This window comes from Cynocephalus volans, chromosome 3 (assembly GCF_027409185.1).
Source record: "Cynocephalus volans isolate mCynVol1 chromosome 3, mCynVol1.pri, whole genome shotgun sequence".
Classification (NCBI taxonomy): Eukaryota; Metazoa; Chordata; class Mammalia; order Dermoptera; family Cynocephalidae; genus Cynocephalus; species Cynocephalus volans.
This window is the reverse complement of record NC_084462.1, coordinates 83029898-83167678: the sequence shown is the minus strand read 5'-3', so window position 1 is coordinate 83167678 and position 137781 is coordinate 83029898. Positions and strand designations below refer to the sequence as shown.

General features: G+C 38.1%; 1 protein-coding gene across 4 annotated transcripts; it reads right to left on the bottom strand.

The window, feature by feature from the left end:
- Nucleotides 1-67964: 67964 nt before the first annotated feature.
- On the bottom strand, nucleotides 67965-134289 carry NEDD4 (NEDD4 E3 ubiquitin protein ligase). 4 transcript variants are annotated; one of them, XM_063088935.1, is made up of 25 exons: nucleotides 132745-134289; nucleotides 104258-104308; nucleotides 103249-103310; nucleotides 100555-100657; nucleotides 95667-95833; nucleotides 93496-93613; nucleotides 93237-93404; nucleotides 89778-89843; nucleotides 85682-85801; nucleotides 84433-84636; nucleotides 83329-83409; nucleotides 83046-83100; nucleotides 82895-82953; nucleotides 81811-81876; nucleotides 77824-78053; nucleotides 76967-77088; nucleotides 76804-76874; nucleotides 75620-75715; nucleotides 75212-75285; nucleotides 74898-74958; nucleotides 72295-72354; nucleotides 72102-72209; nucleotides 71354-71450; nucleotides 68700-68772; nucleotides 67965-68167 (listed from the first exon to the last, which is right to left on the bottom strand). In XM_063088935.1, exons 1-25 carry the CDS (start codon nucleotides 134287-134289, stop codon nucleotides 68065-68067), a joined length of 3960 nt encoding a protein of 1319 aa, XP_062945005.1. In that variant the 3' UTR covers nucleotides 67965-68064. The 4 variants fall into 4 exon arrangements, with proteins under 4 accessions (XP_062945005.1, XP_062945006.1, XP_062945007.1 ...); XM_063088936.1 differs by having other exon boundaries at nucleotides 95667-95785; XM_063088937.1 differs by lacking the exon at nucleotides 104258-104308.
- Nucleotides 134290-137781: the final 3492 nt, after the last annotated feature.

The window sequence follows — 137781 nt, the reverse complement described above, 5'->3', positions numbered from 1 at the left end:
TTTGCTGTTAAACTGGTTTTTTTAAAAATTGTATGACATTTTTCTCCCCCTTGACTCCCCCTTTGCCCAGTTCCCTTTCAATGGACCCTAAGTGCTCATATTTCCTGAGTAAGAATTGCTAATAGATGCTTTTATGCTGTCTTTCTTGAATAAATCAGAAGATAAAGGTTGGGGGAGGGGAGAGGTATGCTAAAAGGCAAGGGAAGAACTTTTTTAACTGCCACTTTGCCTTTTCTTTAACATTTCTATTAATCGTAGTAGCCTTTGATTCTTATAAAATGGCTTTGGCCCTTGAGTTGCCTTGGGGAAGAATATAGCATCACATCAATATGAAGTAAGATAATACATTGAGATTAAACAACGCTATGGAATTTTTCTGACATATATTTACTGTCCCATGTTGGGCAGTAGTGGACTTACTCTGATGTAATTATTACCATATTGTATAAAATTTGTAATATGCCCAAAGCTTTCATATTACTCACTTCTCACGATAATGCAGTAAGGTAGGTAGAGATATTATTATTAATATCTCCATTTTAAATTGAAGAAACTAAGACTTAACACACGGTCTCCCGTTAGTAAGTAGTTAACTGGGAACCAAAACTCATCTTCTGATTTAATTTTGTTGTTCTTTCTACTATATTGATTAATTTGTTTGGTCATTATTGCTAGTGGTGACTCTACTTCTTTCAGTAGTTCCTAAGCTTGTCCTGAAAGAGGTAAGAACTGCATGGGTGTTTGACCTCCCAAAACTACCCCTTGGAGGATAAATCTCACTAAGATAAAGAACTACCTAAGCCTCATTTTTCTTTTGTATTCTGAAATAAGAGCAATTATTTTTAGGCTGGAAAGAGTAGAGCCTATATAGTTGAAAGAGATCTGAAACCTGAGGGTAGGTTTTTCAAAAACAGAATCAGGTTCCTTTAATAAATTCAAATCTCCTGGCCCAACTTCGGGAAAAAGTCATATAACTTCACCCATCGCGTTATGGATCTATATCAAATGATCTTCAAGTGCTCTGACCTCTAAATATTATCTGGTCCTGCTAAATCATAGGACCATTTGTAGAAGTTTGGGAATCACAGAGAATGGCAAAAAGGCAACGAAAATCTGAAGAGTTGCTCAATTATTCCTTTAGCAAGTGTTTATTGAGCTCCTACTGTGTCAGTTAGAAGACCAGACCCAGATGAGGATCACATGGCATGATCTTCACATTTCAGAAACACATACTGATGAGCTTAATATTTGTCATCAGAAACATTCCAAAATGGGTTATTTTTTAAGTGGGTTGTAACTGTTGAGGTTGTAAAATGGTGCAGCTGCAATGGAAAACAGCATGGAAGTTTCTCAAAAAATTAAAAATAGAACTACCATATGATCCAGCAATTCCACTTTTAGGTGTATATTCAAAAGGATTGAAAACAGGTTCTCAAGGAGGCATTTACATACCCACATTCATTGCAGCATTATTCACAATAGCCAGATGTGAAAGTACCCTAAATGTCCGTCAAGGGATCAATGAAAATTATGGAATATTATTCAGCTTTAAAGAATAATATAGAATATTAAAATATGATAATATTTTATTGTGGAATCCTATTCAGGATTAAAAAATAAGGAAATCTGTCAGATGCTACAACATAGATGAAATTTGAGGACATTATGATAAGTGAAATAAGCCAATTACAAAAAGACATATTGCATGATGCCACTTATACAAAGTATCTAAAGTAAAGTAAAGAAATAGAAAATAGAATGATAGTTATCAGGGGCAAGGGGAAAGGGGATACAGGAAGTTGTTCAATGTGTATGGAGTTTAAGTCATGCAATATGAAAAAGTTCTAGAGATCAGTTGTACAACAATGTGCATATAGTTAACACTATACACTTAAAAATTATTAAGAGGGTAAATCTATATTATGTGTTTTTTACCATAATAAAAAATTGCTTGTGAATGCATGGGAAAGGCAGTCATGACAAGGCAGACGCTCATGTTTGTTAAGAATATGTGGATCAGGGTAGGTCAAGAAAAGTGGAAAAGCAAAACTTCTCGATTTCAATGAGACATTTGACCACCCATATTTCATGATAGTCTGACAGACTAGATGAAAAATGTTGTTTGGATATTAAAGGGATTTATGCAAGGTAACTTTTGAGTAAAGTTTCCATTTACTCCCACTCAAGGGCTCCCTGTTTGCCATGTTTCTCTCTGAAATCTTTTTAAAATCTGTTCTCCATTCAGTTTCTCCTGCTGCCACCCATGTTCCAGCTCTTGGTGCCTCTTACCTGAGCTATTGTGTTAGAATGGGCTCTCAAAAGACTTCCCAAAAACCTTCCAATCTTTTCATACTCCAATTCATTTTTATAGTACTACCAGGTGAATTTTCCTGTGATCAAGTTTTTCTTTTGATCAGAAACCTTTTATTGCCTTCTCATTGCCTGTAAAATGTACTCATTGCCTATAAAATGCCAAAGTGTTCATTACAAACTCCTTAATTCTAATGGCCCCCGATCAGGCCCCAACCTGCCATTACAACTTTATAGTCCATTTTTTCCTGTATGCAACACTTGAATTGTCCTGACTTTGAGCCTTTGCAGGAGCTCTTTCCTAAGCCAAAATACTCTCTTCTTACCCTTCACACCCACACTGTAATTGAGAACTTTCCAAATCTTAACTAAATTTTCGGGGACCAGCACAGATGTTATTTTGTCTGAAATCTTACACTGTTTTTGTGGCATGTAACTTGTACATATTTTATCACTAATCAGTAAGCATCTTGAGGACACAAACGATATCTGACGCCCCTTTGTGTTCCTCACAGTTTGAAGAACACTGCTTTGTGATTAAGAGGAACTAAATAGATATTTGTTGACTGAAGGAATAATGAATTCCTATAGTAAAATGCTGATTAAATAGATGGAGGGCTATTGAGAGAAAGATCTCTGGGAGAAGATTTCAAAGTTCTGTACTTCAGTTGTCCTTGTCTGTTCTATTTATTATCATTGGCTTGAGGACATGTTTATCTGAATTTGCATTTGACACAATGTATAACTAATATGTTTCGTGATAGAATGAGAATTTTCTCCACTCCTCGTAGTTGTCTAGGAAGATGGAAACTAAAAAGAGTGGTCCTGAAGGACTCTTTAAGTGAGGATTTGTTACTAGTACAGCAATTTCCAAGAGAGAGGAGGAGAGTCAGAAAACAGAAGCCAGAAGTAAATCACCAGGCACCAGAATCAAAGGGATCATTCAGGGGCAGGGAAGGAGAAGTGATGAAGTGTTTGCAGCAAAGGGGAACACAGGATATTTAGAACGAAGGCCAAGAGCACCAGGTGTTCCCTCAGACATATGCCAGCAATGGGAAGAGTCTTAGAGGAACTGCTGAGGGCTGGCCACATTTGCTCATTCAACAAAGTTCTGAAAATCAAGTGTGTTCCAGGCATTGGTAGATGTTGCAGATACAGTTACTAGAAAATTATATGAATATTGAATACTGTGATAAAGTCTGCAATGTTTATGATAATATGAGAACAGAGCTTAAGGAGCAATTTACACTCCTATGGTGGGATGATATGGGAAAGGAGGGAGCATGCTACCAGAAATGTGAAGAGTCTCAGATTTTATCTTGCTTGCAAGAGATCAAATTAGCTGCTGGTTTGTGGATGCTGGTGGAAGACATGAGACTCCCGTGTCAGAGACAAAGGACATGTTATTGTTCATGGCAATAGTAGCAGCCAGAGTATCAGCAATTTTATATCAGTTCCTCAAACCCCAAATCCCACAAAGGGAGCCCAGATGTCACCTTGTGGGTTGTGTTACAGGAGAGGAACTCAAAGCTTAGGGAACTCAAGTCTTTTATGGGCAATGAGCATACCTACCTTTTGCTCTGAAAGAAGACTTTGTCTCTGTCTTCCAAGGCTGTTCACTATATGAGGGGTCTTCAAAAAGTTCATGGAAAGATTCGTATTGTCTTTTAATTCTATTTTACCGTGAGCTTTTTGAAGTCCCCTTATACAAACATCCTTAAATAGGTAGTCCAGAACAAAATGTAATCAGTACTTCTCTTTCAAGGTACGCAGAAATGCAAGAGACCCATGGAGAATTGTCTCCCAACACGTGCTTCACAGTGGACCTGATATATATGGTGAATCTGGAAGGATATTTGAAGTTTTCTAGTTGGATTGGATTGGCCTTCCAGAGAGAATAGTATGAATAAAGAATTGAAGTATGAAAGATCAAGGTATATTCAGAAAACTACAAGTAGTGTACAACTAGAGTGCAGGCCACATTGGAGAGTGGAGGGAAAAGAGGCAGGGCCAAGTCAGAAGAGACTTCCTGCCATGCTGAGGAGCTTGAACCTTGTCCTGGAGGCCATGGTTTTCCAAAGGCCACCCCTAGAATGGTTTCCTGTGGTGCGCTCTTTGCTGTGTGCCCTGTGCCGGGTGCTTTAGTAATTTTATCTCCCTCAATCCTCATAACCAGATATGGTAGGTATGACTATCCTCAGAGATTAGCAAAAGCTCAGAGAGGTTAAGTAGCTTAGTCTAGATCACACAGCAGATACATGACAAAGGCATGGTTCTCCCCCAAGTCTACCTGACTCAGTGTTTTTGTCCTTAGAACTCTGAGTGTACTGTGAAAAGTAGAAGAGATAGAGGAGTGATAGCTGGAGGCAGACAGATAGAAATACTGGCAGATTCTAACAAGATAATTTTTGTTAGCCGAGAGTTGTTTCTCTGTTTCTTATGCTCTGAAATGACACTTCTTGATGGTTTTGCTGGCACACTCTCTGTTCTCCTATCACAGTCTACCTGAGACTGCCACCTTTTTTTTCTGCTTTGCATGGACCGGTAAACCACAGACAATTGGTAGAGCTAGGATGTCTGATAGGGAGAAACATCTTCCTTGTTTTTCAAGTAGCATGGAATTTAACTGAGATAAACAGAAACTCCTACTTTCTGTTTAATTAAATTGCATTTGATGGACAGAAGTCAGGGCTGGGTGTGGGGAAACCTGACGTATACGCAGTTTGTGAGAAAAAGACCTGCAGGTATTGATTACAACTGAGCCAACAATGAGTGTGGTTGTCAATCTCACTAATGCAAACCTGTGCTGTGTTCATAGATGTGTATTGTCCAGGACAAAGAAGGTTTAGTCTCATATATTCCACTTTAGTCATACTAGGTCTAGTATATTATACTTATCTCTGAATTTCCCATTTTAAGAGGCAAGGGCAGCCTGGAGTGCAAGCAGAGAATAACTAAGAGGGTAAAATGTTTGGAAACCAAAATACAGACGGTCCCTGACTTAAGATGGTTCAACTTAGAATTTTCAGTTTTACTGTGGTAGAAAAAGTGATGCATTCAGTAGAAGCCATACTTTGAATTTCAAATTTTGATCTTTTCCTGGGCTAGTGATATGCCATGTGATACTCTCTCACAATGCTGGGCAGCGGCAGCAAACCGCAGCTCCCTGTCAGACACACACAGTCACAAGGGAAAATAACCGATCCTCTACAGTACACTGTGTTGCCAGATGATTTTGCCCAGTTGAAGGCTAATGTATGTGTTCTGAGCACATTTAAGGTAGAGTAATGTAAAACTAGGCTAATAATGTTCAGTAGGTTAGGTGTATTAAATGTATTTTCAACTTATGATGAGTTTTTGGGGAGGTAACCTCATCATAAGTTGAGGAGCAATACTGACATCAACAACAGCAATAACTAATCCATTCTACAGAGGAAGACACAGTCATGGAGAGGTTAAGAAACATTCCTAAGGTCATACAACCAGTAAGTGGTAATGAAGAATTCATATTTGGGCTTGTCCAATCCATGGTTTATGGCTTCATGTGTATTTGTTTCCTTAATCACACCAAGAGTGGTTTTATCATGGAGCCCCATTTGTCTTTGATAGCATTCATAGGTCTATAGTAGACAGGATTTAATATCAATTGAATTTTTATTTCAGGGGCTCTACTGCAATGCATTTAAGTAATAACGAGCAAAATATACACACATATGAAAATATGACCTAAATATAACTTCCAGGATCTGAAAGTTAAATCATTCCCTCCTCTTCAGCAATAGTCTTATCTTCCTGCAAGAGCCCTATTTCCAGCTCTCCTTGATATAACTTAAAAAGAAAGGGAAAAAAATTAGGAAATGGAAATTTTGAGGATGCTGAAGAGAAATGTAATGAAGATGTCTAAAGTGAGACCAATGGGAAGAGGTGAAAAAAATGTTTAGACCAAAGAAGTAAAAATTGTGGAAGAAATTCACAGCAGCAGCAAAATAACTATGAGTTTTAGAAAGTCTCCATCATCCCACCCATCCTGCTGCAGATCTCCTGACCACTGAAGAGGTGCATGTTCCTACTCATGCTCTTTTCGGTGGATGAGAAAAGAAAAATGTGCTGGTAAGGAGAGAGAAAGGTATGTCCTAAGATACTGGCCCAACACCTTCATGCTTCATTAGAGGCACTCCGGGGGTCTAAATAGACTTCAGCACACTATTTCTAGACACCCCCATGCTAAGCTTTTATTTAGTACTTTCATAAATCTTTTATGACTGTCCTCAAATAGTGCACCATGCCTCAACACCTTCACATAGCACCTAGCAAAGTGCTTTGCACACAGTGGGCCATGGGGTCCCCAAACTTTCAAGGAGTGGAATAAACCACTCTTCACTTTGCCTCCTGATAAGTGGAATGGAACTGATAATCTATAGTCCATGGTTGGCATGTGTGTGTGGTGAGGGTGATGTGGAGGCAGGGAAAGGAAAGACAGTTCACAATTAGAAGCCTCTGAGCTGTGTCCACCCCACCCCCAACTCACCTAGCCAGCATTTCAAGCTCCAAACTTTGAGGAACCCCACGCTCTCTCCACCCCCTGCCATGGGAAATGATGCTGATGATGCACGTGGAGAGAAAGATTGTGGCCACTTCTAGTTCATAATTTACTGAAGTAGGTTTCATGAACCAATCATTTTTCTGATCAACTCCTCAAAGATTTCTGTAAACTGATGACTTCAATGTCTCATTGAAAATGCACTTTGTATCAGTCGGAAACTTCAAGTTCGTCACTATATGTTGGTTCGCTATTACTTCTGCTCCTATCTACCATGAATAAAAGCACTTGTCATATTTAGTATGTGCTGTTTACTGTCTACTGGGTGGCTATATCGACACTGTTCACCATCTCTATTTAGGAGCTCATAAGCCTACAGATTCCTGAGAAGTACACATGCTTCCAACTAACAAACGGTTATGTATTTCTCTAGTTTGTAGATTGATGGCTATCATTGGTAAGGGATACTATGTGAAGGAGGTTTGGGGAGAATAGTTTTAATAGTTATCATTAGAAACATGGAATTTTTTTGAAGCTTGTATAAGCTTTCCAAAGATTTTTAGATCACTGCATGTTGTTTTCTAGATCTCTTGGCTACAAGAATTAGAGATGAAAAGGTAACAAATGTAGGGATATATATAACCATACAAATAGATTATAGTTCTATTGCTGTGGCTACCATTTTTCAGAAAATTAATATTCTTTTTTTTTTAAAAAAAAGATGACCGTAAGGGGATCTTAACCCTTGACTTGGTGTTGTCAGCACCACGCTCACCCAGTGAGCCAAACAGCCATCCCTATATGGGATCCGAACCTATGGCCTTGGTGTTATCAGCACCACACTCTCCCGAGTGAGCCATGGGCCGGCCCCAGAAAATTAATATTCTGAAAATTCACATTTTTCGTAAAAATAAAGACTGATGACTTAGAAGATCAGTAATTGCCCTATATTTATTAAAAAATAATGTTTACCAATAAGTACTCATTTTATGGCATAAAGCACTTTTTTTATGTAGCATTTTTAATGATAACATAAGAACTGTAAACAAAGACTGAATAGTTTGATATGTTTTCATTTTCCAAGATGAAAATGTATGACTATATATTCTGGGGGTGGTGGGTATGACTTATTTATCACAGGTGCTGTCAAAAATTAATCCTCCTTGATTAGGTATGTTTTAAGAATTAGAAGAAATTTTAATTTAAAAAGTTTTTTTTATTGAAGTATAATTGATTATACATATTTTGGGGTACAGTGTTGACTATCATTATTTTTGTACAATATGTGATGATCAAATCAATATTATTAGCATGTTCATTATTACAAATTACAATTATTCTTTGTGTCCCTTACCCAATTTCTCCATAACACTCTTCTCCTTCCCCATTTCCCACTTCTATTAACCATAGGTCTGTTCTCTCCTCCTGAAAGTTTAGCATATTATTGTGGTCCTTCCTTCTTTTCCTTCCTTCTTTTTTAGCACCCATTTACGAATGAGGACATGCAGTATTTCTCTTTCTATGCCTGGCTTATTTCACTTAACATAATTTTCTCCAAGCTCATCCATGTTGCTGTGAATGGCAGAATTTCATTATTTTTTTTATGGCTGAGTAGTATTCCATTGTGTATACATATCACATTTTCCTTATTCAGTTATCTGTCAATGGACATTTAGGTTGGTTCCATATCTTGACTACGGTAGATAGAGCTGCAACAAACCTGGGAGTGCAGGTATCCCTTCAACATGATGGTTTCCATTCCTTTGGATATATACCCAGAAGTGGGCTTGCTGGATCATATGGTAGCTCAGTCTAGTTGTTTAAGAAACTGCCATACTGTTTTCCATAATGGCTGCACTACCAGCAGCGTAGAAGAGATCCCCTTTCTCCACATCCTTGCCAGCATTTCTTATTCTCAGTCTTTTTAATGATAGCCAATCTAACTGGGGTGAGATGATATCTCAATGTGGTTTTGATTTGCATTTCCCTGATGATTAGTGATGTTGAGCATTTTTTTCATGTATCTGTTGGCCATTTGTATGTCAGGAAATTTTTATTTTATTTTATTTATTTATTTATTTTTTTTTTCCGACCGGTAAGGGCAGCGCAACACTCAGCACGGTGTTGCTCACACCATGCTCAGCCAGTGAGCCCACGGGCCATCCCTACATAGGATCCGAACCCGCAGCCTCGGCGCTACCAGCCGCGCACTCTTCTGAGTGTGCCACGGGGCCGACCCAGAAAATTTTTATTTTAAAGCTCAGTTGTTAAAGTTTCCTGTAGGTTTGATGTCAACTAAGTAATCATATTCTCACTTATACTAATCAAATTCTATTTATCACTGAATGGCAACTAATGTGTAATGACATCCGGGGTACTTGTTTTCAGGTTAAAGCCCTTGTGCTGATGCAGAAGCGTTAATTTCTTCAAAGTCTTCACGGTGGCCCCTTCTCAGCCTTTGAGAGTGCAGGCAGTCCTTTTCCGCGTCCCATTGAAGTTGTTCTGCTTTATCACCTTAAATGTAGGGAAGGAGGGAGGAACTGCCCTCTCTTCTTCCACCTCTGCTTCAGGAATCTTACTCAGCCCAGGGATGTCCTGACAAATCTCACTGTGTGTTTTCTAAGGCTGCCCTCTTTTCTAATAGGGTGGAGGGAAGCGAAAGAACAGGGACAAAGAAAAGTGAGTGAAACCTTCCCTGTGCACTCTAAGATAGCACCCCAGTCCTCCCCCACTGACACGCTCTGTCTCCTTACCCTGCTTTATCTCCTTCCCCAGCACAGCATTACTGGATACATTTACTTGTGATCTACCTACTTCCTATCTTTCCCACTAGAGGACTTTATCTGGTTTGCAGCAATCACTAGAGTTTCTGGCACAGAGTAGACACTCCATATCTGTTAAATGAATGAATTAATGCATTTTGCAGACATAATTATTTCATTTGATAGTAGTTTAGTACTAGTGTCAAAGGAATATTCTTGAAACGTTGGTTGTTTGAAATGGACTTTTTTTTTCCTACTTAAAATTCTGTTATGTAAATATAAAATGTTCTTTTTTGAGGAATTTCAGGCAGCTATCTTAATTGGTATTTGGTTTATGGTGGCAAGCACATAAATGTCCACTTAGGCACTCAGCTGGATGCTGAGAAAATTGAGATGAAATGACACAGCCCCAACTCTCCTAGCTCACATCATAGCTGTGGATACAGACATATAAACAAATGCTGATAAGGCCGTGTAGGATATGTGATGTAACAGCAGTATGTACACAGCGCTGGGGGACCTGGTTGGGTAGGAATGCGTTTAGGTGGTGGAGAGGACAATTCAAGAAAGATATCATTTTAAATATTAATGTAAATGTTATTAAAGTAACATATGTATATAGAGTAAAAAGTCATGATGAAAATGAAAAGTTCTGTGCACCCCTTTCCTCCTGGCCAGAGGCCTCCCTCTTCCTACTCTGGGCTGATTATTCTATTAGCCTGCCCTAGCTGTTGTCCTGGGACTGCCCTTTCCAAGTCTCTGGAGTTAAAGCCATTTTTCCAAGATCCCATGTCTTCTTCCTTCTTACATATTAATTTTGCTAAAGCACATCCTGTAGTAGATCGTCAACTAAGTGTCCCCGGGACTTATTATTTGAATTCTGAAAATGTTTTTGTTCCACTCCTACGCTTGATTGATAGTATGGCAAGATATAGAATTCTCAATTTGAAAATCATCATCCTTCAATTCTGGCATCAGTTTGCAGTGAGGAGTCCAATATACCATTGTGACTCCTAATTATTTGAATGTGCTTGTTTTTTCTCTCTAGATGTTTTTAGGCTGATCTCTTAATCCACGGTGTTCTGGAATTTTACCATCATGTGGCTTGGTGTGGGTTATTTTTCATTCATTGTTCCAACAAACAGTGGGTCCTTTCTGAGTTAAAAACTTTTTGAGAGTAACAATCTTACTGACTTTTATCAGCACCTCTCATAGTTCCTTGCAAGATTGTGTGCTCATGATTTTAGAAAAACATCTTTTAGAAAAACAAGACAGGGCTGAGCCCGTGGCGCACTCGGTAGCGTGCTGCGCTAGCAGCGCGGCGACGCTCCCGCCGCCGCGGGTTCAGATCCTATATAAGGATGACCGATGCACTCCCTGGCTGAGCGCCGGTCACGAGAGAAAAAAAAAAAAAAAAAAAAAAAAAAATGAAAAACAAGACAAAAATCTTTTGTATTTTTAGTAGTTACTTTCAATTGTTTGCCTAATTTATTCCAACTTTAATCTTTGTAATATGAAAGAAATTTCAAAGATCGTGTTTTTCTCCTGCAAAATAAAACAAATGCCATATAATAATGCCTTACGTAATTTTGTAATTTTATGTATAGTTTAAGTTTTTCTCACAGATTTGATCACCTACAATATCTTATCAGCTATTTTGTAATTTTTTTTATGAGATAAATTACAAAAACTCATAAAATCAATAAAAACTCATTAGACATTTTCTTTTTTCTATTTTTGAAAAAAAAATGGTAGGTTTATGTGTGATTTTCTTGTATCATAGGTTAGTTTAGCTTTTTTTTCTCTCTCTCTCTAGATAAATAGTAAAAACTGGGAAATGAAAAAGGGCTATCTGGTGAACAATGCAGAAGAGTGAGATGGGTTATTTGGAGGTGGAAATGAAAATCCAAAGAGAGAAAAACAAAAAACACAAACAACCAGTAATGTGTGAGAGGAACCAACTAATGTCTTAGAAGACATAGAAATTAAAACGAAATGTTGTACTTTATGTACTGAGGTGAAAACAAGGTATAACTTCATGGGTCTGTAAGGGTTCGACTTGCATGAGAGGAATAAACAATGAATCCTCCCTTTTGGCTACCGGAACATGGGGAAGGTTTCTGTGATTATGTTTTTCTTCAGTCTGGTTTCACCACCAAAGAAATATCTTTTAAGGGGCCGGCCCGTGGCTCACTTGGGAGAGTGTGGTGCTGATAACACCAAGGCCAAGGGTTCAGATCCCTATATAGGGATGGCTGGTTCCCTCAGTTGGGAGAGCGTGGTGCTGACAACACCAAGTCAAGGGTTAAGATCTCCTTACCAGTGGTGACTGGTAAAAGATTTTAAAAAAAAAAAAAAAAAATCTTTTAGGTTTTATCCACTTTGAGAACAGAAATATGACTGTTGCCTCAGGCTTGGGTTCAAGACTAGCTTCCATGGTGTACTAAGTTGTTATGTGAATTTTCCCAAGAATAAAACAAAAATTCAAATTTTTATTAAAATTATGTCTCATTCACTAAGTTGTTTTTGCTTAGTGTTTTTTTTTTTTTTTTCTTTTTCTCCATTCCCGCAGAAATCCAAGTCTCAGACTACACTGGCAAAAAAAAAAAAAGTGCTCATTTTAACTACTAAACTTTATTCGATTTGGAACTAACTATATACACGGATGCCTCTTTTCAAATTTCTGGCTTATAGTCACTGTAACTATTGAGAACTAATCTCAAGTCTGACCACTTGGTTTCAAATTTTATTCCCATCATTTACTTAGTTTTATGATTTTTGGCAAGTCGTTTAATCCCCTTCAGTTTCCCCACCTATAATATGTGGATAAGAATAGTACATACATCATAGAGTTGTTATAAAGATTAAATAAACTAATATATAAACAGCTTGGCAGAGTGGCTGGCATACAATAAATACTCAACAAGTGTGAACATATTATATTAGCATATATAATGTGCAGTTGAGCTCCATGTTCAGTTAAGCATTTAATACAACTCCAAAAAAGCTTACATTTTGTTTTCAGTGAATGTAATGAAGATTCTTGGCTTAGAAAAGATCAGAAAATATCAAATGCTTCCTCTCCTCTGTGCAAACTATCAAAATCAGTGCAGAGGTATCCAATCCATGTCTATAATGACCAAGAAATTTCAAACCAACCTGTGCTACCAAATAGGATTAAAAACCTACTTGTAAAGTGCATTTATATACATCTTTTCCAGATAGCTATGTTGCATATAATGGTCTCCTTATTTATAAGAATTTGCTAGTTTAATAAAATAATTTGTTAGATATTTGAAGCAACTATGACCAGATATAAAGGTGCTTAGTATAAGAAAGGTTGCTGAGCAATTTATGTAATAAATATATCGTTTTGTTTCTGCACGCTGTTAGGCCCATTATGAATAATGATAGCTGCTGTAAGATTCCATGGCGTAACACAATAAAAATTTATTTCATGCTTATGCTACAACCAATTTAAATATTCAAGATTGGTGGATGAAGATCCATATAGTCATTCAGGGACCAGAGAACAGAGGGCAATGGAGGTTTTTACGGGCCGGTTCTGGAAGAGTTGTACATCATTTCAGCTGTTTTCTATTGGCCAGAGCTCAACCACATGACCAAATCTTATTCTGTGGGGGCTGGGAAATGTAGTCCAGATGGATTCCAGGAGTAAAGGAAATGGGTTTTAGTGAACACATAGTCTCTGCCTTATCCCAGTTCAGAAAGAAAACCAACAAATATTCTTGGAAGCTGTCAGGGTATATGAAGTCAACAAGCCTTCATCGTCTGGTCAGAGAAAAAGTTTTGGTATCTATGGTCAAAATGACACAGGAAGAATAGTTTTCAGGAGCAGCTGAGTGACCTAGCTAAGTTTCTTAACGTTTCTGAATTGGAACCATCTCATTCAATAAAATAGGGATAGGAACAGTATCTATCTCTTATAGTTATAAGGATTTAATAAGGTGGTGTATGTAAAATCCCTAGAACATAATAAACATTTCACAAATGTTAGCCATCATCATCATTATTAAGATATTTCAAGTCCTAAGAAAAAGTTGCTGTGTACCTAAGACATACTTTTGTTTTCATTTATTTGCTCCTTTGGTAACGAGTTTCTGAGTGCCATCCATTCTCTTTTCTTCGCGCTTAGCTGCATAACAATTGCCTCATGCTGATGGGGTTATTTCCTTTTTGATTTAACAACAGAGATCCAAGAGAGCAAGGCAAAAGTGACAGTGTCTTTAATGACATAGCTAAAGAAGTCACACACTTCTGCCATATTCTATTTGTCATACAGGTCAACGCTGATACACTGAGGGGGCACTACACAAAGATGTGAATACAAGGGGGCAAGGGACTGTTGCGAGATCATCTTGGAAGCTGGCTACGCACAGTCTGCCTCTGGCCCCCAATGTTTTATGTCCCTACAACATGCAAAATATACTGACCACCTCCCAAGGCCCTGGAGAAGCCCATTTTTTAACGGAAAGGTTCTTGATGCACTACCTTCAATCTTTATGAGATCTTAACAAAGAATTCTACAATGAGCTTCAACTTTATGTATATCTCCTGTGAATGCCTTGGGCTTCATCTTTGCCCAGAAGCTATTTCTTAATCTATGCATTATTTGTCATCTGGAGAGGCTGGGGATGTTCAAACCCAGTAAAATGTTTCTAATTTTCATTAAGATGTCACTGGCAGCTTGCTCAAAGGCCATCAGGCTTCAGCTGTCAGTCTCTTCAGAACCCTTTAGGCTTTTACTAATAGTCTCCTTAAAGTCCTTCTAGTTTCTTCCCACTGTCTGGTTCCAAGTTTCTCTCATATTTTTAGTATTTATTTTGGCAGCAGCTTACTTCCAAACATCAAAATCTGTATGGATTATCTACTGATGCATGCCAAATTACTCTCCCTCCCCAATTAGCATCCTAGAATAACAATAAATATTTTTTATTCTTACAGTTTCTGTGGGTATATTAGTTTTCTATGGCTGCTATAACAAATAACCCCAAACATAGTGGCCTAAAACGACACAGATTTATCATTTTATAGTTCTATACTTCAGAAGTCTGACATGGGTCTCACTGGGCTAACATCAAGGTGTCAGCAGAGCTGCATTCCTTCCTGAAGTTTTCTTGCACCTTCCAGCTTCTAAAGGCCATCCACTCTCCTTGTGTCATGCCCCTTTCTCCATCTTCAGAGACAGCAATGGCCAATCAAGTTCTCACATTGCTTCTCTCTGATATCCTCTTCTGCCTCCCTCTTCCACATTTTAAGGACACATGATTACATTGGGCCCACCTGGATAATCCAGGATAACCTCCCTATTTTAAGGTCAGCTGATTAGCAAACTTAATTCCATCTATTACCTTGATTCCCCTTTGCCATATAAAGTAACATATTCGTAGGCTTTGGGGTTTACAACATGGACATTTTGGGGGAGGGATGCCATTCTACCTTTCAAAGTAGGTTAGAAATTCAGGAGCATCTTAACTCAGGGTTTCTCATAAGATTGTAGTTGAGAAGTCAGCTGGGCCTGCAGTTATCAGAAGGCTCGACTGGGCCTGGATGCACTTCTCAGGTGACTTATCCAGTTGATGGTGATTTTTGGTGGAAGACATTAGTTCCTTCATATATGGGGCCCTCTTCTACAGCTTGCATGTCCTTAAGACATGGTTATTGGCTTCCCCCAAAACAAGTGATCCAAGGAAACAAAGTAGAAGCAGCAATGTTGTTTATGACCTAGCCTCAGAAGTCACACACCAACATTTCTGTCATATTCTATAGGTCACAAAGACTAACTCTGATACAATGAGGGACAGGACTATACAGGGTGTGAATACAGGAAAGTGAGGCTAATTGGGGACATTTTGGAGGCAGGCTACCACACTGCCACACCCTTCACATGAAACCTTTTCTAACCACTTCCCTGCCCCCATCGCACTCCTGTGCACTTTCTCTCTGCCCTCTTCTGATCATACTACCTTTTGTTTCACTTGTTTGTATACAGGTCAGTTTCCCTTTCCTTCATTCCAAGCTCATTGAGGTTAGGTTATGCTTTATTTAGTTCTAAATCCTTAACACCCAGCACACTGTAGTTGAATTGAATTTAATTAAGGAAAGAACACGGAAGCAAACTCCACTTTTGTAAGGGCGACTTGCTGAATGTGGATGGTAACTTATTTGAATTTGGAGTCTTGACCTGGTAAATTCCTTGAGAAATAAGATGTCTTCACAGTCAACATAAGGAACTTGAGGGCTGGGGACTACGTATAATAATTCTTTTGATTGTGTTCCTGCTTTGAATAAAACGGAAACTTGATAACCATGCTAAATACCTGCAGTCTTTTTATTGTTCATTTGTATGTGGCTGGTCCTCACTCTACACATGTCAGTCTTGACCTTTCAGCTTTTGACTGTGTGACGACTAATTATTTAGGCCCCCATTGTTTCTCAGCATCTTTGTGTGCATCAGAGAGACTGTTGGCAACTCCTCCGAAGACAGGACTTATTTGGTCCCCTTAAATTTAAGTGTTTGGCTATCTTGTGTCGTGTAGCAACATGAAAGATTGTGTTAGTGAATATTGTTGCAGCATCTGAAAATGGTTCCAGATTAGATAGCTTGAATTTCTTAAAAGAAATGAACCAAAGAGATTTGGGGTAATATGTGAATTGAAAGGAAAGAGTCTGCCAGTTTCTGGCTAAAAGGTGACCCTTTTAAAGACATATTTGTTAGTCGTGAGTGACAGAGGTTACGGAGCCAGCCGGGACCATTTCTAAAGTGTTAAGCTGACCCTAGGTAACGGGGTCATGGGGTCAGGCAAGGTCAGGATTGGTGGAGGAGAACTCTATGCCTGTTGTGGGGAGCTTTTAAAAGGCTTCAACTTTCTGTCCCTCCCTCTCTTCTTGCTGGTTTTACCTTGCCTGGCTGTTTTCTAAAAGCCACCATGATTTTAAAACTGACTTATAGGCTGACCTCCTCAGCCTGGGGGCACACGGACAACCAGATGCTGTGGTGCAAGCCTCTTCCCGTTTGGCAGAGTGGCAGGAGCCAGCAAGACTGGAGATGGGGACTCTCCTTTTCCCTCTTGCAGTCTGCAAGAGTCTGTAATGAAGATATGGCCTTCAGTTCTTGATGTTATTTCCTTTTGGTTTCTCTGTGTTGACGAATGTTTGGATTGGTGTCTTTGATGAACTCGAACAAGTCATTCAACCTTCTTGGGACTAATTTTTTTTTCTCATAAACAAAATGAGAAAGTAGGACTGCATGATTTATTCTTGCTTGTTAGTCTGTTAGTTGGGGTAGCTAAAATGCCTTTGCTTTTTTTGTTCCTGATTAGTAAAAATTTCTATGATATCTCTCTCTCTCTAGGAATGAAGGCACTGACTTGCTCTTATTCTTGCAAACTATTCTCTATGTGTAATTACTGGCACTGCAAAAGGTGGACTAAGACACTTGAAGCACCTACTGCATTCGTTTTTTAGCCCCAAACTGCTTAAGAAATTTAGAACAAGCTTCTAAGCCCTTGCACATGCTATATGCTCAGCATATGGTTGTATTTGGTTTCTCTGGCATGTAACTTGCATATTACTTATGTAAGCTTCACCACTTTACAACAGTGCTTTGAACAATGATTTTTTTTAAAAAAAGACTTTGTCTCTTTCCCTTCTGAACATTTAAAGCACATTTGGACAGACATCTTCTAAACAGAGAAATTCAGTGATTTGCTCACGTACACCTTAATTGACTGAGGGACATTTCCTCCTCATTAACCTCTCTGCATCAATTTGAAAAGGAAATCAGCAAGACCTCACCATGAATCCTTTCTACCTCTGTATTTCCCCTTTTTTTTCCTTTGGAAAATCTGCTGGAGGCTGGGTCTGATTTTTGAATATTTTCCAGGCTTCCAGCCACAGTGATCTCAGCTCCCTAAAACCACAATTGTCCACAGCTTCAGGGTGCCCCGCAGGAGTTTGCTATGATGGTTGGAAGTCCAGCTCCTCTTCCCTGCCTGCCCTCCACCCACCCACCCACCCACTAACATACGCTCTGTGGTGTTTGCCTGTTGACCAGCGGGCAGTTCTGGCTGCCAGATGCTCATCTAGTTCCTTCCGCCTCTGTTGTAGGAGAAAATAACCAGGGGAAGAAGAGGAAATGATTGTGTTAATGATCATGGCCCCACAAAAATCTAGTGTATATGCTGGAGGAATGGAATATGGGAAGGGAGGGCCCTTGAGCATCTGATTGAGGATTCATCTCCATTGCATTGGAGCTAACAAATGTTTGCACAGGTAACATTCTGTAACGTGAGCAATGCAGACACATAAGACACACAAGAGGTATAGGTGCACAATGTAGTGGAAGAGGAACAAAAATGCATACGGAACTTAAGTGCAACAGTGTAACAGACACAGAAGCAATGCTTTGTGGGAACAGAAAGGAGAAAGGGGTTATTCTGATGGGAAGGCTCTCAGAAGGCTTCATATAGGAGGGAGCATTTTAGCTCAGTCTTGAAGATTGGGCATGATTTAATGAACAGATTTTGTGAGGGGAGCAGAGGTCAGAGAGGACATTTCAAGAGAGGAAAGGGAAAACAGCCTGATAAAATCCTAGAGGAGCAGCAAATGGTGACAAAGAGACAGGTGGGAATCAGTGAGTAGGTTCCTGAAGAATTAAATTTTAGTTTGAAAATCATATTGAGGAAAAGAAATGGGAAATTATTATAGCTGGATGGAAAGCAGGAAAAAAAAATTAAGGACGAGATTGCTTTGGAGGCTTAGTTTAAAATGATTTTTGTTAAGAAAACAATAAGAAAACATGGCAAAATGAACTTTGGATGATACAGAACATCTTGGAAAAATCTTTAGTTATTTAGGGACTATTAGGATTAGGGTAGAGTTTGGAAAAGGGAATAATACTCCATACGGGATAAAAATTCTTATGTTTAGGATTACTGTAATGATAAAGAAAGATAATTTAGGTAAAAGGCTTAATATGATACCAGCTCCCTAAATGGTAGTTGCTATTATTATTATTTTAAAAATTTTTATGATATTTACTGCAATTGTTATAGTTATATGAAACTTAAGTCCAAAAAAACAAAACTTGAAAAGTGCTTAACTCTGAAAAGAGAAGGACAGAAACCATCAAAACATGACCCTAAGAATTTGGAAAACGGAGGTGCCAGTACATAGAGAGTGAGCTGGGATCTGGGACACCTTAGTCCCCTGTGGGACCATCCCTCCAGCCTTGTGCTCTAAGCTTCAACAGCCAGAAACCAATTCTGTTTCCCTAGCAATTTCCCACCCATTTTTCCAGGCCCAGGCCAAATGCCACCCCTCCTCTAAAGGCTTTTCCCTCCCATCAGTCAGAATGCACGTGTTTCCTGTGTGCGCACAGAACATGTGGCTTGTTCAGTGCTCCCGGCTTAACCACAGGGGATCCGTCCCTGGACCCCTAGTGGATGCCTGAAACCATGGATAGTACCAAACCCTGTAGACTCTATTTCCTATATGTACATACGTATGATAAAGTTTAATTTACAAATTAGGCACAGGAAGAGATGAACAATAATAATAATAAAACAGAACAATTATAACGACATGACAGCATCACTACTCTTGTGCTTTGGGGATATTATGAAGTAAAATAAGGGTTCCTTGAACACAAGCTCTGCTATACCATGACAGTTGATTTGATAACCAAGACAGCTAGTAAGCGACTAATGGGCTGGGAGCGTGGACAGCGTGGATACGTTGGACAAAGGGATGATTTACATCCTGCGCTGAAATTAATGGAGCAGGATGGCATGAGATTTCATCACACTGTTCGAAATGGTGCACAATTTAAAACTTCTGAGTTGTTTCTTTCTGGAATTTTCTACATAATATTTTTGGACCTCAGTTGACTGCAGGTAACTAAAACTACAGAAAGAGAAACTGGACGGGGGGACTACTGTACTTTGACTATGCACATATTTCTGTGTCTCTCTCCCCCACCAGACTCTTTTGATTGCCTTGAACTTAGTGGGTGTCCAAGAAATGTTTACTGAAATAAAATGTGGCACATAGTGAGTTCAAAGTTTACCACACATATTTTTTATATAGGTATTAGGAGTAGCCCCAAGCCCCAGATGTAAAAAAAAAAAAAAGTACATTTCTTCTTTTTGTAAGTCCTGTTCATTTCTCTCAGGGTGAAAAGTTATAGTAGTTAGTTAAGGGTATCTCCTGCTTTCCCTATGGCTGCATGTTAGCTCTAGAGGCTTGCACAGAGCCTTCTTGTACTCGGTCTTCAATTTACACAGCTCATGGCTGCATGCCCCTTGTTCCTTGATACTTCCCTGTGCCTCTCAGGCTCAGGGGAACTCATTCTACCACTCTGAGGCTGAGTGGGACCAGCTGCTCAGACACTCACACAGCTACACCCACTCTGGGCCATGCTGCCAGTCTGCTGGGGTCTACCAGAAGACTGGGGTATGAGTGTCCTCTTCTCTCAGCTTCCCTAAACCCATCTGTGGTTTCTGTTGTCATTTCCCATCACCACCCCCCGGACAAAGTCAGAAGAGGCAGACAGGGCACAGGCCTCCTTTTTCAGGGAATTATCTGCTTGCCAATTATTTTTATCATTCTCTCCCTCCTGGCCTGGGCTTTCCTCCTCCTTCCAAAGCAGAAAACCTTCATCTTGGCCCAGGAGTGAGAAAACTTGCTCTGATGCAAGCATCAAGTGTTCTTTCTGTGCTCTGAGAGTCCCTCCAAGGGCCTGGACTTTTAAGTGTCAAAGCATTTCCCCCATTTATTAAGGCACTGAGTGTCCTCTGGTATAGCTGCCCAATTAAGGGAAGAGTGGAAGGAATTTTTAATATTTCAACTACGTGGGCATCTGGTGATGTGGGGCTCATGGTAGAGAAGAGAGAACTGGAAATGTAGATTTGGGAATCAAAAACATATAGTGACAATATCCCAAGCTGAGAGTGTATTTGTTTTCTCCATGCATGTCAAAGGGGAAAAAGAAATCAATCAAGTAATTTTTTGAATTAAGCACTGTGCTAATTACCCATAGGGGACAGACAGGAAGCTTGCAATTTAGTTATAAAAACCTTTTGCAATCTGGCCCCAGGCTCCCTCCATAGCCTCTTTTCTCACCATTGCTTCCCTTGACTACACTCTTCTCAGCCCTTTGCCTTTGCCAGGCTGTTCCCTGAGGCTGGAATGCCTCTGAGGCTCTCTCCCTTCTCTTCCCAGCCAGCAAACTCATCCTTAAAGAAGATCAAATGTCTTCTCCTGAAAGCTTTCCTGATGCCTGCGGCAGTATTGTAGCTCTCTCGCCAGGCCTGCATTGTACCAGCAACCAAGGACCTGTGAAAAATCTGAGGGCAGGGACTGAATCTATCCCCAGCACCTACATAGTGCTTGGTGCATGGTAGATATCCCGTAGTTATTTGTTGACTGAATAAGGGAATGACAGACGCATTTAAAACGATAAGCAAGAGAAGAACATCTGAGAAGTCAACAATAGTCATAGTAATCGTAAGCATTTGCTGTATATTTCAGATACTGTTTTAGCACTTTATCCTCATTGTCTTATTTAATTATAATCACAGCCCTATGAAATAAACACAACTTTAATTTCCAAATGTCTTCATTTACAAATGAAGACACTGAGAGCTGCAGAGGTCAAGTTACCTGCTTACAGATACTTAACTATGTTAGTAACAGTTAAAGAACAGTTGCTCAGTTTGGAATGAGTTTCTTAATTCCTCTAGACGTGAGGGGCTCAGATTCTGTGATCTAGAAGATCACTTTCGGTTTGGAAAGTCTGACTCAATATTTAGGGATATGACTAAAACACAATGTATGCAAAAGGTAGAGAGAGATGTCTGAGATGGCAAAGGGCTGTGGATTGCCAGGGCTACACAGGGTGTGGAGGTGAAGAAATGAATCGATGGAGGTACTGACTCCATCTCTGTCTCCTTTTGTCCCCCTGTGTCCACAAATCCAGTTATTAAATACAGATCATCCATTCTGCCTGTCAGACAGCTTGTGCCTCTCTCCCCACTTCTCCACCACTTCTATCCAGTTTGGGTTTTTAGTACTTTGGTTTGCTGCAGTAACTTCCCCAATGGTCTCTAGTCTTTCCAGTTCATCTTACACCAAGGTATCAGATTTATTTTAATCACAGCACTGATTCCACAACTCCAGGGCCACCAACCTTCAATCTCTTCCCATTACTAATCTTTCATGTTCTGGTCCCCAGGTCTTTGTATTCTCTTTTCCTACCACGTGCAGGGAAACCACATGACTGGCTGCTCTTTCAACATGCACCTTCTCTCTCCCTCCCATTTGGGTTCCTGGCACAGCCTGCACTTTCCCCAACCCCCCACTCCCATCTGAGTCTATTGATGTCCTCCTAGACCCAGTTCAAATGCCATGGCTTTTGTAAAGCTTTCTCAAATATCCACAGTCAAACTTAATTTCCCATTGCACTTCCTGGTGCCTCTGTTATAGCAGAAGATTACAATCAAACCTGTATTTAGAGTTATTTTTGTGAATCTGCTTCCATAATGTTGTGAGCCCCAGAAAAATAGGAATCCTATGTTTTCATATTTCTCATAGAGGTCAATATGCAACCTTTCCCTTAGTGGGCAGTTGATGGTTACTGAGCATGTGAAGGGATGTATAAATGAACAGGCTGTGTTCACTAGGGTTGAGCAACATAAGCCAACAATGTCTAGATTAAACCAAGAAGGGGAATATATAGGGTCTATTTTGTTGAAAGCTGGATATGATGTACTGGGTAAAAAGAACACAGTACAGGTTCCTGTGGAGTTTTCTGCTCTCAGGGGTCTGCTCTGGTAAGTTGTGTTTCTCTGTATCCTCCTGGCCATGTCTTCAATTTTGGGGGCAGCAGTTTGCCCTGTGGCCTCAGTTCTCTCATGGATCTCAGAAAAGTTATTGATTTTCAGTTCAATCAGCATTTTTCTTCTTATGTGGATGGGAGTGATGACTTCCCAGCTGGACCAGAAGGTGGAAGTTGCTGTAGGGTCTGGTTAGGAATAAGACAGAGTCAGATGACTCAGATTCAGAAAGAAAAGAACCTAGAGCAGTTCTGGATACCCATGCAGTGGAAGTCGATCTCTCTGGAGTCCCTGCCATCGATGTGATTTAGCTCCGACCTTGCCCAAGTTCCCCGTCTCTCGCCTCCATACCCCACATTTTAGGGAGGGACCTGAGGGGGTGTTATCCAGCCCTGGATCAATCAGCTATGGCCAAGACCACAGGGTCACATAGAATGGATGTGGCCTCTGGGCCCACCCTTGTGGGTTGGGGGTCCCTCTTCAGAGAAGGAGTCATCTCTGTGAGGTGTGCAAAATCATGAGAAGCATCTACCTCACCGCCAGAGGTCCCTGTTTGAAAAGTTTAGCAGAAAAAGAGAGAACAGGGCAAGGGAAAGAATAAATTAACTTCTAGAGGAGGCAGATATTAGGTAAAAAGAAGAGCTATTATTGTTCAATCTGAAAAAGATGGAGAATGTTTAAAAGAATGTTTACGAGAAGTCGTTTGAAAGAATATTAGTGTTGTCCTTGGACAGTGTTTTGAAGACTGGAGAGATGGCATCTAGAGGGGGCAAAAGTATATATGTACAAAGAAGAAATTAATCTTAAACTTACTGCTGCTTAAATCATACATTTGAAGAATCAGCTGTTCGTGGAAAGAGAAAGTAGGGAGAGAGTTGGAAGGAGGTCATAAATTGCAGGGATTGTTCTCTGTTCCTGTTGGTCAAAACCTGAGGTGTGATTGCAGTTGAGTCAGTGGGATGGGTGGGCGAGGGGAGGGTTGAGCAAGCCGGGCTGGGGTGGGTGGAGGGCGTGCCCTTGGGGGCTGGGGGCATGCCTCTCGCAACCAGGGTAGCTTCTGAAAGCATACATGGCCGCTGGAAGGATTTTAAGGAGTAAAGATGGTATCAGGATCAGACCTTGGGTGCTGAGGTTATTAAGTGTTCAGGCAGAGAAAGGACATTGCTCTCTGAGACCACAGAGATAAGAGTTTGGCTGCAAAGGTGATATGGAGCCTAAAAGGGTTGGGTGGGCTGAGCACATACTAGCAGCCTGACATTTTAATCCTTTCTTTCTTTCAAGATGGGTATTGTTCCTGTATTACTTTCCTAGTGCTGCTGTAACAAAGTATCCCAAATGGGGTGGCTTAAACAAACAGAAATTTACTGTCTCACAGTTCTGGAGGCTAGATGTCTGAAATCAAGGCATTGGCAGGGTTGGTACCTTTCTAGGGCTGTGGGGGAAAATCTGTTCCATGCCTGTCTCCCAGCTTCTGGTTTGCAGACAATCCTTGGCATTCCTTGGCTCGTAGACGCATCACTCCAATCCCTGCCTTCGTCTTCACGTGGTGTTCATTCTGTGTCTTCACGAGACTTTCTTATAAGGACAGCAGTCATATTGGCTTAAGGGTCCACCCTACTCTAGTATGACCTCATTTTAACTACATCTGTAACTACCCTATTTCCAAATAAGGTCATGTTCTGAGTTACCAGGGGTTAGAATTTCAACATACTTTGTTTGGGGGAGACACAATAACAGCTCCCATTTTACAAATGGGCAGACTGAGGCTCAGAGAGGTTCAATGAATTGCCCAAGGACACATAGCTAGTGAGGGTCAGAGCCAGAATTTGAACACATGTCTTCCTAACTCCAAGATTTAGATGCTCTTATCTTCTCTGTGAACTGAGGGTTGGTGGAGAGCAAATGGAAAGTTCAAGAGAGAGAAGGTTGGCGGCAGTCAGGTGGGCATTGAGCTTGAGAAGCAGCAGGAGGACTATTTGGCAAGTGGCCAGGGCTTAGCTGTGCTGAAGGACACAGAGTTCTTATGTCACCTGGATGTCAATTGATGTATTTTAATGATAACTCACAATATTTCTGCACTTTAGCACGGGAATGTAAATATTAGGATTTGGGGAGTCCTGATCCAAATTTTTGGTAAAAGTGGGGTACTATTTGTAGAGCAGCAGGTCAAAAAATAAAAATAATGATGATAGTGATAATTAATGCTTCCACAGTACTTTACAGTTTTGACAGGACGTTCACACTCAGATTACTTGAGAGTCCCGCCAACCCTGGGCAGTACCTACTGCTATCCTTAATTTCAGACAGGAAAGTAAGTGACTTGCTCAGCATCTTCCAGCTGGTGTGGAGAGGAATGGCCAGGACTCTAATCCTATTCTCTTTCCACTGAATCCCCTTAGGTGTCTTCACAGAGATGACAGCTGGTGCAGCGAAACTAGGAGATGTCACTGAGAGAGAGCACAGTGCAGAGAAAAAGAGAAGAGGGGCAGAGGAACTAGTGGATCCACACAGGGTGGAATCACAGGATCGAAAGAGAAAGGGACAGTGTATAAACAGCCTCAAATGCTTGGGGAAGGCCAAGCAGAGTGAAGATGGAGAAAATGTCACTGGGTTTGGAAGTGAGTAGTTCACTGGTGACCTCTTCTAGGTTTCAGGAGAGCAGTGGGAGGAAACTGGAGTGCAGGGGGTGGGGTTGAGGAAATGGGATGATGAGTGGCTCCATTTTTCATTCAGAAAGTTTGGCAGGGCAAAGGAAGAGAGAACAGGATCGTAGCTGGAGGGCACAGCAGGACCCAGCAAAGGTTGTTCCAAGGGGGAGGTGGGGGGACCTGTGCATGTCTGGAATACGTCTGATTTCAAGGCTAGCCTCTGTTTCCAGATGTGCAGTAGTCAGTGATGAATACAATAACGTCTCCATCTGTCAGCCCAGCTCTAGTCTTCCTTCTCTCACAAAGACTCCCATGTCCACTAGCATATGTTATTAATTTTGTTTGCATTGTAGTGGGCAGTATATTGCCTAACATTTGTCAGGGAAGTCTCTATGGTAGATTTATATCTACATGACCATGCCGCAACATTTACCGCATAGTGACTAGGAGCTCAGTTTCTGAAGTCAGAAAGACCTGGGTGTGAACACTGGCTCTACCGGCCAGTGCAGCCTTGAGCCGGATAACAGCCCTTAACCTCAGTCTCCTCACCTGAGAGCAGGCATCATATCTGTCACAGAGTGTTGTCAGTAAGTTTAAATGAGATAAACCACGTACAGTGCTTAACTCAATGCCTAGAATATACTAAACATTCAATACATGACAACTATTAGTCATTGTGGTCTTGGGTCAAGCAGTAAAAACAATGCTACTACTGTCTTCTCCTTAAAATCAAAGTGGAGTGTTGCTTTTACTTTTTGTACCTCACACTGTACAGTGACCCCTCAGTCTCCTTTTACCAGGATTTTCTTTAGATCAGAGGCTAAGGGTGCTGAATTGGCTACACTCCACACCAGAGCAGACACCTCCCCCACTCGCTCCTTCACTATCAGGTCAGTCTGTGTGTGGGAAAAAGAGATCTGAGTCCTTTTCAAACAGATCTGGGATGCGGTGGGGGGAGAGGAGGAGGGAAGGAAGAACACCAAATGAAACTCTTTGATCTAAAAAAATGCCCCCCTCAACACACGCACGCGCGCGCGCGCGCGCACACACACACACACACACACACACACACACACACACACACACACACACACTATCCAGTCTGTATCCACCAGCCTTCCTTTCTGAGGCCTCAAAGACAAAGATAAGAACATTGCTGGGAGTTTCCACTTTTACAGATATTAAAAATCGTAAATTCTGACTTGAACCATCACAGCTCTTTCTTAGCCTATAAAATCATTGATTGATTAGGTATTTGGAAACATTGCAAAATTATAAAAAAATTTTTAACTTTTAGAAAAGCTGTCCACTTGGGGGAATGGGAGGGGGGAGTGGGAGGGGGGTGGGTGAAGGAAAGGGGGAGGAATGGAGAAAGGGCAGAGCTGCTGAATAGCCGTAGGCCAGACTACCCCAGAAACCCAGACAAATATAAACAAATATCCATGCCCACTGTGATTTTCTTTCAAGTTTTCCCAGCTCTTCACAAATACCACTCCTCCTTTGATCAAAGTTTCTTCTGAAGACCTAGGGGGAAAGATGGAACAGGCTTCCTGCTGCTCTTGCCCCATTTTATCTCATTGAGACCCTCTGCTGATTAGGAGAAGGCCACTTGGCCGAGGAGCCCACACATCTCTGCTCCTGGAATGTGGTCGCTACAGTACCCTGGGCTGTCATGGGAAGAGTGATTGCCTCTCTGGAGTGTGAAGATAAACAGATTTCTCTGTCTGCAAAGCTTGTTCCCAGCACCACCTACCCACCCCTGCTCTGGAAGAAGCCTTCTGGCCATCCCTGCTTTAAAAACAACTCCAAAATATGACAGCTCTGCACCCAGACTCTTTCTACAGACCCATATCATTGTCCTCTCAGGATCCCTGGGGAGGGGAGTGGTTAGCACAACTCAGGCTTTTAGGAGGAGGCAATGCCAAGATAAACTGGTTCAAAAATAGCTGAGCAAATAGCAGAGCAGGGAAGAAGGGCATGAACGCGTAACTCTGATGTTATGATTGCCACAGTTGTTTGAATTTCTTTCTGGGGACTTATGTGGATTTTGCTGAAATCTCTCCAGGAACTCCTGTTCCTATAATCTTGCAGCTGGCTGGGCAGCAGTTCTTCACGGTCACCACCTCCTCCAGCACCAAAGGGGATCTCTAAAGCACCCCAGCGTCTTCTTTCTTGGTTTATACGCTGCCTGTGATTCAGTAGCTGGTAGGGGTATGAGTGGAGAGTGCTTACCTGGAAGGGACTCAGATTGTCACGCAACTATTTTTTTTTTAAAAGTTCAGTAAAAATCTGACATGTATTTCCATCGTGAATAATTGTGGGAGGTAAGAGTGGGCAGGGAGCAGTTTGGTTATAAGAAGCCACAGGTCTGCTCTCAAAATTCTTCCTTTTTGTGGCAAAAGCCATCGCCTTTATTGTCAGGACAATGACAGTTTCCTACTGGCATGATTTGCAAGCCTGGATTTAACTTTTCAAAGTGAAGGCCCCACTTAAATTGAAGAAATAAACACTGTCCCCTAATGGATTTGTACACGCAAATCTCACGCCTGGTGAGAGCTGAAGCACAGAAAAGCACAGCCCCCAGGCCAGGTAGGAATTTTAAACCGATAACCTTCTCAGAATAGCCAATTTGGTCAATAATCCCCCAGCAGCAGGTAACAAAAGGCTGCTTGATGAGTTACAGACAGGGCTCCCTGCCAGAGGCCCCTAATGGTCAGAAGTACATTCCCTTGTGTCTTCATGCTTTTGTTCTAGAAAAACCTCTCCAGGCTCTGTGGGTTCCCTTCTGGCGCCAGCTCCCCAGGCAGGTGAGGGGAGAGAGGAAGGGCTTTCTTTGCCCAGGGCAGCAGGAAAGGTTCTGCAAGGTGGAGGGAGGAGGAGTGGGGGAAGGTGGCGTATCTGACTCTGTGTTACACTTCCAGGCTTGGGAGCTGGGGACCTCGGCAGTGAGCAAACTGATGACCCTAAAGAAGACAGAGAAGTTTTAGTGCCTCCACCTCTACTCCCCAGGGCAGGCAAGAGAGTGGGCTTTGGGGCTTGAGACCCCCTTCTCCTTAGGCTCCCTAAGAAAGGAGCCGCTTTCCAACTGATCTCAGGCAAGAGAGAAGTGAGGGCCCCCTCCCTAGGCAGAAGTTAGACATGAGAAAGTTTGGCTTTGGCACCCAATTTTGTGTCTCCTGTCCTTCCACCGGCTCTTTGACACCCAGCACCCCTGCTTATACTCGTTCCCAGCTCTCAGCTTGCATTCATCTCCTTCCTGGGGCATGTACATGAAGTCACTCCTCTACCCCTCTCATTTTCTTCTTTGATCCCTTGCCTCCTTGTAGTGGATTGAATTATGTCCCCCCAAAACTCACTGAAGCTTGAATTGTGTTCCCAAGTTTTATGTATTAGAAACTTGGCCTCCACTGTGACTGTTAAGAGGGTGGGAAATCCTATTATGGTAATTGAGAGGTGGAGCCCTGAAGAGGTGATTAGATTCTGAGAACCATGCCTAGTGAATGGATTAAAAACGGTGGTCAGGGGCCTGGTTCTGAGGGCTTTAGAAAGAGAGTGAATCCCTCAATCTCTCTCTCTCTTTCTCTATGCTCATACCCTCCGGCTCCCTGCCATTTTCCGTCTTGAGCAGAAGCAGCCTGAGGCACATGCCAGATGTAGCTGTCCCAGAATCGTAAGCCAAATAAACCTCTGTTCTTTATAAATTACCCAGTCTCAGGTATTCTGTTATAGCAACACAAAACGGACTAATACACTCCTTCATAAGCTCTGCCTAATTTGTGATTTGTTTGTGTACTTGTTTCCCTCTAGATCTTAGGGCCCTTGAGGTCCAGGTGATGTCTATCTGACGTCCGTCTGGCTGGCCTGGTTGTACACAGTAGCATCTCTCTCGGTGAATGCCAAATTAATGGAGAAATGAATAAATGGAACACTCTGAGGATGTCTCTCCAAAGTGTCCTCCATTGTTCCAAAATGTCTTCGTCCTCTTAAGTCAACATCAGATAGTGGAGACCTGGGTCTTCCAGATGTCTGGTGTTGTAGCAGAGGACAGAGAATAAAGGCTAACACATAAAGCTCACTGTGGACCAGGCAGTGTACTGAGCACTTTCATTAACCTGCCTTGATCTCACAGCTCTGTGAAGCAGCATGTTTCTTGTCATTTCATTTTATAGATAAGGAAACTGGGTTTATGTGGCTTGCCTGAGATCATAGAGCTGGTAAGTGGCAGAGCTCACACCTGTACCACACCCTGTTACCTGGCCAATCATTCAACAGCAGCAAATGGAGGCCTCCTCTATAAAAATCATGTTCAGAGGCCACAGAGTGGCTACAGTGGATGCACTATGAGACCGTCAAGGAAATTCCAGGTAAAAATAAATATATCCATTTGCTTGGAAGGGCTGGTTCCCACCCCTTTTTAGTAGGCTGTCATAAGTCAGAATGGCAAATAGCCTGAGTAACCCCCATCAAATCCCCTTCCCTCAAACTTTAATTGAGAGAAGGACAAAGTTTATGATAATTCACATTAAGGTGTAAGAGGTGAATAGCTTCACTCACCCTTCTAACTTTTGGAAAGGAGCTTGTAGAAGAAAAATTACCTCTGAAGAATTTCAGCAGGTTGTGGGATCTCTTGTTGGGACCAGAGACAGCTGACTGGAGCTGCAGGGCATCTGGAGACGCTGGCTTCAGTCATAGGGAGAACCGGAGGGTGGGGGTGGGTGGTACAGATTTCCTGTCTGGGGATCCTCAGACCATCTTTCATCTGTCACAAAAGGGACCCAGCCCACAGACTCCCCCTTCCAAAAGGGGGTCTGTCATCTATACTTTCCGCCAAGTATTCATCTTTATTATTCTGTGGGATCCTCATCAACAACCTCGTGATTGGACAAATATGAAAAAAAAAAAAAAAAAAAAAAGACAGGACCATGTTTTCCTTTCAGAAAGTTGTCCTAACAAACGGATGGCTCCAGGTGTGATCATGCACTGTCCCTGGGATGCTGATGGGAGTGGACACCGCATGCTCTTTTATGAAGGGTGTTAACAGCTGGAGAAGGTCAAATGCTCTGTTGAATCTTAGAGAAACTTTGGAAGTTTTTTTTTTTTTTTTTTTTTTTTTTTTGTCTTTTTCGTGACCCGCACTCAGCCAGTGAGTGCACCGGCCAGTCCTATATAGGATCCGAACCCGCGGTGGCAGCGTCGCCGCGCTCCCAGCGCCGCACTCTCCCGAGTGTGCCACGGGCTCGGCCCAGAGAAACTTTGGAAGTTTTGAACTAAGGAATATCCATTCATTTATTCATTCATTTAAAAAAAGTGTAGCCACGGGTTTATAATGATGAATTAGCCAATTCCTGCCCTGTGTGGTCTCAGACTGGTAGAAGAGATAGACATATAAGCAAATAACTACAACCCAGCTGGACAAGTGTGATGATAGAGGGATGTCCAAAGAGCTACGCAGGCACAGGATGGAAGCCCAGGGGTGAGAGGGTGGCTGAGTCTCCAGGAAGCTCTCTGGGAAAAGGACATCTGGACCAGGTGTTAAGAGATGAGTAGGTGTTCATTGGATAGAGACTGGACTATAAACATGGGAGTAGATGATGGCCAGGAAAGGGTATTCCATGTAGAAGGAAAAGCATTAGCTAAGGCCCAGATGTGGGAAATAGCAAAGTGCTATTAAGAATGTCAGTCTGTTGAGGTTACTATATGGGGGATGGTGATTTAACAAAACAAACCAAAGAGGCTTCAAGGGCCTTGCCTGTCTGCAGCAGGATTTGAATCCCAACCCAGCCATCTCTCACTGCTTTCCAAAGGAACACCAGTGCCCCTGAGGATGTTAGCACACGTTCCAGTTTGAAAGGGTCTTATGGTTAATACGTGTAACAGTCCTTGGGTTAGACAAAGTTGGATAGGTTCCCCCCACTGCTGCCATTTCCTGAATTTTCATAGTCTAATATAGCCTGAGAGGTTTTTAGCATGAAACATGCTGTTTTATTGTATAGGATAAAAGCATTTTTGTAAGATTCAACACATCTTGAGTACTGTATTAGTGAGGGCTCTCCAGAGACACAGAACCAGTAGGAATACACACACACACATAAACACACACACACACAGAGAGAGAGAGAGACAGAGACAGAGACAGAGACAGAGACAGAGAAAGAGAAAGAGAGAGAGAGAGAGAAATTGAGATTTATTTTAAGGAATTAGCTTATATGATTGTGGGGACTCGCAAGTTTGAAATTTGTAGGGCTGGCCAGCTGGCTAGAAGTTCTGGCAAGAGTTGATGTTGCAGTCTTGAGTTGGAAGGCAATTTGGAGGCAGAATTTCTTCCTCTTCTGGAGATCTCAGTTTTTTCTCTTAAGGACTTCAACCTCTTGGGTGAGGCCCACCCATATTACAGGGGGTATTCTGCTCTACTCACGGTCTACTAGTTTAAATGTTAATTTCATATAAAAAACCAAAAACCTTTACAGCAACATCTAGCTTGTTGTATGAGCAAGCAATCAGGCTCCATAGCCTAGCCAAGTTGACACATAAAATTAACCATCACAAATACTCATGAGGCACTAAACATTATTCTAGACACTGGATGACACAGCAGTGAACTAAATAGACAGGATCCCTGCCCCCCATGGAGCTTAAGCTCTTATAAATAAGTCTGAATGTCTCATCCAGGATGAGTTGGGTGTGGGAGGGGCAGGCAGAGGGGGAGCAGAGGAGGTTAGGGTCTAGGAGGCTGGAGAAGAGGTTCCTGCATTAGCATGAAAGGCACAAGATAATGATGTTAAGATTGGTGTAGGGGCAGTGAGCTTGGAGTTCCAGGGGCTGATAAAAGATTTGTTTTAGAGGAGAAATCAATAATCATTAAAATCATAGGAGGGACACCAACTCTTCATTTTAGAAAGAAGAAAACTCAGGTCTTGAGAGGTCCTGTGACAAGACCGCATGCCATGTAGTGACATTCTTGATATAAGGTACTTCTCAACACATTACATTGACATCTTGGGATACCTAAGTCACAGGTATTGACCAAAGTTTTATCAATGCAGATTTTTTTTACATGTATAACTGAGGATGTTATATATCCTTTGTCTTAGTCCATTTGTGCTAGTATAACAAAATACCACAGACTGGGTAATTTATAAAGAACAGACATTTATTTTCTCGCAGGTCTGGTGGCTGGGAAAGATTCAGTGTCATGTGAGGGCATGTTCCCTGCTTCAAAGGTGGCACCGTGTTGCTGTGTCCTCACATGGTGGAAGAGATGGAGAGGAATGAACCCACTCTCTTAAGCCCTTTTATAAGGGCACTGATCCCATCCAGGAGGGCTCCACCCTCCTAACACCTCCTAAAGACCCCACCTCTTAATACTATTACATTGGCCATTAAATTTCAACACATAAATTTTGTTGGACACATTCAGACCATAGATCCCTATTTGGCTACAACTGAGCATAGCCTATTGTGAAAAATCAGACCAAGATTTGAGCTGAATGGGGCAAGCAATGGAGTGTAGAATGAAGCACCTTAACTTGAACATGGCAGGATAGAAGGTCAGATCACCTAGTTGTTGGAAGATGTGAGAACTTTGCCTCAGACAAAGCTAGAGCAGACCTTAAACAAACCAGATTGCAAATGAGCACAGCCATCCTAGTTTGTATTTCTGATCACCTGGCCCCATTGCAGGAAGCAGACGGAGTGGGATCTGTGAGAAAAGCAGCCTGCAGAGAGCCAGCAGTGTAAATCCCACCCTCTGTGGGCAATATGTGTTTCAAACCAGCCAGGAGCAGCCCGGAAAGCGGCAGGGGTGCAGTGCACCCTCGCCGCCTCCTGGGCTCAGCTGTGGAATCCCACTGCTACGGGAGGCTTTACTTCATTACAACTGGCATTTGTTCTGATTACATTTTGGAAATATTTTCTGTGGCAAAGGAGCACCATGACATTTAGACATTCAGAAAATACTAGAAAGTGGACTGAACTTGTCTTACCCAGGATGGCAGCTGCCAGATCAGAGAGGTCATGTGTCCATGGGCTGCCAGCCAGCCAGCCCCTGCTTGGTGTCCTTCATCCCCCTCCCAAAGCCTGGTGTGGGGTCAGACTGCTACTGTGGCTACCTGGTGTGGGGTCAGACCACTGCTGTGGCTGTTGGATGCAAGTCCAGGCCACGTCGGGCCTGGAGACTGGGTTTATTTAGAAAGGAGTCCGAGTGTCCCATTCTGTCTAGGGCCAGCTGAGATTTGGCCCTCTTCCTGAGCTAGACCATCCTACCCCTCCCCCTTCATAGAGGTTCCTCTTCCCCAGGCTCACCACACACCAGATCAAGCTGAGAGACAATAAACTCATAAGACCGCTTGTGATTAGGCATCTGTTGTGTGTATAGGGAAAAATTCCTGACTATAGACGAGGCAGTGACAGTGCAGCGAGGGTAGGGAGGCTCCCAAAGTGGGTAGAAATTAAACTGGGCTTGGTTAGTACGAACTCAGCCTCAGCAGATACTTGGAATAACCACGATGGCTATTTATGGAGTGATTGCTGCGAGCTATGCATTATGCTGAGCAGTTTGCATGTGTCTCATTCTTCATGGTCCACGAAGGCAATTAACATGGCTATTTGGTTCACTGCTGTATCCCTAACATCCAGAACAGTTTCTCACACATAGTAGGTACTCTACAAGTATTTGCATAACACCTAAGAGGTAGGTATCATGATTTCTCTTTCACAGTGCTAGAATTTAGGTCTGAAGTGAACTGCCAAAGCTGAAGAGATAAAGTCAGGACTCAAACTCACATCTTGCTGACCTGGAGCTTTCACTCTTAATCACTCTGCTGCACTGGAACCATCTGGGCTTTAAAGAGGGCAGTGCCCAATGCCTGCAGTCTGTAGACTGGAATTAATGCTAGGACGTACTTACCCAGTACTGTAGTAAATTAAACAGAATAATCAAAAGAGTTCAGTATAATCCCTATCCCCTTCTTGAAACCACCTCTCATGACTGCAACCTCAGGAATTTTCCTCTCAGCCCTTTCAGTCCTATAACACACAGCTGGCACATAGCTGCTACTTAGTATTATTTAAATAGACGTTTGTTCCTCACATATTGCTCATGGTATTTCTTGCATTTTTTTTCCTTGCATTTTTGCTTTTTTTCTTTTTGTACATTTTCTTTTTATATATATGTATGTATGTATGTGTGTATATATATATATATATATTTTATTGCACACATCTCTGGGATACAACATCGAACATCATTACCAGTGTGTAACATGTGATGTTCAAATCAGGACAGTCAGCACATCCACCATTACACAATGCAATCGATCCTCATGGCCCCCCAGCAACTCCTCTCCATTATCCCCCACCACCACAACCCCAGCTCTGTTCCCCTCCTCCAAAAAGTCCAATATATTATTGTGATTGCTGCATCCCTTTTCCTCCTTTCTTTCTTTCTTTGTTCATTCATTCATCTATTTTTTTATTAGCTCCCACATATAAGTGAGGACATGTGGTATTTCTCTTTCTTTGCCTGGCTTATTTCACTTGATATAATTTTGTCTTAAGTTCATCCATGTTGCTGTGAATGGGAGAATTTCATTCTTTTTTATGGTAGAATAGTTTTCCATTGTATAAAATATACCACACTTTCCTTATCCATTTATCTGACGATGAGCATTTAAGTTGGTTCCCACTCTTGGCTATTATAAATAGAGCTGCAATAAACATGGGAGTGCAGGTGTCCCTTTGACATGATGATTTCCATTCCTTTGGGTGTATACCCATCAGTGGGATTCCTGAGTCATATGGCAACTCTATCTGTGGTTGTCTGAGGAACCTCCATACCATTTTTCATAATGGCTGCACCATTATACAGTCCCACCAGCAGTGTAGGAGGGTTCCTCTTTCTCCGCATTCTCACCAGCATTTGTTATTCTCTGTCTTTTTGATAATAGCCAGTCTATCTGGAGTGAAATGATATCTCAGTATGGTTTTGATTTGCATTTCCTGGATGCTGAGTGTTTCTGAGCATTTTTTCATGTGTCTGTTGGCCATTCGTATATCTTCCTTTGAGAAATGCCTATTCAGGTCCTTTGCCCATTTTTTAATCAACTTACTTGTTTTTTAAAACTTTTATTTGAGTTCCTTGTATATTCTGGATATTAATTTTTAGTCAGATGCATATTTTGCAAATATATTTTCTTCTCTGTTGGTTGTCTTTTCGTTCTGTTGTTTCTTTAGCTGTGCAGAAGCTTTTTAGTTTGATATAATCTCATTTGTTTATTTTTCCTTTTGTTGTCTGTGCTTTTGAGGTCATACTCATAAAGTCTATGCCCAATCCTACTTCCTGAAGAGTTTCCCCTATGTTTTCTTTTTCTTTTTCCTTTTTTTAAAAGATGACCAGTAAGGGGATCTTAACCCTTGACTTGGTGTTGTCAGCACTATGCTCTCCCAAGTGAGCTAACTGACCATCCCTATATAGGGGTCCGAAGCCATGGCCTTGGTGTTATCAGCACCACATTCTCCCAAGTTAGCCATGGGCTGGCCCTTCCCCATATTTTCTTTTAGGAGTTTTATAGTTTCAAGATGTACCTTTAATTCTTTAATTCATTGTGAGTTGATTTTGGCATATGGTGAGAGGTACAGGTCTAGTTTCATTCTTCTACATATGGATGTCCAATTTTCCCAGCACCATTTATTGAAAAGGCAGTCTTTCCCCCAGTGTATGTTCTTAGTGTCTTTGTTGAAGATCAGTTGGCTGTAGGTATATGGGCTGATTTCTGGGTTCTTTATTCTGTTCCATTGGTCCATGTGTCTGTTTTTATGCCAGTGCCATGCTGTTTTGCTTACTATAGCTTTGTAGTATAATTTTAAGACAGGTAGTGTTATACCTTTGTCTTTATTCTTTTTGCTCACAATTGCTTGGGCTAGTTGAGGTCTTTTGTTATTCCATATGAACGTTAGGATTCTTTTTTCCATTTCTGTGAAGAATTGGTATTTTGATTGGGATTGCATTGAATCTGTAGATCACTTTGTGTAGTATGGACATTTTCACAACGTTAATTCTTCCAATACAAGAGCATGGAATATCTTTCCATCTTCTTGCGTCCCCTTTAATTTCTTTCAACAGTGACTTGTGGTTCTCATCATAGAGATCTTTCACATCCTTGGTTAACTTTATTCCTAGGTATTTTATTTTTTTGGTAACTATTGTAAATGGACTTGCTTTCTTGATTTTTTTCTACTAGTTCATTATTGGAGTATAGAAATGCTGTTTTTAGGGTGTTGATTTTGTATTCTACAACTTTGCTGAAATCACTTATGAATTCGAAGAGGTTTTTTTGTAGAGGCTTTAGGCTTCTCTATAGATAGGATCATGTCATCTGCAAGCAGGGACAGTTTGACTTCATCTTTTCCACTCTGGATGCCCTTTATTTCTTTCTCTTCCCTGATTGCTCTGGCTAGTACTTCCAATACTATGTTAAGTAGGAGTGGTGAGAGTGGGCATCCTTGTCTTCTTCCTATTCTTAAGGGAAAAGATTTCAACATTATTGGAGGTGGGTTTCTTTTATATGCCTTTAATGGAGTTGAGATACTTTCCTTCTATACCTAGTTTGCTGAGAGTCTTTATCATGAAGTAATATTGAATTTTGTCAAATGCTTTTTCTGCATCTATTGAGATAATTGTGTGGTTTTTGTGTTTGAATTTGTTAATGTGATGTATCACATTTATTGACTTGCATATGTTGAACTGTCCTTTCATCCCTGGGATGAACCCCACTTGATCACGGTGTATAATTTTATGTATGTGTTGCTGTAGTCTATTTGCTAATATTTTATTGCAATAAAAATATTTCTACCTATATTCATCAAAAATATTGGCCTGTAGTTTTGTTGTATCTTTGTCTGGTTTTGGTATTAGGGTGATGTTTGCCTCATAGAATGAATTTGAGAGAATGGCCTCTGTTTCAATTTTTTGGAATAGTTTGAAGAGAATTGGTATCAATTATTTTTTAAAGTTTTGGTAGACTTCTTCAGTAAAGCCATCCGTTCCTGGGCTTTTCTTTGTTGGGAGACTGCTGATTATAGCTTCAATCTCTTTGCTTGTTATTGGTCTGCTCAGGTTTTCTGTGTTTTCTTGGTTCAGTCTTGGTAGTTTGTATGTGTCCAGAAGTTTTTCCATTTCCTCTAGGTTTTCAAATTTGTTGGCATATAGTTGTTTATAATTGTCTCTGATGATTCTTTGTATTTCTGTGGGATTGGTTGTAATGTCTCCTTTTTCATTTCTAATTTTTGTTATTTGTGTCTTCTTTCTTCATTTTTTAGTTAGCTTAGCTAGTGGCTTGTCTATTTTGTTTATCTTCTCAAAAAATCAACTTTTTGTTTCATTGATCTTTTGTATTATTTTTTGGGTTTCTATTTCATTTAGTTCTGCTCTGATCTTAATTATTTCTTCCTGTCTACTAACTTTGGGGCTAGATTGTTCTTGTTTTTCTAGTTCTTTGAGGTGTGCATTAGGTTATTTATTTGCAATCTTTGTTTTCTTCTGATGTAGGTGTTTATTGCAAATAACTTCCCTTTTAGTACTGCTTTTGCAGTGTCCCACAGATTTTGGTATGATGTGTCATTATTTTCATTAGTTTCAAGAAATTTTTTAATTTCCTGTTAATTTCTTCTTGGACCCATATGTCATTCAGGAGAATGTTGTTTAATTTCCATGTATTTGTATAGTTTCCAGAGTTTCATTTGTTATTGCTATCTAGTTTTAATCCATTATGGCTTGAAAAATACATGAACTAATTTCAATTTTTTTTAAATGTGTTTTTTTCTCACATTTTTGAATTGCTGATTTGTTTCTTGTATTTTTCAATTGCTGTTATAACTTTTTTGCATATGTATCTGATTGTCAAAATTAGACTGTAAGACAGGTCTGTGCTCTAAGGGTTATTTAATCCTTCCTACTGTATCTAGGCCAGGGTTAGTACATTGCAGGGCTTTACCAAGTCTGAGATGAATGAAAGAGCCTGTCCTAAAACTCTCCTGGGCAGAGACTCCATGGATACCTAAGGCCTTCTCTTTTTCCCAATGGTAGTTCTTTCAGTTGGTCCATTTGTATGTCCCGTTGCCAGAGGCTGGGCTAGGTTGGGAGGATGAGAAAAAGCCTGCTTTCTGCCCTCAGAGGGCGTACACCTGGTAGGTGATGTGGTTATAAGTAACCGTAACTTAAAACAGGGAGAAATAGTTCCATTAGAGAAGCACAGATAAAGCTTAGTGAAGCATGCCCCAGGAGGGAGAGATTGTTTCCAGCTGTTGAGATCAGGGAAGGTGCCTCCTGGGATGTTCACTGTCTTATGCCACTCACCCCCATCAAAGAGAGGTGACCTCGGGAGACTTCAAAGGATGCTGCTAACTAAATAGATAACTAAGCAACTAGAGAACCTAGCCTTGGCTGTGTCCCTCAGAGTACATTTGTATTTATACTGCAAAGTGGGATCCTGTTTTAAAGAACTTCATTGATGAAATAGAGATCTGGGAAAAGATGGAGAGACAACTCTCAGCTTTGGCAGTCAAGTCAGAGGTCATTTTGGAACGAAAAGTTTTAGAAGAATGGAGAGAGCAGACACTAGGACATAAATTAGGAAAGTATAATGAGGAAATGGAAACATCCACTCACTTATTCAGCACATATTTTAGTGCCCAGTATATGCCAGGCACTAGGCTAGACGCTGGGGATTCAGAAATGTGCAAACCACACAAGGTCCCTACTCTTTGGAAATGGCAGCCTCTGAGTCCTCTTTCAAGAAGATTGGAGGTGCCATGAGGAGAACTAGGAAGTGGTTCCACAAATACACTGAGGGAAGGTTAGTTTGGTTTTGCTTTTTTAATATGCGAGACCAAGGTGTGGTTTTAGCCTGAGGGGAGAGAGTTAGAGATGGAGAGTTTGGAAACACCATGGGGAGCAGGATAACAGCATAACTAAGAACATAAAATTCTCAGGGACATATGTGTCGAATGCTTGAATCGTGCCAGCAGAGTGCTAAGCATGTCTTGTAAATAATCTCATTCCATCCTTACAACAATTCTATAGGGCATCTCTATTACTAGAGATGAGGAAACGGAGGTGCGAGGTCACATAGCAATAATGGACACACAGATGTGAAGCCAGGTCCCACTGCAGAGGCCCTGCTCTGAGAGCTCCACTGCTCTGAGGGAATGTGGCCTAGATGTTCAACTGAGTATAAAACTCGCTCCAGCTGGTCTGCACCGCAGTGTTTTGCAGTCTTTGTGGCCAGTGTTTACCTGAACTTTTCACAAAGTTTTGAGCAGTGTCACACGGGGAGGGGGAGTCATCTTCCCTGCTTCAGGCTGCTCTGAGTCCATCTGCTGTGATGTTCTGGCACAGATTCAGTCCTGGTACCAAGGCTGCCTGCTCCTTCCTCACCTCAAGCCCCACACTGAATCATCCTTGGGTGCTATTGTTGCTTCCTTTGGCAAATCCCCAGCTCCCATTTTTCTAAGCCATTCCTATAGATGCTATAATTGCTCCCTTTCCACCCTCCCCAGTTCAGGCCCTCCTGACTTAAAACAGTGCCTAACACACAGGGAGTGTTGTAGAAACAATGCACAACATTTTGCATTTCTGAAGCACTCAACTACCGGACTATCAGAAGAGCACCGGCTTTGATCAGACAGACCTAGATTTCAGTTTTCTCTCCATTACCTAGAAGCAATGTTACTCGGGACAAGTTACTCATTCCCTGTGTCCTCATCTAAAAAATAAGATAACAAAATCTACTTAATACATGGTAGCGGGGACTAAAAGAGATAATTGATGTCACATTTTAAATGTCTCCTTCATAGTGTGTTTCCCACAAATTTTGGTTCCCACCCCCCTCAAGTGCATTTTAATAAAGTACTACACCTCACAGGAGCCTGTAGGATTGGCTTCCTAATCCTTATTGGACTCTGTGGAGAAGTCTCAAAGAAAGAACAGGACCTAAAACATCTTCCAGTTTCTCAGAATCCAACTGGATTTCTCAAAACAGAAAAAACTTTACCTTTCATATGCTGTCATAAAAAGCATTTGCACAACAGAAGGCTGACTTTAAAGTAAGCAAGAGAAAGAAACTGCCTTTCGCAAGGACTGGTCTCGGTATTGAGGAAATTTTACGAAGCTACTCTAGAATCCCCTAACAGAGTTCATTTGTTGGTGGCATCATGAGATGCCTGGTGGACTTTAGAGGAGGACTCACTCATTAGACCAGGAGAAACTCAAAACATCAACAGGGAAGTCCTCGTTCCATCAGCAACAACGGATGGAACCAGGATGATGCTCTTGCCCACAAGCCATTTGCTCACATTTCGTAGGTGGGCAGGGGGCAAGAGCAGGAGGGAATGCTCTGGCGGTCGCAACCCCTGCCTTTCCCATGTCGTGAAAAGACAAGCCTCCAGCGAGTCTGCACAATGACGCTGCAGAATCGGTCCCATTCCACCTCTTGAACCTTGAAAGACTGAACAGACGTGGGTTTTCTAATGTGAATTTCGAAGCCACATACAAAGCACTTGGTTAGTAACGAAGAACAATGATTTTACTTAACAAGATCTACACCACCATTGAGACTTGGCGGTGTGTGATGTGACTTCTCTAGCCATCTAAAGTAATCAGATTAAAATAATTACAGCCAATAGAAGGGACTGCAGAGGAAACTCTGCTCTGCCTGCTCCGCTTCCTTTGCCATAAAAAAGAAATCATTGTTGCTTTTTCAGATGATAAAAAACAATCTTGGGGTCTGAAAGTAGTTTTTTCCTCTTCAACGTGGATACACGTTAAACGTTCTGCTTAGGCTTAGGAGAGAAGAAAGTTTTGACAACCTAACATTCAAAAGGTCAGAATCAGTCCACAGGATAATTTGATTTAGCCCCTTAATTTTCCAGCCTGACAACCAATAAAAAGGAGACAGGGAAAGCTAGAAGCAAAGACCAAGTAATATATTTATATTTTCTACTCAGATCTTAAAATTATTTACTTCTTATGAGGGAAAAGGCAGAATAATCTATTTGAACCTTCACTATTTCAGAAAAGTAACTGATCTTTTTCTTTTTCTCTCCTCCTCCTCTTCTTTTTTCTTTCTCCCTCTCTCCCTTTCTTTTCCTCTCTTCCTTCCTTCCTTATTATTTACCTTCCTCCCTGTTTCTTTAACTCTTGAGAAAAGTCAGGGGTGGGGCAGAGTTAGCGAATTTTCATTCTAAATTCACTTTACATATTCAGGATTGGCTTTGGGTAAACCTAAAAATTTGGCCCTATTGGCCTTAAGAGCCTGTGGCTCACTCTCCACAGTACTGATCCTGCTCATGGTAACACAAGAAGACTTAGAAAACCACATTTTCTGGGCCTCTCCAGCATAGCTGCTGCCAGACATCTGAGGCTGCAAAATTGTATCTGTGATCCCCTATGTGGCAATTAGGTGACTGTCAGCCTAAGTGGCCATTTGTGCTCCAAACAGCATGCGAATGGCTGACTGTGAGTGTAATTCCACCTCACATGCTCTTTGGTATCTGCAGTTTTGCTTCTGAGCTAAGGGAAAGACCTCAGTGGGGAAGTTGTCCTCCCCATCTTTTCCATTTCTCTTTTTGCCCCTCTCCTCAACACTGAGGACCGTCCAAGGGAAGAAAACTTCGATATGCTTGGAGCAAGCAGAAGAGTGCAGAGTCTAGTCACACTCAGGAAACATCAGCACCAGGATTTTAAAAGTCAGGTTAGAAGCAGCTGCTAAGCAGGTGAGTTTTGGGGCTCCTTTTCAAAGCTGAGGGGAGAGGAGACTGACAAATAGTCAGCCCGCATCCCTGCTGGAAACACGAATTAGTGGTGCCACCTCCTGGCAGAAATGACCTCCAGGCGAAGGCTGGGAAAATGTGGCAGCCATGTTGTTTGGGGCACCAGAAAGTTCAGAGAACCTGGGAGAAATCACAGGGCTTGTCCTTGTCCATCTCCTCACTTTTCAGGAGAGGAAACGGAGGCCTGGAAAAGTGACGTGACAAAATGGGTGGCAGAGCTGAGACTGAGCAACTGAATGAACCAACACCCACTGAATCCTAAGGGCCAAGCACTGTGCAAAGCACAATTACATCCTCACGAGAACTCTGTGAGACTTAAAATAGATTTTCTTCCATTTTCCAGGTAAGAAAAGTGAGGACCAGAGAGGTGCAAGTGATGACTAATAAGTGACAGAGCTCCCTTTACCGTTCTGGTACCTCCCAGTGGCCTTTCAGACACATGGATGTCACGTGCAACAGATACTAAACCCAGGCTCCAGCATGTCTGGAAAAAATGCTGCCAAGTTACCCTGTTCACTGGTCCTGAGAGCCTAAATGGAAACAGGCCCCATTCTGTGGAGTGGGGGTTCCCCAGGGAGTAGTGGAATGGGATCCCAAGAAAGCAAGTGGTTCCCGAGAAGTCAGTCTGTAAATAACGTTCATCAGACACCCTGTTCTCTCCATTAGTTTTTTTCATAAATGTCAGACTAGCTTCTTATTTGGAAAATACGGGAGGACACTGTAGAAACTCAACAGATACTTGTTTAGATAAATTGTTGCAAAAAGGAATTTGGAGATCATCTTCCCATTCACTCTCTCTCTCTCTCTCTCTCTCTCTCATTAGTTTCAGAGGCGACCTGCTGCAGTAAGTGCCTATCATTAAACTTACTCCTGTTGTTGAATTAGTTTGTCATTCAACAATTGCACTCTGTGACCTCTTGGGCAACACAGAACCTATCTTGGTTTGTCTTCTGCATAACAGTTGTCATGTTTACACTGCACTCCTCTCCTTTAAGTTAAATCTCTTCGGTTTCTTCCACAGGTCCTTAACGGAGTCTTCCTTCTCCTCACCATGCAGCCTGCCATCTCTGGTCACACGTGTCCCCAGAACCCTACCCAGCCTACTGAGAAGATTGGATGGTGAGAAACAGGACTGACTTTTCTTGCTTATGCCTGGGAATATCCAGGCCCAGCATTGCCTACCTCTGGACCGTTATGTGAGACACACAAACCTGTAGAGCCAGTTTCTCCTGCTTGCAGCTGAACCCTTTCCGTTTTTGTGGCTTGCCAGTACCGGGAACTGTAGAAGGCCCTGCTCTAAAGAACACTTTCCTAATGATACAAGTACCTGCTTAGTACCTGGCTCTGTGCTGAGTGCTTTACTGATGCCATCTCTAATCACTGAGAGAATGTAAAAGCTGTCCCCACCTCAGAGCTCTCATCTGTAAAATAAGGGATCTGATGTAAGCCCCAGTGGCATCACCACCAATTGTCCTGAGCGCCTACACAGGACTCTGTAAAAACAGCGGTAGCATTTTTCTTCAATGATTTACAGTCACAACTGCATTTCATTTGCATTTCAATATTTTCCCTTCTGGAAATGGTTTTCATAATGGCTACAGGTTATGGAGAAGAAAGAGAAGGGGTTTTTGCAGAATCTATGCCAGCTGAGTTGGAGAACCCTTAATATTACAAACCATCTGTCCTTTCCTCCCCCTCCTCCCACTTGTCATCCACGGCTCAGGCAAATCAGTGCAGGAACAAAGTGCCCCCAGACACCAGCTGCATCACTCGGCAGCCTAGGGAGAGAATCAGGAGGTGGGCAAGGGCTGAGGTGTGGGCTGGTGCCCACTGTCCACCAAGCCCCAGGGGGAGGGACCACACTGAGTGTGTTGCCTGATGAGCCCGATATAGTCTGGGCCACGAATAGTGTCAGGACTTCTCTAGGCCTCTGCGTCTTCGTCTGTGGGAATTGGGCCTGCCGTGCCTGCCCTGCGAAGCTGCTCTGAGGAGTGAAGGAGCATTTTTGAACACTGTGAAAAGGTTGCAAAACAGCATCAATTTTTGCACAACAGCTACTTTTCCCATATAATGATAATTTTTGTGACCAAGATTATCATTATTTATTCCACTTCAGATTTAGTAGATGTAAAATGTTGTCTTCGCCCAATTATCTCCATGCAGTTAGGACATAATTTCTGCAATTACTGCATTTATCATGATGGAGAATACACAGAATTTAGAGCATATAATTATTCTGTCACGAGAAGCATTTACTATCCTCCCAAAAGGGAAAAGCACCCCTTTAAAGTAAATGACAGTTGCCTGGCAATGGCTAGTCAAGACACCATTATTTCTGACTTTTTACTTCCAAATCTCTGAAAAACAGGGAAGGGTTAAGGCTGAAATTCTAATTCCAGCCCATTTTCAGGGGGGTGGCTGCCACTGAGTGTTCTCGGTTCTCCTGTGGGTGACAGAGGCAGCGACGGCTTTAGCGACCACCACTGCATGGGAATAATCATCAAAAGAGAGAAGAGACAAAAATATTTTAATTGCCTTGTAACCTCTCTTTAGCTGTGAAACAAGGTGGCCTTTACAGCTGCCCCCCAGAGAGACTAAACACTGGGCCGGGGCTGTTTTGAGTGGGGAGCTGTAAAGTGCAAGGTTTAAAAGGAGCGCGACTCTGTAATCGCCGTGCTTACTGCAGAGCTTGCCCAGCTGCGCTGGCTGATGGCTGCACAGAGAACCCCTCTCAGCAACTGCCTTTGCTCAGATTGGGGGTGGACGTTCCAGGGGGCCCTGCCATTGCAGGAAACCTGGGCCCTGTGATGCTACCATCACTCCCACAAGGTGTCCCAGGAAGGGGACCAGGGCTGGAGGCCAGGCCAGAGCCTTCCACTGTGTCAGGCCATGTGGGGAGGAAGGTGAGCAGATCAGCTGATCCCACCATCTCTTTCCCCTCGCTCATACACTAAATTTGGAAGCCAGGATCTATTTCCTTGGAAAAATAAAATGCATGCACTTAAAACTTTTTTTTTTTTGAGTTAGAATTTCTCTCCCAACAAAATTGAGCAGCTCTTAAGTTGTCTATTTTCTAGCATTTAGGCAGTACCTGCTGTACAGCTGGCTTCCTGCTCAATCACCTGCTGGCTGTCAGGCCTCTCCCATTCACACTTCTTAGTTCCTCTTTCTCTTTTTTTAAAAAAATTTTTTTTCTCTTTTAAAAAATTAATTTATTTTTTAAATTTTATTTTTTTAGTTTTATTTTATTTTGTCAGTACACAATGTGGTTGATTATTGTGCCCATTACCGAACCTCCCTCCCACCTCCCTCTCCCCGCTCCCTCCCAACAATGTCCTTTCTGCTCACTTGCCGTATCAACTTCAAGGAATTGTAATTGTTGTGTCTTCTTTCCCCCCTCCCCAGGTTGTTTGTGTATTTATTTATTTATTCTTAGCTCCCACAAATAAGTGAGAACAGGTGGTATTTCTCTTTCTGTGCCTGACTTCTTTCACTTAATATAATTCTCTCTAGGTCCATCCATGTCATTGCAAATGGTAGTATTTCATTCTTTTTTATACCTCAGTAGTATTCCATTGTGTAGATGCACCAAATTTTCCATATCCACTCATCCGATGATGGACATTTGGGCTGGTTCCAACTCTTGGCTATTGTAAAGAGTGCTGCAATGCTGAACAGGTATACCTTCGACTTGATGATTTCCATTCCTCTGGGTATATTGACAGCAGTGGGATAGCTTGGTCATATGGTAGCTCTAACTGCAATTGTTTGAGGAAACTCCATACCATTTTCCATAGAGGCTGCACCATTTTGCAGTCCCACCAACAATGTATGAGAGTTCCTTTTTCCTCTGCAACCTCGCCAGCATTTATCGTTCACAGTCTTTTGGATATTAGCCATCCTAACTGGGGTGAGATGGTATCTCAGTGTGGTTTTGATTCGCATTTCCTGAATGCTGAGTGATGTCAAGCATTTTTTCATGTGTCTTTTGGCCATTCTTATATCTTCCTTTGAGAAATGCCTCTTTAGCTCTTTTGCTCATTTTTTAATTGGGTTACTTGTTTTTTTTGTTGTCAAGTTGTTTCAGTTCCTGGTATATTCTGGATATTAATCCTTTGTCAGATGTATATTTGCAAATATTTTCTCCCACTCTGTTGGTTGTCTTTGAACTCTGTTAATTGTTTCTTTTGCTGTGCAGAAGCTTTTTAGTTTGATACAATCCCATTTGTTTATTTTTCCTTTGGTTGCCTGTGCTTTTGGGGTCATATTCATGAAGTCTGTGCCCAGTCCTACTTCCTGAAGTGTTTGTATGTTTTCTTTGAGCAGTTTTATTCTTTCAAGGTGTATATTTAATTCTTTAATCCATTTTGAGTTGATTCTGGTATATTGTGAGAGGTATGGGTCTAGTTTCATTCTCCTGCATATGGATATCCAGTTATCCCAGCACCATTTGCTGAAGAGCCAGTCTCTTCCCCAGTGTATAGGCTTGGTGCCTTTGTCAAAGATCAGATGGCTGTAGGTGTGTGGGTTGATTTCTGGATTCTCTATTCTATTCCATTGATCAGTGTGTCTGTTTTTATGCCAGTACCATGCTGTTTGGGTTATTATAGCTTTGTAGTATAGCTTGAAGTCAAGTAGTGTTATGCCTCCAGCTTTATTTTTTTTGCTCAGAATTGCTTTGGCTATGCATGGTCTTTTGTTATTCCATATAAATGCCTGGATAGTTTTTTCCATTTCTGAGAAAAATGTCACTGGAATTTTGATGGGGATTGCATTGAATTTGTAGATCACTTTGGGTAGTATGGACATTTTCACAATGTTGATTCTTCCAATCCAAGAGCATGGGATAGGATATCTTTCCATCTTCTGTGTCCTCTCTAATTTCTCTCAGCAGTGGTTTGTAGTTCTCATTATAGAGATTTTTCACACCCTTGGTTAACTCAATTCCTAAGTATTTTATTTTTTTGGTGGCTATTGTAAATGGGCAAGCTTTCTTGATTTCTCTTTCTGCATGTTCACTATTGCAGAATAGAAATGCTACTGATTTTTGTGTGTTGATTTTGTATCCTGCTACTTTGCTGAAATCATTTATCAACTCCAAGAGTTTTTTTGTAGAAACTTTAGGCTGTTTGATATACAGGATCATGTCATCTGCAAAGAGGGACAGTTTGACTTCATCCTTTCCAATCTGGATGCCCTTTATTTCCTTCTCTTCTCTGATTGCTCTGGCTAGTACTTCCAACACTATGTTGAATAGGAGTGGTGAGAGTGGGCATCCTTGTCTAGTTCCTGTTCTTAAAGGAAAAGCTTTCAGCTTTTCCCCATTCAGGATGATATTGGTGGTGGGTTTCTCATATATGGCTTTATGTTGAGATACTTTCCATCTATACCTAACTTACAGAGAGTCTTTATCATGAATGAGTGTTGAATTTTATCAAATGCTGTTTCAGCATCTATAGAGAGGATCATATGGTCCTTGTGTTTAATTTTATTGATATGGTGTATCACATTTATTGATTTGCATATGTTGAACCAACTTTGCATCCCTGGGATGAATCCCACTTGATCATGGTGTATAATTTTGCATATGTGTTGCTGTATTCTGTTAGCTATTATTTTATTGAGGATTTTTGTATCTATATTCATCAAGGATATTGGCCTGTAGTTTTCTTTTTTAGTTGTATCTTTACCTGGTTTTGGTATCAGGGTGATGTTTGCTTCATAGAATGAGTTTGGGAGAATTGCCTCTGTTTCAATCTTTTGGAATAGTTTGTAGAGAATTGGTGTCAATTCCTCGTTGAGTGGTTGGTAAAATTCTGCTGTGAATCCATCTGGTCCTGGGCTTTTCTTTGTTGGGAGCCTTCTGATAACAGCTTCAATCTCTTTTATTGTTATTGGTCTGTTCAGATTTTCTACATCTTCTTGGCTCAGTTTTGGTAGCTTGTGTGTGTCCAGAAATTTATCCATTTCCTCCATATTTTCAAATTTGTTGGCATATAGTTGTTTGTAGTAGTCTCGAATGATTTCTTGTATTTCAGATGTATCAGTTGTAATATTGCTTTTTTCATTTCTAATTTTTGTTATTTGGATCTTCTCTCTTCTTTTTTTAGTTAGCATGTTAATGGTTTGTCAATTTTATTAACCTTTCCAAAAACCAACTTTTTGATTCATTGATCTTTTGTATTGTTTTTTGGGTTTCTATTTCATTTAGTTCTGCTCTGATCTTAATTATTTCCTTCCATCTACTAAATTTGGGTTTGGATTGTTCTTGTTTTTCTAGTTCTTTAAGGTGAAGTGTTAGGTTGTTTATTTGCCACCTTTCCATTCTTCTGAAGTAAGCAGTTAATGCAATAAATTTCCCCCTTAGTTCTGCTTTTGCAGTATCCCACAAGTTTTGGTATGATGTGTTATTATTTTCATTATTTACAAGAAACTTTTTATTTTCATGTTTAATTTCTTCTTGGACCCATATGTCATCAAGTAGAATGTTGTTTAATTTCCATGTATTCGTATAGTTTTCAGAGTTTCATTTGTTATTGATTTCTAATTTTAACCCATTGTGGTCTGAGAAAATACATGGGATAATTCCAATTTTTTTGAATTTGTTGAGACTTGATTTGTGACCTAATATGTGATCTATCCTGGAGAATGATCCATGTGCTGATGAGAAGAATGAATATTCTCAGGTTGTTGGATGGAATGTTCTGTAGATATCTGCCAAGTCCAATTGGTGTAGAGTATTGTTTAGATCTTGTGTTTCTCTGCCAATTCTTTGCCTAGAAGATCTGTCTAATATTGATAGTGGGGTGTTCAGGTCCCCTGCTCTTATGATATTAGTGTCTATTTCCTTCTTTTGGTCTAATAGAGTTTGTTTTATAAATCTGGCTGCTCCGACATTGGGTGCATACATATTTATGATTGTTATGTCTTCTTGATGGACCAATCCTTTTATCATTATGTAGTGTCCCTCATTATCTCCTTTTATGGTTTTTAGTTTAAAGTCTATTTTATCAGATATAAGAATAGCTACTCCAGCTTGTTTTTCATTTCTGTTTGCATGGTAAATCTTTTTCCATCCTTTCACTCTTAGTCTATGTGAGTCTTTATAGGTGAGGGGGGTCTCTTGAAGGCAGCATATAGTTGGGTCCTCCTTTTTAATCCAGTCAGCCAGTCTGTGTCTTTTGATTGGGGAATTTAATCCTTTTACATTAAGAGTTGTTTTTGAAAAGTGTTGATTTACTCCTAGCATTTTATTGACTTTTGTTTGGATGTCTTAAGTGCCTTTTCCTTTCTTTCTGATTTACTGTTTGTTTTCTGTATTTGTTGGTTCCTTGGGTTGTAGATAAACTTTTTTTTTTCCTCTTCACTGTTGCCATTTTTATTTTACTAGTGTGTTTTGATTTTTCTTGAATTTTTATGGCAGTGGTTTTTTTTTTCAGGTACCAAACCAGTACTCCCTTGAGAATTTCCTGTAAGGGTGGTCATGTGGTAGTGAATTCCTGCAGTTTTTGTTTGAGAAATATACTATTTGCCTTCCTTTTGGAAGGATAGCCTTGCAGAGTAGAGTATTCTTGGCTGGCAATCTCTTTTAGTATTTTGAATATATCATCCCATTCCTTTTTGGCTTTTAGGGTTTGTGATAAAAAATCTGATGTTAGTCTGATTGGGGCTCCCTTATAGGTGATTTGATGCTTCTCTCTTGCCGCTTTTAAGATTCTCTCTTTGTCTTTGAGTTTTGCCAATTTGACTATAACGTCTTGGAGAAGACCTTTTTGAGTTGAATACGTTTGGGGATCTTTGAGCTTCCTGAATCTGAAGATCTGTGTCTTTTCCTATACCTGGGAAGTTTTCTGCCACTATTTTGTTGAATATGTTTTCAATGCAATCTCCTTTTTCCTCCACTTCTGGAATACTCATGACTCAGATATTTGAGTGCTTAAGAGTGTCTGATATCTCTCTCAGATTTTCTTCAATGTTTTAAACTCTTTTTTTCTTTCTTTTCTTTTTTTTTTTTGTCTGCCTGTGTTATTTCAAACAGCCCATCTTCAAGGTCAGAAGTTCTCTCTTCTGCTTCTGCAAGCCTGCTCGTTAAACTCTGTTGTGTTTTTTATTTGGCTGAATGAATTCTTCAGCTCAGCAAGCTCTGCCCCATTCTTTTTCAGGGCATTGATTTCCTTGTACATTTCTTCTTTCAGGTCCTGTATACTTTTCCTTGTTTCATCATGTTGTCTAGCTGAGTTTTCTTGTATCTCATTTAGTTTCCTTAGAATTATCACTCGAAATTCCTTGTCAGACATTTCAAGGGCTTCCCATTCTATAGGATCTAGATCTTGAGAGTTATTACCCTTTGGTGGTGTACTTTCTTGATTTTTCATATTTCTGGTATCTTTCCTTTGATGTTTGGTCATTGTGGCAGGTGATTTCACAGTCCACAGGTTTGACGCTATTGTCAGGCTAGGATGCTGCTGGGGCTGCCAATTTTGTATGGCTGCCTCAGTGTCTGCTCGGTTGCCCTCTAGTGCCTCAGGTGTGTGGTCACCTCAGATCTTGGGCCTCTCAGGGGAGGTGCCTCTCTGGTCAGCATAAACTCGGCCAGGCTGGGGATGGAGTTGGGCGGTGGTGGCAAGGCCTACCTGCTAGGTTGTGTGCTGGCACCGCATGGCAGGTAGTCACAGATGATCATGGGCCTCTCTGGCTGGGCGCCTCTCTGATCAGCGTGCACTTGGAGGGGCTGGGGATGGAGTCGGGTGGCGGTGGTGGGGCCTACCTGCTGGGTCGCATGCTGGCACCTCATGGAGCATGGTCCCCGCAGATCTTGGTGCCTCTCTGATTGGCCCACACTCAGCGGGGCTGGGGATGGAGTCGGGTGGTGGCGGCAATGAGGCTTACCTGCTGGGTCGCATGCTGGTACCACAGGGAGAGTGGTCTCTGCAGTCTTGATGCCTCTCTGATCGGCGTGCACTCGGCGGGGCTGGGGATGGGGTGAGGCAGCAGCAAAGAGCTTAGTTCCTCATTCTTAAACACAAGCAGAAATCCTAGGATCCACCAGACCATTGGTTAAAATGAATGAAAGAGCCAAACAAACAAACAAAAAATGACTTCAGAAGAAACAAAGGTAATTCAGAGAATAGAAAAGAACTTAAAACAAAATGGAAACACCAATGTGTAAATAATATCCTCAGAAGGTATCATGTCTGTAAAACAAGAACAAGATGCTATATATAAAAAAAAGAAGAAACAAGAAAGAAGAATTAGAAATTAAAATATGATTGCTGACATAGAAACTCAACAGATATTTGAAAATAACAAGAAGATCTCCCAGGAAGTAATATAAAAAGACAAAGACACGAAAAGGAAGAGATATAGAAGACCAATCAAGGAGGTCCAAATTCAGTTTCCTGAGTTTTGGAAAGAAAGTACCATGAACATGGAGGACAGAAAATTATGAAAGGAAGACTATAAGAAAAATTTCTAAAGCTGAATGACATTACAATGTCAACAAGTGACATTAAATGTCCCACTGAGTGCCTAGCACAATAAACCAAGAAAATAGTGCATGTATTGACAATACACTGTACCCCACAAGTATGTACAGTTAAAATATTTTGAAAAAAAAAATAGATTCATACCAGTACATAGCATGAAAGTTCACAATACTGAAAATGAAGATCCGAAATGCTTCAAGGGGTATTAAAACAGGACATCCACAAAGAGACAAGAATCAAAATAACAGCAACAGTAAATGCTAGAAGATAGTGGGACAAAGTCCTCAACATTCTGAAGGGACAAGATTATCAACCAGAAATCTATACCCAACAAAACTATCATTTGAACATGAAGGTAGAACCAAGATATTTTCAGACATGTAAGGACTCAAACTATTTAATGCAAATCCTTTCTTAGGAATTTAAGATATGCTGTAGGAAAATGAGGGAGCAAATTGAGAACAAAATAGGATCTAAAAACTGGATCCAATCTAGGAGAGTAGTCAAGGGATCCCAAGATTCCTTGAGCAAGTAGTTCAGCCTGGAGTAGGAAGAAAGGAATCCCAGGAAAGAGGTCCCTAGAGAAAATGGAGACTTAATAGAATACTTAAGTTGTGAAGAGTTTGATGCTTTTGAAGAGCACTGGTCATTTCTTTAGTAGATACCTCAATTTGGGTTGGGTGTTTTCTAATTATTAGATTGAGGTGATATATTTTCGGCAAGAAAGCCACAAGTGATGTTCTGCCCTTCTTAGTGCCTCATATCACGGGGTGCACAATGTCAGAATGTCTTATTACTGGTGAAGTTAACCTCGATCACTTGGTTAAGGTGGTGTCTGTAGGGTTTCCCCACTGTAAAGTTACTATGTTTCCCTTGTTAATTAATATATTAGGGGAGATGCATTGAGAATATGCTACTACTGTATTCCTCCTCACTTTTGCCCACATTAGCACGTGCCAGTGAGTCTTGCCTGCAACAATTATTACTGTGGTGTTTGCCTAAGCATGACTTTCAACTCTTCTCATTCCTCTCACATTTATTAATTGGACTTCTTCTGTAAGGAAGAGAAGGTCCTTCCTACCCCCATGTATTTATTCAATTTTTTTTTGTTTTGTTTAGAATTTTTATGTACTCAACTATTTATTTATATTAGTAAGGACTCGTGGAGATTTATTTTTATCCTCTGGGTCATAATTCAATGCTATCATTATTTACTTTCTTGCTCAGTCTGTTTCAGTTTTCACTATTGGGACCTCCTTCAAGTTGGTGCTTATGTCTTTTTATAAGTTTTTGAGCATTTCCTTAGTCTCTGCAACCATGAGATGTTCCAGGCTCACCTTTTATTTTTCCCTTGCCAGCACTGGGTTCAACTATTTTTCCAAGGAGACCTGGTTGCTTTTATTGGAGAATAATGGTTCTATCTATCTTTATATATATTACAAACCACACATTCATCATGATCCTCCAAATCTAATCCAACATCACAAAGCTCCTTCTAGCCTTCCCCCTTTTCTTATTGGTAGCTTCCTTCTCTAACCTTGAGAAATGTGGCTTTCATTGTCTACAATATATAGGCCCCCCTTATTTGTGGGGGTTGTGTTCCAAGACCCGTAGTGGATGCCTGAAACTGCAGATGGTACTGAGCCCTGTATATGCTATGTTTTTTCCTATGCTTACGTACCTATGATAAAGTTTAATTTGTAAATTAGGCACAGTAAGAGATGAATGACAATAACTAATGCTAAAATAGGACAATCATAACAATATACTGTAATAAAAGCAACGTAAGAGTTCCTTGAACAAAAGCACTACAGTACCTGGACAGTTGGTCTGATGTCCCAGGTGGCTGCAAAGTGACTAACAGGTGGGCAGTGTCTACAGTGTGGAAATGCTGGACAGAGGGAAGGAGTGGGATGGGGTTATCACACTACTCAGAACAGCATGAAATTTAAAGCTTACGAATTGTTTATTTCTGGAATTTTCCATTTAATATTTTTAGACCATGATTGAAAATGAAACTGCCAAAAAGGGGGAACTACTGTATACTTATTTGTTCAATCCTGGTATACACCTAACGTAGTTTCAGAATTGCTTACCCATACCACTGTAAGAAACAAGTTTATTAACTAGAAAAGAGTATTTATATACCGTTTGTCATTATATCATCCTTATATTATCCAATCAAAATACTGTTTTGCAGTTATTTCAGTTCTTTTCTTTCTCATCCCTTTGAGTATAGTTATATTATTAATTTGCAATTCAGTTGGGTTAACTCTTTACTGTTTTCTGCCACTTTGGGTTTCCCCAACATCTTGGTTGATTTTTAATGTTTTTGGGGGGGTTATGTGAAATATTCCTATGGTTCTGAGTCAGAGCTTTACAAAAAGGTGTATTCAGAGAAGTGTTGCTCCCCCATCCCCACTACCTCATTCCTTCTCCTTCCTTTTGACCCCTTTCCCACCCACTCCCTGTAGGTAACTATGTTTCCTGGGGTTGCTGTAACAAAGTACCACCAACTGGGTGGTTTAAAATGACAGAAATTTATGGTCTCACAGTTCTGGAGGTTAGAAGTCCAAAATCCAGGTGCCAGTAGGGCCATTCTCCCTCTGAATCCTTCTTTGCTCTTTCTAGCTTCTTGCCTGGCAGTCTTTGGTGTTCCTTGGCTTGCAGCTGCATAACTCCTATCTCTGCCTCCATTGCCACATGGTGTTCTCCCTGTGTCTCTGTATTGTTGGGGCTCAAAGATCATTACCCCAAAATATGACACTTTGACATGCTGGAATAAAGAAGCAGCTTCAAGGTCTCCCTGACCTCCCCACCATACACCCAATCCTCTGTCACTCTTCAAAGCACGTGATGAAGCTGTTTGCTTGTCTGCCTGAAGTCTGGACCTGCCAAAGAAGATGGCAATTACCTCTGGTCCTTTCCCTGAGTTTTCATTGACTTAACTCATATCACAGGAAGGAAGACTGAAGTATGTCACACACCTGGACAGACTTTTGTCCCAAACCATGGCCTTCTCGAAGAGTCATTTTCTAGATATTATCTGCTGTGCAGGCCCAACAGAGTTTGTCTCAGGCCGTTGGATGTTCTCCAGGCCCATTGAGTTCCTTTAAAAATAATTTACTCCTATATATCCTATCTCCCCTTTCCCTATAAAGAGAGGTATGTAAGCATCTGTACCCCACTGGTTTACTGGGCAATTTTTCTGCAATGCCCGTAGGCGATGGATGTTAAAATAAAATTTGTTGTGCCTTCATATTAATTTTATCAGTTGATTTTTCAGAGAAACTTCAGGGGGTTAAAGGGGAGGTCTTCTCTTGGCCCCTGTGGTATTCACACAGCCATCTTTTTTTTTTTTTTTTTTTTTTAATAGATGACCGGTAAGGGGATCTTAACCCTTGACTTGGTGTTGTCAGCACCACGCTCAGCCAGTGAGCGAACCGGCCATCCGTATATGGGATCCGAACCCGAGGCCTTGGTGTTCTTAGCACCGCACTCTCCCGAGTGAGCCACGGGCTGGCCGCACACGGCCATCTTTTTAAGAGGACACCGCTCATGTTGGACCACGGGCCCACTCTGCTTAACTGATTACATGGGCAACAACCCATCTCCCAAATAGTCACATTCTGAGGTCCTGGGAGTTAGGACTTCAACATATCTTTTTGGGAGGGACACAACTCCATCTATAATAACAACCTATGACTTTAGTTTCAGGTTTATCCTTCTTGTATTTCTTTTGTACAAAGGAATATATATATATATATATTTTATATTCCTTCTTTCTCACATATAGGATAGCATGCAATAGATGCTCTCTTGCATGTTATTTTTTCACTTAATGATATAGCTTAGAAATCACTCCATATCAGTTTTATAGTGATCTTCCTCATTATTTTATAGAAATGTGTAGTACTCCATTTTATAGATAAGCCATAGTTTATTCAATCAATTTCCTATGATTCAGCATTTAGACTTGTAATTACTAGAAATACTGCAGTGAATAACCTTGTGCTTTCACATTGTTGGGAGTATATCTTCAAGACAGTTTCCTAGAAGTGGTATTGATGGGCAAATGGCATATGTAACATATGTAATTATGTTAGGTATTACCAAATTCCCTTTGCAGTTTGCATTTCCACCAGCAATGTATGAGAATGCCTGTTTCCTCACAGCCCACGGAATGTATCATATTTTTTTTTTTTTGCCAATATGATAGGCGAAAAATGGTATCTCGGTTGTATAATTTGCATTTCTCTAATTATGAGTGAATCTGAACATATTTCATTTACTTGCAAAATATCTTCCCCATTTTTCTATTGGGCTTTCGGTCATTTGTCCCTTAATTATTTTTCAATACCTTTATTGAGATGTAATTCATACACCATAAAATTTACCCCTTTCAAGTGTACAACTCAGTGGTTTTAGTATATTCAAAGAATTCTACAACCATCAAACACAATCTAAGCTTAGAGCATTTTTACCACCCCCTAAATAAACCCTGTACCCCCTTCCTACACTTCCCTGTCTCTCAGCTCTAGGCATTTACTAACCTTCTTTATGTCTCTGGATTTACCTATTCTAGACATTTCATATAAGTGGGAGAATACAATATGTGGTCTTTTGTGACTGACTTCTTTCTCATAGCATAATGTTTTCCAGGTTCATCCATGCTGTAGAATGTATCAGTATTTCATTCTTTTTATTGTAGAATAATATTTCATTGTATGAATACACCACATTTTGTTTATCCATTTATTAGGCAATGGATATTTGGCTTGTTTCCACTTTTTGGCTATTGTTAAAAGCACCATTTCTTAAAATGGTCATCTTTACTCTATGATTTGAGATGCTACCGTTAATATCTACTGAATTTCCATATGTACATGGGTCTATCTTGGGGCTATTTTACTGGTCTGTCTATTCATGTGGCACTACCATACTTCTAGTTACATAAGATTTAAGGTATATTTTAATGTCTGATAGGGCTAGTCATCTTTTGAAGCTTTTCTTCAATGTTTTCTAGGCATTCTTGAATTTCTGTTTTTCCATATAAACTTTAATATCAAATTGTCTAAAAAATCTTGTTGGTATCACATTAGATTTTTAAATCAAGTTAGAGAGAATGACATCTTTATAATGTTGAGTCAGGCTATACAAGAATAGGAGGTGTCTTTCCAATTATTCAAGAACTTTTTGTGTCTTTAAGGAGTGTCAAATTACATTTAAAAGTGTACTTGTTTTTCAACTACTTTAAGGACTGTATTGAGATTTTAGGAATGTGATACCATACAAAATGGAGACAACATATGTCACATTCTCTGCAGAAAAAAAGGCCAATATCTTAAATGCTAATCTGACTCACATAGCAAGTGATGTCTTAAAAGCTTGCAGCCCAATTGACCAATGCCTTTGATGAAATTTTTATCAATGTCAGCTGTAGAGGGATGCTTTGGGCAGCCAGGAAATGCCAGAGATACAGGATTATTTTCTTTTTTGGATCTTCCTTTCAGTGCTCTGCAGGAAGCCAGATCTTTCCCACCTAAACCATAAAACTTCTTAAGATAAACAACTTCTGTCTTCTTGAAGAGAGGGAAAGAGGGGCTGATATAACCAGTGGAGTCAATGATCTGAGACAAAAACTTTCAGAATAGAGTGGAGGAGAAAAAGAAAGTGAGCATGTAAAGGTTTGTAGCCAGACAGAAAAGCCCTCTTAATAGAATTGCAGAGAATTTGCACGTACACACTCACTCTTTCTACCCTCACACACATACACACAGAGGATGACAGAAAATAATCAATCAAGACACAGAGAGCAAAGACCTGAGAGGGGCAGAACAAAGTTCCTACCTCAAGTCTGCTATTCTAAGCCAAAAGCACCTCGATACATTAGATTTCTAATGAGTTGTACTAATGTTTAACTATTTCGAAAATTTTATCCATTGCTGGAATTTAAGTTATTAGGAGAATATTGTTTACTACAAGTCCTAGTTTTAGAACCTAGTACAGTTATATATATAAAAAAGTAAATCTGGTTAGTTCCTAGTGCCCATCAGCCCCTGGCTCAGGGATGAGCATTCTGTATTTAATTTCTTTCCACACCCATTCTATCTGGAAGACAGTAAGAGAGATACTCCAAATAGGGGGTTGGCTCCGAACCTCACCTGCAGGTCAGGCATGGTGAGATTTAGGAGAGCTTACTAGCATGAAGTTCTGAAGTTTTATAAAGCCTGGGTCAGAAGAGGCCAATCTCACTTCTAGATCCAGATCTGCTAATTTACTATGTGAGCAAAGGCAAACCCTTGCTGCGTCTTGTCTGACCTTTCTGAGCCGTCAGATGAGAATGATAACGTGCACCCTACCTACTTTACTGGCATTTAATAACACAATAAATGTGAAAATGCCTTAAAGAGAATTAAAAGTGCTCTCTAAATGCAAGAGTGATTCAGCGAATTCTATGTCCCAGCACTCATCAATGTCCTAATTAGGAAGAAAGGGAACACTTGGATAGCTTTCAAACATATTTGTCATGAATTTAAAAAATATGCACTCACTCAGTGGCTGAGTCTGTCGTCTAGCCACGGTTGTATGTATGCTAGATTTTAAAGGGCTGGGAAACCTGGGTTCCACTAGCTGAAAAGCCTTCCAAGCCCCCATTACTTGGTAAATAGGCTTCAGAATGAGGCCATCCCCACAGAGCTGGCAGGGCGGGCTGAGGTTGAGTCAAAGGAAAAAGGTTATTGTCCCTGTGGAAAAGATTCTGTAGACTCAGAAGTAGTGTCTGGCATATTTAACTAGGGAATCAATGTAATTAAGAAAACCTCACATTTATGTCTGTCTGCCTTGGTGCAAGCATATTTGTTCTCTGAGTTCATGCCCATGAATAGTAAGCAACTTTTGAGTAATTTAATACTTGGAAGTATTTTGTGGCATAGGGATGCATGGATACTTCTCCCACAAAAAGCCTCAAGTGAAATCTCATGCAGATGAAAGAACTCAGACAGTGACCTATGCTGCGACTCAGGCCACCACTGCCCACGTGGCAACTCTCTCCTGGCCGCTTCTCTCATCTGAGATTGGCTTCAGGTAGACAGAGCCCAAGATAAAATGGTGAGGCTGGGACTATCGGTCTTCGAGGCTTTCACCCTCCCATTTCAGGGCTTTGTTTCAACTTAGTGGAAGTGCCCCTTTTTCTAACCTCTATTAATGCTGGAACAGGTCTTACCTTTTCCTATGAATACATTTAAGTCGGGAATCTTTTTTCCGTTGTATTATAATTTCCACCTTTTCAGTATGGAAATGAAAGGCCTTATTTGCTGTTAAGTTCAGTCATTCACACACAGGTGGAGGCATACCTGTTGCTCTTGAATCTCACTCCTCCTGCTGGGGAGGCCAGCCCCAAGAGGGGACTACATTTAGTCACTTAAGGGACTTTCGGGTCACTTAATTTCTTGGGGTACAAGGCAGAGAGGATGGGCTTTCTTGCCTCCCTTCCGGGTTTGCCAGCTTACCTGTTTCTCATCCTGGAGCTACCAGAGCTTGTTCCAGGTAATTGCTTGAGATCACCAGCCGCTGGTCCGATCCCTGCTCAGGAGCCTGCACCCCATCTCCTTTGTGAGCTTCTAGGCTTCCCTTCATCTCCAGTCTCTGCTTCCTCTCCCCCAAGACTTCCCCAAGGGTCTCAAAGCCCATTCTTATTGCTGTACCCCGGCCGCCACCTGGCATGTGTCAGTTTCCCCAGCCACCCGAACTTCCCTACAGATAATAGGGCTGTTTCCCAGCAGTGAAGTTACCCACAGGTGCAGGGGTGGGGTCCCACAGCTGTCAGCCTTCTAGCACCTAGATGCTGAAGGGAAGAGCAGCAGAAGACCACTTCATAGCACAAGGCACAGGCAGGGGCTCAGATAGGAGTGAGCACACAGAAACTGGCCTGACAGAGGGGAACTGGGAATAGGAGCCCAGGTCACCAGCGGGCATCAGGCCACGGGTGTGCACACACATCTGTGCGTGTGTACACGGGGTGGTGGTGGAGATCAGCACCACGTGGAACAGGGCACCAGAGAAAACTGTGGGCAATAGTTACAGATCCGGGAATATCTAACAAACAGGGAAGAAAAACCTGGAAGCTTGGTTTTGGCTAGAAAAACACTACCAATTACATTGTTTATAGTCTTCCTCTAATCACCACTTAGATTATTCTATTAAATACAAGAGTACTTAAAAAAAATTCATGGAAAGGTTCACATAATCTTTTAATTCTGTTTTTCCATGAACTTTTTGAGTTATCAGAAGTGGTGTTTGATACCATTTGGATTAGCTTTCTTAGTTTGCACATTAATATGGTCCTCTCATGGGCTCACAAGTCTTTGTTGATAACCTCCAAACTTCTACCCACCTTTAGACCCACCACTGCCTGCCTGAAGCCTCCCTCTGATGCCACCACATTCAAAAGTCTAGAGTCTTGTTTGTTTCAGCAGCACGCTCAGCACTCATCCAGTTGCCCTGGTCAGAAACTTAGGTGTCAGCCTTGACTCCTGTCTCTGCCTGTCCTGCCCCTCCCTCTGCAGCAAGGGCCGATTCAGCCTCCCCACTGCTCTCCATCCCAACTCTCAACCCTGACTTTAGACCCTTACACCTTCCCAGCTGCGTCAAGGGGATGCTCCCCAAACTAGTGGCTGCTCCCATCTTGCTGCCCCTAACTGGGTAGAACCAGCTTTCTAAGGTGCATACGAATCACACTATCCTTTGGCCTGTAACTTGAAAAGTTCCCCCATTGTTGACAGGATACAGATCGGCTTCCTTTCACGATCAAACCCCTACTATTTCTCTAGCCCAATATAATCTCTGCTATTTCATGCGTTGGGAGTAACTCATAATTATCCCTGATGAGCCCCTTCATTTATTTCATTCTAACTTTCTTTTACACGGGCCACACGCACTGCTGAAAATTAGAGGGCTGGTTCCAGTTCAAAGCCTTTAGCTGGACTGAGCCCCCAGCCAGAGTTCTGCATCTGCAGTCTATTAGCTCTCCTGATCACATTTTGTTATTCTCCTTGCTCCAGAAAAAACAAACAGATGCCTCTCCCACAGGCTCTGCCTCCCCTCCATGTCAAAGAGGTTCGCTCCCAGGTGACCCTCTGCGACCCTGCAGAGCTCCTTCTGCAGTGGCCTCACCCTCCCAGTTGTCTTGTCTCATCACTATCCTTGGTTTCTGGCTGTTTCTTTCTGATAAACTACCTCAGTCCATGTCCACCTCCCCCCTGTTTTGGTGATATGATCTTTCAAGGTCCTAGATTTAATGCTTCACACTGGACATGCTGGCTTCTGGCAATTCCCATATGTTCGCTTCTGCCACAGTTTCCATGACCTTCACTACGGGACACCTTCGATATCACTGTTGGGGACAACCTCAGCTCTAGGGAGCGGCTGTCAGCAAAATTCCTGCCCCATCTCCAGCAGCTACAGTGGCAGACTCTGGTGTGACTTGGAGGTTTAATCCACCTCCCCATAACCTGCATCAGCCTCTCCTCCAAGCCACCCCTAGTGGACATATAACCTGAGTGAAAACAGTGTGCTTACAGTATAAACACAGCTCCCCGTCCAACCAGACCGCCATCCTTAAGCTTCTAAATGTAAGTTTTGGAATTGCCAGAGTGGCAATCTAGATTAGAACGCTGCTTGGTTTTCAGCATTTGGCTCTCTTGGAGAAACGTCTTACAAGTGTCTGGAGTTGCCTAGAAGCAGCAAACTAATCTAGCACATCACCAGGTGAATCAATTTTAGCTGCTTCTCCATTCTCTTATGCTGTGTTGAGGCAGGGTCTCAGGTCCATTGATTCCAGTGCTGTACCATAGGGTAGCACCAGCCACATGTAGTTACTTGAAATGTGGCCAGTCTGATTTGACATGTGTTGTAAGCATAAGATACAGACTGGATTTTGAAGACTTAGTATGAAAAAATGAAAAATATCTCAGTTTTATATCGATGACATGTTGAAATGATATTTTGGATATATTGGGTTAAATAGAATATATCACTACAATTAACTTTATGTATTTCTTTTTACTTTTAAAAATGTGGCCACTAGAAAATTTAAAATCACACGTCACTTGCATTTTATGCCTCTTGGATAGTGCTGGACTAGATCTTGGCTCAGGGTGAGGTCTCAAATATGTCTTAATGTACCTTCCAAAGGTTTGCACTATGTGCTTCATGTCCCCCCTCTCCCACTTAAGCAATTCCTAAATTACTAATTAGAGGTCTTGACAATAAATCCCAAATTCCTATTCACGTTGTCTTCAGATGGCAATGAGACAAATATGTAAATTGAACCCCTGGGGCAACCACAGATATTCCACAGTCCTAATAGTCGCTGAGCTAGTAGAGCTTTCTTTTTTCTCCTCTCACACTTCTTTTGAAGAGGTAGACAATGATAAAACATTACCGAATTCCTCCTAGCTTAAAACCACACACCATCAACATTTAATCACAAGCATTACACCATTATAGCAAACAGCAATACTAAAAAAGCAAACCCAGTTGGCAGCTGTCCATTCATCATTGAGAACTTTGTTATCCCTTTGGAGGGCTAAACATGAGATATTTCACTGTCACCAAGTCTGGAAGAATATTTATGCTACACTTGGACTAATGCCCAGTGACTGAGTATTAACAAAGTCATTAATCTGGATCATGTTTTTGAGTCTAGCATCAGTGAAAACCCTGTTTGTTTAAACTGAGATTATCTTTAGTTCACTGTGTTCATTATGTCTTATTAGTTTGAGAGAATATGCTTGACTTTTTCATTTGTAAAATATACTTGTTAAAGAAAAATAACTCACAGGAAGGCATGGGGTTTGCCTGGATAATTATTTTTCATAAGAGAACTTAAGTCAGGACCTAATAATAACAATAATGATGGTGATAATAATAATAATAATGAATTGAGTATCATATATGAGCCTACAGTTATGGCTTTAATCTGATTAATTTCACAAGGAGAAAAAAACTCTGCTCCAGAGTCATGTGATTGCACAGGAACTTTCAGTTACTTGCATTTGGAGGCCTTCTCCTGCCCTCCTCAGAGGAGATTTAAAGCAGGAGTAAACACATCTACAATAATGATCAGCGACTCTGGGCTGTGAACTGCTTTTTTCCATTCTTGGCTCTATTTTGATTTGGATCCACGTCATCCTGAACATGATTTCATTGGAAAGAATACCAAACTTTCCAACAAATAAAAAGAGCTGCTATGAGCCTTTCTTTTTTTGTAATAAGGAAGTTCATAAGGATGAATTGAATCTAATTTCATGCCAATTCAACCTTGATGCCATTGAGAAAAATGTAAACTGGTGGCTCACTGGAGCATAGTGACTTGTGGATTTGCAGCTGCCATTGAATCCTACTGGCTGACGTTAGTTTATCTATCTGGCTTTTCATTGACAAAGAATGGAGAACTATACTGATCATTATAGACATATTTAAGTGTTTTTCAAGATGAATCTCCATAATCCCTACTTTTCTATCCTTTACCTTTGCCCTGTGTGGGAGGCAGAATTTTCTAGGTACAATCTAGGAAAGATCTCATGCCCTGTAAACCCTGCATTTGTGATGGTGTTCTGCCGATGGCACTGTGGACCTTCAAAAAGGGAGGACCCAGGTGGGCCTAATCTGTTCAAGTAACCTTGAAAAGCAGAGAACTTTCTCCACCTGGTGGCAGAAGAGGTCAGCAGGAGGAAAAACTAGAGTGATTTGAAGCAGAAACATTGTGGGCTTGAAGATGGAGAAGGCCAAATGATGAGGGCTGTGGGTGATGTCTAGAAGTTGAGTGCTCCCGGCTGGCATCCAGCAAGAAAACGAGGACCTCATTCCTACAGCTACTAGGATGTGGACTCTGCAACAACCTGAAGGATCTTGGGAGCAGATAAGAGTCCAGCTGGTCAACACCTTGATTTTGGCCTTGGGAGATCCTAAGCAGAGAACCCCGCTGAGCCATGTAGACTTCTGGCCTACAAAACTGTGGGATAATAAATGGATATAGTTTTGAGCTTCTAAGTTTGTGGCAATTCGTGCAGCAAAAGAAAACTAATACACCTTGGTAATTTGTTTGGATTCCGAGCTTTTTTTTTGTTGTGGTTTATAATCCCCTGAGTTTACAAGCTGTGGGGCCCCATGTGTGCTACTTGTCCTTGAGCATATAAAACCTGCCTGACTGAGTTTTTATGAAGATTAAAGGGAATCCCCATAAAGTGTTTACTGCAGAACCCAGCACTCAGCAGGATCCCAGTCAAGCTCTTTCTGCTTGTATATTTATATAGCCCCCAATGTCCACCTAAATACGGAGCTTCTGGCATATTGTTGCACAGTCCCAGGTACATTGTAGGTACTCAGTACATGTGTATTGAATGAATTGTAGACACAAACTATTCAGCAGATCAAGTTCATATTAATCAAATATTTGTGTTGGAAGATGAACATATAAAGATGTATACAAAGTAGTCCCTGTCCTCAAACTGCCCAGAAGTTTGTAGAAGAGAATTATGTAAACAAAGAATTGTAATACAATATCATTCATGCTAGTATATACCAAACACTGAGGCTACGGCCTTTCCACTATGGTCCAAAAAAGGAGTGATTTATCAGGTAGAAATGAGGGGTGAAAGCATTCCAGGCAGAGCAGGAGAGGAAGAGTTTGCAGGGAGTAGGAGCTGGAGGGAGTCTGGGAACAGGGGGTGCCTGAGTGAGGTCTGATGGAAGGTGGAACTGTTAGGTTGAGGACAGACTGCGTTCCATGGTAACAGGTTTGGACTTCTTGCTTCTGGCTCTGGGGAGCTCGGAGGTTTTTTGGCAGTAAAGTAACCTGATTAGATTTGTATACTGAAAAGGATTACTGGTGAGTGAAGAAGGGACTTCATAGGATGGATTGCAGGAGAGGAGACTGGAAGAACTGAAACAGGAGGCTAGTTTAGTGATAATCTTTAAGGAAAATACAGAAAAAACTACTGAGGCCCTTCATTCAGAGCAAGGTCCTGAGATTGTAACACCTTAGTGTAATATCATTTATGAAATGAGTCTGTCATGATGGACAGCAAAGCAGGGACTTGCTGGGCAGGGGAGGCGCAGTGTGGGCTAGAACTGGTCAGGACAGGAGGGGGGAAGCAGAGAGGACAGTGGTCTGGGTTCCGAGGGTTAAAACCAATGCTCTGGATTTTGGCAGAGAGATGGGGCTGGAACAGCACCTTACAAGGTGGGGGGTAGATGTGGATTCTCTTCTTACTGGGAAACTTCTCTGTGCTTAAGAGGAGGGAGGATACAATACATAGCTCTTAACACTTGGAACTCCTTTTCTCATAGAAACAATGTTGTAAATAGTGTTTAGGCTACAAGGCTGGCCTCTTTCATGAGCAGCAGGGTGCCTGAAATCCAATGCATTTGTAACTTTATTATTTTTTTGTCTTCTCGACATTAATGACCAGACTTTGGAAAATGACCTTTTTGTAAAGGGGAGATTGTCTGCGGTTAAGTTTATAATCATGTTAGTTGATCAGACATAAGTTCAAGATAGTCTTGAGAATTTTATGTGTTGTTGTAAAGGACTAGACCAGAAGACATCACCCCGCTTATTGGCTTGGAAACATTTATATTTAAAAATGAGTCACAGTTTTGTTTTTTAAATTAGAATAGAACTTTATTTGTGGAATCGATTTTTTTTAAAAAAAAATGATTTTATACTTTAAAGTATGCAATACCTTTTGATACAGTAATCTTGGTACATATATCTACCATATCAGAATATTTTAAAAAACAATGTCAAATAGCTTATAATCAAAATGAATTGTGTTTAACTTGATATTTATATGGAATAATTTCAGCATTATAAATAAACAAAACAAATACTATTTAAATTTGAGTTATAATGAAATGTATTTGTAATACAATTTTGTCTATTAAATTTTTTTGATTAGAGAAAATCTAGGGTAAAATTATGTGCTTATAATTTCTATAAAGGTATGATGTCCATGCTTTATGAAAATGACCCTACTGATTTTCCAGCAGTAGAATGCATTTGAGATCCTTTTCTATTTGGGATGAGGGACTGTGTTGCTTGATACAGGTTCCTACCAGACTGTCAGCCCACTCCAGGGAGACGAAGAGAGAAAGATCTGTGGCTGGGGGCTAGTGGAGTGGGTCTGGTCTCATTAACACCATGTTCTATCTGAGTCACAGGTTCATCCAAATGAATGTTAGATGAAAAGACAGCTTTATATTTTATCTGCTATATTTTACAGAAGTGATAATTAAACAATCATGTGATAAAATCCTGTTTTAACAAAAATAGTTTTCACAAAAATAGTTTTCACATTCAATTCTACATAATGAGGACATTTCCAAAATGCATTGGCCCATATTAATATTACTTTGCTGTTATGGAGAAAATTAATTCTGATGGTAAGATCCATATTTAGATACACATGTGTATCTACATGCACACACATATAGTGTATTTACTATCAGATATGTTCCTACTTCCTTGTACATTAGAAGTCATTTTATTTTTAAACGAAGAGTTTCTTCTTTGGGAGTGTAGTCATTTGTACACCTGACTTGACAAAATCCAACAGTCAGTGCAAAGCATCTTCAAATCATATAATACTTTACAAAGCACTTTCTGATTTCTCACCTCTCTGGAACTTACAATGACAGATGAAGAAACAGGAACCCAGCGAGGTTAAGTAAATTGCTTCAGTACACACAGCTGATAAATGATAAAACCAGGACTACACCTGGTGCTCATGCCTAAATGCTGGCTGACACTGGTGAAGACAAAACGAAGGATACATTTATTTGTGAATTAATTTCCTTAAACCAGATTGGAAAATGGTTTTGCTACTGTCACATTTGAGATCTCTACCAGGTGCTGACAAGTACTCATCATGTTATACCCCAACAAACTTAAACCAATAGTCAGAAACACTTTTTATAACTCTCACAGAGAGAGAGAGAGAGAGAGAGAGAGAGAGAGAGAGAGAGAGAGAGAGAGAGAGAGAGAGAGAGAGAGTGTGTGTGTGTGTGTGTGTGTGTGTGTGTGTGTGTGTGTGTGTATAAAATGTATATTTAAGAAGACTCATAACATATTTACAATTACTCCTAAATCACCAAGATACCAAATTGAGAAACAGGTTTAGCTTTTTGTAAGTATTTTCTATATAATCATTCCAATATAGGTATAAAACATATGAATACAGTCTTGGCACACTTCATCTTTGCAAGTGCACTGGAACCTAGAACACTTTCCTTTTGGCCTTATTCTGCTCACCTCAACTTTAGATTGTTTACAAATTCCATTTATAAGCTCATTGAGGATGAGGACTGAGCTAGATTTCTTTAAAGCTGACAACTCTTACCTGCTTAGGGCCCAGCACAGTGCTATGCACATAGCATGCATTCAGTAAATGTGTGCTGAACACATGCACATGGTCTTTATGTATTTCACCTTGGTTGAAGAAGGATTCTACATGTAGCATTTTGCTTAAAGAGTTTTGAATGTGTAATAAAACACCATTTTCATAGTAAAGAGTATTTTTAAAAATCATAAGAAATGTAAGAAATTTAATACAAATTATGCATTATAACTACTCTTTGGTAATTTTTAACAAGTTATTTGGTTTTCTTTTTTTTTACTAAAGTGATACTAAAAATATATAAAAATGCAACTACAGAAATTAGCTTAATCTGTAAACATAATAATCCCTGTAAACATATAACTACATAATTGTGCAAGTATAAAGAATGACTAGTGAAGGCAAATGCTATACCTTTAACTTAGTTCTTCAAGGCATGGTAAGAAATACTGCTTGGTAGTGCTTTAATGTTTGAAGAAGGAATAATTCTCACTACACTAAAGCATGAAAAGATGATGACTACACCAATGAAACATAAGGATATACAGGCAAGAGAAAAGCTTTAATACTTTTCTCCCAATTTCAAATCTGAATTTGCTTCACATGTCCTGTGAATCACCTTGTTTAGTAAAACATCATATTAACAAAAGTCAAATACTTTAAAAGTGAAGAAGTAAACAATTTTTTGCAAGTGAGTCAATTGACTAAAAATATAGGTAACACGCTTTCCAAGGTTTTTTCAAAGATTTGAGCAGTAAGGTGCATTAAACAGGTCTACAAAATAATAAATAGCTGCAATTAGCACTAAATGTATTGTAGTTCACTCAATACGGTTCCCCCCCCGCAATTTCAGTTCCTCCCCAAAAAGCCTCAAACTTTTCATGCATGACACTTATCACAAATATTTCACAGTTATAATTTCAGTAGTTTAAGAAAGAACTGCCTAGCAAATACTATAAAAGAGGTAAATGTTAAGGACAAAAACTCACTGTTCCAGGCACACAGGACTTACATCCTATATTGTGAACTCTAAAGCCAAAATGAAACTGTGTAAATGCAACACATTATTTAAAAAGTGACCGAAATAATGGTAAAGTTGTCATACTATTTCTTCTAATTTCTCCAATATCTGGGAAGAATCAGTGGCCAAGTTTTAGTAGTTGCCTGGAAAATTTTGAGTCACGATTTTGCTTGTAAAACTGTGGCAGTAAAAACAATGTAGATTGTTATTTGTAATCTAATCAATTCCGTCAAAGCCCTGAGTGTTTTCAATTGCCATTAGAAGTTTATCACATAATTCTTCAAATGATTCATAGGGTGGCAAGTCCAAGCGATTAAAGCTGGAAGAACAGAGAGGAACTGGTTAGGAAAGACACCGATAAAGCAAGTATCACCATGGCAAACGTGGTAATGCTGCTATTGGTGATGAATGCATCCTAATGACGCTAGAAGACATCTTCCCACCAGGGTAGAAGTAAGACAAAGGACTGGACTTGAGTCATGGACTCTCCTCATGACTCCATTGGGGAGTCCTCCCGCCCCCATCTCGACTTCCAAATGTCTGGGTTCCTCTGCCATTTTAACCTCCCAAAGAGAATGTTCAGGCCCTTCCTGGGAGGGCCCATCACTTGAGATGGAGGCAACATATGGTCAACAGTTTAGATGGGCCTCTCTGATCTTCAGCTACCTGGATTTCAAGCCCAGGCTGACCTGGTAGAGAAACACCCATTCCTGGGTTAGTGTCACTGACTCCTCCTCATCCATAGCTACCTCCAACATAGCACAGAGTGGACTAGACCTGGTGTACCTGGACTAACAGAGGAACTTCGCTCTCTGAAGATTTGTTCTATTAAGGTCTAAGCAAATGCTTACCAGGTATGAGCTCTTGGCAGCTTTTCAGGGGTACCCCACTGTTCAACTGTAAATGACTGTGGTCCATTTGAACCTGAAAGGGAGAAGAGTTTCTTTGGTCTCATTTACTCTATACAGGAATCCTTACGTATTTGAAAATCCACTTTTTCTAACGTAGAATTTCCACATACAGGAATTAATCTGGTTTCTTTAAACTCAAAAGAAATGTCCTGTGCTTAATGGCTTCATTGTCCAGCCATGAGATGAGGATTCCTTGTTTATCAGTTCATTTGTCACCACCCTATCACTGCTGCTGGAGTGGCATGTCTGACAACGCTTTTGCTATTCTCCAGCCCTATTCACAACTGCATTCCCATACATGATTTCCTCCATAGGTACACAGAGAAAACGAGCATTTTCTTTCTTTTATGAGTCCCACTAAAAATAGCTTTAACTTTTTCTGATTTTCACTGTAAAAATTAAAGCAAAGCAAGAGAGTAAAAATAATGAAGACTATAAAAATCTCCTTAAATCCTACCATTAACTCTAGGTAAACATTCTGTTATGAATCTTCTTGTGTGCATATACAGAGAGAACTTATGTACATGTGATCATGTTATACAGTCTACATTTTTCTTTTATTGTGGACATTTTTAGAAACTTTTTTTCCCTTGGAATTTTCACTTAGCTCTTCCTTCTCCAACCCTCAATGTCCCCCAACAACCAGGTAATCAATGTTGACAACCCAATCTGCAACTTTCCTTCCTTTTCTTCATGTCTTACCATCATATTCAAATGTGTGTGTGTGTATAACTGCTATAAACAGCAGTAAAAATATTTAATATTCTCAATATTAACGTTTTCTCAAAAGTGTAACTTTTCACACTCTACCCATCAAAATTATGTTCACAGTTAAAATTTTAGTACTTTTGTCATTGTTTTCTATAACATGGAATCACATTATATATATATTTCTCTGCCTCTTGAGTCTCTCACCCAAACAATTCAGTGTAAAAATTCCATCTAAGTCAACTGATATAAACTTAACCTACTTTCATTGGCTATATAATGTTGAATTGTAATATTAACATTTTGAACCAACTTCTACTTCTTTCTGTAAATACCTAAGAATTTGAATTTACATTCTAACACAGACAACTCTGGCTCCATGTGTGGGATATTTCCCTCCAAGTACAAATAGTTCATAAAATCAGTGGATGGCTATAGGCCTGCACTGCATAAAAGAGGAAAGTGGAGCTGGAGATGAAAAGGGGTATTCGTTTGCCCTGCCTGATTTCCTCTACTAACTGGGTAAAGTAGAGAAGACAAAGGAAGGGGAGTCAGATGAAACTACTAAAAAGACAGGCTAAGAAATCCAACTAGGCAAGGCATGAGAGAATTGGTTAGTGGTAAAGCTGACCTCTATGAGTGGTTACGCCAGGTAGAGAAGCAGCAGCTGCTTGACAGGTTCTGAAAACACACATAACTGAAGCTTAACAAGGAGACCAGGTTTGCCACGGAAAAGATAGAGGGGTTAGCAATCCCATCAGACAGCAACAGCTTCTTTTTGCATGAAAAATTCAGCTTAGCAATCACCTAGGTAGCTGTTCCCGACTTCTAGTTCCCAGAACAATTCTAATCTTATTTGTTGCTCTGAGTAGGGTTCCAACTTTAGCTACACCTTTTCTAAAAGATTTGTTCTTGGGCCGAGCCCGTGGCGCACTCGGGAGAGTGCGGCGCTGGGAGCACGGCGACGCTCCCGCTGCGGGTTCGGATCCTATATAGGACTGGCCGGTGCACTCACTGGCTGAGTGCCGGTCACGAAAAAGACAAAAAAAAATAAAATAAAATAAAAATAAAAGATTTGTTCTTGATAGCTTTAAAGCATGTCATTCCAATAAACAGAATCTGAACCAATGTGAGAAACGTTGCTGTGACCTACACTAGAAACAGCACCTTTTTACAAAGCACACCTCTAGTGTGTAAATCAACTGGAAAATTATTTGATAGGATATATAGAGTTTCACTTTACAGAAAACTACATTAATATTAACTGTTCTGAATATCAAGAGATATATGTAGTCTTATCCTCAGTCCTGCCATTTCCCACAGGAAATAAGGGACAGTAGTCCAATGAGATTCTCTACCCCCAACTCCCACTACAAAAGAAAAAAAAAAAGATTCCATGATCAATTACGTTTTGGAAACTTATTTATTTATTTATTTTTTTCACAGTAAAGGTTCTGAATAAGTCCCAGGAAATCTATTTAACTTTGTTTGGCCTGGCATTTCCCCAAATGTATGCTACGATGCTCTTTGTTTTTTGTGGTACACTTATAAACATTCTTTGGAAATTTAAATGCTACTTTGCACTATCACACTAGAGGTAATGTTTCTTCTGTAATGGAAGCAAATAGGAATAAAATTTAAAGTTCAAGAACAGAAAATAACTCAGGCCATTTCATGTTTCCAGTTTTCTCCTTCATTATCTGATTAGAAGGCATAAAAATATTTTGACCTACTTCAGTGTATCTAATTACATCATTTAAAAATCTTAATTCTTATTTTTATTAAGCTAAATTTTAGTGTAAATAATATAAAATTGAAGACTAATCAGCCATGAAAAAGACAATTGGCATCACTCCATTTTTTGATGATCTGTAGAAAATCCTTACCATGTAGTTCAGCAAATCCATTCATAGGCACACGGGATGTGCCAGTGACAAACTGAAGTAATCTTATTCTTTTTTCTGAATCCATCATTAAAACAGCCTGAATAAGATAAAAATATCATTTAGGGAATAGCACTGGAAAAAAGGTAAAAAAAAATTATTCTGAAAACTATACTATCAGGATTTAGTTACAGTATTAATAATCACTTAGCAAATTTGCACATTTCCTTTAGTTAACTTTGTATTTATAGGTGGTTTATAAAGTTCTTGAAAACTTTATTTCCAAGGCTACACGGCTACTCTTTAGAATGGGATTATAGCCTAATGAAGTGACAAAAATTTCTTTTCAGATGTGGGTCATGTCTTTTTAAAAATTATATTTACTGATATTAGTGAATGGGATACAGATTTCTCTGTAAGGAAATTTAAAGGAGCCATGCAGGAGTCCCCTGCATTGCAGGTATTCTTGAGAGTCCCTACTTTAGCAAGAAATTAAGTGCCTATCTCAGCCTGTTATTACCATTTACTACATTCTGAACACTATTATTACTTATCCCTACATATGTATGGAGGTTAGGACCATACTTAGAAGGTATATGTATACAGTACAAAATCAAAGATAATTTTTGCTGGGCTATATATTTTTCTGCTTTATCTATATGTAATCCAGTAGTATAGTTAACCAAGAGTTGACTTAAATATGACTGAATCTGTCAAAAAGTAATTTATGAAAACAGAGGCTTTTAAGTACCTTCCAAAACCACTGAATGACTTGATGGTTTACACTGTAGCCATTTTTATACTTTGTATGTTCTTTCCAGTCGTTCACATCCACGTCTCCCAAACCACACATAAGAAGCTATATAACAAGAAATGTCAAACTGTAAACAAGAAAAATAATGGGTACAAAATTCCTGTTTTAACATAAAAGTAATACTTCTTACCTCTAGTTCATTTTCATCAAAAATTTTGATGAGATCCTGTGGTATTAGTTCAAAAAATCCCTAGTAGAAAAAAAATGTATTTAAAACCTTGTTAGCAGTGTCACTGGATATTCCTATACCCTGGCTTCTGGATGCTATTGGAGAAATCTCACTTCCACATAAATGTCTACTGTTATACGAGGGTACTTCAAAAAGTTTGTGGGAAAATGGAATTAAAAGATAATATGAATCTTTCCATGACCTTTTTGAAATACTCCCATATATTTATGGGCTCTTAACTGAGATTTCAATATTGGCAAGAAAATGTATTTGTCCATAGGCTCTTTCATTTATTCCTCATAGTGGCTATTTTATTTTATTTTTGGTTTGTCAGTTTTTTTTTTTTTAAATTTTATTTTGTCGATATACGTTGTGGCTGATTATTGTTGCCCCTCACCAAAACCTCATAGTGGCTATTTTAAAACTTCCCTGTACTTCTCAAGCCTCCTCCTCCTCCACATCACCCCTTCTTTGCAGTAGATAATTTCTATTTGAGAGAGAAAATAGAGGCAATTACTCAGAATGGAACCCCCTCAACCTTCTGCACCCCCATGTACCAGCATCAACAACTATCAAGGCCTCCTTCCCACTGGAGGGGAAGAGAGAGCTACCCCCTCCCCTCTCAGACCAGCCCTCAGGGAAGTCAGTATCACTAGACTTCCTTCTCTTTATTAGCTCACTCCTTACGTATTTAAGTACCTTAAAAACAAAACAAAAAAGCAAACGCCTTTTTCTTCTCTTCACAGCCAAGTTCTAGACAGTGCTGTGCCACTCACTCATCTCCCATCATCCCTCAACCCACCATGATCTGACCTCTACACCACTGCACCCCTGAGATTGTTCAAAAAAAGTCAAAGATAGCTTTGCAGCTGTATCTAATAAAAACTTCTTCTTCTTTTTTTTTTTTTTTGTCTTTTTTGTGACCGGCACTCAGCCAGTGAGTGCACCGGCCATTCCTATATAGGATCCGAACCCGCAGTGGGAGCGTCGCAGTGCTCCCAGCGCCGCACTCTCCCGAGTGCGCCACGGGCTCGGCCCTAATAAAAACTTCTAATTCCTTATCTTAGTTGACTTCTCTGCTGTATGTATGTTGTTGAAAACTTTGTCTGCTCTTGATACCTTCCTCTCTGTCTGCCTTGTTAACTTTCTTTGAAGTCTCCTTTTTTACCAACCATTCATAAATAAACCATCCATTCATAAGCCATCTATTCATAAACAACGTGTAACGTGCTGGTGTTCCCAGGTCTCCACATGTTGGCATCACTTTCACTGCTCTTTCCTATTTTCATGTTGTCTAGTCAACAGCTTCACTACACATATGCAGATGATCCCCAAATCCATGCTGCCAACCCAGATCTCTATATTTTAAATCTCCCCCCTGAATGCCATTCAAATGCACACACAACTCTCTTCCCACCAGCACCATGTAAATTCCTGTCCTTACCATTTCTCACCTAGATTACTGTAGCACTCTCCCAACTCTGCTGGGAAGTCTTTGCTGCTAGTCTTGCCCTCCTCTAATTCATTCTACATACTACTTCCAGAATGATCTGACAAAAATGTAATTTGAATCCTGGTGTTTTATTGTTTAATAGCCTTTAGTGCCACCTTCCTTCCTTCCCCTCACTGGACTTCAGAGAAAACTCCAAACTCCAGTGCTTAATAAAAGGCCTTTCATTATCTTGTTCTGCTTAGCGCTCCAGGCTTATTTTCCCCCTCTTGCATCCTCTTATCCAGCATACTAAACTGCCTGTATTTTTTCTAATGTGCATACAGCCTATCTGATAGCCAGACTGCTGGCATGCTGCTCCCTCTGCTTAAAATGGAATTTTCTTCTTTTCTTTGGTTGGCCAATTCCTCTAGTCCTTCTCTGTCCCTTACTGTACCTGTTCCTGTACCTGTCCCTGCTCTGCTGTACCTCTTGTCTATGCTGATTTGGCACTTTCCACTTGCCTCTGTACATTTTACTCTTTAGACTGTCTGTTCCTCAATAGCAAGACCTATGTCTTTTTGCCTAGCACAGCACCAGACACATAGTCAGTGCTCAGTACTGAATAAATAAAAAAGTATGTGATACTTATTTAACATAAGGTTTTAAGTTAGCTTAAGAAATGAGTGCTCTGACAATAGCCTATATGCCCACCAATTGGGGAAGTTTATATACTTCATGAATTTATAGTATGAATAAAATGCAGCCACAACGAAAGATAGCTATATATCTTGACATTAGTAAGAGAAGAAAGAAGAAAGCAAGTCACAAAACAACATGTATCATGGTTCCTATTTAGGAAAATACCTATAACACTCTTGTTTCTTACTTAAGGTGAGGAGAGTGGGATTGGGAAAAGATGAGGGGCAGAGGATTGTTAATGTTTATTAACTAATTAAATTTTAACAGTGAACATCTATTCATGGTATATGCTGTTAATATAAACATATAATTTAGAATGGTTTTTCAAAGTGAGCCATATACTTGTTTTTCTCAGATGTGATGAGCTCTAATATTTGAAACTTATGGGTTGTACTTTGAAAATACAGAAGAGCAAACAAAAGAAAATAAATACCTCTTTAAAAGCAGCCATTTGCTTCTGGACTCGGTTTACAAATCGCCATTGTATTACAAGACTAAAAAGAAGCAAAACATTTTATTCTTTTTCACATGAACCAAGAAAAAAATTTAAGGCATATTTATTCCAATTAGGAATAAAAAATAAAGACTAGCTAAGCCCAACGTAAAAGTTAAATAAAAGAAAGAAATACTGCATTGTTACAGAAAGAGAATTCTGGCCACAGGAGAAGAGAAAGAAAGTATGACGAGTCTTCTCAGAAGAAAGAACAAAATTATTTCCCGTAAACTACTTACTAATAAAATACTTACTAAATGTACTCCTTTTTGTTCTTATTGGTGACAACTATTTCTGATCCACCATTTTTCAACTCATGTTGATGTGTCTAAAATTAAATATGATAACTTGACATGTTATTTTAGTGACAAAAACTTAAAAAGTATAATATTATAGTTATACCAGAAACCTGGTGTTTTAAATTAAACCCATTCAAAAGCTAAAAGCTAAGAAAACTTTAAATATTAGTTTTACTAAAATAAATATGAATGAGTCAAATGTCAAAGAAAGCACACATTCTTGCTGAGAGACAGCTTTTGTTACTGGAAAATAAATGTAAAAATAGAACACAGAAATGTGCTGAGTATATGCATTAACATCTAAACTTAAGCTACAACATTTGTTTCACAATGTACCATTTTAATTGATCGAAATTCACAAACCTGTCCAAAAAGTTCTTCATCTATGATAAACCTGAGGTCCAATTCTGTTGGATCATTTTCAAGAATCCATCTAAGTGAATTGTAATATTCACTATCCTAGATGGAAAAAATAGCATATTTAAAATTTGTATATATAAAGAAGACACCTGAACTTGCAAAAAAAAAAAAGTATGGTGAGGGTCTGAATAATTGGGTGAAAAATGAAAGGGCCAGTTGGACATCTTTTCCATACACACATACACAAATTACAAGAAGAGATGGATGACCAGTAAGCACGAGAGTAAAAATGCTTCAATCAATAGAGTGCTGCCTGCTTAAAAGTTTAAAAATCTTTCTCTACGTGGAAACAGTGACGCACAGATTTTATTATCCACTTAAATGGTTAAATAAAGTAGTTTTCAGATAAATCCTAACTTCCATGGATACCCAGGAACATATAAGATTGTGCGTAAAACGTTTAAGTAGCTCAGGAGATCACTGTTTATACCAGCTTAAAGAAAAATCTCAAATAACAAATATAGAAGCTTGATTAACCAACTCAACTAACTCTGCAATCTTACAATTGATAACAAATCATACTGTTTGCAATAATAATATGTAACGAGAAAGGAATAAAAAATGCACTTGGTAGGTCTTAGAATCCATGTGCACACACATTGCAGGAGACTGCTATTTGGCAGCACAGGTCACATACCTGGGTTTCTGTTTCTTTGTGGGGGCCTAACCACAAAGCCTTGCCTTTAGACTGCCATTTAAAAAACATATGCCATTCATCATAAAGATGAAAATTCAAATATTGATGCAAAAGGTACATAACTGTTGTATATAGCATGTTAAAATATTTAGAAGGAATTTTACTTATATCTGCAACTTATTTTGAAATGCATGAAAAAACTAAGCTGGAATGTTGGATAAGACGATGGACAGATGGACAGGTATGTGACAAACTAAATACAAAAGAAAAGCTAATTGTGGGTGGTGAATATACAAGTGTCTACTGTAAAATTTTTTCAACTTTATTATACGTTAGAAAATTTTCATAATAAAATGTTGAGGAAAAATGTTCACTTATATTTTGAAACATTATAATTTATTAGTTTCTATATTATTAAAACATAATTCTTAAAAATGTTTGGTTGCCTGTTCAATATGCTTCATCTATATTATAAGTGAAAAAGACATACCACTGATTCCATATCATGAAGTGTTATTGGTTTGTGTAGCATCATCTTGTAAAACGGGCGAATGAAAAAACCTTGCAAAAAGTCAAATATATTTAAAATGATTACCAAGTGAAAGAAAACAGATAATTACACCTTTAAAAACAGGTTTATACTTAATACTAACCATCCAACAATTTGCCATGATAAACTGCCATTCCAGCTACCCGACCAATAAACTTGAAGTAAGAGAGGTGATCTTCATTACACAATCCAGAATTTGGATTTATCTGTAGGGTATAATTATCCCTGTAAAGACAACCACATTTAAATGCTCCTCTGAATATTTCAAAGAAAAATTTTAACGTGACAAATAATTATAAATTACCTCCCTCTTTTCAGAGTTGTTTACCTCTATTAAAACCACATTTGACCATTGAATTTAGTGGTTTTAAAAAAGCAATTTCTGTCAAAAGGTGGAAATAACTCAAATTTTCATTGATAGATGAGTGGATAAACAAAATATAATATACACAAATAATGAAGTATTATTCATCCTTAAAAATGAAGGAAATTCTACACGTGCTACAACATGGATGAACCATGCTCAGTCAAATAAGTCAGACACAAAAAGACAAATATTGTATGATTTCACTTACATGAGGTTCTTAGAATAGTGGAGTTCACAGAGACATAAAAGTAGAATGGTGGTTGCCAGGGAATGGGGAAGTAATGTTTAATGGATACAGAATTTCATTTTGGGAGGATAAAAAAAATTCTGGAGATGAATGATGCTGATGGTTCCACAACAATGTGAGTATACTTGAGGCCACTGAAGTGTACATTTAAAATGGTTAAAATGGTAAATTTTATGTTCATGTATTTTTACCACAATTAAAAAAAAAGTCATTTCTGAAACATTAGTTATAATCTCTCTTTTCTGCCATATTGTAACATACATTTACCTTGTATCATACAACTCTATTACTTTCAAAACAGTGATTTTTTTTTTTTTCTGCATACAGGCATTGAAAAAGTACTTACGTAGCAGAATATTCAAACAACCCATAATAAGGGTTAAACATTTCCTTCGAGATCAGGAAGAACCATTCTCTGGCGACTCCTCCATAATCTAACCCCTTTTCACCATCGAACTCGACCCACAGTCGAGCCTTGAGGAAGTCTGCTCTCTTGACCCCCATAATTCTCCGGTAAGAATCCTCAAGAACAGTTGCACGGCGAAGTTTCATTTCAAATTTGTTTGGAATGTCATTCTGAAAACCCAGAGAAGAGAGACTCATGGTTTAAATCAATGTAATATAATGACAAGTTTATCTCATGAAAGTTATAACACTCACTATACTCCACCCTGTGCCAAGTCTCTTTTTCCTTTAGTAATGTAGTGAGGGAAAACACACCTAGAGATGTAGTCTTTTTTTTTTTTGCAGCTGGCTGATACGGGGATCCACACCCCTGACCTTGGGGTTATGAGGCTGTGCTCTAACCAACTAAGATAACTGGCCAGCTCTAGTCTTAATTTTTTCCTTATAGGAAAATACTTCATGCACTTCCTCTAATCACTCAATAATACAGACTTTTGATTTTTATATCTATCTGAAGAAGCTATTGATGGTGACAATAATGCCCACATGAACAGTGCTTTCCATGTTAAGTTCCAGTGAAGACCATTCTGTGGTCATGTTTGGCCACTGCCCTCTCCTTGCTGCTTGCCAGTCTGTTCTGGGTTTTCCTTTCCTCCACCTTTCCTCCTTGGCGTCTATCCTGCTTCACTCATTAATAGATACTAACATTTACAGACTGCCAGTCACTGTTCCCCACATTTTAATGGGTTAACTCACTTACTCTTCATAACAACACTAAGAAGAAGCTACTAATATTGTCTCCATTTTACAGATGAAGAGACTGAAGAAAACAGAAATTAAGAAAGTCTTAGCTCCTGAGTCTCTGCTCTGAATCAATGAGCAGCATTGCCTTGCTAATCTTTTGTACGTTCTTTGCTTATGTAACAAATGCAGATAACTATGCCGTAGGCAGATGTAATTGCAGATTTTATGCAAATGTATCTCAATATTTTATCCTGAGTGCTTTGTGTGCAACGGTCAAGTGGAAACCATTGAGAGAAAACATGCTATCAATATTCTTTCACTTCAAGAAAAGAACAGAGGGTTAGCTTTAAGGGAAAAAAAAATCAATTTCACTCTCACTACATTTAGGGAAAATGGAAAGCCCTGCATAAATGTAATAATATAAGCAATTTATATGAACAATATAAGCAAAATATAAGCAGTTTCCTCTCCTGCTTATGCAAAAAAAAAAAAAAAAAAAAAAGGTAAGACTGGAGAAAAACAATTTTAGACTGGATACTAGGCAGCCAGTGCAGGTAAGTTACTCACCAAGCATTTATCAAAGGCCTGCTCTGGGCCAGGCCCCATGCTGGGTGGGTAACATAGTGGGGCCAGGGATGGGGAGAAAGGGAATAAAAACATGGCCTAAGATGTTATTGCTTCTCCAAGGAGCTTATGATCTGGTGTGTATGTGAGAAACAAGTGTAAATGTTACTACTTCTGAGACTTAAAAGAATAGGAAAATTGCTAATAACAGAGATATAAGCAATGCTCTGTGGGAGCATATAAGATTGACTGCAAGTGAGGCAATCGAGGCTTGGGGAGAAAGTCTTTGGACAGGAGAGGAAGGCAGGCAAGGACAGCATGCTTGAGGGGTCTGATAAATTTAATAGCCACCGGGTAGAGAGGCAGGAGGACAACGGAGACAAGGGAACAAAAAACGGCAATTATAGTGAGAGAAGAAGGTGGAAAAGTAGTCTGGGGCCAGAGATTGGACATGTGTGAACGGCAGACTGGGGAGAGAGCTTCTGAGCAGGGGGTCACATGATCAGATTGTTGTATTTTCAGAAGCTGATGGGGTAGGATGTCAAGGGTGATTTTAAGGAAGAGGGGAGAAGAGGCATGTTGGTTAGTTAAAGATGCCTGAAATAGCCCATGTAAATGAAGACAAATGGACCTGTGAGGGAGCGATGGTAATGGAAGGAGAGGCCCACAGGAGAAAGCTTAGCGTTTGAACTGAGTAGCGGACGAGGGCATGGATTCTGGACTGAGGCCCTGTGTTCAAATCCTGACTCTGCCACTTACTTGGTGTGTGACTTTGGTCAAGATATGTGTCTTTTCTGAGGCTTCATTTCCTCATCTATAAAAAAGGGATAATAATTATCTGCACTCCTGGAGTTGTTTTCATGAGATAACACTTTTAAAGTGCTTACACGGTATCTGGCACACAGTGAGCTAAAAAATTATTAGCTGTCATTGTTCCTAACTAATGAGTGAACGGAGGATGAGGAACAGGAAAAGGTTAAAAACAGCTCAAGGTTTTCAAATGCTGATTTTTAACACTTTTTATCTTTGTCTTGGTGGTTTTTTTTGCTGTGATGTGTCTAGATATGGATTTTATTTTTTAAATCCTTCTTGGAGCTTTTTGTTAATCTGAGGATTCAGATTCTCAGTGTCCTTCCCATGCTCTTCCAGTCTTCTGGAATGACTCCATGTCTCCTAACCTTTCTTTCATGTGCTTATCTCTTTATACACCTTTGTTACATTCTGGGTAATTTCTGTGCAAAGTTTCTTAATCACCAATATGACATGTCAGGTTGGTTAAGAGCATGGATGCTGGAGCTAGACCACTTGGTCTGAATCTGGCTTTTGTACTTAATGATCATGGTACTTGATCACATTACCTATTTTCTCTGGGCCTTAATTTCCTCACCTGTAAAATGGGATAATAATTCCTTCCTTACAAAGTTATTGTGGAGATTAAATGAATAATACATATAACCTGCTAAGAAGAATGCCTGGTATGTAGTGACCAATAAATATTATTGCTTTCATTATTGTTTTTATATTCTGTGGCCTGTTAATAAAGATCTTGTTCCTTATCTCCTGCTGTCTGGAAGACATTACAATCACATATTGCAACATGTTTACAAGTGTTCAAAGTGGCAAATGGAGAAGCCAGTGGTTCTCCCGACCAGCATATTCTCATTAAGAATGCAAATATTTACCAGAAAAATAAACCCAGAGAGATTTAAAATCCCAAAGCCTAAAAGTAGAAAACAAATGTCCAGAATAATTTTGACAGTTATTCTTTAAATGAATTTAAAAGTGTCATATTTTAATAGGGCATAAAATATTTGCACTAAAAAACTATTGTATTTCAGTTTTGTTAAAATTTTGGATGAAAAATCTGTGGTAGCAGACACACCATCTTGCATCTTTGGAAAGGCAGGCTTCTGGGCTTAGAACGCAAGAAAATGTAACCCAATATAGCCACCCAGTGGTAGTATTCCTAAACTGCAGGGAAAGGCAGAAAGGATGAGCAGATTAGAAAGGCATTAAAAATGGTCAACACTGACAGGAGTGAAATAGATGGACAGATGAGGAATTTAGTTCCAAACATTAAATTTGTGGTGATGGAAAAAAATGTAGTGACCATTTCTGATAAGCACAAGGAGACAAGAAACAAGAACACCGTTCCACTTGGAGCTGTATTTTTAAATTATGCAGAGATATGTTCGAAGCTACAGAGAATAAATGACTATTGCTGCAAAACAACAAAGTAACAAAGGAATCCAGAGCGTTCTCCAAACAATCGAAGATTAGGCCAGAAGATAATCCGCTGAGCTACTCTTGCTCAGCTTTCTACAAAGATCAGCCACCACAAACCACATCAGGAAACAACAGGTTAGAGCTCTTTAAAGCAAACTTTTAATACTATTTTTCTATATTACAAAACATTTTGAAAAATAAAGATATAAAATAATTATGGTCTCTAATGATATATAGTAACTACTCAAAAAATAAGCATCCTTTCCCTACAAGAAACCTTTCATTCAGTTGTTACAAATAAAGAATAAATTTTCTATCACTTTTTAAAATGCATTTACCATTACTTTCAGTCTATAATGATCATTCCTGAGTACTTATTATAAATATTACTAACCTGTTTCTTCAACTTTCTTCGGAAGAACTCATACTTTCTTTTGTAATCCCTGGAGTAGGGCACTGCCTTTAGTTGAAAATTTTGGAAAAATAAAGGTTTAGGTTGTTTTTATTCTGGAACAATTTAAAAAGTTTCCCTCTGGATATTTTAGGAACATAAGTTAAAGGCATTAAAAGCGAATATTTGGAAAGAAAAATTTAATTTGAAGAAAAACAAATACAAAAATTTAAAATGCTTAATTTCTCTGTTTGAGATAAAATTGTATTCAGCAATTTCTATGGCTGTAATTTTTATCATGCAATATTCTTGAAGTGCAACATGCCAGAAACAGGAAATTTCTTCCAAGTAGAGAAATATTAGAAACAAAAGTTTCCATTTCTAAAAGACTTTCAAAGTGATTTCTCCATTAAGGGAACAATTTGGAAGTGCACTTTTTCCTTGAACTCTGTGAAGTTGCCTTTTTTAACCATTATTTTAAGAACACATTGATATACTAAAGAGTAATCTCAAATCACTATGTCTTTAATTTTACTTCTTTTTGTGAACTAGAAAACAATTAAAATCCGAATAAAGATGGAAAAAGTACCTATATAAAAGAGGATAATGATTTTTCTATATTACCCTGACTCAAGAGTGCTATAATTATCATACATGGTAATATTTATACTTAAATGTGTGTGTGTCTTAAATATCAGGCACGTGCAATGATTTCTACCAAAAAGTTCAAGATATGACCCTGGAGTTGATAGGGCACTGCAGCTTCCTCATTCTGGCTCCTCCCTGATCTACTGAGGACTCTCCACATTCTTTGCAGACAATGGCACGTACCAGCCCGAGCTCAGCAGCCTTAGCATTTTGACCGTCTGGCTCACTAGTCTCCCAAGGCTACCGAACAGGTTAAGAATAATGACTCTACACAATCTTTTCAGATAACTGAGACTTGGAGTAGGGGTGGTGGGCAGAGAATGGCAAATGTGCTTTCTTCTGAATGCCTGTAGGGTTATGTATGCCCTTGACTGTTTGCCCTTGAGGAGACAGGTGAGAGGAAAATCCCATCAGAGCACACTGACACAGAGAGACTTACTGGTCCAGTTATGGCTACATTCTGTAACCGAGGATCTTCCCATTGTGTTCTTTTTATATCTGAAGGGAAGGAAAAAAAGATGCTTTTCTCTCTCATTCACAAACTTCAGTATTACAAAAACTAATGTATTGAAAAGTCACATTGCACATACTGTGATTTATGTAGAAGATTCTCCCATCTGTGTGAGTTCTCTCTTCCCATCCTGGCTATAATTAAGAACATATTTCAATTATTTCATGACAGGATTTTAGATGTATTGGTAAAAAAAATAGCATTGGTTATATAGTTAATTTAATTTGCATATTCCATTCTTAATAGAAAGCATAAACACTTTAATAATAATATTAACTATAGTTGTTAAAGAACTACTATGTTCCAAAATACAAAATGTTTGAGATAGCCAAGTCAGACTGGCTGCAATTTTATAAACTTACAGGTAAAGGCCCTAGATCACTGGAAGGATCAAGAGATGTCTTTCCTCTCAGATGAGCTGGAATTTTCAATCTTGGATCTTCCTTTTTTTGTAGAGTAAATAGAGGGAAACACCAGACACACACACAATTTTAAAATAAAATCAATTTGTTACCATATTTTCTAATATCAATGGATGTTTAAAATATTGTCTTTAAGAAGTCCATTTATACTTTATTTCCTTAAACTGTGACATAATAGGTTCTCCTAAAATCTATCACTCTCAGCCTATAGTATTGAAAGCAATGATAAGGATCCATTCTCAGAGAGGGATCAAGACTGATCATCTCTTTCACAGAAACCATACAGAGTATTTTGCCCCATTCTTTAAAAACTGTCATGACATAGGGCTTTTCTCTATTAAATTAGACCACATGTTATTTACGAGCCCCTTAATATGACTTTTGGCACCTATCTGCTCAAGTGTTGATTTATTTATATTTTTGTAAGACAGGGACGTAAGCCCAAAAAGGTTATTAAAGTCAATTCAGATTGTTAGAAAACAGAAAAAAATTCAAATTATTTGAATTAATTAATATATATTATTTTATTAAATCATTTATTAAACTATTTTAATTTTATTTATGCTACCTTGGTCTTTTTAATAATTGATTAAATTCTATTCATCTGCCGCTAATTTTGAGCAATTTTTCTATTAGTGGTGAACCAACCCAACTTTAAGCCTTATCTTAAAAACACTTGTTCTACACTTTGCCTCACAAGGGTTTTTTGATATTAATGAGAGACGGATTCAAAAGTGCTTTGGAACTATAGAGCCGCATGTAAAGGTAAAAGATTATTACTATATATCTTCTTAAGCAGTTATGGCTAGTGCGCTAAGAACTGGAAACAGGAATAAATATGAATATCTCCATAACAATACAAAAGAATATTAGCAAGAGGCATAAGCATATCTTGAATAAAAATAATACTATTAAGAATTCAATATATTTTTCAATGAATACCAGGAAATGTAGGTTATACTAGTGTACACTTAAACATGATAAAGAACAGTACATAAGAGATTACTGTTGTTATAAATTTAAGCTGTAGAGTACTAAAGTTACCCAGGTGGTGGTTTTGGTGTTGTGGTCAATAAAGAAGGGCCTCCCATTGGGTGCATGCCGGACTTCCCAGCCTTTAGGAAGGAATCCGTGCTCAATTTCAGATGGCTGGGTCAGCTGCTGTGCTGCATCACTTGTGGGCACCTGTGGCTGAGGGCTTGCAGAAGAACTCTGGCTTGACGGCAGCTGACTGGTTTCCATGGTGGCCTAGCACATTAATTAAATCATGTTGTAATATTTTATAGAGACCCACAAATAGCTGTGGTTAAAAAGGCAACTTAACCTGCAAACACAATACATACTTATAAACAAGCCCTAACCATTTGAGGCTCATTTTCAAGTGTAGTTATGACATATTATTAATTTTTCCTCAATATTTTCCTATTTTTTCATCAATTATTCCAATAAAGTGTTTTATCACACTGTATTTTTACAGTATTATATCACTGTAATTCTTACAATAAAGTTTTCTGTCAAACTTTGTTTTTACAATGATTTATCATTTCTCAGCTAATCCTCAATTGGTAAGAGGGCAGTTAACAGTTGTGGGTGAGTCTGATTGAGGAAGCTACGTTCATGGGTGTGTCTGAGAGGCAAAGAGTGCTATGGTGCCTACAGGAGAAGGTTGTCTTTGATCTCCCAAGACTCACAGACTGGGGAATTCCTCATACACAGAAGTGGGTTCAAATGTTGAGTAGACAAAATGACTGGCACATATCCACTATAGAAATGGATAATTGAAATGCAATATATTCACACAATGAAATATTAGTCAGTAGTTAAAAGAAATACACTATATCTATAAATAACAACATGGATAGGACTTTAAAACAATGTTGAGTAAAAAAAAGAATTTAGACTTCAGAATATAACATCTACACACAATTTGAAACACATAAACGTAATATTTTGCATTGTTTAGCTCTCCACGTATACATACACAATAGGCTCATGGAATATACAATGAACTCGAGATGGTGGTGGTTCCCTCTGGGAAATGGGACCAACAGCTTGGCTAAAAGGAATTTAACTTCATCTGTAAGACTTCTTAAAAATAAAATGTCTAGAAATGAATATGGTAACGTTAATAGTGGTAAACTCTGAGTGTTTAAAATATGAGTATTTGCTATATTATTCTCTGTACTTTTCAGTGTTAAAAAACTTCTCAACAAGAGAAAAGGTGATAAGATAAAATAAACATTTTGCTAAACACTTACAAGGAAATACTACAAGTTAATAAATTGCAGGGTACCTGTACAGTGGGCTTTGTCCAGGTAGTAGTTCTGGAATTGTGATCTACATAATATGATCTTCCTCTTTCATCTTGTTTTTCTTCCCAACCTGGTGGTAATCCAGATGAAGTAGGCAACAGCTGAAGTGAAGAGTAACAGGAGAATTAAATATTAGTAAGAAAGAATCCTTCAGAAAGAATCCCATCTCTTCTTCATTGCTAGCTCTCTTTAAAATGAACCATATTTTTATTTTATTTTGAATGTAAAACATTTCTTACAAAGAAAGATGGGCAATGACATTTTTTTTTTTTTTTTAAAGATGACCGGTAAGGGGATCCTAACCCTTGGCTTGGTGTTGTCAGCACCACACTCTCCCAAGTGAGCTAACTGGCCATCCCTATATAGGGATCTGAACCCGTGGACTTGGTGTTATCAGCACCACACTCTCCCAAGTGAGCCACGGGCCAGCCCTATGACACATTTTAATTTAGTGAAATAAACTGTATTTTAAATCGTATTTTAAAGTATACAAAATAAAGTGCTCAGCACTTCATTCGGGAAAAATATACAGTAGAACAGACAATAAGGATGGAAGTGACACCAACACTAACAAAACATGTCAACAATAACAACCACACATCAAGTGCTTTAACACAGACCATGTCATTTAACCCCTACACAAGTCTTAATGAGATCATTGTTAATACTGGCCCATTTTACTAATGAGTAAATTGAAGCTTAAAACATTGAGTAGTCTGCTAAGACACTCTGCTTGTAAGGAATGGAGCTGAGATTTGAATCCAAGTAGTTTAACTACAAAAATCACATTTTCATGCCAAGTTGAAAGTCACCCCTGCCTTGTTTCTCTAAGGGCTAAGAGATGCTGTTTATTATAGTGTATTACAAATGAACGAAGAAAAGTCTGGTTATTTCCAGGTTTACTTAAAATAGTCCTAGGTCTGGCCTTCCTTTTGTCTTTTGAACCAGATCGACTCTTCAAGGCCTGGCTTGCTCCCTGAAGTGCCTTACAACATAAAAACCAGTTCTTCACTAGATAGACTGTTTACCACATACACAGGATCTCTAAGTACTTTGCTGACAGTTACGGTGAGATGTTAGACTACAAAATGATGCAATTAAAGGTTTCCCAGTTTTCCAAATGTCCATCAGCTGATGAATAGATAAATGAAATGTATTAGATATATCTATGCAGTGAAATACCATGAACTATTGAGACTATCCATGCAATAACATGGACATAGTTGTATCTGAAAAACATCATGCTAAGTGATATGTCTGTATAACTTTACACAAACTCATTTAATTGTACATTCAAAATGGATGGATTTTATGGTTATATAAATTACACCTCAGGAAAGCCATTTTTTAAAAAAAAATCAATGTATTGTGGAAAAACGGTAATCATCTCTAGATTCTGCTGCTCATCTGGTGCACTTAAAATTGTGTCTTGGATGACATTTTCATTGTATGGAGGACACTACCAGGTGCAGTGAGAGGAATACTGTGGATCTCTAAGAAGGTGTCCTGCTCTTGGTGAGGGGCATCTTTTTAGACAGATGAACTACTCTTGGGCTGAGGATTTTGGAGGCTCTATACTCCTATGCTGGAATTCCATAAAAGCAAAAATATACCCTACTTTTCAAAATTGAATATAGACTGCAATTCAAAATTACAAACAGGACTTCAGGTCAAGATGGCAGAATAGATGGTCTCCAGCATCACTCTTTCCCACAATCAGCAAATTTACAACTATTAAAAAGTAAAAACTGCCAAGCTGGGGTTACTAGAGCTCAGGGGAAGAGGAGGATAGACCTTCAGAGTTCATAAAGGCAGGAGAAGCTGCGAAAAGAGAAAGGACCACTCTGAGCATTTCGTGCCCCAGCCACTTCAAGGCTGGCCCTAGTGAGCACATGGAGCAAGAGCCGGCAAAAACTGCAGCTGTACCCTTTGTATGAAGTTGCTTGGAGGCTGCAGGGGAGAAGAGAACCTTGGTGGCCCCCAGGCTAGCTAGACCACTAACAGGGTTCCTTTGGATCCACATACGAGTGAGAGGCCACAGACAACTGGCTCAGAGGCCAGTGAGTCATCACAAGGGACCGAAACAGGGCCAGTCCTATGAGAACTGTTTAGAGTGTGGGCAGTGGGGGAGACAGGCCCACTGGGGGAACATTGGGGCACAGCATGGACAGCTGATTGGCCCTCCAATCAGCACAGAACCACTCAGTAGAGACTGGTTAGGAAAATAGAACTGCAGTTTGCTGAAAAGACTCAGGCCTAGACCAGGGTTTCCACACAACCCAGGTGTCCCAGTCCTCATAAGACCTGGAAGTGCTTACAAGGTCAACAATTAAAACCTGAGCTGCACAAAAAGCCTTTCCCAGTGAATCAGCAGCAAAGCAGCAATTTAGCTCAACCACAGAGCTCAAGTGCTGGTCCCCACAGGAAGTTCCTCCATTTTAGAAGTAAGCAAAGGACAACAAATTAGTTCTAGTGCAGAGTTTGAGTGGTGGGGGTAGCTAATAATCCAACACAGAACTGAAAGAAAAAACAAAAACCCCACATATCAGAGAAAAAATTTTGATATTAACCAGTAAAAGTCTAACAACACTGAAGAACACCTGTAAAACCTACAAGGACCAGATGCCCTCTGGGCTCCCAAGCTGGAGTGGGGAGAGGGCTGAGGGTCTCAGCCCCACCCCCACCCCCCATGTCTGCATCCAGTGCAGCGATGACCAAGCCCCTGCCAGGAGCCCCGCAGGCTCCCGAGCTGGGGTAGGGGTGACCGAGGGCTTGAGCCATGCCCACCCCCAACATCTGCATCCAGCCCAGTGACAGCCACCAGGCTGCTGCCAGAAGTGCCCAAGGCTCCTGAGCTGGGGTGAGGGGTGCCGAGGGCCTCAGCCATGCCCCCTGATGTCTGCATCTAGCCCAGTGATGGCCACCAAACTGCCACTGGAAGCGCCCCAGACTTCCAAGTGGGGGTGGGGGGGCCGAGGGCTTCAGCCATGCCCCCCGACATCCGCATCCATCCCAGCCTTGACCGAGCCACTGCCAGAAGCCCCTTGGGGGCTTGATCATGCCCCCCTTCCCCCTTTCTCATCCTCCCCCCATCCCCCCCCTTATTCTTTCCCTCTCCACCCCAACATTTCTGCAACATCTTAGGTGTAAAATAATTAATTAATTAATTAATTAATTAATTACCCCCCCCAATTACAAATGGTTGGTGAAAAAAAATGAGGAGGCCATTCTGAGTGTGAAATAGAATGCACAAAGACTTGGAAGAAGAAGAGAATTGGGAGATGGGAACAGCCTGTTTGGAAGAAAAAGCACAGAGAGGAATGAAGGGAGCAGGAGGTTTCTGTGGGTGGATAAGGAGAAGCAAAGGCTGAAGAGACTGGGGGCCTGGGAGTTTTAATTTGGTTTAGAAAACAAATGGGCATCACGTAAGGGAGAGACAAACTCAGAGTAATGAGAGCTGTGTCAGGAAGAGGATGGAGGCTGGGAGATCCAAAAGGAGTTGATAGTCCAGGCATGAAGCTCTTAAGGTCCAAGCTGCAGTCAAGGCTGGGCTGGGAATACCACTGAAGAGAAAGCTGAAGGCCTCAGTGGACATGAGACTGAACAGAAGAGAAAGACTGGGGACTGATAATCTCCAACCTGGCCACCAAGTCTGCTGACACTAGTGCACACCTGACTGAGTGACCAAACCTGGACTGGAGGCTTCGTGCACAGAGCAGAAATGGCTACTGGGTGCCATGAGCACACACCGCTGAATGCCACACCCCAAACTGTATGCTGCACACAGCAGACCACCTCCTGCCAGCACAGGGCTTCAACTGACAAGCCCAGGTACCATCCACAGTCACCAGCACTCAGAGATTTTGCTTTTTTAATATCGGAGAGAGTCTTCTCCATATTTCGTCTTTGAAGGTCCTACCCCACGTCCCCTCCCTTGAACCTCATCCCCCAGATTCTAGATTCTATGCTGTCTTAATTCCCTGCTAACGAGTCAAAAGTTCACACTCAGGTTCCAAAAACCAAAGTTGCTGAGTTTTATATTTTTATTGATGATTGAGGGAAAAGAATAAAACTCACCACAGGAAGTGTAGGCTGTTCCTCAAAAGTATAGGCTTGTAAGCTGCCTCTTCTGTTGGAATGATTCTTGTAAACAAAACAAAGCAAAACAGGATGATACTATTTTAGATCTTTAATTTGTCTTTGAATGGCAGATGAGGAGTGAGAGTGAGTATGACAGGGCGGAAGAAAGAAAGCCGGCTAGGATGTGACCGTGAGACCGTAGGTGAAGGCCCAGAAGCCACTCAACACTGCGTGCTGCCGCCTTCCTGCTTCCAGCTCCCACTTCTCCCCCAGTGCTTGGCAGCCTCCGGCTCCTTCTCTCAGATGTTTAACAGATACTCCCTCAATGTGTCCAACACTGGATGCAACACCTGCTCCTTCTCTGGTATACCTTATTTCCATGGGCAGCACCCAGATCCTATTCAGTCTATTTCTTTACTAGCTCTCAAATACATTTCCCACTCCACTTTAGTTCGTTTTGTTGTTTTGTTTTCAATTTCAACTTTTCATCATTTATCACCTTGATTATTACAGCAGCAACATTCTAATAGGTTTCCCTGCTTTTAAGTCTTATTTCCTTAAGTTCATGCTCCACACCGGATGTTGCAGACAGTGTTCTACAGTGCAGATCTAGTCCTGTCATTCTCGAGCTGAAGCCCTTCAACAGCTGACAGTCACTATGTTGGACTCACAGCACCAGACACAGTTCTTCATGGACACCATGCCCTGCCTCTTCCTGACCTCTTCAAGTACTTCCCACCTCACAGCCTACCTGGTGGGCATTCTAGATCACTTGTGCCCTGCTGCTGTCACTATCTGAAATGTCTTAGTTTTGTTTCATGACATCAAAATTTAAATACAGTTTAAATCAGAATATCTACTGTAGTATTGTTTATAATAAAAAAATACCATACACAATCTAAAGCCCATCACAACAGGAGACTGGTAAAATACCTTAAAAATTACTTGTACAATGAATATGCCAGAGTTTGATGATTTTTTTTTTGTTGCTTTTAAAAGGAGTACATCTATATTTACTGAAATGGTCCAATGCCTAAGACATAGCAAGTGAAAAAAGCAAGTTACCAAAGAGTATGCATAAGATGATCTCAGGTTAAAAAATTATATGCCAATATATGTGTATGCATACACGTTTATGAATATATAGAAAATGTTTAGGATAGTACTGAGTAACTGAGAGAGCAGATGTTAGAGGTAAGATGGAAGATTTAATTTTTATTTTATACTCCTCAATACTATCTCAATTTTTAACCATAACCATACAATGCTTTAAAAATAATTGATTAATTTTTTTGAATAGGTAACACTCAAACATGGTATATAAAATCCAAAAGATGCAAAGGATATACGTGTGTCCTGTTCACACTGTTCCTTTCTCCAGATGCAAGCAATGTTACCAGTCTTCAAACCCATTGTTCTGTACCTTGATGTTTTTCATTGATGAATATATCTTACGGGTTGTTCCATATGGCATATTCACTCAAAGCCACCTCATTCTTTTCAATGGCTGCATAGTATTACATTGTATGGATGCCATGTGTTACTTTTATAATTAAAAAAAAAATACCAGGAGGAAAGGGTATGGGATTCTATGTGATTTACCAACAACAAATCAATATAGGTTATTCTTTAAGTCTTTGACTAACATTTCCCACTTCCCTGACAAAAGATGCAATGAATGGAAGATAGAACAGATAGATGAAAGAGAGGAATGAAAGGAGACAGGCAGGCAGATCTACTCTTGGATATTCATATAGGTATTCACACATGTATTAGTTTGTTTTTGTTGCTTATAACTAAATATACAGAACTGGGTGATTTATAAAGAAAACAAAATGTATTGCTTACGGTTTCTGAGGCTGGGAAGTCCAAGGTCTATCTGATGGTGGTGACAGAGACCCAGGGGTCTCACATTAAAGCCCTCAGAACCACACCCCTGACCACCATTTTTAATCCAACTACTGCATGGTCCTACAATCCAATCACCTCTTCAAGGCTCTACCTTTCAATTACCATAATAGGATTTCCCACTCTCTTAACAGTCACAGTGGTGGCTAAGTTTTTAATGCATAAAACTTGCGGGACACAATTCAAGTTTCAGGGAGTTTGGGGGGACATAATTCAATCCACTACAACATACAACTATCTACACTGAAGCTTACTGAAGAAGGTGCTAGAACAGAAATTAGCAAAGTTTTCCTGTTAAGGTCCAGACAGCAAATACTTGTGTGGACCGTATGGTGGCTGTTATAAACTACTCATCTCTGCTGACATAGTGTGAAAGCAGCCACAGGCAACTTAAACAAAAGGGTGTGGCCGTATTCCAATGACACTTATTTGTGATAACAGGCAGCTGTAGATTTGGCCGGCAGCGGAACCCCTGCACTGGAAAATAAGTCCCAAGAGAGCAGGGGGATTTTGTCTGTTTTATTTACTGATGTATCCCTGGTAACTAGCACATAGTGCCTTGCATATATTTGGCCCTCAATAAATATTTATTAATTGAATGAAAGATAGGGAAACCCCCACTGAAAATGACTAAGTATCCTGAGAGAATAATCTTTGTCTTACATTGAAATATGATACAGCTGGTCATGAAATCTCATCATAGCAGTGTATGCTGGAATACTAGCTTCCAGACCCCACAGACAGCAATTTTTATAGTAGTTGGTAGAGTAAGAATATCATCTATCTCCTTTTTTAGTCAAACTACATCAGCTCTTATTCACACACATGTGTTGGTGACATCTGTGATATAATGTTAAAACCACATTGTAATTTAGAAAAGGAAAAGTTGCCCCTGACACTCAGGAGTTGGCCTGGCACTCATAGGTACGACCAAGACAAAATCAAGACCACTCTGTAATCATGTCTGAACACAGACAAAATGTGAACACTGTCCTAGCCACAAAAATACCAAATATCTCCCTATCTTGGCACATGTGAGTGACTGCTGATTCTTTGCTAGTCACAGCTTTTGTCTCACTATGGATAAGATTTGAGATACTCAATTACAGAATTACCCCCGCTTCCTAACAGCATTCAGTGCAGGGCAAAGTCCTGCTTCCTTAAACCCCCCTCAAAATCACCTAACATGAGCCCAAATCCTGTTAAGTCTTTTCTAACACCCTCTTACTGAGACACCCAGGGTGTGTGTTCTCCCTTGGTGAAACAAATAATAAACCCAACTTGTTCAATTACAGGTGTGCTGCTGGGGGCTTTTGGCTGGAAGCCATTGACATAATGAACATTTTGACTCCAGTGACCATTTGGATTATCAGCTCTATACTATTTGAGGGGATAATTGAAAAATGACTATGCCATAAAGTGCCAAGGTTACTAACACATTATTAAATGCCATTTAAGATAAAATATCATATAAAAGTCAGTTATTGAATATAATAATATATATAATATAAAATCCTGAAGCCAAAACAAAATCTAAGAGAATCTTACTGAGCTGGATACTGGCTGGCTGGTGGCTGAATTTCCATAAACTGTGAATCTGGCATTCAATTCTTCTGCAAGATGAGTCTGAACATCCAAGTTACTTGATGGCGGAGGTGATGGGAAGGGCTGATTGCTATATGTGGTGGCTTCATCTTCTCTTATAATTTCCCAGCTCTAAAATGAACAGCATAAGCTCGAGCCACACATACTTTAATCTATTGCTATAACCTGTATCTATCAATGAGAACAAGAAAACTATTTGTACCTCAGAAGGGTCTCGGATGTCAACACTTTCTGCTTCCTCGGATATTTGTCGCCTGGTGGTAAATGCACGCTGTGCTTGCAGTTGAATGTTACCATTCTCAGCATCTGTTAGGTTGTCCCTATAGTAAAAGTATAAAAAGCCATCATCCATGTCTTAAGATAATTAAAATCATAGTTAAAGATTCTGTAATCATTTTTTTAAATGCCTATATATTGTTCAGAATTTATTGTGTTTGACCAAAAGCTATTTCAACATGTGTACATTAAATTGTGGGCTAACCTTCAGAGTACTTCGTGGAGTTAAAGTTCTTGTGAAAATGTGTAACATGTTTGACTTTGATATTTTAGTTGATCACCGTGCTGAGGATGTTTGACATATATGGGCACTCAAAAATATTTTTTGAATGAAGGAATATCAGAGAGTTTCATAATTAATTTTATTATATTATTATTTTGCCATGTTATTACGAGTGTAAAATCTAAAGTAGCTGTAGAGTTACATACACTTGTTCATGACTTAGTAGCATTTTCTATAATTGGTCTTAAGGGAGGAGTAGAGTTTGCCATCATGAATGCAGAGGGCAGAATGAAAGATAATGTGAAGACTCTATAATTAAAAGCTTAATAGATTTAGAGATTAAATGACATCTGTTTTTTATCATATACAGTCATGGGCCTGGTCTGGAAAAGGATAATAGTAAAGGCTTATCTGAATTAAGGAAAGGTATAATAAATCAGACTGAACAACCTTATCCCAGTCATATATTAGTTATATTCTAGTTCTCTGTATTTAACATAACCAGATTATCAGATCAGAATTTTTGTTCAAATATTTAGTAAACAAAATTATTATTAATTTATTTAATGCCATATAAGCCCAGGATAGTCAGAAGACTAATTCTTACTATACTGCAGCTGCAGAAAACATAATTTTGACAAATAGTTCTAAGGGGATTATTCATTTTTTAAAAAATTTTAGTTTCAACTGACATATAATAATCGTACATATTTATGGGGTACAATTTGATATTTGTATACATTGTGTAATGATCAAATCAGAGTAATTAGAATATCCATCACCTCAAACATTTATCATTTGTGGTGAGAACATTCAAAATCCTTTCTTCTAGCTATTTTGAGATATACAATATCTTATTCTTAACTATAGCCACCCTACTGTGCAATAGACCACCAGAACTTATTCTTCCTTTCTAATTAAACTTTAGTTTCTTCCCCAAGAAATACTTGATTTTGGCTAGCTGAAATGACATCGACTGTAGTGAAAGAAATGTCATTCTGCTCAAGAGAGGCTTGCCATAACACTGAAGTATGCAATAGGTCAATTTTGCAGAATTTTATAGTATCTTCAGTTTTGAAATCTGTAAGTCATTCTGTGGCGACTGATGCCTCTGTGCCATGAAGGATTTGAGAACAGAAAATTTCTCTGAAAATGCTTGGGATATAGCAGATACAAAATATCAAAGCCAAAAGTAAGGTTAATGAACAAATAAAAAAAATTAAAAGTATGTGTCAAAGAGTAGAAGACTAAAGAAACACTTCACAAGGCTATAAGGAAGGAGAAATCAAATGAGATTTGATAATAAATATGAATAGTGGGAGAATTTGTAATGTATGTACAAGTCTGGTGATAATAAAAGAAAAATGTCAGTGAAGAAACGTAAGTCAGAATACGTCAAAGGTCATTCTGTCCGTAACACTGGAAATTACACGTATGTCAATCAGACTGGCAAATGGGTGTTTAACGTAAGACCCTTACTACTGAATCCTTTATATTTTAGAAAGAACTTATATTTTAAAAATAAGGCAATGTAGAAATTAACATTTTATTATATTTTAATAACAAACTACAAAAAAATCTCCAAGATTTTCTAAATTAGTCTAACGAGAAAAATGTACCATTTGTGGCTACATAATAATTAACAATTTATTAAAATTAAGAAGCCATTAAAAGAGTGGCATTTGTGATTCAAATAACTTTGGACATTATAAAATCACTTTAAAAAAAATAAGCCCTGGGCCATAAAAATCCTGGTATTCTTTCAGTTTATGAATCCCTACACTATTATGAATCCATCTGAGACACAACTTCAAAATGAAAATTAGTAGTCAAAATGTATCCAGATTACCAATGTGAAAGCCATCAGTACATACTGAGGGGTTGGTCTTTTCCATTGTGTTCTTCTAGATTCATGGTTTACATAATAGGTCCTTCCAAGGATATCCTGCCTCTCTTCCCATCCTGGAGGAAGAGGAGAAGGTTCTTGTTGCTGCTGCAAGTGGCAAGCAGCATCTGGTTGGTCCAAAACAACCCAGCCAGGCTGAAAAACAGAATGGTAACAACTAAGTTCACGATTGATTTTTTTAAACTATGGATTTTTTAAAATTATTTTTTGTAAATAATACGTTATAGAAAATTTAAAGAAATTTATTATATCCAGTTCCAAAAATTATGCATAGAAAGAATTAGCACATAATCAACTTTTAAGACCATAATATGAATATTTTAAGATAATGAAGATTTTGAAAAATTATAACCATTTAAATGTTATTTGAAACTGTTTTAAATTTTTTCCAAAAGGTTTTTAAAAAGTCTATTTTAAATGTTTTTAACACAATAACATATGTATGTGAGGTGATGGATTTGTTAATTAGCCTAATTTAATTATTTCGCATTGTAAACATATATCAAAACATCACATTGTACCCCATAAATATACACAATTATTACTCAACAATTAAAAATAAAATTTAAAAAATCTAATTAAAAACAGGACAAAAAACTTTTAAATAAACAACAATGTAAAGTTGGAAAACACTGAGAAATTGAGAAGCATAGTTTAAACTAGTGTAACCTTAGGCTATTCTCTAAATTGATAGCAACTGAATGAGAGCAGGGATGTGTCTTATTGGTCATTGTATTTCCCACAGAGGAAGAACCTTGCTTAGGGTGGAAATCAATAACTAATTGAGACATGAAAAAAATCATTAGATAAAGGTCAAATACATGGTGGCATGATAGAGGACACATGATTTAGAAATAATTGTGACAGTGAAACCTCTAGTGATTGAAAAGTCATTATGATCCTCCTGTCTGATTTTTCTCTATCTCCTCTAAATGAAGGCAAGGCAGTTTGGTCAACTCATAAAACAGTCAAAGAAAGAAATATTTTTTAAAAAAATGCTCTGGAAGTTTGGTATCTCTGGGACTAGCAAGAGGCAAAATACACATAAAGCCTTAGCTAGGGTAGTTAAAGTAAGGAATTAATTGAAAAGGGCAGCAAGAATTAATGACATGCTTTTGTATGAGAAACCTCATAACAGAAAAGGAAGTAGGTAAAAGTTTCTACTAAATACTGATATGGTTAGGAAAGCATTAGAAACTGAAATAAACTAGTAAGAAAACTTTAAGATGCTCCTAAAGGTACACAAAAGAAGATCTAAATAAATGGAAAGACATAATATGCTCTTGGCTAGGAAGACTCAATCTCACAAATGTGCCAATTCTCCCCAAGTTAATCTATAAATTTGTCAAGATTCCAATAAAACCACATTTTGGATTTATTAAAATGAGAAAAGCCAATTCTCAAATTCAAATAGAAACACAAACAAGGAAGAATAAACAGCACAATTCTAAAAAAGAAGAGCAAAGAGTAAAGATAAACCCTACCAGCTAAAACATATTATAAATTATAATAATTAAAGCTGTGTAGCACTGGTGCATGTGTAGACAGGTCAGTAGAATGGATTAGAAAGCCCAGAAAGAGACAAAAATTTACAGGAATTTAGTATATGATAAAGATATTTCAAATCTGTGGGAAAATAGGCAGTTTACTTAGAAAATGGGTGCCCATTTGAAAAAAAATTAATTTGGATCCCTACCTCATACCTTATACCAGGTTACATTATAGATTAATATTTAAATGTTAAAAGGTAAAACCAAACTGTTTGAACAAACCTTGAGAAATTTAAAAAATACATTCTAACAGTGGGAAGCTGTAAAGTATGATGTCAAACCCAGAAGGCATAAAAGAGAAAATTGATAAATTTGACTACAAAAACCCCAAAGTTGTACATGGCAAAAACTACTAACTCAAAGTAAAAACAAAAAGGAAAGACAAACTGGGAAACATTTTTGTACTATGATAATAAAAAATAATCTCTTTAGTATGCACAGAGTTTGAGTTCTAGGCTGGAGGTTCAGCTGTTGTGTGCCCTTCAGCTGGTGCCTTAGAAGAGATGGAAGAGAGTTTTCTGTGTTGAAAGGCTGTACCTGAAAAGTGAGGGGGTGTGGAAGAAGAGGTGGGAAGTAAAGAAACGTTTTTGGCAGCAGGGAGAAAAAGACAGGAGTTTCTGCAGCAGGGTCGATCTATTCTGTTAGTTTTGGTGGGATGTTATAGACTAGGCAGAACAGAAGGCAAGGGGCGGGGAAGTACAAAAAAATTTGGGGAAATGAGAAGTAAAACAGACTCCCTTTCTCTTCTTTACTTTTTTTCTTTTTACCTCTTCCATGGAAACTGATGTCTCTTTAATTTTGTTTCTTCCTTTTTATTGCCCAAATTCTATTCTCTTTCCCTCTGTCCTCTTACTTTGTCTCTCCACCTATGTTAATCTTTCTTCTTTCTCTCCTTTCCTTTCTTTTAAAAGATCATAATATAGGATCTAGCATACCTAAATATTAGTCTAGTATATACTAAATCAGATTTTATTTCTCTGGTCTCAATTTCAAAAGCATGTGAGATGAATTTTTATATTTCACTCTCTCTCGAAAAAAAATGGGTTTTTGTTGTTGAATATGGTCATTGATTACTTTTCTGTAAGATTAATGAATTTTACTATTAAATGGGTTCTCACTAGTGCTGTAAAGAGAATTGCAAAGATATTGAGAGCCAGGAAAATGGTACCAAAACAATATTTCTTTAAAAGCTTCTTAAAGATTTCTCTCTTTAAGATCTGCTTACTATGTTTGAATTATTCAAGTAAGTTTGAGAAGAAAAAGAAAAAACTAATTTCATTAAGGGCCTTTTATAAAACCTGTTTCAAGTTTGAGGAAGTACTGAAAGACTGATTTTTCATTTTTTAGATAGAATACCTCCCTCTTAAACATGTATCAGCTACTGTTCTTCATAAAATAATTTTCTAAGTATCAATGAACTTTACTTAATTTCTAATCTCAAAGCTAATATGCTATTGCCCTCAATTTAATGGAGTCAAAGAAGATTAGAAAGAAAACATTCAGAGCCACAACAAAGGTTTTATATGTTAGTTTTGTAAAATACATACAACTGACCCTAAAGTTGCAAAGGGTACAAAAATCAAATGTTACATAAGTATCTGTTACAGCCACACTTTACTAAGGAAAACAAACTGCTTAAGAGTGAACCTCTTTTCAAAATTATAATTGTTTTCTTCAAATAGTAGAATTTTATACATTCAGTCACAAACTTGTGTCAAAGTACCAGGTAAGACTTCTCTGGTCATTAGCTACACAGAAGATAAATAAGCTAGATCCACATGTTTGAATTCCTAGGGCCTTTCATAAACAAACTCCTACACACTTACATCTCCTGAAATTATAAGGTGCAGTCTGATGGAATTCAAACACTCAGATGTGAGACCACAAAATGAAGCGAAGCAGTTCTTCCCACAGAAACTTAACTGTGAATAAGGTACCTGTGATACGTGTGTGTGGGCAAAACTTGGAGCAGGTTACTAAATAATGAAATGCTGTTAAATTTTTTTAAAGTTACTAAATAAAGAATTTTCTTTCTTTATAGCAGACATCCTTCATTCCAAACAGAATTCTATTATGCAAGACAGCCTGTATACCAAAATGCCAGGCAGAAAATATTCTACCTAATAAATATCCTTAAAAGTTTAAAAATTATTATTATATAAAAAATCAGAAAAATAAGTGAAAAAAGGTAATCAAATAAGTGAATATAGACTTAAGAGAGAATAACAAATTCTTTATCACCAAACCAAGAAATACCTATACTTTATGATTTGAGGAAAAAAGTTCTTTCCTTCTATTATAGATTTCCCTGCAAAGCAAAATATCATTAATGCATTTTTAGAATTCCCAGAAAGTTTTGTTGCAAATTCACTGCCTGTCCTAGAGCTTTCTTTCTCAAGGCATGTGGGTATGTGAGGTACAGCTCAGCCCTTGGGGAGCTCGCTCAGCTTCACAGTTCTTATCTAGACCTAAGCAGACCCTCAGGCACACAGGCAAGACTGTCGAGGAAGGCGCACACTGTCGAGGAAGGCGCACACTGTCGAGGAAGGCACGTGCGCGCGCGCGCGCGCACGCACACGCACACGCACACGCACACGCACACACACCCCTCTCCAGAGCAATACACACACACCCCTCCAGAGCAATTTGGTGCAGTACACTGTGTGCTTTCAGTAAATGTTGAGTATATGATGCTACCTTTTGATGAAAATATGCCTTCAAGGGTAACCTCAAGGAGCAGGTGCTTTTTGTCCCCTTTTCAAAGAATAAAAATTTCTGCTAGAAGAAACCGTAGAGGTCATCTGGCACAACCCTGTCACTGTGCAAATGAAGAGCCTGAGGTTCAGAACTTCAGCTACTCACACAGGTATGTGGCTGGCTAGCAGCAGCGCTTGGAATTGGGATTCCAGTCTCCAAATCCCCATCCAATTCTATTCCAAATACATACTCTCTGCCTCTTTTTCACTCATCCCAGATGCATGTAGCTTTAACCAAATATCTGACCTCCACTTTCCTCTTATTCTGTCATCATGAAAATTATTAAATTTGACTTGCCCCAAATAAATATGGCTTTTTATTAGATCACTTGATGTGTGTGTGTCTCTCTCTCTCATTCTCCCATTCATTTTATAGAAATATCCTTAGAGAAGAAAGAAAATAAATGCTTGGGTGAAATAAATATCCAGGAAAGAATCTTTATTGCACACATTAACTTTATTGAATAAAGTTATTTTTCTTAGAGTATAGTAAAATAAAATATTGGATATTTTCTTTTAAGTTTAACCAAATATGAGCATTAAATCTCACCTCTAATTCCTCAGTCTGTTCTGCATTATCTTCTTCTGAGCCATTGGTTTTAGGTAAGTAAGTCATTTTTAATCTCAGATAACCTTTAACTCTTGATTTGTGACTGTAGAAAAGAAAATAATTATTCATAAAAACTTTGATGCTGGGAAGAAAAGCATTCATTTAATAAAAGTTTATTGAACACCTACGAGCTACTAGGAGATCTATTAGGGGAGATTCAAAGATAAGCTCCAGTGTGGAAGATATGTAGGAAGAAGAATAAATGGTAGAAAAAGAGGAAACATACATAAATAAATCATTGTTATGCTATAAATAAAATGCTAAGTAAGTGTAAGAGAAAGATCAAAAAGAACTTCAAAGAGAAGTTGGCGTTTGAGTTGGGGCTAGAAGAACGGGGAGGATTTTGGTCTGTGTCAGTGGAGGGAAAGGCACACAGGTGGAGAGAAGAGCGAGAGCAAGGAAACAGATAGGAGGCCTGGGGTGCAATGAAGGAAGGGACAGCGGTTGACCTTGGCTGGATTACAGGACACATTAAGGGGAGTGTAAGGGCCAGCCCGTGGCTCACTTGGGAGAGTGCGGTGCTGATAACACCAAGGCCACAGGTTCGGATCCCTATAGGGATGGCCAGTTTGCTCACTTGGGTGAGCGTGGAGCTGATAACACAAAGTCAAGGGTTAAGATACCCTTACCGGTCATCTTTAAAAAAAAAAGGGGGGGGTATAGGAGGTAGGGATGGTCTAGATGATGAGGTCATGTGAAATGAGAGAACTTTAGACTTTGTGTTGCATGTTAGGAAGCCACTGAGAACTTTGGGGATAGATAAAGGTATCCTCAGAGATGTGTTTTAGGGATACTAATCTGGCCATATTGTATAGGATGATAACTGTCTGAAACCTGCTACCTTCTTTGACAGCTGTTTGAATCTGTGATACATGAATTTACCTATCTATTTTCATACTGTATTATCTCTTTGAATAATGAGTTGTCTAAGCTAAAAATTGCTGCCCACTGTAGTACTATTTTAAATCTTTTTTTTTTTTTTTAAATCTGTCTTTCATAAGCTTCTAACTTAAGGCTTGATTCTATCTATTACCACCACTAATTCTAGCATTCTGAGATTTACTTAAGAAATCCTTGTTTGTCCTAGCTTTCTATATAGATTTTTTTGGGTGATTTTTACAGGTATCAGTTACATAACCAATTACCCTTTGTATTTCTAGACAAAAGAGTCCTAATCCTTTTATCCTGTCTTTAAGAGATCACGCACCTCTCACTCCCACCCCAAACCTTCCTTAATCTTTTTAGTTGTTCTCTATATAGTTCTCATGGAGTTGGGCAAATTTACTGATCAGTAAATTCTCCAATGCTTATTTCCAAGGCCAATACTGTGGCTTGTCTCCATATTTAAGGAGGTGTGAACACTCTGACTTGTTGGTATAAAAGACAGATATAGAAAATGTGCTCAGATAATGTTTTGTTGAAAAGTCTCTCTACAATTGTATGTTTCATGTTTTTCCAATTTAAAAATAAGCCTGTGGGTCTCGACTATAAGGGCTCAAACAAGTCTAGGAATGTAGTACATTTTCTATCTGAATAAAGTTCCTTATGAACTTGCAATAATATCTAATGGGGAAAAAATACCCAATGAAGACAGAAGATACACATTTTATATTTTTTAAAGATAAAGATAGTAGAAAGTAATTGACAAATTGGAAAGCAGGCTACTAGGGCAACCAAATAAAAAATATTTATTTAGTTATTCTTGGTACGGGAATGTCACAATTAGTCTGAAATTTAAAAAAAAAAGATTTATATTCTAGACTTCTACAGAAATCAATTACTTCTCTTATAGAGAGTAATCATTAAAAGTCAGAGAACACTCTTTTGTTTTAAAATTTATATTACAAAGAGTAATTTTAAAAAATCATTTAAAAATCATTTTTAAGCTCCAATAGTACATTTTTCAAATGCATTCTGTAGTTTATAAAAAACAAGATAAATACTGCTATTTTCACAGATGTCCTTTCTCTGCTTTACTTTGACCTTTTCGACAGTAAATCCACACACATATTCTGACTAGATTTTACTTGACTATGTGGTACAGAAGATCAAAAGGAGTTTTACTTACAACCTAAATTCAAAATTTCTGAAATAATCAAGTAGTTCAATCTAGGAAAATAGAATTATGAACATGCAACTTGGGTTATAGATTCCAGTCTTTTCTCATGTTATTTTCTTAATATTTGAGTCTTCTGAAATACTTTTTTAAATGAAAGTATGCAAAACATAGTTAGGTTTTTCTGAAATTGGCTTTGGGCATGTCAATTTGGATATTGGTTTTAGATGAATTGATGTTTGTGATTTTTTTAAAGCATGGTATGACAAAATTACATGTACTTTAAGATATAAAATAAATACAAAATAATGATAAATTTCAGCCTTCTAGTCTGATAAAAATATTAGGAGGGCAAATCTTTCCCAAAGGGATGTGACCATTCTTCTGTATTTTCAGAATTTTTTTCAATGTCTTATAGTACTTCTTTATCAGGAATAACAATAAAGCTTTAAAAAAATAATATAATATTTAGAAATGGCTTATTTATTTAGGTTTAAATCCTGAATTTCCAAAGAGGCTACTATAAGGTATAATGATGAGAGAAAAACTTAATATACTATTATTTTATATTCACTGACCTTCTTGGATGAAGAACAAAATCCTTAAATGTATATGGTCTCTCCATTCTTGGATTTTCTGTCTAGAATAAAACAGTGAGTTTTCAAGACATATCTATAACACCAAAAATATGTACTTTTCAAGAATATTCATGAACTATGTTCTAAGGCATAACTGAAGTTAGACGTGAGAAAAAAAGTAGCTTTGGTTTATTACATGGTTACAATTGGTAACCTGACAGTGCTTTTGCTTTCCTGCACAATGAGAACTACAGCCAGCATCACAACTCAGTCTAAAACTAGCTGAGCAGGTGCACTGTAGAGCCAAAAGGAGGGTAGAAGAGAAAAGGTGGAAAATAGTATAGAGTGGTTAGCTTGTTGGCACCTAAAAGGAATATGGAATATGTACAATGTCAGCAGTTGGCTTGGTTAGAGCACAGAGACACTTTTAGCAGAGAAAAAAAAAAGTAAACAGCCTGGAAAGTAAGAGTGGATTAAATATATTATTGAAAGCTTATGATTTCTAAAGACGGTAGAGAGCCAATAAATATCTCAAAAGACTAACAGAATAGAGAAATATATTTCCTCTTTTTTAAGTTCAGCAGGCCTTTGTTTTTATTATCCTTTACTTCTCTGGAATTTTGCATTGTTAACTTCCCACTCTGTCTTGAAACTCTTTTCTTAAGTTCTCATGACATTATTTTACTTGGTTCTTTTCCTGTCTCCCCTTGTCTGTCCTTTCCTTCTCTTCTGATCCACCCGTGTTGACTGAGGTTCAATGACTGGCCCTGTGCTCTCATCTCTCTTATTTGGACAGCCCTTCTTCTCAGAGATTCTGCTGTTATTGAGACAGTAATAATCCCCAATCTTTCAAGTCCCTTTTCTCTACATAATTTCTTTTTATACCTCTTTCAGCTGCCCACTTTAAACTTTCATTTTTCCTGTTTTTGATTGAAATGCAGTATGTCCAAAAATAGATTTCTTGTATTTCAAAACAAAATGAAGCAATATCATAGACACCCATACCAACCGGTAATGGATACAGAGGAACATCCACTTGACCTAGGAAATCATCTCTTGTCTATAAAAGAAAGAAGAAAATTAGATTAGTAATATGCTCAATTCTTTTATGAGATTTTGATGATACATTGCCATCAATTACAGAGAATGTAGACTTTTTTTTTTAATGCTATGCAGCATCAATGGAAAATAAAAAGTAATGTGGTATAACTTCTGTTGATGGCAGAGTAGCATGTATTAGATTAATCCTTTTGCAGATAATAATTACACACTCTGACAAAATATAAAAACAATTATTTGAAAGCACAATGGAATGACCAAAAACAAGCAGAAACTAACGGGGAGTCAATCTTTGAAAGAAGAAACTACAGTAGGTAGGATTCATATTTATATGGCTTTTCACCTGGTAGCACTACACAGTCCCAATTGTATGGAGTGCTTACAACTTCGGCAGAAATCTGCAATATTACTGGTTTGAGGAGTCAGAAGACTTAGTTTGGGGTTAACAGCATAACTAGAAAGTTAGGGGGTAAATCCCAGAAAGGAAAAAGCCACAAGAGCACTTCCAAATCTATATAAGCTCTACCTAAATCCCTAGTTTATCTCTGAACTGCATAAGTGAAAAGTTCCAATAACTCGAATATATATCCATAGAATTTACCCAATATGAAAAATAAAGAGGACTTGTGGAAAAGTTTCAAGAGCAGTCTAATATATGTGTAACTGGAGTCCCAGAAAGAGAGGGGGAATGGAGTAGGGCAGAAAAAAAAAAGCTTTTTTTAAAAACGCTGCTGAAATTTTTCTACATCTGGAAAAATACAAGCTTAGATATTTCAATAAACTTAGTGAACTGAAGCAGGAGAGATAGAAAGAAAACACAGGTAGGCATATCCTTATTAAATGCTGAAAACAAAAGATAAAGAAAATCTTGAAAGCACTAGATACAAACAATGCATTACATGCAGGGGAACAACAATACAACTGATGGCTGACTTCTCATCAAAAACAGTGAAAGCTAGGGCCAGCCCCATGGCTCACTCAGGAGAGTGCGGCGCTGGTGGCACCGAGGCCACGGGTTCGGATCCTATGTAGGGATGGCCGGTGTGCTCACTGGCTGAGCATGGTGTGGTCGTGGTGTAGACCACACCGTGCGGAAGGTTGCGATCCCCTTACTGGTCACAAAAAAAAAAAAAAAAAAAAAAAAAAAAAAACGGTAAAAGCCAGAAGACAATAAAATGACATCTATGAAGTGCTGAAAGAAAAAAAAAGTACCTAGAATTCCATATCTAGCAAAAAATATCCATCAAAAATGAGAGGAAAATAAAGAGGCTCTTGGATAAATGAAGCTGAGATAATTTGTCATCAGCAGATAGGCTCTACAAGATATGCTAAAGGAGGTTTTTCAGGCTGAGGATAAATGGCACCAGATGGAAATTCATATCTAAAGAGAGGAATGAAGAACAACAAAAATGGTAAATATGTGAGTAAATTTAAAAAAAAAATTATTAATCTCTTAAAGGAGAAATTGTTATTTACAGAAAAAATATATCACTATATCACTACATAATGGGTTCAAAACATATGTAGATTTAATACAAATGACAATACTGCACAAAAAACAGGTGGAGTAAATGGATCTATACTGTTGTAATACTCTTACATTTTATATGAAGTGGTATGATTGAGATCCTTAATTGACTGCAGAGCTAAAAAGCCAAGAGAATAATTACAATGGAATATCATAAATATTTGATTAATGCAAAATAAGGCTGGAAGAGAACAAAAAAGAAACAAAAAACAGATGGGACAAATAAACAGCACATTTTGAGAACTAAACCCAACCATATAAATTATGACAAACTAAATATTCCAGTTAAAGACAGAGATTTCCAGACTGAATAAAAATGCAAGACCTAACTATGTGTTGCCTACAAAAGACACATACATTATTATATTAAAATTTTGTTTGAAAAAATTTTTTTAATTGAAATGTATTAATTATACATATTTATGGGGTACAGAGTCATATGTCAATACATGTATATACCATGTGTGATGATTGAATCAGGGCATTAACATATTCATCACTGCAAAACTTAATCATTTCTTTGTTATGTGAACATTTGATCTCTCTTCTAGCCAATTGATAACATGACGTAAATTATTGTTAATTATAGATGCCTAGCTCAACTGTACACCAACAGAACTTATTTTTCTTATCTTGCTGTAATTTTGTGTCCAAACTCTCCCTGTCCCCTCTCCCCTTTTCTATCTCTAGTAACCAGAGTTCTACTCTCTCCTTCTAAAAGTTCAACTTATTTTTAATTATCTATCTATTTTTAACTACCACCTATGAGTGAGAACATGTAATATTTCTCTTTCTGTTGCTGGCTTATTTATTTCACTTTTTTTATTAAGTCTTTTTTTTCCATTTTTTCCTTTTCACTTTGAAATAATTTCAGATTCATAGAAAACTACAAAAACAGTGCTAAGGGTTCTCCTCTAATTTTCATCCAGCTCCCCCAAATTTCAACATCTTAAATAACCATGGTATAATGATCAAAACCAGGGATGCTAGTCTACAGACCTTACTCAAATTTCACCAATTGTCCACTAATTTTTGCCCGGAATCACACATTGCATTTAGTTGTCCTCTCTTTAGTTTCTTTTAATCTGAAATTACCTGAGTCTTGCTTTGTCTTTCATAATATTGGCATTTTTAAAGAATGCTGGTTAGCTATAGAACATCCCCCAATCTGGGTTTGTCTAATATTTCTTCATAGCTGAATTTAGATTATGTATTTTTTGTAATAATACCATAAAAGTGATTTTGCGCCCTTCTCAGTGCATCATATCAGAAGGCAAATGATGCCAATTTGTCCCAATACTGATAATATTAACTTTGATCATTTGCTTAAGATGCTGTCTGCCAGTTTTCTCTACTTTGAAGTTAATATCCCCCCCCATAATTAATAGTGTCTTGTGAGAAAATACTTCAAGGCTGTGTAAATATCCCATTTTTCATCAAATTATTGCTCATAAACTGTATCATCTACTGATGATTCTTGCCTGCAACAATTATTACTGTGATATTTGCTATTTCTATCATTTCCATAACTCCTTCTACATTAATTAATTAGAATTCTGCTGAAATAAAAAACTTACCCCTTCCTCCCATTTATATATTCAAATACTTATTTACATCAGCATGGACTTATGCAAATTTATTTTATCTTAGGAGATATAATCCATTACTGTCACTTATTTTATTATTCAAACTGTCCCAGAGCCAGTCATTGGGAGTCACTTCAAGTTAGTCCTTGTATACTTCTGATATGTCTCCATTATTTTTTGAGCACTTCCTTTCTGGCACCACAAGGTGTTCCATGTTTGCTTTGACTTTCCCTATCCCTGCCCTGCAACCAGCCATTTCTCAAAGAACCCCGATAAACTTAACTGGAGAATGGTACTTAGATACCAAGATCTGGGTGCAAGGTGCTCATTACCTCTAAGCTCAAGAGATGAACTTTAAATACATATACACAGATAAATTTTTAAAAACGTTATGGAAAAAGATATACCAGGTATACAGTAAGTGTAAGAAACCTGGAGTGGCTAGAATAATATTAAACAAATTAGACTTCATGATAGGAGTATTGCCACAAATATAGAGGGACATTTTGTACTAATAAAGGGGTCACTTAATAAAAAATTCCACAAATCAATAATAAACAGAAAAACAACCTATTTACAATGGGTATATGACTTGAACATATATTTCAAACAAGAAGATAAATAAACAGCACATGAAAAGATGCTTATCACTATTAGTCATCAGGGAAATGCAAATTAAAATCAAAATGCAGTACCACTTCAACCCTTCTAGAGTAGCTAAAATTAAAATGTCTGACAATAACGAGTACTGATGAGGATGTGGAGTAATCTGAGCCCTCCTATAAAGTTAAGCATATGCATATGACTCCATGAACAAGAAATTCTACTCCTTGCTATTTTCCCAAGAGAAGTGAAAACAAATATCCTCTAAAATACTTGTTCAAGAATATTCACAGAATTTTATCCATAATAGTCTAAACTGGAAACAACCCAAATATCCTTTAGCAGATGAAACTGTGTTATATGCATTTAAAAGAATTACTCAGCAATAAAAACAAAACATACACAAAATAATACGGATGAATCTGAAAGGCAAAGTTTAATGAAAAAAGGCAGAGACAAAAGAGTATATGCTGTCTGACTCTATTTACATGAATTGTAGAATAAACAAAGCAGGGAGACTGGAAGAGTAGATGACAGCAGGGAGAGAAGTGAGGGAATAAGTGAAAGTCCATAATACTAAACAGTAAGTACCCCCATCCCCACCCGAGCTCTTTTTTCCCACTTGGCTCCTAGAATACTGGGAGGCAAATGTACACTTGCGAGGAAAGTCATCTATGGAACAACTAAGCAACCCAATGGCAAAGACCTATAGATACTGAAACCTGGAAGCCTTCCAATGAAATGACTAATTCTCTCTGATCACTCCAAAGTGAAGTACACTAACTTATAACTGCCCATGAACAAAAAGCTTCCAATAAATATTGATATCTTATACATTATGGACATTTAAGTACTAGTAAGTATTTAAGTAAAGTTTATAACATGAAAAGCAAAGACCTAAACCAACAAATAGAAGGAAGTCAGATGAATAAGAATCAAGTCAGACTGCAAGAAAAATACTTCAGAAAAACTATAATTAATATTTTCAGAGATAAGAGAAGATGAAATATCTGCCAAGCTGAAGAGTAGGAATGGCTACAAAAAAAGCAATTAAAGGATAAGAAATATCTCTTAGAAATTAAAAATATAACTGATATAAAAAGTTTAAGACAGTTGAAAGATAGAGTTAAAGAAATTTCTCAGAAAGTAGAACTGAAAGACAAAAGAATAGACTATAGAATCCCCAAAGGAAGGAAATTACAGGATAAAATTTAAAAGTCAACATCTAAATAATAAGAATTCCAGAAAGAAAAGAGAAAAGGAAATAAATAATCAAAGAAGCATTATAGGAAACCTTCCTTGATCTCAGGGAAATGAATTTTGAGAGTGAAAGGGCCCATTAAATATTAGGCAAAATGCATGGGGCAGGGTGGGGAGAACCACAGCACGGCACATCATTGTGACATTTCGGAGCATCAGAGATAAAGAAATTCTAAAAGTCTTAAGAGATACAAACAAATCATACACAAAACTAAAAGATAAGAGAGTAATTCCTCCAAAATCATGAGAGAAAAATATTTCCTATATAGAATTCTATACTCAGAGAAACTGTTTTTCAATTACAACGGCAGAATGAAGACATTTTCAGACACTGGTGTTCTCAGAAAGGTAACAGAGGATATACTTCACCAAAATGAGGGAGTACACCATGAGAAAGAAATATGCAGGGGTTTCAAAACAGAAGAGAAGCTAAGAGGATTATGGGAATGATGGGGGAGGGAACTCTCAGAATAACAGTGATGTAAGACCTAGAGAACAACCACGGACGGCATACTGGAGCAGGAAAATGAATAGCTACAAGAGTGATGTTTCCTATAAGAATAGGAATAATCATGTTTACTCAATGGGGTTTTGTTAGAATTAAGTGAGATAATATACATAAACTGCTTTACATAAAGCCCAGCACATAGTAAGCATTCAATAAATGTTAGCTACTATGTATTTGAAATGCTGGGGTATATAATAAAACCTCTGCTCCCTTCCCCCTGGACCAGTCTGTGGACATTTCAAACAGGTATATACAAGAAAAGGAGTTTAATGGAGACTGAGGCCTAGCAAATTAGCCTAGTTTAGGGCCATATTCCTATTCCAGAACACGAGCTGACAATAATTTTTGAGATGGACAAGTTAGCTTTTAATGATACTGGCAAGGCTGTGTTATGGTATGTTTCTTTACTCCTATTTTTATCACAAATAGATAACACACTCCATAAAACTGATCTTTAAGAAGCTATAGGTAGGGCCGAGCCCATGGCGCACTCGGGAGAGTGCAGCGCTGGGAGCGCAGCAACGCTCCCGCCGCGGGTTCGGGATCCTATATAGGAATGGCCGGTGCACTCACTGGCTGAGGAGTACCGGTCACAAAAAAGACAAAAAAAAAAAAAAAAAAAAAGAAGCTATAGGTAAATAAGTAAAATCCAACAAAACAACAGTAAAATCTCAACCAGGAATCTGAGAAATCAAATATTTTGGTTAACCAAATTATCTAATTAGTGTAGGTTTAGTCTTAACGAGATAAAAAAATAAAACATTTCTTTGGTTCAGCCTTACTTAATAGCCTTGCCCTTAGTAAACTGAATACACTGAATATCTATCTGTTTGATGATTTGTGACCTTGCAGTACTTTAAAAAACATGACTGTGATCAATTATCACCAGAGTGACACAGGTATAGAGCAGGGTTTCTCAGCTTTGGCACTATTGACAATTTGAGCTAGATATTTTTGTTGTTGTTGTGGGGACTATCTTGTGCATTGAAGGATGGTTAGAAACATCCCTGGCCTCTACCCACTGGATGTCAGTAGTACCCTTCTTCCAGTTGTGACAACTAAAAATGCCTTCTGGCATTGCCAAACGTCCCTGGGTGGCAAAACTGTCCCTGGTTAGAACCACTGCTATAGAGAGTATATGACAGAATGTCTCACCCAATGTGTAAAAGATTCTCCTTAAAAAAAACCAAAACACACACACATGCACAACAGGGGTCTTCAAAAAATTCATGGAAGTGTTTGGATTATCTTTTCAATTTTTACACAAACTTTTTGTAACAGCTTTATCGAGATACAATTCACATACTGTACAATTCACCCACTTGAAGGACACAATTCATTTTTTTTAGTATTTTTACAGAGTTCTGTAATCATCAATGACCACAATCAATTTTAGAACATTTTCATCACCCCAAGAAGAAAACTCATACCTATTAGCAGTCACTCCCCACCCCCCACCCAAACCCTCAGTCCTGGTAACCACTAATCATTTTCTGTCTTTATGGATTTGCCTATTCTAGACATTTAATATAAATGGAATTATAAAATATGTAGTTTTTTATGACTGACCTCTTTTATTTACCATGTTTTTAAGGTTCATCCACATTGTAGAAAATATTAGTACTTCATTCCTTTTCTTATTGTTGAATATTATATGGATAAACCATATTTTATTTATCTGTTTATCAGTTGATTGAGATTTGAATTGTTTCCACTTCTTCGCTATTATAAATAATGTCTGAACATCTGAGTACAGGTTTTTGTACCAACATACATTTTCCATTTCTTTTGGGAATATATTTAGGAATGGAATTGATGGGTCACATGGTAATTCTGTTTAACCTTTTGAAGATCTGCCAGACTTTTCCAAAGTGGCTACACCATTTTACATTTTACCAGCACTGTATGAGGGTTTCAATTTCTACTCACCCTTAACAACACTTTCCTGTCTTTTTGATAATATCCATCCTAGTGCATGTGAAGTTGTAGGTCTTTGTGGTTTTGTTTGCATTTCCCTGATGGCCAATGACGCTGAACATTTTTCATGTGATTTACTGTGCTCCTTATTTCTTAAAATCTCTTAACTTATAAATCTTCCCTATGACTTCAGTCTCCACTGTAGAGGCAGTGCCTAGTCACTGAGGGACAGAAAGAAAACTTATCCCATCCCAACTACCTAAGAAATCACCATCTTTAGTGTTCTATATTCCTCATTCATTGGTTGTCTTTGTGACAAAAGTACAGTATAGAACAAAAAATCCCACATAGTGAGAATTTCACTATCTCAAGTACCTCTGGTAAGTAGAAATACATTTTAAATATTGCTTGCAACATGTTGTCAGCCTTCTTTAATTCAAATGATCTGAAATGAATTTCTTAACTTCTGTGTAGAATGAAGTGATCCCAACGAATTATATTTTCAATATTAGAAGACTGAACACATTTTCCAAACTAAAAATCAATATGTATGTGAAGGAAATGGAGAATATTGAAACTGGGAACTATCCTGGAAAGTCTGGGACATGTGGTTGCTATAAATATAGGACAATTAGAGGTTCTTTTTCCATTTACAAAGAAAAAGTAATAGTTTTAAATCCATTCCTATGAAGGCAAGTCAGTCTGTGATGTTCATTAATGTTTCCCTAGCCAACCAATTATTCCAAATTCTGAATATCAAGCATTTCTTTGCAAGAGTTATTTTCTATATTTGAACTGCATGCAGCTTACTTCATAAAGCAAAATTTGCATTTGGTAAAATATAAGTAATCTAAGAATGCCTGAAAATCTGAGAAAGAATTTAGAATACTAGGTGATTTCAAACAGGACCATCTGTAGTAGGCACAGTTTAGTCAGTAAATATATTTTTTCTAATATTTTAATAATATGAATTTCAGTTTCTTAAAACAATTTTTAGAACGTAAGAGAAAAATCCAAATCGCTGTTTTTGTAAAAACTTTAATTAGAACTATATATGCTCTAATTTTAGTAGGACAAATTCTTATTAACTCTGATAAGAATAAACAGTGGCTAAATATTCTGCTTTAAGAGAATCCAATGTAATAAAAAATCAGAATTTTAAACGCAGTTAAGTTACAGTGTCACAGCTTTGAAAAACATTTTGCTATAAAAGGAGCTTCCATTAAACGTGAGTTACAAATAATTGCCTGGGGTTTATAAATCTACTATATAAAGCAAAATATTAAAGGAGGAATCATTTCTGGGCTCACAACCAGAGCCCAATAATATAGCCAAACTTTTCGTCTGTAATATCAAACTTTATTTCAATAATAGCTTTCAATCAGTAAAAATGAATTTTATACATGAATGTTAAATACAAGGGTACTTTTAAAAGTTTGTGGAAAAATGGAATTAAAAGATAATACAAATCTTTCCATGAACTTTTTGAAGACCAATTGCATAGTACAGTGTGTGGTATTTTTCAATTTTCAGACTCAGCTATGGGCACTTTTCCAGTCCAGATGATTTTTAAAAGTAATTTAAAAACATAAGTAACACATACACAGGGTACAAAATTAAAAAGGAAACAAAAGGATTCCTAGCTATCCAACTATCCAGATATTCAACTCCAGCTATCCAATTCCACCCTCTGTCCTTCCAAGAGGCAATAGCTGTTATTCTCTTATATCTGAGTATCCCTTCAGTTTTCTCTGACATACTGTTATGCATCTTGCCTTCTTCCCTTTAACATCATCTCTAAGATCTTGTCTAATATCAATACATATAGAGATGCTTTACCTTTTTAATGATTGTGTGGTATACCATTGCACAGAATAACAAAATTTATTTAATTAGTTCCCTACTGACAGACATTTAGATTGTTTCTAAACTTTTGCCATTACGAACAATGCCTTAATCAATAAACTTGTATTTATTATTTTGCATTTTGTATATATAGCCAAGATAATTTTTATTTTGTGTAATAACAAAGACTATGGTAAACTAATCTGAAATAGAAACAGATCTCAATGACTGATTGAATGTTATAGAAGGAAACGGTTTTCTGAGTGAGTAAAAAAGTACATATAAGTTTAAGTTACCTTTTTCAAAAATAAGATGAAGATCAAAGATTCATGATCAAGATGCTTACATTTGTATTAATACCTTAACTAATGCTAATAACTACTGTTTTCACACAGCTCTATTCACATTCTCTATGGGTAAATGTCATAATTCCTCTGTATAGATCATATAATTCTAAAAAAAAAAAGAATTGAAGTAGGCAGTAAAAAAGAAATTGGATAAACTTACAGCCATAAAAAAGTTCAAGCCACTGTTAATCATATTATTTAAATTAAGCTAAGAGATCAAGAGATACTTCAGAGATCTCTTGATCTCTGAAAGACCAGAGTAGAGTTAAAAACTCTGAAGCTGAGACACTAAAAGTGAAATTATCTAAAAACTTCTTTGTTTAAGGCAGAGTTTAAACTTCCATTCTAGTATTTATAAATTAACAGGTTGAGTGTTTTCTTGATTGGGATGTATGAAAAGTCAGTATTTTGACACAGAGCATATTTGTACAAGTGAAACTCTTTTAAAAAAAGCAGAAATTATATGAACAGACCATTTATAGTATGTTTAAAATAAGAAACCATATATTTCCTGCTTGCAGACTTTTATAAAAACTATTATTTTAAATAAACATCCTTTCTCCTCAAATCCATACTATGTGGATTTATACTACATACTAGATATTATAAACAGAAAAAAGGATTATGAAACCACTGTAAATTTAACTTAACTGTTTTCTAAGGTAAGCCGATCTTATTAAATAAAATTGCATTTGTGTAGCTTCTACTTTCCTACTTGTCTATTGACTTGCTCTATACTATGACCTGCTCAAACATTTTTCTAGAAGTTCAAGATTTATTGATTCAATTTTTTTAATACGTCAAGAGGAAAATGGCATTAGGAAAACAAATAGTTTAATCCTATCTGTGCTATAAAATCACGGTGCTATGGAAACTGGGTGGCTTTGCTTAAAGCGAACATTCAAGGTCCCAAGCTTGTGATTCGCTCAGTCCACAGCCTAACTGGGAAATCTGATTATAAGACACAAACTGTACTTTGTACTTTGACAACAGATTCACAATACTTGAAAATTTGGGTATATGGATTCTACAGCCCTTAACAACTCTCCATCTTCATAGGGATTTTTACCTAATAGATGGGAGTGGGGTAGAAACCACTCTCCAAATCAAATTCTCTGATTACAATTTCTTTGAAGTTCTCCACTTACTAATCATCGAAGACTCGTGAAAATAGATGATTTACTTTGACAAGTTTATCTTTACATGCTTTAAAGTTTCATTTGAAATTTACTATGAGAATTTTAAAATATAAACTAATTTTTAATATACTACATAAAAGAAGAAATTTAAAGCAGACAAGGAATAATAGGAATCAGAGGTTGTGCTGTATCAAATAAAAATAAGATTTTATAATTACTTTTCAGAGTTAAAATTTAAAATATCTAATGCACTTTCAGAAGTGATTTATGTTTGGCCCTAGACTAGGTGACTATAAAAGGTGAGAAAAAACATTGTGCATTTATTTCAACTTTCCTCCCATCTCTAAAAAGGGAGGGGCTCATCCCATTGCTTCAAATTTATATTTCTAAACAAAGGAAAATAACAAGAGGACTAAATGTATAAAGTTATATTTTAACCAGGAAATACCCACAGCTGGATAACTACTAGAAAGGATAAGACTCTTCCTTTCAGAAAGAGAAGTATTCATTCTTGATTGAAAATAGTCACAGAGATTCATACTTCTGAGCTCTAATAAATATAATATTAATTTTTTTCATTCTAGGAATGTCTGCCAAGCTACTAGGGAAAAGAAAAGGTAAACTTTTTAAGAGATGGAAGCTAATATTCTCTGGGAAATTATCTCTGTAGCTTAAATGAGAAACTAAGCAGATGGCTACTACTGTTGAAAAAGATATAGTCACTTTAATTCTAAGAAACCAAGGAGTGAAGCTGTGTAAAACCTCAGATATTTGATTTAAAAACAAGTGTGAGAAGATGAACTTTAAAATGGATAAAATGAAAATCATCACTTTAAAAATGAATACAGGATGGCTGTGACAGCTGAGGAAAGTAGCCTGAAGGCTTCTGCTCCCAATCTAATCTACAGTTTTAAGATTCAGGTTGGGTTAGTCCATTCACATGGTTCTCAAATGTCAGTGTGCGTGAAAATCACCTGGAATGCTTTTGAAAGCCAGATCACTGGGCACCACTCCCAGAAATTCTGATTCAGTGTGTCTGGAGTTGGGCCTGAGAATTTGCAGTTCTTAAAAGTTCTCAGGTGATACTAATGTAGCTGCTCCAGCAATACACCTTGAGAACCAAAAACATCTCTGATTCAATTCTTGGAGAAAACCAGAAAGAGTAAACAATGATTGAAAACAGCTGAAGGTAAATGAGTGTTGCATTTAAAGGTGGTCATATAATTAGGATACATTTGGTTAAACTAAGTTCAAAAGTTTATTTCCTGCCGGACTTTAGGAACTTATATTTACTACTGTGCATTGTGATACTCCCAGAAATATATAGCATGTGGCATTATACAAACTTACTTGTCAATGGGATAGGTTTTATATGAGGTATCTTACAGACTAGTGAACACATTTCGAAAATACTGGTCCAGAGGAAAAATTTTTAATTCCTTACTCTGGGATTCTAGGCCCTTTACATTTGTTTTTCCAATCTACCGTGTAGCCTTATCTATTAACCTAAACCCCTCCATAATAGCTGAAAAAATCCTATATTTTGCCCTTTCAAACTCACTTTGTGCCCTTCCTGGAAAGTAAATCCAATATACTTAAAGGCCCAGCTCAATGCCATTTTAATGAAAATTTTCTTGATGAGAGTAAATTGCTAATTTCTTTCTCTGTAATTCTATTTCACCTTGTATCTGTTTTAACATCTATAATATATTCCCTTCCACTCCAACTAGACTGTAAACTAGAAATAAAATAGTGATTATTATAGCATTATGTAACCAAATCAGTGACTGTCACAGAAAATGCTACAATCTCAAAAGAAGATGGTATTGGATTTCTCTTGAATTTTCAGGCACTAGATTCTGTTAAGTCCTACTCGCCCATTTCAAAAGAGTCGGTATGTTCAACAGAGTAAGAGCAATAATCAAGAGGGTTAAATGACTGTTCAACTCCCTGTAATGTGACCTGGCCTTGAACTTAGCTTTCTGCCACCAATGTGAGATAACCTGGTAATGTTTGGGCTCCAGACTAGTTTATTGATTCCCTGCCCATGTTTCCTTCTGCTTTGACTATGGCTTATGCTCCTGGATCATTTACTGGTTTTCCTGCCCCAGGGACTAAACTGTTTTCTTCAAGTTGTGGGAAGTTGTCTTCCCTATGAAGGGGTGGTCCAAGCTTTTCCCTACACTCGTCCCCAGCCTTTCCCATCTGTTCCTGACTTTTCCTGCCCTCTAGTGGTGATGAGTCACACTCCCATCCTTGGCACATGGAATCTTCCACTTGGAATCTGCAGTTAGTAAAGTCTGACAGATTAGAATATTTCACATGAATCTCTATAACTGAGGTCCCATGAGATTATAGCCCTGATCTCCCCAAATTAAAAAAGTACACCTGTGAGAGATGAAATCCACAACTCAAGTGGACTTAGATTCAGATAAAACTATCCCATTTGATAGTTTAAATATAACCTAAAAAAGTTTAAATGTTTAAAGGAATTTTAAAAATAATACCTAAGTTTTTCCATACGGTACAAGGTCTAGCAATGCATTGCACATAGTAGAAAGTCATTATTTAGCTCATTAGGTTAACTGTTAGATTTATTGCTCCAGATTTCAGTTATAATAACCTTTAAAGGTAACTGAATCTGAAATTTATAAACTACTGAACTTCATACTAAATATGTTTCTTCTGTGTATTAAACAGCTAGCATTACTGGGTCTGGAAAACACTGTTAATATTTTAAGATTTATCAATGTTTTTAGCCTGTAGACTTTAATGAGGTGATCCTCTTGCAAATTTCCTTGACTCATGGGCAAGCAGTCTTGAAGCTACAATCACTTCAACTTTGATCTTTTAATAATTTCAAACCATTTTATGTATATTCTTTGTCTTTCTTGCCTAGACTGCCCCATCAAAAGTTGAGATGACATTTTCTACTCTTTTGTATTTCACAACAAAAGACATTTAAAAAGCAAAATCTGTTTCTTGGATTTTCAATAGTATATTCCCTTATCATCATCAAATAATATTAAGCACAAATGATGCACACTGATCAGTGAAAACATTCAAAGGTTTATTCTTATACAGTGAACACATTGTGAGAAGTGTGTGTAAAGACTGTATGAATGGCCAAAGAATATTTCTAAACAACAAATAGAATAATTATCAAATGATTCCCAAACTAGTTTTTCTTATTTTTTCTTTTTCCAGTAAATCTTAGTACAAGACTATTTTATGTAGTGGTAGATTAAAATGTTTTCTCTAACAAGTTTTACTTTATGAAACAAATAATCATTTCTCAGTTTTTAAAAAAATTTCTGAAATAGAAATGAATTATTCATAGAATTTGATTGCCTCAGGGCCGGCCCTTGGCTCACTCGGGAGAGTGAGGTGCTGATAACACCAAGGCCACAGGTTCGGATCCTATATAGGGATGTCCGGTTAGCTCACTGGCTGAGCGTGGTGCTGACAACACCAGGCCAAGGGTTGAGATCCCCTTACCGGTCATCTTTAAAAAAAAAATAGAAAGAATTTGATTGCCTCATTATCTGATCAAATGTAAGTTTAGCTGACCTGTAAATAACTTTAAAAATTTCTCCCAGGGTTGAAAACTCATGTAATTTTTATTGAAGAATATACTGTATCAATGAAAAAGGGAAAAAAAAGATGTGGGTTACTGTTGTTTAAGAAAAGAAATAAATGGATCCCTTTAAAACCAACATTTTTCTTGCTCTAACAGCAAGGCAGGTACCAATGACAAAAATAAGGCCATTGGGATGTGGCTCTACTCCTGCAGTCATAATCACCAAGTATTGTAGCTTTGGGTGCCTTGCTCAATGTACTGGAGCACTGTCAGAGTTACTGGGGATCAATGCCTTGTAGCTTGAAACCTCATGTTCTAGAGGAACCCTGTCCAGAATTTTCTGCAGTCATAAAAATGTTCTATATCAGCGCTGTCCAATACAGGAGGCACTAATCACGTGTGACTAGTGAGCCACTGAAGTGTGTCTAGTGCAAATGGGGTACTGAATTTTAAATTTGATTTAATTTAAATTAATTTAAATCTCAAGAGCCACATGAGGCTACTGGCTACTATATTAGACAGAAGCATTCTAGGAAATTTTTTAGTAAAACAGTACCTTCTGGTTTTAAGATTTTGTTTCTAGTTCTTGCTATCGCTAGGATTCAGACATGTCCCCAGGGCTGACAGATCCCCTATCATACTGTATTCAGAATCATGACCCCACTTTTTTTTTTTTTTTTAACTAGGTTGGCTCATCACACTTAAGGAAGGGTTGAGATAAGCTTTTTAAGGATGTGTCTGGGAAAGAATTCATCCTAAGGAAGGAAGGATACAGTGGGACACAGCAGTACCCATAAGGGACAAGGGCATGTACCGCATCTGCCAGGAAACAGCAGCAATGCTTGTCAGGACTGGATTTGTTCAAGAGTGTATGGGAGCCAACCCCAGAAACACTGAAGAGCACTTGACAACTGCTTGTGTTCTTTTGTAAGCAGAAGAAAAGGGCTAAGTTAATGAAACTTGGGTTATAACTGCTATTTTGTCTCCACTGATACCGGCAGGTTGGCATAGCTCGGGGAAACATTATATGTAGCAAATAAACAGATTTGACTAGCTGCTGCAATAATAACACGGTGTCAATATAATATATTTCAGCAGTTTTACCATCTGTCTGGTAAAATTTACAAATGATTCTCCAGGGTAATATCCAAATTAGCTTTAGATGGTTAAAAACAAATCCTAAGAGCCAAATACATAATTAATTTCAGTAAAGGGAAGAATAGCTATAAGAAGGCTTTTAGGAACCCCACAGACCAATAAAATTGAGTTGCTTATATGAATGATATAAAATTGAGTATTTATGTATGTCCTAAAAAATGTAAAATTATAGTAGCTGAATTACTTTGCTTTTTACCCTATCAATAACTGCCAACTAAACATTTTAATATAAAGTTAAATGGGCACACTAGGATATGTTTCCTTTCGTAAGCCTTACCCTTTGTTAAAAACATGAAACAAAAATATAGATAACAGCTCGAAGATGACTTGATTCCTAATGCTCAATAAAATAAAAATCAAGTTATAATAGTGGTTTTTACAAAATGTTTATTTTAATGTCATCAAATATAATACACTCATTTAAAGGAAAACAATGCTGTTAGTGAAACTGGCATCTTATTTATTGAGAAATCTAAAATTCTTTAGTGTGCAAACTGAAGAGAAAGAACCTGTCATTTTATGGCTAGAAGCTGACTATAAATGACATAAGACCAGTAAGATACAGCATTTCCATGAGTCAACATTTTCAATGAGGGATTGAAAAAAAAAAGGGTTACCTTCTTTAGAACTAACAATTATTGCATATTCTATATGTGGCTTGTGGCCCCACACACAGGACTTTCCAGCTGCTAATTATCTCCTTCTGTTAACTTGCTGTGTAATTCTTCTTTATTTCTGCCCTCCTTTAGTACATCTAGTCTTAACATGGTTTTGTCCCCCAGCATGCATATATAATCTAAATTTGTGTATATAAGTAAAAAGAATTGTGGTTTAATTTTTAATATGGCTTTAGAAAACCTGTATTCCTTTGAAAATATACCTTGCTCTTTGCTTTAGAGTGTTATGAAACTCTAAACTTCCCCAGATTTGTAGTCTATGTATATTTTTGCACTACTCTTTAATAATGTGTTCTTTTCATGTATTTCCTATTACTTGGATTCTTAATTGCATATATGATTCTATTTGTACATATTTAAAACAATTATTATCATGTGCTACATATCACAGCACTTTACAATTTACAATGTGCCCTTAGATACTTTCACAACAATGTTATAAGGTAGATAATAATAGCTATTTTTTATTGAGCATCAAGTATTTGCCAAACAGATATAAAATTTCCAGTCCTTGAGTCAACTTGGCAAAGTTTCATAGATTTCATATTTCATAAACATGAAAATTAAGATTCATAGAAGTTATAAGAGGAAATACTAGAGCTACTTCAACACGAAGTATACTTTCATCTCTGCTCAGGAATGAGGAAGATAGGTATCTCATATGTTTAAACCCTAAAATGCAGTGTGGTGATTAAGGCTAGTATAAGGTGTGGTTAGGTGATAAATTACAAGTCTGAACTCTAACCCCTTAGTTTTTGGTTTCAAAAACCCTCAATTATATTGGTAACAAACACATTATCAACATTTATCTGATTAAATAAAATCCTATGGTAAATAATTGACATGCTCAGTGCCAAAGTGATCATAAAATAGGTGAAGAATTAGATAGACATAAGTCAAAGAGATGTACCCATCTTGAACTTTGTCAATACTAAAATGACCTAGATGACTTACTGTAGATCCAGTCAAAATGGTTTACAGCGATACCGATAATTTTAAGTGTGATAATTGCATGGTGGTTTTATGTATGTATAAGGTCCCTATCTATCACAGATGCATCTTGAAGTGCTTATGGATAAAATATGATGCATGAGATTTATTTTCTTAAAAAAGATTCCAGATAAAACAAAGGTGGGGAGGTAGATGAAATGATTGACAAAATGTTGACATTTTTTGAAACTGGGTGAGGCGCACATGGGAGTTCACTGCATTTCTACTCTTCTGTGTTTTTGAGGTTGTCCATAATAAAGTTTTAAAATATTTGAAAAAAAGAGAATAGGTAGTCTATAATGATGTAGGTAGTTTATAATAGTTATTGAAGAGAAAAAAATGAGGATGAGGATGAAATTCATAAACAGTGCTATAGAGGAGGTAGAACACACAGTACGTGTTATTTGATTAATAAAAGTAATCAGAAAGAACAAAGTAATTATAAATCTTGAGTCACAAGAGAAGAAAAAACAATATTTGAAAGAGAAACTGGTTCTTTAGTAATGTGTGAAATAATAATCCCAAACTTAATTTTCACTCAACAACGGCAATAAGAAAGGACTTGATCTGGACTATATGTTCTTCAGAGTGTAAAAGTTATTCATCAGATTGTAGTCAGCCCAAATGGAGTGTTTCCTTCAGATAACTTTTTTTTTTTTCCTCTCTGATGCTATTTTTACCAAAACAATCTTCTCCAAGTGGCTTTATCCTGTAAGGTTCTCCTACTGTATAAGTAAGTCCTTTTGGCTAGTGGTAGAGTAAAAAGGTGCTTTAGAATACATAATAGATCTGAGTTTGGGTTCAAATAAGAGATTTACTAGATTTATGATCTAGAGTAAGTCATTTTAACTTTTCTGAGCTTGTTCCCTTATTTCTAATGTGGAGATAATCACCATCTCAGAGAACTTTTTCAAATATGGCATATAAAATATGTTAGCTGCTTTAAGCTTTTACAGATACAGGGTTAAGACTTTAAGAAAGAATATACCAAGATTTTCTCCTAGTTAAATATCACAGTTGAGATTTCAAGTCCTAGTGACAGTGAGCATCCGATATCAAACTCCATTAGGAGGCCACTATGGTCTCCTCTTCCTCCTTGTTCAATTCCCAAACGCTTTTAATAGGTTGACTCTTCCTCTGAGTGACCGGCATGCATATTTACACTTAAATGTATTGCCAAGTATGCAAAAGGTTGAGAAATATCTTAAAAAGACCACATGTCTATCTAAAAATGATTAATTTAGTCTTTCTAGGAGTATATACACTTCTAGAATATACACAAGGTATGTCTGAAACAGGTACGGAAATCGGGTATCTCATTTCCTGTAAATTAATTAAATTATCATCAGCACCTTAAGAATTTGGTAAGTAAATATCACTTTTAAGACACGATTTACCCTGAATTAACTCAGATGCAGAACCTATAGAAAGAAATCACCTTCATTCCTAGTTTATCATGAACAACGGCTATCAAATATAACTGGGCAATCATGGGAAGTTTCTGCTCTAGGGAATCAAACTGACCTCAGAGAAAAGACCTCCAGATATTGACAGTGGAGGTCTCCCAACAGTGAAGCCCACAAGCTGAAAAGCCCCACATTATTATAGAACTTGGAGGCAACTTCACAGTGACTCACTCTCAAATATGAGCAATAGACACCTGGAAGAAAATGTCCAAAAACATAGGGAAATAAACAACAATAACAATAGCAAAGGGACCAACAGGAACCAGAGACAATGTAGGACCCGGAACAAAACTTAAAAACAAAACAAAACTTGAACTGAAATATTCTCAGAGAAGTAAGAAATGTATGAGGGTACTTGAAAAAATTCATGGAAAATAGGATTAAAACATAATACAAATCTTTTCATTAACTTTTTTTTTTTTTTTTTTTGTCGTTTTTTCGTGACCGGCACTCAGCCAGTGAGTGCACTGGTCATTCCTATATAGGATCCGAACCCGCGGCGGGAGCGTCGCCGCGCTCCCAGCGCGGCACTCTACCGAGTGCGCCACGGGCTCGGCCTTCATTAACTTTTTAAAGTACCTTTGTATTTATAAAACAAACAGGATGTTAGGAATAGGAAATTATCAGAAAATAAGAAAGAACTTTAGAAATTCAAAATAACCAAAATTTTAAAATTAAGGAGAAGGAGAAACTTGGTGAAAGTCTTCCAGAAGTACAATTAGGAGGTGAAGAAACAGAAAACAGGACAGAAATGAAAATTATAAGAACAGTCCAAGAATCCAAACTTTGTCTAGTAGGAATTCTAGCAAGAGAGAACACAGAGAAAAGAAGAAAATCTTCAAATAAATGACATCTGACTTTAAAAATAGATACACGTGTTACCTTATTGAAATTAATTACAAATTATACAAGCAATCACAGATCTTGGAGTTTAGGTGTTCATCTGCCTAAGCAGGTACATGGATATTATTATATATTATTCTCTGTCTCCTCGTCTCGCTTATAAACTCTTCATATCCAGGAATAATATTTGCCACTTATGGCAGGCACATATTCTATTTCTGATAAATGCTTGTTAAACTCATTTGCTTTGAAGACGACTTGAGTTTCCATTAAGCTCTGTGACTCCGTAAGAGGGTTCAGTCTTTCAGCCTTGGTACACAATCAAAAGTCATTCTTATATAAAACAGCTACTTGAGACTCCAGGAATTACTTTAAGAATCCCAGCTCTTTGTTTAAATACCCTTAAAAGTCTTTGCCCATTCAATCTTAAGAAAACTTGATCTGAGCCTCTATCCAGACACAAAGTTCTACGAGGCCAGTTAGTGGAATATGTAGGCTATGAATCAGACTCCACTGCGGAAACTAATCCTTGAGTCACGATCATAATATTCCATTGGCATCCACCCCGGGGCAAGGTATTCATTTAAGAGTGCCACTCTTCCATGCAAAGGATGAAACATTAAATAGTTCCCACTCATCATTACAATCATCACTTAAATATCCTAGTTTGGTTATCTGTTTGTGCACAGCCGTCTGGTCACCCTTACCTATGAGAATTCTGTAGTCCATCTCTCTATCATTCCAAAAGGTCCCTGGCTTTATTCATTAATAAATATTTATCGAGTTTTCTCTTTTGAGCTGGGCACTGTTCTAGGTATTGGGGACCTAGCAGTGAACAAGATAATAAAAAGTCCCTCATTTAGGGGATTATATTCCAGTAAATTAGAACCCAGAAAAGATCACCCATTTGTTTAATCTCTTCTCTAGAATCCTTCTCTGATCAATTCTAGAGTATTTACATTTGCCTGCCTATCTATTTCTATATCCTCATCTTCATTGTTTTTCTTGAAATGCTTTTTTTCCCATTCTTTACCTGAAATGTTTGATACCTTATGAGGCTCCCTGAAATTAGGCTAAGCCATAAGCATCCACCAAGACTAGAAAAACTCAGCCAACAATAAGATTTCTTAAAATGCTCCAATGGAACAACAGTTCCCAAGATTTTCAAATACTGATTTATAATTGAGAAGTAATATATCATTTTAAGTAGCATTATCAAATTATATAAAAATAATCTTAAAATTTTCTCCTTATAAGCTTTCAAAAGGACAACTCATAACTAAGCATTGATTATATATATGGTGTTTCAATTCATTACATAAGGCAATGTAATACTGAAACATTTTTAGTAGTATCCTAATTGGCATTGCTAGAGGAAAGTACCTTAAAAAGGCTGAAAATGTTCACAAAGAAGACACAAGATGTTGCCTGAATAGTCCAGAAAAACATAACATTTCAATTGTGTATTTTTCAAATCTCATGCTGAGAGGGAAAAAATTAATGTAGGCAACAGTTTTAAAATAACACAGACCAGGATTATAGCTATAATGAATTCAAGAGATTTCTTTAAGCAGAACTGCATGCCTTGTAGACCAATATTTTCAAGTTCTTAAATGAAACTAAAATGTAATCCTGGAAATTTTAAAAGTCAGAATTCTGCAAGAGTCATACTGAAGTTCTTTTATAAGGCAAGTAGGCAAACTTGCTCTTAAATTTTTCTTGGTTCAAACAATTTCTTCTTTATTACATGGTCTCAATGAAATACGACTCTAAATGCATAAGTGAATTTAAAATTCTTGGTAAGTTATTTTGGCCCTGGCCACAGGTATATCTATGGCTCTCCTTTATGTAAAGGTTGGAGAGTTCTCCATTAACCAATAGCAAGAGAAGTTTCTTATTTTTCACAATAAAAATTTCAATTTTGCTGTATGTACACCTGGTATCTGAAGTATATGGATATGTTTTTAATCAATTATTCATTACAACGGCATTTCAGGGAGTCATTGGACACTTCAACTATGAACTGTATTACTATTCTTATAAAAGAATGCTCTTAAGCCTTGCTTCTCAAAATGTGTCTGGGAATTAGCATCGGTAAGATCTCGTAGATAGTTGGAAATACAGAAATCTCAGGCCCCACCCCAGGCCTACTGAACCAGAATCTGCATTTTAACAAGATCTCCATATTATTTACATGCACAAGAAAATTTGAAAATCAGTGGTCCAACTGACATGGTGATAAGCTAGTCTCCAATTGCCATCCTTAATAAAGCATTAGAAGGCAGCCTACAAACGAAAATGTGAGAGAGAAAGAAAAGGAAAAAAAGGAAGGAATCCTGGAGAACGTTATTTTAGCATATCATAGAATGTTACACTCAGCTTTTCTAAGGGGGACAAAAGATAAAAATCTCTTAAGAATGTTTTTGTACTTTATGAACAACTGAACTTAAAGACATTGTCCACTGCACTATCAATATCCTTGATGTAAATTTCTTTTTGCTTGGAAATATACTTTTCTATTAGAGCAAACCAAATTGTTTCTCAGTGTTACGGTTTTGTAATACCTCTAAGCCAACAGAAGGCCTGATCCTTTCTTTCCCCCACAGATATTCTAGGGCCTAACTAGAAATGTCATGGATTCACTTGTTCGAGGTGCTCTTTGTTGTAACCAGCCCATGAATTGAGCTACAAGGTACACAGACGTGCTAGCTTCCAAGCGCTTTCAAGTGCTCAGTTCTGCTGCTCTGGTTATATCTCACAGTTTGGTTAAGTCTCAGCAAAGGTAAAACTACTTTTCAACAGCTACTCCCATGTTGAGAGCCTACCCCAAAACATCTCACAGAACTGGGACAAATCTGCTCACCCTGTTTTAAAATTTTTCCGGCTTCTCTGAGTGTCTGTCTTCATCTGACCATGGTCTTCCATTACACAGGAAAACAGAGAACAGTGAACCAGACGCTTGAGCAATACTTCAGATATTTCCTGGATATGCTGACAAGACAGTTGGTTCCCTTTCACAATACTCATTCGCTCCTTCTGCTAACCACCTTCCTGGCCTCAACACAACACCTGGACACACCTGGAGACTCTGCCATGCCAAGACCCTTCTGCCTGTACAGCCTCCTAGTCCTGGCTTCTTCTGGTGTATCTTGCTCCCGTCACTCATAATGTAAAGGGAGAGGGGATCCAGAAGGGGTAAGGCCTTATGACAGATAGCACATTATGGGCTCCATATCCTGGAAGAAGCCAGTGACAGAGACAGAGTTGCTTGTTCTCCAAGTAGTTTCTAGGAATAGGCCTTAAAACTCTGACTTGTTTTCACATGGAAGCTCTATTTTGTTTTGTCTTACTTTTGGTGGTAGGGAGGGGACTGAGAAAGTTAGCATAATGCTTCCCAAAATGAGTTATGAATTGTCTGGCTAGGCTAAGGCCTGGAATCCTCACAGCCCCAATTGTCTAGGTCTTAATCCTGTTCGTGACGCCAATTGTAAAGCTAGGTGACCACGCCAGTTGTTGGGCTCTTTTACCTGCAGGTAATCCTGCACCAACTGGGCCAATTGCTGAGCTAGGGCTGGGTCTGGAGCCCACAGACCCCTCAAGCCCATTCACAGACTGGGTCACAAACCCTTCACATGCCAGGCTGGGTCCCCAGACTCCTCACACGCCAGGCTGGGTCACAAGACCCCTTACACACAGGTTTATGAGCTAGGTAACCAGCCAAAAGGTCCTTGGAGCCATAGGTTGGAAAGCATGGCTGCGCAAGAACAGCAACAAAACTAAAAAATATACATTGGAGCGCATGCACACTAACTACACACACACACACACACACACACACACACACAAACACACTATTTGCTTACAAAGGATGCTGAACCACACCCAACTGGACCCAAGGTGGGGGGGCCCTGACCAAAATATTTTATTTTCCCAACATGAATATTCACAGGCAGTCTCTTGTTCTCCCTTCTAATTGTGTTTTCTTCATCTGATATTGCCAAATGTCCCTATCAGTTTTCACTGCCCATGGTCACATGGTGAAAAAAAAGAGAGCTACAGCCTTTCCCTCCAACCCCTCTCTCCTGGAAAAGAGACTATAGTCCCCTTGCAGGGAGGGAGTTTGTCAAGTCCATCTTATATCCATCTAATACTGTGTATTCTACATAGCAATCATTAAACATATCTTGCCTATGCTATCTCATACTTATTTTATGATATTTAGCAATCTATGCCAGCTGTTTCTGCTTCCTTACCTGTTTCATTCTTTCCTCAACCTAGCTTTTAATCCTGCTATTCTCCTGAGCCTACTCTTGCTAAAGTCATCAAGGACCTCCTAACTGCCATATCCAATGGATACCTAAACTTTGAGTGGCATTATATGCTGTCCTCCTTCTTTCCCTTGACTCCATGCCACTGTATTCTCCTGACTTCTTTCTAGTGGCTCTTTCTTAGTCTCTTCTTTATCTCTTTTTCTGGCTTGCACCAAAGATGGTGGTCCCCAGAATCCAGATCTATCCTCCCTTCCCAGCTCACTTTATGCAGTCCCCAGATGAATTTATCCTTACCGGAGACTTTAACTATACTCATTACTCCCAATCGACATTTACAGCTCTCACTTCTCTCTTGAGCCCTGGTCCTGTATCTCCAGCTGCTGTCCTGGACAGCAGAACTACCAGGGCAGCCTCTCAGCACACAAATAACAGTAGATGACTTCTTCATCCTCCCAGTCTGGCCCCTTCTCCTGAATTCCCTATCTTAGTTCATGACATCAATGTTCACCAGTAATCCAAGTTAAGGAAACCTTGATTCACTTATAATCCATGGTGTCATGAAAATTTATCTTCTAAAAGAACTCTGAAAAAAGACTTCCATTGCCTAACTACTGTCTATTAGCAGAAGACACACTACTTTCTCTTTAGCATGAGATACTAGGTCTGATGGGACTCCAACCCACTTCTGGCGTATCATCTCCTCCCACATCCCTAGGCTACACTTGAGTCATACTGAACTACTGACAGTGTGCGATTCTTTCACATCTCTAACCTTGCATGTGCTGCTGCTTCTGCCTAAACCATTGATTCTCAACAGAGGACAATTTTTCTACCTAGGGGACATTTGGCAATGTCCAAAGACTTTTTTGGTTGCCACACTGGGGAAGAGGAGTGTTACAGTCATCTAGAGGGTGGAGGCCAGAGATGCTGCTAAACATCCTAAGTGCACAGGACAGACCCCCACAACAAAGAAGTATCCAGCCCAAAATGTTAATAGTGCTGAAACTGAGAATCCCTGCCCTAGAATATCTTGACATTTCTGCCTGATCACCTCCAACTCACCTATCAAGACTCAGCTCGAATGTCACCTTCTCTGTGAAGCCTTCCTCCACCACCCAGGTCCTCTCTTCTAGAGAAATATGGTTGTATCTTTCTCACTTTCTTATACACACCTCTATTTTAGCACAACACGCATTAGACTGAAATTTTTGTTTACCAGTGTGTCCCTACTACTAGAATGGGCACTCTCCCTAATAGAGTCTGTATTTTATTCATCTTTCATTCTCAGTACTTGGGACAGTACGTGGCATTCAAATGTGATGAATAAATTAAACAAGACACATGTAGAGATAATACAAAGTATTTCCAAGCAAACAATTCAGCTCCCTGAACCTCTCTGAAGTTGATATTACTCTATTCTAAGAAAACGAGGGTACTTCTAGAAGTTCATAGAAAGATTTATATTACCTTTTAATTCTATTTTTCCACAAATTTTCTGAAGTACCCTTGCATACATTTTTCATTCAATTTCTAAAACTGGTCCTTAACATTGTTGCATCAGTTTTAGAGTCAACATTTATAAATTATATTGGTTTTTATAGGACAGATTGAGTGCTCTTTAAAATATATTTAACCAAATGTCTCTAAACATTCTGCTAAATTTAATAAAATTAGGACTGGGAAAATAATGGAACACTAAATTAGGAATATATTTAAAACATTTATTTAAGGAAGAACAACTAAATAAGGAAATTATTGAAATGTATAATCTTGAAATTAGTGTTAAAGGCTTTGAAATCATTGAGATAAATTTTTAAAAGTTCTCCTATACTAGGCTTAAGCAATTTACCTATCCAGTATTAAGTAACAGGTAATAAACAAAAATCTCTATAACAAAAAGAAACAATGTAAAAAATGTATCTAATAAAAACATAAATATAAATGAAGAATGGAAGACAAATACAAGCTTGGGCAAAATGCTAAGGTATATTAAATAAGAGAGTAATGAAATCTCTGAGCATCTTAACAACATAGCATTAGGAGATTTGAAAACAATAGAGAGGAAAAAATAAAATAGTAATAAACTAACTACAGATTTTAGAAATATGAATAGTAATAATTTTTGTAAGTACATAAGAAGAACCTTAGCTCCTTAAGCTATTTCTTGACGGAGCTAACAAAACAGTACACACAAAATTAAAACATCAAATATCAATTTTCAAATCAAAACTCCTTATATAGCCTTTACAAAAGTAATGCTGTATTTCAAAAGGCATGTATAATAAACATATGCCAGTTATTGTTATGTTCTTTGCTATGCCTGAAATAAACATTATCATGCAGACTACAAAGTCCCACCTTTATTCTAAGTTGTAAACACAGAACAGAGCTTGTGTCCCAGATACAGGTAAAAGTTCTCATTAGATTTTAAAAATTAGTCATTAACTAGCTGTTGATTATAAAGAGCTAGAAACTCAATATTATTTTGCTAGAGACTGGTGGCTAAACAAATAAGAAAAGAACGTGTAGACCTCTCAGTGCTTTAGAAACCAGGGTCTCTGACCAAAGCAGTGATTTAGTTTCACGGCTGCTTGGTACAGATAGCTGACATTACTAAATGCTACTCTAATATCAACTTGTTAAATGTGAATCCAGACTCAGCATATCAGAATACTAACCCAGACTAACTGGAGTCATGGGAAATATTTTGGGAACTGTTTATTTATAAATGAGTTACAATATACCACTATAATTAGATTAATATATAATTATTGATAAACACAGGATTATTTCTAAAACCCCATTATTGTTGCCACTGCTATGTTTAGAAAAAGCAACATTAGTATCTTCTTCATAAAACAAGCCCTTTACTACTTATCAATTAGATCAATTTAGACCTAGTACAAATTGAACTGTCATTATATTGTTTACAATACTTTTATAAAAAGAAGTTGTTTAATAAACATTAAAAAGAGGAACAATTTAAAGCTCTCCAGCAAACTGCACACTTCTGAACTATTTTATAATTCAATAATCTACCAAAAAATAAAATGTACACAAATCTAGGCATTTAGTTGTCACAAAAACATATTTGTTTGCTTACCTAAGTTTAAATAAAATCGATAAAAATGTATTTTAGCAATGCAAAAGGTCTTTAATTCACATTTCATTAAAAAATACATTTAAAATACCCTTTTTCAAAAGCCTCAACAACAAACTATAATAATACCACAAAATCAACTCTTTTAAGGATATCTCTACAAGTATTTCTAGGTTAATTATTCCTTTCAGATTAATTATTTCATTAAGTGTGAAATAAATGTATGAGTAGCATTAATTCAATTAGCAAACTATTAATGTTTCCTCACAGTATCACTTTATTCCTTTCTTTTAGTGGGGAAAACAGTTGAATAAATTATAATCTCCTAACAGATGATTTAAGAAAAATTTTCTAAATGGAATTAATAATTCTAAAACATAGATTGAAATTTGAAATCTGATCTTTTTTCATCCTCAGTAAAGTAGCTGCTTATATTAACATTTGAGCATTGGTAAAAATGATTATATTTACCAGCTTTCAAAAGAGAAAAAATGAACTGGAAATTACTTAACATTTTACTTACCTAAAACTATTTGTCCAGGAGGTTATGTTTTTTTAAACCTTTAATACAGATATTGGGTGTCCTATAAACATAGGTAAATAGGTAAAGTTTTTTCCCCCCAAATTATTTATGTACTGTCATCTAGAATTGGTTTAGTCAGAAAATTTTTAAGATTTCCTGGAATCTGGCAAGACCTTCCAAATACAGAAATTTAAAAAATCTATTCCAGCTCATAACACTTTAAATACTTCGGAAGGGCCAAATTATACAGAGAATTGTTTTGGCTAAGATTCTTTGGAGTCAAGTTACTAATATAATAAAGCAAAATTGTCAAAACAAATTAATAAGGTAAATAGAAAATTATGGGAAATGCCTAGCAATTTAAAACAAATTCAAAAATATAAAACTTAGAATTCAATATTGTTGAAAGAGTGAGTTACATTTTAAAAGGCAGTATTAACCTTCTAAAATGGCTAAAGAAAAATAGGGTGGAAACAAAATTCCTGTGGTTAAGGGTATATACAAATGCAAATGCCATTTATTTCTCCTCTGCTTTAAACATGCAGCATAATAGTTTTTATCAATGATCATATAAATACACGTATTTTAGAGAAATATTTCTTCTATATTCATTAATAAGACCTTCACATTTTAACATTCTATATGATTTTTTGTTTAATATTTTAAATAAGTGTTTTATATTTTACTTTATTTCACAATGATTGAGGAGGAGAGAAAACTAAATAATCACTTTTGAAAGAAGGAATAAAATATGGAATTACACATTAAAATACTATGCCATTTGAGGGAAAAATATAGCAAGATAAAATATTATGAAATAGACTGTTACTTAAAGTTTGTTTTCATGTTAAGGAAACATTTCATGGCTTAAGTTACTTAGGAAAATTTTTTTAAAAAATACAATTTTTGAACACTGGTAAAATGACAAATGTAGTGCAAAATTATTGGGAGTTTTTCAGATTTACAAATACAAAGTTCATGACTACAAAATACTTGTAGCTAAGAGCAGTTTTATATACTTTACTGGTCAAGTTATAAATTTTAACCAAATATTTCATTAGGCTATTCTAATTTATCAAGACCAAAGAAAACTTACCTTATAAGAATTAGATAGTTCATCTGTGAAATCTCTTTTGCTGTCTCTTGATAAATTATCAACTTTACTTTCATTTCCAGATGCAAACTTTATGAGTAATTGAGATGGTCCTCCCTTAGAACAATTGTGCTTAAGGCTAGATAAGCAGGAAATATTTGGATAGGTTCCTCCCAATGAAATACTTCTTTGTAAAATAGCATGGTTTTTGTTTATCTGTGAATTTGGTCTTCCCAACTCTCCACTGATATTTATTTGATAATCTACATTTTGGGAGGATGGTAAACATGCAGATGTCCTATGCATGAGTTTAATATACTCTGAATCAGAATTAAGCTTAATTTGTGACATTTCTGGTTTACAATCACCATTTGTTGTTTCACAGTCTAATGTAGTTGCTTTCTGCTGGGTGAACTGCACTGAAACACAAGAATATCCTTCAGATAACTTTTCACAGACAGTCTGTTTTGGACTTTTATTTGAAATAACAATTTTCTTTTGCAATGAGCCCTTCACGTGAAGCGGCCGGATGTCTCTTACTTCTCCGGGAGTACAAATTGTTTTAGATAAGCGAACTCCATTGACAGCTGTTGAAAGAAATCCCTTAGCACTAGAACCATCTTCATTATGTGCAATTTCACTAGGAGAAATAGTAAACTGGTGTGAAGTTTGATAGGATCCTTTGCTCGGGAAAGTACTTGCACTTGGAGAAGTTGGTGGAGTATTTGAAGGACTCGTAGGAAAAATGACTAAGGATGAGCAACGTTTTAGTGGAATTTTTGTGTTCCTGCTCACTGGCAATTTCATAATCTCTATTCCATGCTCCAAGTCATCCTGGACAAAGGGAACCGTACTTGTACTTCTTGAAAAAATTTCACATGGAGTAGTATTCCTGTTTGGCATACTTCTATTGGAGGTGCTGTCAGAAGATAAATTTCCACCAAAAAAAGTACCATCACTTGGTGGAAAGGTAAAACCACTACTGTCACTGATGACACTGTTAGTGTATGAACCTCCACTTGTGATACTTGCACATGACCCACAATCACTACCGTTGCTGCTGTAAGATCCATTATCATTGGTAGAAAAGTTACTAAGGCTACCACTACAAATGGCAGAACTGCTTAAAAGGTTACCATCATTCACAGCATTCAGTTCATCACCAACCACAGCACTGCTGTAAATGCCGTCCTTCAAGACACAAGTAAGTGAAGCATCATCATCATTAGCTAAGACACTGCTAGGCTGAAGACATCCACTGTACCTTGTTGGCTGTAGTGAAATCTGTAGACAGCTGCTCTTTTTATTAACATTTTCAGATGAAGGAACAGATGATCTTTCCTGAGACTTAACGTTTTCCTTTATTAACGGAGCTAGTGCAGTCTGTCTGGGAGTCAGCTTCATTTGAACAACATTAGACATTGAAATCCGTGTTGGTCTTTTGAAGCACATATGAACATGGCTACCCAAGTCATCTCCGGAGGTTTCTGACAAAGGATAAGTATTGCTTCTTCTGGCTGCAAAGTGCAATCGTAAGCTTTGTGCCATTTGTTCTCATTTCCAAACATGTTAAGGTCTGAAAGTCATAACAAAGATCTCTGTCCGTAGAAAGGCTAGAAGCAGCTGCACTGCATCAGAAAAAAAAATCATTTGTGGTGCCTAAAAGAGCTATTAAGTAGTAGTCTTTATCCTACGTAAAACAGTAGATACCAGATATTATAGAAAGAAAAAGACGACCCATTCCTGAGACTGACGTTTCTTAAATGTCTTGAATTGCTTGTAGTCAAAATGCCTTCTGTTACAAAGCACTTGATTTCCAGCGACCTTTAAGCTGAGCTCAGCTGCAGCACACTGACTCAAACACAGCCAACCTTGTTTCAATTATACCTTCTCCAATTTGCATGAATGAGTAACACAAGAACAACAATCTTCTAGCATTTCAAGTTGAAACAGTATTTTTTCACTCCAGCTCTACTAAATGAACATTTAACTATGTGAATCACAGTGCCTATATTTTCTCCAGCAAAATTTGACCACTAATATTTTTACCCATAGGTATAGAATTACAGGAAGTTGGTAGGAATGAAACCCCATGTAATTGAGTATCAAATCAAAGGTTGAATTTCCAAATAGTAGCCATACTAGGAAACTAGTCAAGTTAGTTAATGTAGAAAGGAATATAAACTCTTAAATTTTTGAAATGAGTAAATTCAAACAGTTGTATAAATTTGGAAATATCAAAACTTTGGAAGAATTAAAACTTTAGCACTAAATCAAATAGATAAATATTTTAGCTTCCAAAATACTAGTTACAAAAAGTGAAAGCTTAAGAACTACAAAATGAGCCTAGCAATACGATTGCAAAAATCAAGCATAAGTCTGAGAAAAAAAAAGTTTAAGAGAAGCTGTCACCAAGCATTTTCTCCTGTAATTTTAAGGCCTTTTCCATCCAAGTAGAACAGTCTTTAAATGATGCCATTTATATTCTGACTATCAAAACTCTGCCAAGAAATAGCCTAAGCAAACATTCCTTTAAAAATATATGCAGATTAGACAGGAAAACTATACCCCAATATAGTTTGAACACACAAGATATTTTATTCCACTATCTCCACAATTCATTCACTTAAGAGAGTGTTGTGGTAAGTAAAGAAGTCTAAAAAGGATTTAACACATCAAATAAACATATCTCAATGCCAATCCTGTTCTGAAAAACTCTAAGAGCTCTTTGCTGGCCCCTGCTGGTGCTTTGAAACAATCCATTTAGCTGTTTGATATCTATAAAGAAATACAAGCCACGCTGCATATTTCTTTACATAAACAAAGTACATACTTGTTTACATTTTTGAGTGCTAGCTCTGCTCTAGAGGTGGAATTACTCACTAGTGATGATAAAGCTCCCACAGTAGAGAACAGTAGACTGTTTGTCCTTTTAGAGGTTGTGATTTTGTATACATATATTTTTCTGCTTTGTATTTATTTAACCTTTACTTTATTTTCAGTTTACTAGGCAATAAAAGTTTAATATTTTAATTTCTCTCCCAAATGTCACAGACTAAGGTTGGTATTCTATTTGAAAGAAACAAATTTATTTTTAAATAATACTCTAGGGTATATTTAAACCCCTTACCTGAATTTTATAGCTGGAACTCCAGTAATAAATATATACTGGCTCATTCATAGGAAAGTAAAAAGTAAAATAGTTCAGCTGTTTACACCACATGGTACTACACCCAAGTTGTATTTTTCTAAGTGAGGTTTTTTTCTAAGTAAAAGCAAATATGTAAAACACATACTCATACTTTGTTTAAAAGAGAAAACTGCTTAAGAGAGATCTGTTTTCAATCACAATGTTCTAAACAGTATTTTTAATCAATTAAAACACAACGATGTAGAAATATGGGAATTTAGTAAATTTTATTTGACTAGAATGAAATAGTACTGTGTTTTGGAATGTATACAATAGTTGCAAATGTAGTAATACAATTATTATGTTATTTTGGTTTTGTATAACCTATCTCCTTTATGATTTCACAGACTTCAGCAAATATTCCCTTATCCTTTTTCGTTAAAGAAGGACAAGTCCTAATCATTTTACTTTGCCTTCAAATGACTTCAATTATTCTTCTTGGATTAAGTTAGGGGTCTAATAACTCAAGGAACAGATCATCTCTAATAGGCTAATCAATGAGATCTAACTGCGTATGCCTGTGGCCTAAAACTTCCAGTTAATAGAAAAGCTCCTCTGATTATTAATATAAAATGATGAATCCCAGGTATTTGGCCAGATAAATGTTTTCTCCTTGGGAAACTTCACTACAAGCATCAGTTTCATATCCCCCAACTAGATTTTAACCTTCCAGAGTAGAGGACCATAGCTAAAGATTTCTTCTGACCTTCCTGGGCTTGTGCCATGCACAAAGCAAGCACCAATAACACCAGATGGCAGGCTGAATGGATGGATGGATGGATGTCACTGCAGCCTCTCTGACTGTCTAATGCTTTCTTTCAAGATTTTTTTTTAAGTTGATCCAGCTGCTACTTCTAAAGAAATATCAAAAAGCACTGCAGCTGGACAAGAAGGAATGATGCTTGAAAAATTTTCAGAGGTTTCAGCCAAGGAAAAGTAAGGTAAGAGAATCATATGTACTTCCTAGCACTCCAGTCTGAGTTTAAATTCTAGACAGGCTGAATAGTTTGCATTGCTGGCTCAGGTCTGGGATTGCATAGAACCTGTACCACTATTACAGCAGTTTCATGGGGAATTGGGGAACCTGAGGTAAAATGTAGCCCTTCAGCCCAGTAGATGCTGAAGGATAAGCATCAACCCTAACTTCAAGGGGAAAAGAACTGGAGAGTGGTGGCAGCCCTCAACCGGGAGGAATCCGTGTAAGGCCTATAGAATTTCATATTCTGGAATCAAAGAAATAATGTCTTAGGATTGAAGCTCAGGACCCCCCATTCTGAGCTGTTTGGTTACTGGTTATCTCAACAGAAAATAATGTGATTACCTACATGGTATTGATCCTAATCCTAATCATTGACTAGAACTCTGAAGGCCAAAGTCTGCTGTGATGTTTAATTGTATGTGTCCACTTAACCAGGCTATGATGCCCAGTTGTTTGGTCAAACACTAGTTTAGATGTTTCTGTGAAGTTATTTTTTAGGCATGATTAACATGAAAATCAGTAGACTTTGAGTAAAGCAGATTACCCTCCACTATGTGGGTGAGCCTCATTTACAAATGTCACATAGAGTGATATTTACAGTGGCATAGGTCATTTGTTGCTATACAATAAGTCTGTTACTCCACCAATGGCTATAGTTTCTATAACATTTCAGGTGGTCTCTATACTTCAATTACCCATGCACAACAAAGCATCTAACACAATAGATACACTGAATGTCATATCTTAGTTAACACAAAAAAATATGGTATCAAAGAGCTATAAATGCATGAGACCAAGAATGTTAAATAATACTTTTTTATTTGTATCATGGTGAAGAATTTTCTAAGTACTTACATAGCCATTGTCTCAA

Coding starts and splice junctions, on each gene's coding strand:
- NEDD4 (XM_063088935.1), bottom strand. CDS start 134,289: ATGGCACAAAGCTTACGATTGCACTTTGCAGCCAGAAGAAGCAATACT. Junction 83,101..83,328: donor GTGATCTAGGGCCTTTACCT/GTAAGTTTATAA, acceptor TCTTAATTATAG/CCAGGATGGGAAGAGAGAAC. Junction 78,054..81,810: donor GAAGAAAGTTGAAGAAACAG/GTTAGTAATATT, acceptor CTGGGTTTTCAG/AATGACATTCCAAACAAATT.